This window comes from Apium graveolens, chromosome 5 (genome assembly GCF_009905375.1).
Source record: "Apium graveolens cultivar Ventura chromosome 5, ASM990537v1, whole genome shotgun sequence".
NCBI classification, from domain to species: Eukaryota; Viridiplantae; Streptophyta; class Magnoliopsida; order Apiales; family Apiaceae; genus Apium; species Apium graveolens.
The window spans coordinates 232,176,927-232,321,105 of NC_133651.1; the positions used below are offsets into that span (position 1 = coordinate 232,176,927).

Here is a 144,179-nt window from a genome sequence, read left to right on the forward strand (position 1 = left end):
GTCAATTGAGATCTCGAAAGCATAAAGATGGGTTATGTCGAGATGTACGGGTATTTATAGTATAGAGATATGACTTACCGATAAGATAATGATGAACGGTTGAAAAGTTAGGTAGACAAGTCATATGACTTATAGAGAACTCATATCGAGGTGTCATTTTCTTGACTCTTACTGAGAACTAGATAGTGACATATCGATATGTTGTACAAATACTCAGTTTGTCCTTTTGGACTAATTTGTTCTAATTTATATTGAAAATACAACATGAAATTAGAATGCATTTTATATTAAAAGTATTTTACTGAAATAGTTTATTAAATTAAATTATTTCAGTTCTAAGTTATCGAGAAGTCTAAGATTGACGTGTAGAGAAATCCACATAGATAAGTATATCGAGATCTTTACATAGCTTATTGAGAAGTCATGAAAAAGACTTATCAAGAACTCTATCGAGAAGTCATTAAAGACTTATCAAGAACTCTATCGAGAAGTCATGAAAAAGACTTATCGAGAAGTCATTTAGACTTATCGAGAAATCAGTTCTCTACATACTTTTGTTTCAAATTGATTATGTCTTATATCAGTGTCATATATCAACAATGTGAATTAATATTGGGATAGTTTTTCTTAGAATTAGAAAAAATCCAAGTTAAAATTATTTTTGAGAAACAAATATACAGAGAATTATGAAATATTTATAAATCATATTATAGTAAATTTCTAACTAAATCAAATTAATTTTGATTCTTTAAGAATTAATATGCCAACATGTTAGCTGAGTTCTTTCCTTAGAATGAAGAATCTAACGTACCAACTTCACTTACAAGCCTTGTGAAAGTTGTTTCATCCAAAGGTTTAATGAAAATATCAGTTAACGATTTTTTTTGTTGGAACAAAACAAGCTCAATGGTACCATTTTCAACATGTTCTCTAATAAAATGGTACCTTAAATCAATGTGCTTAGTTCTAGAATGGTTAGCAGGATTAGCAGCAATGGATATTGCACTAGTATTGTCACACATGATAGGAATCTTTTGTAACACTAGACCATAATCCATTTGTTGATTTCTAATCCAAAGCACTTAAGCACGCAACTTCCAACAACTATGTATTCAGGCTCAGTTGTGAAAGTTGACACTGATTGTTATTTCTTACCGTACCATGAAAGAAGTCTTTAACCAAGGAACTGACAGCTTTCACTAGTACTCATTATTTCTATCCTGCATCCGGCAAGATCTGCATCTGTGTATCCAACAACTTCAAAACTTATTCCCTTAGGATACCACAACAATAAGTTTGGTGTTCCCTTCAAATATCTGAAAATCCACTTGACAACCATTAGATGTGATTCTTTAGGATTTTCCTAAAATATTGCACACAAACATGTAGAAAATATGATGTCTAGTCTACTTACAGTCAAATAAAGTAAAGATCCAATCATTCCCTATAGCTTGAAATATCTACACTCTTTCCTTTCTTATCTTCATCCAATTTGGTAGCTGTAGACATAAGAGTAGATGCAGGTGAACAATCCACCATTCCAAATTTCTTCAGAAGATCTTTGACATACTTAGTTTGACTGATGAAACTTTCATCCTTCTTTAACTGACTTGAAGGCCAATAAAGTAACTTAATTCTTCCATCATGTTCATCTCATATTCACTTTGCATGACTTTTGAGAATCTTTGACATAGCCTCTCATTAGTAGATCCAAAGATGATATCATCTACATAGATTTGAACTAGGATAATGTCATCACCATGTTGCTTGTAGAATAGAGTTTTCTCAATTGTGCCTCTAGTGAATCCATTCTTGATTAAAAATTCTGACAAGTTATTATACTATGCTTTTGGTGCTTGATTCAAACTATAGAGAGCCTTCAATAGTCTGTAAACAAAATCTGGAAATTCTGGATCTTCAAAGTCAGGAGGCTCTTGCACATAGACTTCTTCCTCCAGTTCGCCATTGAGGAATGTACATTTCACATTCATTCAATACACTTTGAAATTTAAGTGTACAGCAAATGCAAGGAAAATTCTTATTGCTTCAAGTCTTGCAACTAGAGCAAAAGTTTCATCATAGTCAATTCCTTCTTCTTGTGAGTAACATTGGTAACCATTCTTGCTTTGTTTTTAGTAACAACACCATTTTCATCCATTTTGTTCCTGTACACCCACTTTGTTCCAATGATGCTTCTGTTTTTTTGTGCAGGAACCAATTCTCTATCTTTGTTTATTTCAAATTGATTCAGCTTTTCTTGCATATTAGTTGTTAGTCAGGATCAAGTAGAGCTTCCTCAGTTTTTAGGCTTAATTTGAGGCAAGAAACATGCATGTAGGCATTCATTTATAGTGGCACTTCTAGTCCTCACACCAGCATTAGGATCACCAATAATTGTGTCTCTTGTGTGACTTCTGTCCTATTTTCTGCTATGATGATTTTGATGACTGGAGGTATCGTCATTTTCTTCATTGTTGGCATGAATTGCAGAACCATCATCTCTTTCTTCCCTTGAGTTTGTGTTATCAAATTCAGGTGAGTTTCTGTCTTGAGATGAATTCTTATTTGCAGAATTCACTGGTTCACTAGCTTCTTCTTGTTCTCTATTTCCTGCATTCTTTTCATCTTCATCTTCAGAATCACTATCAAGGCTGGGATTTTCAAATTTCAAAGCTTCAGTTTCTTTGTCATCAAGGCATTTTAATCCAGGATACTTTTTATCATCAAATGTCACATTTAATCTCCTATTATCTTCTTTTGCTCTAGCACATTGACTCTGTAAGCATTCCTTTCTAATGAATAGCCAGGAAAGATAGCTTCAAATACTTTGGAGTTAAATTTGCCAACATATTCAGAGTTATCTTTTAACACAAAACACTTGCTTCCAAATATATGAACTAAATATAGGACTCTTCTTAGACATGATTGAGTAGGGTGACTTGCCAATGCTTTTTTTCACCATGTATCTATTCTGAGTATAACATGTTATACTAACAGCTTCTTCCCAAAAACTGATTGGCAATTGGCATCCTGCAACATTGTCTTTGCAGTTTCAACTAGAGTTCTATTCTTTCTTTCAAACCACGCCATTTTGTTGAGGTGTTCTAGAAATAGAGAACTCTTGAGTGATGCCTTTATCTTTATAGAATTCATTTAATATGGAATTTTTGAATTCAATATCATTGTCATTCCTCAGTCTTTTCACATAATTTTGATCTTCATCCTGTTTCTCAATCTTTTTTATGTGTCCAATGATAATGCATGGATTTTCATCTTTTGAATGCATAAATTTCACCCAAGTGTATCTTGAGTAGTCATCTACCATTACCAGTGTATATCTCTTCTTAGAAATGGACATGACATTTACTGGACAAAACAAATCCATATGGATAAGTTATATTGGAGCATTGATGAAATTCACAGCTTTGCTTTTGTGACTTGATCTATTCATTTTGCCTTTATGAAAAGCTTCATAAACTTCATTTTGAACAAACTCCAAGGTTGGCATGTCTCTTACCAATTCTCTTTTAACAAGAGTATTGATTGCTGTGTAGTTTAAGTGAGAGAGCTTCTTGTGTCAGAGTCTGCTTTATTCACTTGATGCCTTAGAGTAAAAGCAATATACTTTGTCCTTGTTTGCTTTGTTTATATCTGTAACAAACATGCTTCCTTTTTTTACTCCTTTTAGAGCAATTTCTATAGTCTACTTGCTTGTGATTCAGCAATCTTCTTTGTCACAAATAACCTTGAAACCCTTGTATGTAAATTGACTGACACTTAGAAGATTAACTTCAAGACCTCTAACCAGTGCTACATCTTGAATGGCAATATTTTCACAAATCAAACTGCCATACTCATGTTAGAATTAAAAGAAAATAGTTATTATGCAGACAAGTTTCAGCAAGTAGTTCAAAAGAATGAATACGAAAGAATGACCCACAATACAGAGAAAAACATCTCTGATATATTACTGATAATAAATCAAATTCAATCCAAAAACAAGTCTACAAGCCAGACTTTTATAGCTAAAATTTGCATATGAGAATATTTTCTAAAAATAATAAATCCAACGTATTATGTAGAATCCCACTTATTATGCTTAATTGATCTCATAATATTATAATTATTCTTTATGAAATCTGGTCCCAATCAGGTAAGAAATTATGCTTAATTGATCTCATAATATTATAATGTACAAATATCCCGTCTCCCGAGAATACGGGTTTTAATGATCTACCGAAATGATTATCGTATCGAAAATTTTATGCCGGGACACGCACGGGTCAAACCGTAATCCGGATCAAAAAAGTCAAAACACGGAAAATGTCCGGAATTATCAAATTAGGTTAGGAAAAAGTTTTCCGAAGAGTTTCGGGTTGTAAAAACGCAAAAATGGTTGAAGTTGGATGATTCTCGGCTTTATAAAATAGTTTTATAATTACTCAGAAAATAATTATTAAATGTATAAATTGGTATAAAATCATATAACAATCCAAAAGTTTCCAGAAAAATACCATAATTATCCATACTTTATTCTGGACATATTAAAAATTAAAATACTTACACTTTATCACATATAAACACCCAAATATAAATATCAATCATCAGATAATTCACCAAAATTCCCATAATAATCACATAATAATTATTTATTGATAAAATAATTGCACAATATTTCCCGGATATTTCAAAACAATTTCAATTTACCTATATCAATAAGATCGACTTTCAAATAACTTTTGAAAGTAATACATTTAAGTAAATATTTTCAGAAATTAACAAGAATCGATATAACACTTAACAATTAGCACATTACCATTTAATAACACCAATCGTCAAACAGAAATAAAATATCCACCATTTTATTCCTTCTAAATCGGAAAATCGCATAAGTATATTCAAATATTAATAATAATAATCTTGAACATATGGGAAATCACAATCTACCCCCTTATAAGGATTTCGTCCTCAAAATCAGCAGAAGAGAGCACTAGGGATCTTCTGGCCAACTTTCCAATCTTGCATACGTAACTTTTCTCAACATTTCCAATAACACTGCAATTCAGTATACCAGATAGTTATCACGTGAGCTTCACTCCGCACTATTGTTCCTTCCACATACTGTTTGACCAATTCCTCAATAGAATCACTTTTACGGATCGAGGGAAAGAAGAATAGAGAGAAAGAAAAAGAAAAAGAAAGAGAGATAGGGATAAAGAGAGAAATAAAGAAACAGGCTGACTTCATTATACGCCACTGATATTTTAATCACACTACAATCCACTGTTGCTCTTGGTAATCCCATCATATAGCCTTACTTTAACTCGACCATGATAACTTAACCCAACTTGATTGGCATACCTTCGAATATTTTAGATAATAAAATCATGGAATTCCAAAAAGAAATGAATCCCATATCATAACAGGACCAAAATCTGAATTTGTGAAAAAGTATTATTGAATTAAAAGAATAACTGAGAGATCAATATGATCAAATGAACTTAGTGTTGCGTGCCCAAATTAAGACACTACTAAAGGTTGTTAACCTTCTTGTAGTCACAACAAATACAAGTGATGGCGTCCCATCCAACACCTATCACACAGACATGCATACCTTGTGTCCCCTATAGTTTGGGTTGTTCATCTCAGTCAGCATAAACGAATATCAAAGGAATTCAAAATCAAATGAATAAAACTGAAAAGATTTCAAAGCTGATATTTATGGAGGAAATGAAATCCAGAAAACAAGATTCTGGCATAAAATGAGCAAGTGGTGTAATAACCCCAATTTTTGGAAAATTTTGAAACCCTTATGAATAGTGATTTTGCAGATTATGCTGAATGAGAAAACTTTTCATTCCACACTATGTAGGGGTTCTGTTATTGATCTTCTGGGATATTATTAGTACTCTATGTGGTATATAAGTGTATGTAAAGATCGTCAGAATCCAATTCCGAACACTTTGATTTTTCCGGAAATCCACTAGATACGGAAAGAATTGAGTATAAGGTAACAGGATAAAAAGGATTTAAATTAAAGGATTATAAGAGAGGATCAAAAAAGGAATATAATGTATTGAGAAAGGTTAAGGAAACCCAAGTAATAAGATCCCGAGTATGATCCCTCAAACGAGAAACGAGAACGAAAGTTAAGCGAACCGTATAACAGATCAGCGGTCATTAGGCAAACAATTAGAAGCTAATCAAAGGGATTAGTGGGGATGATGTCATCAAACCAATAGGAAGAGGACAAAGGAGGGAGGGTGACATCACTTGATGATGTAAGCATGACATGGGGGGAGGAAGTGTAGTTGAATGATAACCACACAAAGTCAAGGTTAATTAGGTAATTAACCTAAAACAAATCAAAATTCAACCAACCAAGCCAAACATTTCATTTTTCACCAAACAAATCACAAAACACTTCTTTTCTTCATCTTGCTCTCGGCCCCTTTTCTTAAAAAATGAAGATCCAAGCTCCACCACTTACTATTTAGCAAGGTATTTATCTAAGCTTCCCCATGGATAGTTACATACTTCCTATAAGTTTAAGCTTCTAATTCCAAGCCAATCTTTTTCTATAAATCATGGAAGAAGATGGTGAATAGTGTTTTTCAAGAACTAAAATTTGTGTTCTTGAAGTTTTGTTTAGATTAAGCTTGGATAAGGACTTTAAGGGTGATTCCAAGCCATTCTCTTGATTCTCCACTCTCCAAGGAAGGTATAAACTCCAAACCCTAGCTTTAGTTTTGAGTAATTAGGAATGAATATGTTTGATATAGTATATGTGAAGCATGATGCTTGTTTGTTTAAAGTTTGGTTGAGTTTGTAGAGATTAGTTGGTTTGGTGGTATTTTTGGAGTTGTAAATCTTGATAATTAGTTAAAGAACCTAAGTAAAGCTTTTAGTTCATGTGGGGAATAAGTATAAATTGTTAATGTTGAGTGTTGGGGCTATTATGATGTAGTTTGGATGGAGTTTTGATTGGGTTGTGAATTGGGGTTGAATTGTGGTGGATTTGGAATGGTATAAATTTGGGAAATCGCGTAAACATAGCCGTCATAATGTCCGATTTACTTTAGACTGCTTTTGTTCATAACATTAGGACCGGAGAACTCCCTGCTAGGTTTTGACCATTGCCATTATTAGATAGTTCATGTTACGAGCTTCGTTTTGATATGTGGTTCGTTTGATTCCGATGAACAGTTTAGGAGAAACGGCCGTTTTAAGTAACGACGTTTCGCGAACGAACCCTTACCCCTCGCCTTACTTTGAAACATAGGTTAAAGACCTTAAGACCTTAAAGGACTAATTGAAGTATGAAACATTTATGTAAGGTGTAATAGGCAGTTGGTAAGACACTCGCGAAGGAATCGCCTTAAAACTCGTAATGGTTAAATTATTAAAAATGGTGGAGCCGAGGGTACTCGAGTGACTTAAGAGAATCAGTAAGCGCAAAACGAGCGTTAGAGTCTGAGTTGGTTAGAGTATAGATTTACAAGTGACTTTGGTTTAATTCCAACTTACTTGTTGCTTATAGGTTACCATACTCGTCCCGAGCCATTCGTAACCCCCAGTCGCTCAGGCAAGTTTTCTACCCGTTATACTGTTGTTGTGATGTATACACTTGTATATGCATTATCTTGTAATAGATGCATGATGATTATATTAGAAAATTCTTGCGATATATTGTAGCATGTGATATGGTACATATGCATGCCTGTTTCGTATTCTTGCCATATATCTGTTGGTTTAGTTGATTATACCTATGCTAGAGAATAGCGGTAATTTGCATATACCCTTAGTATAGGGACCCAAAGGTGAAAACATTTTCTAAAACCAGGAGTCGAGGATCCCGAGTAGATTTTATATATATATATATATTTATATATATATATGGTTATAGTTTTTAAAACTATTAATCGAATAAGGTTTATTCGATAACTTTATATTATTTAATGAATATTATCTTGAATATCCATTCGAGGACTTATGACTTCTTTATATTATTTATTGAATATTACTTGGATATTCATTGGAGGATGTATAACTCCTTTATTTTATTTAAAGAATATTATTTATAATATTCATTCGAGGTATTATGACTCCGCTTATTATTTATTAATATTCTTTATTTTATTAAAGAATAATGTTCGATAATCAAACTTACGTTTGATATTCAAATAAAGATATTACTTTTGTATAAGTATATCTTTGATTATTTATTATTCATTTCAAGTATAAGTTTTAAAACTTCTACTTCAATTATTTTTATAAAGATTATTCTTTATGGGAATATTATTTAAATAATAATATTCAGATATTTTCTAATATATTGAGACTGATTTATTTTACTAAATCAGCATCACTCCGAACATTCTTAAAAATGTTTCGCGAGCCTTCAAAATGATTTTTAAAAGTTAGAGCGGATCCCAAAACTCATTTTTTTTATATTTAAGATCCTCCTTTCGAAGGGGATTTAAATACTCGCTCAAAACCTGAGGGATCCGGCTCTGTGGTGTGTTTTATATTCGCAACAAGGTTGCTGTCTTGATAAAAGAGTTTTTGATTACTTACCCAATACTCGGGAAGTAAAATTCTTGGAACAAGTTAATCCATTAACAGACATCGCCTGGGAAATATCGGTGAGTTTTTCCTTTCCAACTAGATACGACTTTTTAGTGGAGCCGTATCAACAAGTTTCTACTTGGGGAAAGTGGGGACGAGCTTTACGTTTCAGAGTCATGTATTTCATCTTAACTAGGAGTGGCGTAAGTGGTCGAGTAGCGCCGGCCCAGCCTTATTATATTGGCCCAAATGGCCTGGAAGTTCCGCTAAGGCGGTCCATTCCTTAGGAGTTCAGTGTTCGGTTGACAAGTAAATCCGACAGGTTCTCCTCTACATGTAGAAAATGGTGGGGTTGCACTACTACGACTGATCATCGTAAGTGGTCTTCCTGGCGCGGCAAACTCCCGTAATGAGTTCATCATCCAATTGGATATTTCTGCAACACTACCCAGCGCACTTCGATAGAAAGGCTATGGTTGGGCGATTGTTGAGTGTTGGCAGGGTCAAGTTTTCAAAATGATGTTTGCATCAAATGAAGTATCTCATAACTTCATTTTATTTTGATGATATTTTAAAGGTTGAATCTATTCAAGTATTATCTTGTAGTCTCATCTATGTGATGAACTTTTGAACTAATTATAACTTGAACGGTGGTAGTTCAAGTAGTATTTGGAAAAGATATAAGTATATTGGAGTATCTTATAACTTCATCTTTTAAACTTATATCTAGTAAATGATTATCTTATGCATGACAAAGATTTTCAGAAAAATGTTGAGACAAGGTTAGATATATGAGATCACCTTGCAACGATATTTTTATATAGTTATACACTGGAACTCTGTGTGTATTATGCATGGAAGAGGACTTCCAATATTTTGAAAAGTATATATGTATATATATATACTGAATATTTTGCGACTTCATCGCATTAAAATATCAACTTGGTTCATTTCTTTTGACCAAGACTTTCATGAGTACTATGAGAAGGCTCATATATTGTTAATCATTATACATATTATTTTGGTGGGCTTGCTGCTCACCCTTGCTTTCTTCTTTCATCACAAAACAACAGATAGAAAAGATGAACAGGACCAAGCTCCCGATTCGCGAGCGGATAGGAAACGTTCCGCAGTTTCCTATAGGCGTTGATGTCGTTGTAGCTGAGGTAGGAACTACCAATAGGCTAGGCTTTCAACTTTCGATGTACCAGATTTATGTATATTTATGAATTGTAATAATGGCAAAGAAAATGTAAATTTATTCAGAAAACCTTTTAAGGTGTATTGGCAGATAATTGTGGAATAAAATGACTTGTGATTATTTTTGGATATTTATCTCTAAGACTATAACTTGTGGTGTGTGTGTTTATTGTGGGGTCACAGTACAGAGTAGTTGATTATTTATTAAGATTGGGTGTTATTAAGGGAAATGAAACTCGTGACAACCCGGATCCCCGACCCCGGATTTGGGGGTGTTACAAGTGGTGTCACATCACCAAGAAACTATCCACCATATAAGAAAAGTGGAAGTTAAATTATCATAATTTGGCAGAGCTATCAAAACCTGAAAATAGGTTTCATGACAACCTCTGGCACATTACGTGATTGAAAACGGGTGTTATGGACTATGTCATTTAACAGATACCTCTTTTTGAGAGATGACAAAAGAATTTGTAGAAAGAGAAGGTATTGCCAAGGCCTTAATACTTATCTTCTTTTTGAACTCTTCTGTTGACTCATCATCCGATTCTAGATACTTCTTGACGTTTCAAGGATATCGGTAATCTCCATCGTCGTCGAATCGTAGTCTCGGAAGATTTTACGATAGAAGTGTACAGCTTCCCGGAGTTTCATCCAGCTAAACACAACCATCTCGAACGAATGCGCCTATCTTAATTTACTTGTTGGTACTATATCCAATAGTCCAACAAGAACTCGATATGAGCTCAAGCTTCCTCACATAGCTATACACACTCCTACATACTCTCGATTCTAGTTTACTATAACCTCAGCTCTGATACCAACCTGTAACGCCCCAAAATCCGAGGTCAGAGGATTTGGTCGTCACTATGAAACCTCAATCCAAGATAACCTGTTAAATCAATAAATAAATGACAGCGGAAGATATTTATCATCTATGACCCCAATTAATCCAAGATCTTTTAAGGTTATAGTTCTAGAAATAAGATATCCAAATTCCACAAATAAATTTTTCACTTTCTTTTAAAACTCTTTTCAACAATTTTTCAATCTCAAAACTTAACCCGCTAGTATAACTTCGAAAAGAAGTATACTAGGCCCAACTATAAAATACACAACTATAATATAATATAATATAAATAACTTTATACAATAAAACTTACACTAGTCCCAAAACCCTGGACCAACCACCTTTCAAAAGCTTCTTCTTTGCTTCCTCGAATTACGCGGCTAAACAATGCAAGTTAATCCTCACTAGAGGTTAAATTTGAAAACAGGCAAGTATGAGCGAAATAAATGCTCAGCAAGTTCATTATAATATATATATGGTCGTTTTGATATTAATGGAAATCTGCAATAGCGCAGAACATTTTAAAATCATAATTATTGAAACAGAAATTTATTAAAGAATTGGATAATTATTTCTCACTGTACTCAAAACTGTTTTTGATATTTTCGAGCAAAATGCTTCAGCAATACTTTGAATCTTGACGAGAACAAAGCTAGTAAATAGTGTTTACAGAAATATCGTAAGCAACATTAACATGAATCAATGATTATGGAGTGAATCGTAAACTTTATTCAAAACCGAACTCTTGATATTAATACTCATTTTGTTGTCATATCAAATTGGATATCAATATGAACTTTGATGCTCACAACATCCCATACTAAAGTCAACATCAATCATCTATACTAATACCACCTTTAATATTTAACAACAAAGTAAGTATCAGCACAAATCAGAAACTGAATCAAAACTGCATTTCACCATTAATCCAAAACAGAAACAGTTGATAAATCATTTATTCTATGATTATCAAAAACAATATGATGATTTAGATTGGAATCCTCGAACGACGGTGTGTTGCCGCCGGTAATCAGCCGCGGAGCAACACCGGTATGTCGAAGTATATCCAACTAAACAAAGGGGTACCCAAGGCACATATCGGCCTAGCAAGGTGTTATATCCTGTATAACACATAGCTCACACTGGACCGTCGCTACGGCCTCTTACGCAACCATCCAATCTTAAAAACATTTTTTTGAAAGGGGTCATAATACTCAACACCCTTATAAACTTTTATTCCCCTATTTACCTGGGCAAGAATACTCGCAAAACCAACTCATTTTTCTCAAAACCCAAAAAAATTATAAATCCATTCATTTGATAAGTAAAATCACTTAGCTATTCTGAACATAGAATAGAAAAATAGTACTTGCATAAACAGATCATTTAATTCAGCGATATGTAAAATATTTATCTATTTCGAATTGAGAATAGGGAAAGCAATACTTGCATAAAAAGATTTAAAATAAATATGACTTGAACAATAATTAATGATAGGGATACTTTCCTTTGAGATTTAGTAGTTAGTCACACTAGCAATGACGCATCTATTCTGACATTCTATCTCAAAACATCACCGTCCTTCTTTTCAACACTTTACTGATATGCTGCTCCGGCGATTGCTAGAAGCCAGATATCCAATACCATTCCATCTCATTCTTTATCCAACATCTTGTCATGATCAACTCCAATGATCTGCATATATAATTCAAAGATATAACTTTAATAGTCTAAACGATAATTACTCGACGAACTGCACGTCAAAACCCTATCGTATACCCATACGATACCCCACAAATAAAGGAAATAGTCAAACACAAGACTCTTGACCCACGTACGCATGTAATTCGCATAGTATGTACACACATAACTCACGTATCATATAATTCATATAACACATGACTTGGTTTGTCAAAAGGTTCGACTCGGTACGTTTAAAACTGAAATCGGGTAAAAATACGTCTTTTTGGGTAAATACGCAAGTCAGAATTAACTAGCAGAACAAGCGACCTTTCGAAACAAAAGGATTTGGGTCTCGAAAGTATTTTTAATGAAAGCAAAATATTTTTCTGAGTCTATACGCGTTCATTTCGTATTAAACGGACGAATGGTCTAATTATTACGAATAAAATAAGAATAAATCAAAATAGATCATAAATAATTGAATTAAATTATGATTTTCGAGAATAATAAAAGATAATAATTTGAAATTGAAATAAATATTTTAGAAAAACTTTCGAAATAACGTCTTTGTAAAACGGACTTTTCCCGGGGTCATACCCCTCAAAATCAACCCCAAACAACACAATCCAACTATACTCTAATAAAATCAATAAATTTAAAACACACAATAATTTATATTTGCACGTATAAATACGCCAGAAACGAAAAACATGGCCAAAAATGACTTCTACAACAACATTTGAAATTTATGAAATAAATATATAAACACTAACATGTTATAATATACGCAAGTACGAAGGCGGAATTTCGGAATCGTTACCCAAAATAAATTCTGATCACCCAAAAGAGAATATCTGATGTCCGGAAAATATCTCCAGAAAAATCTAAAATTAATAGCAATAGATATATACACGCTGAGATGCCATGTGGAGTAATCAACACCGTCAAACTCCTTTTCTATGCCCCGAAAATAAATTAAAACGGAAAATATGCTCCGCAAATTTTCTTCTCAAAACCTTGCAATATATATACCTATGCGTAGGTATCGAAGCGCTGATCGTTTATATATATAACAATTGAAATTTGGATGAACAGTTTGTAAAATATAAATTTTTGAAGATTTAAAGGTAAATAAATATACGGAGAGGAGAGGAAATAGCAGAGAGATGAGGGAACAGGAGGGGGGCGCTGCGCGGAAAGAAAGAAAAAAAATGACAAGGGGAAGGGGGGCAACCTCCAGGTGGATAAGGGGGTGCGGGGTTTTTATGTTTTTTTTTAATATTAAAATCAATATAACATTACCAAAATTAGCCCGAAATTAATAAATAGAGGGAATAATATTTAATCAAATAAATATAAAATTTGTACCAAAATTTCCAAAAATTACGAATTTTCCAAAATATGAAAATATAATATATTTGAAAGTGTCACTATTTTATAAAAATAAAAATATAATTTTTTGTGCGGTTTGACGTCCCGTCCGGTCCGATAATTTTTATAAAACCAAAATATTTTTTAAAATTCTCGGAATATTTAAGAACTAATAAAATAATATTTTCATAATTTTTAAAACATTTATGAATTGTACATCTGACCCGCATTTTACGATTTCACGAACAAACGTGCGGGTAAATATAATCAAAACAATTTCCGAAATAATTTTTAAAATTCTCGAAATATTCAAATACTAATAAAATATAAGTTTCATAATTTTTGAAATATTTTGGAATTTAATACTGAATTTACACTTATATATCGGCTCCAAAAATAGATTACTTAGCCGCTAAGTAACTATAAAAACGATACAATTTAATACCAGATTTGGGTAATTATCAAAACTGAACTTCTTATAAAACACCCTATGAGAAAATAATGGGCAAATATCCTATCTCCCGAGAATATGGGTTTTAATGATCTTCCGAAATGATTATCGTATCGAAAATTTTACGCCGGGACACGCACGGGTCAAACCGTAATCCGGATCGAAAAAGTCAAAACACGGTCAATGTCCAGAATTATCAGATTAGGTTAGGATAGAGTTTTTCAAAGAGTTTCGGGTTGTAAAAACGCAAAAACGGTTGAAGTTGGACGATTCCCTGTTTTAAAAAATAGTTTTATAATTACTAAGAAAATAATTATTAAATCTATAAATCCTTATAAAATCATATAACAATCCAAAAATTACCAGAAAAATACCATAATTATCCATACTTTATTCTGGACATATTAAAAATTAAAATACTTACACTTTATCACATATAAACACCCAAATATAAATATCAATCATCAGATAATTCACCAAAATTCCCATAATAATCACATAATAATTATTTATTGATAAAATAATTGCACAATATTTCCCGGATATTTCAAAACAATTTCAATTTACCGATATCAATAAGATCGACTTTCAAATAATTTTGGAAAGTAATACATTTAAGTTAATATTTTCAGAAATTAACAAGAATCGATATAACACTTAACAATTAGCACATTACCATTTAATAACACCAATCGTTAAACATAAATAAAATATCCACCATTTTACTCCTTCTAAATCAGAAAATCGCATAAATATATTCAAATAATAATAATAATAATTTTGAAAATACCGGATATCACAAACCTTGTCTCAGGGTCCAGTTTACCAAATCGGCCAGCATATCACCTCAGTCCCAAAGAGAATGAGAGTTACAATGACAAATACTAGTTGTTAAAGCACCTTAGATAACAGGAATATTAAGCTTTCCATCCTCTTTTGCACCAGTTCGCCAATTCATGATAAGTCAGCGCTATTAAAGTACAACCTGACAGATCATCATCATCATTTGATGCTCTTGTATCAGTCACCCCAGGTTGAAAAGAACTCGTCTTCGAGTTCAAAGTAATGTCATTTGAATTAAAAAGTAACGATTTAGGCATCGTTTATATAGGCATCATTTTTAAAAAGATATTAGGCATCGTTTATATACCATTACCTCACTACCTTTCATCAACAATGATAGCTTGTATGGCCTTGGATGTTGTTCTGTCTTCAGTTGCAACTTCTTGACAGCTTCCTTGAATACTACATTCTTGTAACTTCCGCTATCAATTATCATTTTATAGACCTTATCTGTAATTGTACAAGTTGTGTAGAAGATACTTTTTCTCTGCCAATCATCTTCTGCTTCCCCTTTTGGAGTCAACAAGCTCTTCCGGACGACTAGAGTCTCATGACCATTTCCATATAACACATCGTTATCATCTTCATTGTCATCATACACAGGCTCGTGATGCTCTTCATCTATGTCCATCATATCTTCCTCAACCAACATTTTTTTTCCTTTTTGACTAGAAGGCTTCCTACAATCAGTTGCTTTATGTCCATGCTCTCCATAACGGAAACATTTAATGCTGGAATTGGCACCAGCATGTTGTGACGGATGCGAAGGACAAACTGGTCGACTATTGTGCTCATTCTGAATCAATGGCTTCTTACTCTATTATTTTTCAACAAGAAGTGCTCGTTGGTATGCCTATGAAACCGTCCATAAAGAGTGAAGGCTAAGAACATCTTACAGGTACTGACGTAATCCTCCTAAATATTTGGCTACCATTTGCTCCTCCGACTCCGATAGGTCATTCTGAGAAACTAGCTGGTAAAAATCTTATGTATAGTCGTCAAATGATCTTGCACCTTGTCTTAATACATGTAATCGCTGAAACAAATTTTGGGTATACCCGAAGGGTAGAAAGTGACCCTTCATATTATTCTTCATCTTTTCCCAATCCATGATTTTTTCCTTACCTTGCTTTCCTCGAGAGCATCGCAGCTGTTCCCATCATGCAAATGCACGACCTTTGAGTGTGATGGGGACCTACTTTACTTTCACATGATTAGGGACTTCTTTGTAGTAAAAAATACGTTCCACTTTGTTTAACCAATCAATGAATCCCTCCGCTTGCCAGGTAACTGAAAATTCTGGTAAATCAATTCAAAACCCAAAGTGTTTATGATAGTCCCCTCTATACATAATCTGATTATGATATGGATTTTCAAACGTAGATCCTAAATCGTGGTCAGAGAAATCTTCGTCTTCCAAATCACGTGCCGCTAGATGTTGGGTTAAATCTTCGACTTGCCTCTGCAAATCCTCAATCACTGTCACCCGGATGTTTTGACAATGGTGTTGAACTTCCTTGGTCAGAATCTCTCCACGATGACCACAGGTATCACGACCACGATTTGTAATATTAATGTTAAATATCACAGTATCAACTAATGATATATATAGACACAAATAAACAGGACTAGTTTTGACACACCTATACATGTTGTGGTTATTATATATAACTTTGGATATAATCAAATATGCATTATATATATTATTGTATCCGTTTGAATTTAGAATCACTTGTAATAATCCTAAAGACGCGTTGGTTGAGATAGATATTAATTCATTGAGACTCCATTTATCCTTTTGTGTGTTATAGAGGCTTTTCAAGTGGAGAAAGAATTTAGGAGAATGTGAACTAGAAACGGTTTTTCAACATTTATCTTAAGACCCTTCAATTTTTCTGCAATTTCAATTTCTTTCATAATGTACTCTCTGATGCTTCCTTGGCCATTAGATTTCATCTTTGTAAGTGCATTCATGAGATTGCTCACTTCTGCTTTGTCCGAAACTTTGTACTTTTCAGCAATAGAATTAAAGTAGTCCCTTGCATATATAGTTTCCGGAATGCCTCCTTTTACAGCATCTATCATACTTCTTTTCATGCATATTAATACCATCTTATTATGCTTATGCCACTTCTCATATTTATTTTTGTCATCTCTCGTTACATTTGCATTTAACTCTGGAGGCATATCTTCTTTTAAAACATGATCGAAGTCCAAAATTCCAAGGTTCAATTCAATATCTTGTTTCCACTTCTTGAAATTCAATCCATTGAGCAGTTCCATTTGATTAGTACTCATGGGAAAACTCATGGTTGCAAAAAGTCTCATTCTTGGGTTAGTCATCACTGAAACTCTACTTTATGGTACATGTTTATGTATGAGATTTATCTAGTTTCACTTAATACTAGAATATATCATACATTAGCATATTCATTTATATTTAAATAAATCTGTATATGTGTCCCAAAATAAGTTATACAAAATCTATTGTATTCATGTATGGATTACACACAACATTTTTAAGAGGTGGTATCATTTGTGATACACTCTTCTTTTAATAACATGACTAGTTTTGACACACCTATACATGTTGTGGTTATTATATATAACTTTGGATATAATCAAATATGCATTATAAATATAATTGTATCCGTTTGAATTTAGATTCACTTGTAATAATCCTGAAGACGCGTTGGTAGAATGTTGTGCAAGACATGCCTGTATCATAACAAGACTAAGTCATATTGACAACCCTAAGATTAGTTGTATTGTAACCTTATCTGTAATTTATATTTGTAACACTTAATGTCTGTAAAATGTAAATGGAGCAGACTGGAGCATTTTTTCCTAAACAGTGTCAAGTCTAAAAATTCTATCTGGAAGAAGATCAAGAAGGTCATGCCTTAGAAGAATTATGAAGAAGCTTGGAGTTGAATAATTCTGTTTGGTGAAAAATATTCTAAGTCAAGATCTCTACAAGTCACAAAACTGTGTTATAGAGAAGTCATTCGAGAACTCAGAAAGACCTATCGAGAACTCAGGAATTGTCTATCGAGAACTCAGGAAATGCTATTGGAGATATCGATAAGTCAGATACTCATTCGAGAACTCAGATATATCAACAAGTATACATTCATTAGAGAACTCTGAGTTATCGATAAGCCAAAGTCCATTAGAGAACTCTGAGTTATCGATAATCCAAAATTCATTAGAGAACTTAGAGTTGTCGATAAGTCAAGTCAACAATGAAGTTTCAGAGATATCGATAAGCCAACATGCCTATCGAGATGTCGAGTTCTCTACAGCTTATTTGGAGATCTCGAAGTGAAGAAATTTCTCTAAGTACAGAATTGCAGAAAAGTTTAATATCCAAGGTTACAAATCAAAAAACAATTGACACAGCTGGATTGACAAGTCTACAAAAAGTGGCTTGAGAGATGTGCAAGATTAATGATGAAAATTAACTGAAAAAGGAGGATCAACCAATACACAGTAGATGAAGATATGTTAATCTAGATATGGAAATCTCACTTTTCCTTTAAATAGAAGTGATTAGTGACAGGTTAGAAAAGTGATTAGCACTTCTTATTGTTCACTGTGTAAACCAAAGTTAACTATCATATAAAGTTAACTGAGGTCCTTTGTTTAAGATGGGACTGAATAGATTAGAAATTATATTCTCTCTCAAGAAAGAAGCTAAGTTCTAAACCAAGAACTTAGAGATTTTGTAGCAAAACAGTGCTTGATTTTTAATATAAAATTAAGTGAGTTTTGAAAATCTTTCTTTTACATATTTGCATTGTTATTTATGTTTAACATCTATTCTACAAAATCATTAATAACAACCAACTGCTAAACCCAAAGTCGATCAAAAAATAAACATTTAAGCCAAAACACGTTCACCCCCCCCCCCCCCCGTGTTATATTCATATCTAACAAGTGGTATCAGAGCAAAATCTGAAAGTAAATAGATTAGATCTTGGAAAAATGAATACACAGGAAATCAGTAATAACAACCAATTGCTAAACCCAAAGTCGATCAAAAAGTAAACATTTAAGCCAAAACACATTCACCCCCCTATGTTGTATTTATATCTAACAAGTGGTATCAGAGAAAAATCTGAAAGTAAATAGATTAGATCTTGGAAAAATGAATACAAGGAAAGTCAGTAGTATCAAGATTCCTCCCTTTGATAAGGCCAACTACACTTTATGGAAAAAGAAAATGTTGTTATTTATAAGAATGGCCAATCACCTTTACATTCAGATCCTCAAGAATGGGCCCTTCACTCCTATGGTTAGGGTTGAGAAAACCATAGACGGAGACATGGTTATTCCAGCTCATTATGCTCCAAAGGATGCCTCTGAGTATACTGAAACTGAAATATAAAGTTTCCCTAGACAGTGTTTTGCAACTGATACTAATTGAGTCACTTGACAATGTAATGTATAATAACATTGTCAACTGTGACACTGCTAAAATAGATCTGGGAAAAGATTGAGATACTCTGTGAAGGAACTGATGAGGTTAGATCAAATCAAAGAAGGATATTGATTTCTCAGTATGAGGGTTTTATGGCTAAACCAAAGGAAGGTATTACTGATGTGTTTGAAAGGTTTAATAAGCTGATAAATGACTTGCAGCTTCATGATAAATTTTATGATGTTGAAGAAGTGAATTTGAAGTTCTTGCTTACTCTCCCTGATCATTTGGAACAAAAGATCTCTGCAATCAGAGAAGGAAGGGATTTGAGTAGAATCACACTGGAAGTGCTCTATGGGGTTCTGAAAACTTATGAACTTGAAATGATTCAAAAGAAATCATTAAGGGCTAGTCAAGGATATGTAATGGATGGCTCAAGTGCACTAATTGTGAATGATGGCCAGACCTCTAATGATGAGCAAAGATCCCAAACTCCAGTAATTTCTATAAGTGAGAAAAGAGTCAATGACACTAAAGAGCAAGTCATACTGGAATTGGATGAAGAAGATGAGTTCTTGAGTTGGAAGCAAAGTATGATGCTCTTCTAAAGAAGCAACAAGGAAAAGCTTATATTGTTGAGGGCAAAAGCTGTGATGATTCAGATAACGATGAAGATGAAGAAGTTGGAAACTATGCACATATGGCCTTGGAGCAAGGAGATTCTTCATCATCTAAATCACAGGTACCAACTCTTACCATAATTGATTTAAATGTGAGTCAATATAAGGAAAATATTGAAAAGATGAGCACAGAAGTGTTCCACATTCATACAAGCATGGTTGCTGCAAATGAGGAAGTTAGCAGATTGAAAAAGATCAATGAAAAACTTGAGAGTGAAAAACAAGAGACTGAATTGTTGCTGGTTGAGCTTGATGCTGCTAAGCAAGAAAATGCATACTTAAAGAACAAATTAAAGTGTGCAAGTGAAATTGAAGCAGTATTGAGAGAAAGGCTGGAGAAGAATGAAGTGAAGCTGAAATCCTTCAAAGATGCTTCTGAGTTGATTGGCCAATATCATGAAAAGAACAAGCCATGTGCAAACATTGCCATTGGTCTTGATTATGAGGGTTTGAACAACAAAAAGAAGTCTGTCAGTGACAAAGGAAAATCAACTGAAACTAAGAATGTTCCAATTATTTTGAAGAAAGTTGAATCACCTTTGTTCAAGGCATGTGAGGTGAACTTCAGTGAAGAAGAGTTGATCATCAAACAGGAGATAGCTGATGAGGACAAGGAAAAGAAAAATGATGAGACAACTCAGTCTTCCATCTCTGTTGAAACACTAAAAGCCAATCAAGAAACTAAGGAGCCTGTGAAGGAGATTAAAGCTGAAGAGGTCAAAAAGAAGAAGAAGAATAGAAATGGAAAGATTGGGATAAAGAAAAACAATAATTTTGCTTATGTTGCAGATGCTCCTAGAAAGAGGTGTGAGAATTGTGGATCAATGAATCACCTAACTCACCTTTGTAAAAAGATTGTTAGCAATCCACCTGAAGGAGTCTGCAAGTACAATGAAGCTAAGGCTAATGATCCTTATTCATTCTGTGACAAGTTTGACTGCATTCCCTGTAACATGAAAGTGATGAAGAGTTACCACAAATTGAGAATTGATCTCATAGAATCAAAAGTTGGTTCTATATCTAAAAGGGAAAATGCTCAATAGTCTATGAATTCCATTTTATCTGAAATTTCTCATTCTACTTCTGCAAAATCAGTTAACAAGAAGAAAGTGCCCAACACAACTTGGGTAGCTAAACACACTTAATCCTAATTGTGTGCAGGGCAAAGGAAAGAAGGTCATATGGATCATTGATAGTGGATGTTCCAGGCATATGACACGTGATAAGGCACTGCTATCACAATTTAAGGAGATGGCTGGCCCTTTGGTGACCTTTGGAGAGAATAACAAATGATTCACAATGGGATATGGCAAGATTCTTTCTGGAAATGTTGTCATTGAAGATGTAGCACTAGTTGCTGGATTAGAAGTAAATCTTCTAAGTGTTAGTCAATTTGCAGACAGAGGTTTTCAAGTTGTTTTCAACAAAGAAGATTGTGTTTTTATTAGCAAAAAGACTGGTGAAATTGCTCTTAAAGGAGTAAGAAAGGGAAGCTTGTTTGTTGCAGACTTAGACTCAACAAATAAGGATGGAGTGTGTTGTTTCTACACCAAGGCATCAGAAGAGAAAAGCAAATTATGGCATAAGAAGCTATCTCACTTGAATTTCAAAGAAATCAACACCTTAGTCAAGAAGGAGCTTGTGAGAGACATGCCCAGTCTGGAATTTGCTCAACTGGAAGTTTGTGAAGCTTGTCAGAAAGGAAAAATGAAAAGATCAAGTCACAAGTCAAAAACTGTGAATTCTATAAGTGCACCTCTGCAACTTATTCAAATGGACTTGTTTGGGCCAGTAAATGTCTTGTCCATTTCAAGGAACAAATATGCCCTTGTCATGGTTGATGATTTTTCAAGATACACTTGGGTTGAGTTCATGTACTCTAAAGATGAAACTCCAAACATTAAAATTGAGCACATCAAGAAAATTGAGAAGCAAGCTGAAGGAAAAGTTAGTGTGAAAAGATTGAGGAGTGATAATGGAGCAGAATTCAGAAACTCAACATTAAGTGAATTCTGCAAAAGCAAAAGCATTATTCAAGAATTTTCAGCAGCTAGAACACCTCAACAGAATGGAGTAGTTGAGAGGAAAAATAGAACATTGGTTGAAGTTGCTAGAACCTTGCTACAAGATGCTCAGTTGCCAACTAGTTTTTAGGAAGAGGCTGTTAATACTTTATGCTACACTCAAAATAGATATTTCATCAACAAAGCTCATGACAAATCACCTTACTCAATCATGTCTAACAGGAAGCCTACAGTGAAGTATCTACATGTGTTTGGAAGCAAGTGTTATATTCTAAAAGATAAATCTGAATATGTGGGAAAATTTGACTCTAAAGTTTTTGAAGCAATTTTTCTGGATATTCATTGGAAAGAACAACCTACAAAGTTTATGTGATTGATCAAAAGAAAATTATGGAAAGCACATATGTGACTTTTGATGATGACAAGTGTCCAGGCTTGGAATGCCTTGATGTAAATGATGCTGAAGCCCTTGCATTTGAGAATCTAACCATTGATAGTGATTCTAATGAGGAAGATGAAGTTGTGGCACAACAAATGACAAATGAAGAGACCTCTGAACCAAATCATGGGAATTAAAGCTCTATTCAGACACCTGAATTTGATGGCACAAACTCAGGGGGAGAAGGAGAGTATGGAAATGACAGTCATGGTAATACTGAAGAAAATGATGAAGGCATTAGTCAACAGACACACATTAAAAAGTGGGATAGGAGTCATACAGTAGAAGCTATTATTGGTGATCCCTCAGCTGGTGTGAGAACTAGAAGTACAACTGCTAATGAATGCCTACATGCATGTTTTCTATCTCAAGTAGAGCCCAAGAAAACTGAAGAAGCCCTATTGGATCCTGATTGGATATGTGCTATGCAGGAGGAGCTGAATCAGTTTGAGAGAAACAAAGTTTGGAAATTAGTCCCTGCACCAAAGAACAGAAGCATAATTGGAACTAAGTGGGTGTACAGGAACAAAATGGTTGAAAATGGAATTGTTACTAGAAACAAAGCAAGGCTAGTTGCTAAAGGCTACTCACAAGAAGAGGGAATTGACTATGATGAGACTTGTGCTCCTGTTGCAAGACTAGAAGCAATAAGAATTTTTCTGGCATTTGTTGCACACTCAAATTTCAAGGCGTATCAAATGGATGTCAAGAGTGCTTTTCTTAATGGTGAACTAGAAGAAGAAGTTTATTTGCAACAGCCATCTAGCTTTGAAGATCCAGAATTTCTTAACTTTGTTTACAAATTACTCAAGGCTCTATATGGATTGAAACAGGTACCTAGAGCCTAGTATGACACACTATCTGAATTTCTACTCAAATATGGTTTTACCAGAGGTACTATAGATAAGACTCTCTTCTACAAGAAGCATGGTAAAGATATGATCCTAGTTCAAATATATGTGGATGATATCATCTTTGGATCTACAAATGAGAAGCTTTATGAAAGATTTTCTAGGCTAATGCAGAGTGAGTATGAAATGAACATGATGGGAAAATTGAGTTACTTCCTTGGCCTTCAAGTTAGTCAAAGAAGTGATGGTATTTTCATCAGCCAAACCAAATGTGAATGACTTATTGAAGAAATTTGGTATGGTGGATAGCTCACCTGCATCTACACCAATGTCTACTGCAACCAAGTTGGATGAAGACAAGAAAGGCAAGAGAGTGGATATTTCAAGCTACAGATGGATGATTGGATCATTGCTTTATTTGACTGCTAGTAGACCAGACATCATGTTTGTTACTTGTCTATGTGCTAGATTTCAAGCCAATCCAAAGGAATCACATTTGATGGCTGTGAAAAGGATTTTCAGATACTTAAAGGGAACTCCAAACATGGGATTATGGTATCCTAAGGGAACTGGTTTTGAAGCTATTGGATACACAGATACAGATTTTTCTAGATGCAGGGTTGATAGGATAAGTACTAGTGGAAGCTGTCAATTTCTTGGTCAAAGGCTTGTATCCTGGTACAGTAAGAAACAACAATCTGTGTCAACTTCCACAACTGAGGCTGAATATATAGCTGCTGGAAGTTGTTGTGCTCAGGTGCTTTGGATTAGAAATTAGCTAATGGACTATGGTCTAGTGTTATACAAAATTCCTATTATGTGTGACAATACTAGTGCCATATCTATAGTAGCTAATCCAGTTAATCATTCTAGAACAAAGCACATTGATGTTAGGTACCATTTTATCAGGGAACATACTGCAAATGGTACCATTGAGCTCATTTTTGTTCCAACAGAGAAATAATTAGCTGACATTTTTACTAAACCTTTGGATGAAGCAACCTTCACTAGACTTGTGAGTGAAATTGGAATGCTCAATTCTTCATCCTAAGGCAAGAACTCAGCTAATGTGTTGCAGCAGATTAATTTCTAATAAATCAACCTAGTTTGATTTAATTGGAAATTAACTGAAATATGAATTATAAATATTTCAGAATCTCTGTATTTTTATTTTTTTTAAAACTCAAAAATTAACTTAGAATATTTCAAATTATAAGTAAACTGCTTAGTTGTTAATTTACATCTTAAATGTGTAAAATTAACACAAGGCAGAATAACAGTACTCAAAGGTATAGAGAACCGAGTTCACGATAAGTCAAAATGACTTATCGACAAGTCATTCTAGAGTTCTCGAGTGAGTCCTCGATAAGTCTATTTACAGACTTCTCGAATGACTTCTCGATAAGCTCTATTAAGATTTATCGATAAGACCATGTAGAGTTCTCTAATAGTGTTAATTCATAGAGTTCTCGACAAGGATATTTTGAAACTTATCAATAACTCAGAACTAAAATAATTTAATTCAATGAATTATTTTAGACAAATACTTTTGAAAAATTTATTCTGATTTCAATTTGATTCAATTCAAATAAATTAGAATCTTTTTTAGTCCATTTTCGGACAAACTGGGCATTTATCAGAGTTCTCGATAAATCATTTCTTAGTTCTCGAAAAGATTTAATAAAATGACTTATCGAATGTACCTTTTTCAAATTCAAAATTACTTCTCGATAAGTTTAATATCAAACGTTTATTTGACTTCTCGATAAGTATTTTACTTTTTCTATAAATACCCAGACTTCTCGATGCATACACTGTACTTACACTTTTTCGAGATCTCAAGTGACCTAGCTTTCAGACAAAAGGTGATTTTTCTCTCGTTTTTGCTCCTTTCTCAAAACTTTTTCTTACCCACTACTTCTAAACACTAAAATGGCACAAAACATTGTTAGAGCTATCATTCCAGAGAAGGGAACCAACTTTATTGCTTTTCTTGATGCTAACCAAGCCCCTGATAGTTTCAAGGGGTTTGTGAAGTTTCTTTCTGAATCCTATATTGCAGGTGCTTTAACTGCAAGTCTTTTGCTGTATTTGGACGTTCTTCATGAATTTTGGACATCAGCTATAACTAGGACAGTTGTTCTAGAGAATGTCACTTCTATGGTGGTCACCTGCACAATTGGAGGCCAAGAAATTGAGTTTTCAGCTGCTGATGTGAATACAGCCCTGGGATTACCAACTGAGTACTATGGAGAGATTCCAACTGCAGATGAGCTAAGTGAATTCATGGATTCATCAACTATAGTGGCTCAATCAACTTGGCAAGCCTGAACATGACAAACCTTAGGAAGGAATGGTCATTTGTGTTTGATTATGTAGTGAGGACTTTTACCTGCAGAAAAATTGGCTTTGACAACATCTCAAGTATGGTGCATAAGCTGGTGTTCTCAATAGCTCACAACAGGCATCTGATTGTTGGGGCTCTAATTCTGGAGGAGCTGGCTACCAAGCTTACTATGCCTTTGAAGAATAGAGGTAAAGAAATCTTTTTGCCAAGGTTTATTATGTCTACTTTAGCTCATAAAGTAAATGACATACATTTGTTAGCTGGTATTGATAGTAGTAGAATTGGCAATTGTAAGGAAGTGTCCAAAATAATATTTGGCTCACTTACTACAAAGAATAAGGTGAGTGTAAGTCTTAGAATCACTCCATTTATGTTGGAGAGATTCAGGACTTATCATTACCCTATGCCAGACATGAGGGCTCCTCAATTTGCTAGTTCAGTTATGGTTCCTGAGCCTGTGGAAGTACAAACACAAGCACACCAACAGGGACCTTCCAAAGCTGCAGACCCTTCTTCTAAACCACTAGATGTTAGGAAACCAACCACTTTAGTCTCTCAAAAGACTGAAGTGAGTAAAAAGAAGAGAAAGAAACCAACCCTTGCTGTTGTAAATGAGAGTGAAACAGTTCAAACTGAACCAGAGTCACCCTTGGTCAAGAGACCAAAGAAGAGTAAGATACCTGAGTTGACCACTCAAAACACCTCTGTGTCCTCCCAAAAGGGCACAGTTGAAAAAATGGGGAGTAAACAGTTACTAGATGCATCCTCTCAACAGGGTGTATCTCTTGAAAAGAGCATTCACCCCAATGCATCCTGTACTGAGTCAGCACAACCTGCACCTAGAGTGTATGGTAGAATATATAAGGATGGCACACACATTGAGGGCACATTATTTGAAGCTCTCTCATCCATTCAGGGGGAGCTGCCAACACTCACAACTGAGCAAACTTCTCTAATCTCTCAAATTTCTTCATCATATAGAGCACTTGAATCTGATTCTCAAGTGCACCAACAATCAAGTGACATGGTTCATGAAACTGTGATCACCACCCAAAACCAACATCTATAAGGTGAGAGGCTACTAGCTGGGGTAGACCTTGATGACACCATAAAAAACATGGGGGTTTCATCAGTTTTTACTGAAGACCCCATGATCACTCTTGCACCTTCATGTGCACAATCATCTTCACAAATGAATAGGTTTGAGGGTAGTACTCTTGAGGGAGAGCTATTTAAATCCTCTCCAAATCAATTGGAGGTTCCTCTAGAAGGAATAACTCCCTTAAAAAACCTAGTTGAAATTGCCTTGGCAGTTGAAGCTAGGAGTACAATTTCCAATGACCCTGTTATGGGAGAGGCAAGTTCATCACATTTATGTGACAGTGCTCTGCAAGGTGCACAAAGGTTTGAGGCTGGTGTACATGACAGTAACCCAGTCAAATCCTCTTCAATTCCAATGGAGGTTCTCACTACATGTGGTGAACAACAAACTGTCAAAACCACAGATTTATCTGTGAGTCAAACTGTGACTTAAGTCACAGGTGGTAATCTGGACATTTCTCAATAGCCATCCACATCTTAATCCAGCCAACCACATGTCATGGCTCAATGGCTACAAGATATAGAAGCTTAGCCTTCTACAGTTGATGACATATTGGTAGATCAAATCTCAGGCTTGGCCAATCTCTCTCAGCAATTGCTCACTTCAGACATGGGGAACCAGGACTATCAAGCTATACTGCTATGCTTCAATGAAGAGGTTGAACAACAGAAGGAGAAGATAGTAGATGAGGCTGAAGAGGATGGCAATGTAGATGCCTGGTTGTCTGATGACCATGTGGCAGAAATGGATAAAGTTTTGGCTATATTCAGGAGGGAGTACATAACTATCATGGGAAGCAATGCTAAATCTCTCACTCCTCCTGAAGTCTATGATGCCATCATGGATGTGCACAAAGCTCAACTCAAGGCTTTCCATCTCTTTGGAAAGGCCCTTGAAGTAAAATTGACTGGACATGAAGATAAAATAAGGAGGCTGATCAAGGAAAAGATGGATGACATTGTGCCTTCTCAAAAGGACATCAAGAATAAATTCCAGTCTTTCACTGAGCAAATGTCAAGGATGAATCTGGCCTCCATGGAGAAGGAAGTGTCAAATATGAAGAGTTCTTTCAAGGCCCTGTGTGAACAAGTTCAAGCTCATATCATATATTCAAATGATACCAGGGTCAAGCTAAATCAAATGCATACTACTAGGTATGAGCCTTCATTTCTTCTCATGGAGGGTGTCAGAAAAGCTGTTGATGAACACTTTGGGTCCTTCTCAGCTACAACAGTCTCCACTACCTCTACTCCTCAAATAAAAGAACTTCAAGATCAAATTTCTTCACTTCAAGCTTCCAACTAAGATTTATCTTCACAAGTCAGAGCTCTAACCACATTGGTTGAGAGTCAACAGCATGATATTCAGGCCCTAGTGGAGTCCCATAAGCATTTACAAATGTAGAATACAGTTGCTTTGGGAGCCATTATGGGAAAACTCAACATACCACTGCCAGCATTGCCGGAAGCTGTAAGACCTGAGATTCCTACTCCCCTACTCATGCCTGTCACCAAGACTAAGGGGGAGATAGATGCAAGGCTAGCACAATCAAAACTCAAAAGTCAAGTACAAGGTCTAGAACAAGAGAGGCTCCTTATAGCTGCCCAAGGTCCAGGAATGACACAAGAGTTTGACAATTTGCTCACTGGACTAATGAACTCTCTCAACAATAACTTATTCATTTACAAAAAGACCTTGGAAAAGACTATCAATTACATCAGGGTGCTGCAGATCCCAGTCAAGGACCAGTTTTTGGAGAAAAGGATAGTGATCAATCTTAATGATTCTGGTGTAGACAGATGTATGCAAGTCAATATCAATTATCTAATTTCTAGAAGAGCATCTGAGGTGGATATTTTGATTAACAATGTTACGACCGGCATTTTATGTAATATTATTTGTGAATAATATTAAGTTAAATAAAAATATATTCAATGCTTGTACGTTTGTGTGAGTGAAAATTTCTGCATTATAAATTTGCTTTGGGTAGTATATGATTTTTCAAAGCAAGAATTTATTTAATTTCTTTATTTTTGATTTATAAGGAATATTCTAAGCTTTGGAAAAATTTTCTTTTAAAAGACATTTTGTACACAAATTGTGAAAATGATTTTATAAAGTCTCTAAAAAATACAAGTTAATTTATGGTAGAAATTTTATAATTTTTGAACTTGTATTTTATTTTATAAAAATAAATCATTATAAATTTTAGTTGTCATAATTATTAAATTACATGAATAACCTTGCATGCAAACTCTCTTCTATTTAACCAAAGGGCAAAGAAGACATTCTCCACCCCACTAACTCACATTTTGCTAGCCAAATTACCTCCTTGACCTTGCATGCAAATTTGCCTAACTTTAGCTAGAGGGTTACTCTTGTCATTTCCTAAATCCACTCACATTTAGCCTAGTCAAAGACATAAAAACAAAACTAAAGTGATGATCACTCCATTTTCACTCCACCCTCCCCTTTTCTCCTCCCTCCCTCTCGGCTCAACCCTCCCTCTCGGCCATCCCATAGCCGAGGCCCTCCATCCCCTTCATTTCTTCATTCTTTCACCCAAACAATCATCTTATATTCAAGTAATTTTACTCCCTATATGTTATTCTTATATATTTCAAAAGTTTAGAGTGAAAAACCTATGTTTTGACCTTGCATGGTGATGTTTTGGTTAAACTCAAAGTGAACCTCCTTGATTCTTGTGAATCTAAGGCTTTCACCATGAGTTATAGTATCATAGGGTCAAGAATGGCTAGACATAAGAGTGTTACACTTATGCGAATGCTGTTTTTACCCTAATCCATTCGGCCATGACTTGATAGGAGCCGAATGGATGGTGTTTTGTTGCCTTGTTAACATTTTTGTGTATTTTGTGATGATAACATGAATTTTGTAGTAAAATCTTGATAAAATCCTTTTGCATGCTAGTTGATCATTTAGTTGTAATCCATGTTAGGCTTGCATGTTGAATTATGATAAAAATTTATTTGGAAATCATGTTGATTTGGCTTGAAAGATCCGAAAGCATGCATGCATGCAAATCACTTTTGATATTTTTGGAAGTTTTGATCATTTAGATTCATGGTTGTTAGTGAGCCTTAATTTCAGTAGGAATAATGTATTAATATTGATTTATACTTCTTATTGCATGGTAATAATTCGTGGTTATCTTTTATAAAAAGAAAAAAATAAATATATATATATCTTGTTGCTTCAAGAGCATAAAGGTTTGTGATTTGTAAAGAGTAGTCTCTTTTATTTTGCCATAGTTGCACCATAGGTAAGGATGATCTCACCAAGGGTATTTTGAGAAAAAGGGAGTTAGTTCAGTAGAATACCAAGTATAAGTCTTGGTTTAAGTATTTAGTTGTTGATAATTGGGTTTGTCAAGTCAAAACCTTGGAAAATGAGAGTTATAGTTTCTGCAGAAAAATCAGTTTAGTACCCTGAGGTTTAGAGTGAGTTTTGACCATGTCATTGATGTGCACTTTGAGGCCCAAGCCACCCGAAGTTAGTATGGGAAGTATATAATAGGTTTTAGGAGTTGGTTGGAGGTTTGCATGTCATTTGGTTAGGTGCACAAGTAGAATAACAAAATCTGTCCAGCAGGGGACAGTTTTGTTGCAACTTAGAAATAGGGAAATTTGGCCATGTCATGGGTAGGCCCTCATTAGGCCCAATTGGGCCTTAGTTAGAGGGTATGTCAGAGAAGTTTTTCCAACCATAGTTCATAGGATATGAGCTAGAACCATGTGTCACAAGTTAATTCAAGTCAGGGCATTTTCTGCCCAGAAAAACAGGGGTACCTTGGACTTTTAGCTTAGGCCCAAGAAGGCCCAAGCCAGGCCTTTGAGCCACATCAAGCTTGTGAGATGCCCTTAGGTCAGGAGAGTCTTGTGTAAAAATTTTGAAGAAAAACTTGTAGTTTAAGAGTGTCTAATGCACTCAAGAAACCTTAGTTACCATTCTGAAATTTGCACCAGTGAGCACTTTCACTTATCACATAGTTTTAGGACACTTAGAAGTGAGTATTAGGTCGACCACCATAGTTGTAAGATAGTATAAGGTCAGTAGAGCAAAAGGCACAAGTGAGGGTCAATAGGTTTTGGATAATTTAGGAAAGGCACATTGAGTTAGGAAGCCCAAATTTGAAGACTTTGTTTAGTTAGCGACCAAGTAACTTAAGTGGTGAGTCGAGATCATCCAAGCCTAGTGTGGCATTATGGTGTATATGATGTTATTTGGTATTAATATACGATATGTGATTATGTGGCTACGTGTGTACATTTGAAAATATAAATGGTGGATATGAATTAAGTGCGTATAGGCCTAAGTGCCATCCATGTTTAATTTCGGGTTATAAATAGGTTAAGATGGTAAGAATATATTATAATGAGGATTATTATTATTTATGTAGGATCTCGAGACGAGGGAAAACTTGCCATAAAAGTCGAGTGAAGCTCCAGTTGTTGCTCCTACCAGTCAGACCAGACCAGTCTATCTCAAGGCAAGTGATTCAACTTGACCTTCGCATTTACTGTAAACAGTTCATATATATATCGATGCAATTATCCTGAGTCATTTTGATATATTTAAATCAAGAGTATCTTTTGTTTATCTTTGAATTACATAGAGATGCCATGAACCCTCGAGTACGTATTGCAAGTAGTTCAAAAGTCTTTCATGATAGTTTAATGCCATGATAAAATAGAGATTTGTTATAATACCTTATTGATCCTTTTGATTATCATGCTATTGATCCCTGAGAAATCTTGATATTGCACCCTGATGCTTTGATTCAACTCTTGAAATAACCTCGATAGAAACTTTATCTTGATACCTAAAAGCCAATCATTTCTTAAATTCATTCATGATTGTTTGATAACCCTATCCTTACCCTAAAAGCTTGATACCCTATTATATCTTGAGCTGATGATCACTTTCTTTATATTTTAACACCTCTATCCTATTGGAACCAGTGATGCTTATCTTCTTGATGTTCTAATACCTATACCTTGTCTACAACCATTGCTTTAAGCCCAGTTTGACATTACTCTTTCATATTATCCAATAGCCTTGCTCAATTTCCTTGTCAAAGTTCTTGTTTATGGAAACCTCTCAATTACCCTAATATAGTAAAGTGGATCATGGCCCTGAGATTTAGTGTCATATTTCCAGTGTTTCAAGTTGATCTATAATCCCTTGATAAAAATGATTACAGTCGAAAGAGATTTTGTCATAAATCGGCATCAGTTTTTAAAATGATTAAAATGTGGATTTTTCAGTCCCAAAGGGGGATAAATGTTTTTTTTGAATGGTGGATCTGGACTGAGACGCGAGTCATTTCCACACTTATATTAGGCTTAAAAGTTGCCTAGGGATTTCCAATAATGTTTTAGAACCCAGCGAGGTTCGGGATTACTTCGCGGCTGATCACCGGCTGTAATCCGTAGCGTCATAAAATGATTTTGATTAAGAATGGTTTTAAAATTTGTTTTGATGCAAGCAAAATGATGCCAACTCACATAAGTTTTATCTCTCGATTATCATTGATTATGTCATTCCATTGTCATTTCTAAAGGTATTTCTCGATTTATGCTTTGCGTTGTATTGTTAGCACTTGTTGAGCTTTTGGCTCACTTCTTGCTTTACCCTTATATTACAGCTAGCAGCTATGGTTAGATTCAAGCAGACTGCCCGTAAGACCTGTGATGCTGATGCTTATGTTCGAGCTCAGGTAGAATAAGTAATAATAGTTGTGTGAGGACTCGGTATTTGTAATCAGATGTAATAGTTGGTAGTGTTGGGCTGTTCCAAACCCTAAACTGTAAGATCTTGGATTTTGGTTGTGTAATACTCATTAAAATGATGTAATAGCTATAATTATTTCGCTATTTAAGTTGGGGGTGTGACAGGTTTTGGTATCAGAGCTACGGTTTAGAGTCCCTGGACAGCCCAAATAGGTTATAGGATTTGTGTGTAGGTTATAGATATTACGCGAGAGAGAAGGTAAAGTAAATTATTATTAATACTCCTCTTATTGGTTGTCAGCAAAGGGCGCATTCCTCGTCATCCTCTGGGTCGGACGACACTATTGCTTTCTCCGTGTATGCTGAGTTGAGGCGCGAGTTCGACATGCTTCAGGGCAAGTACGACCGACTGATAGACCGACTGAAGAACGTGTATCCGGACAGCCGAAACTACGAAGGGAAGCCCAAGGAGCAGATGATTGCGAGACTTGAGACCTTGGTTCGGTATGTCAACACTAAGCTTGAGGAGATGCCAGCACACCGGGACCGTACCAGCCAGTATGTCATTCAGATGGTGGCGGATGAGCTCCAGAGCATTGTGAAGACGCTTCGAGAGGAAAAGACTACCAAGCCCCGTTCAGATGGAGTGGAGCCTTAGTTCTTTCCATTTACCTTTCATGTTGTTGTACTATCAGACTCTATGGAATCCCCAGTTGTTTCCGTCTTTCCTTTAAATAAGCCTGTTATTTCTAGAATCAGACTATGTCCCAATCCTATGTACTGTGACCTTTAAAATTTCAATAATTATGTGCTATTGTTCCATCTGCTCTCAACTGTTATTTTATGTTTTGTCATCATATCTGGAAACTTGACCCCATATGTAAACAAGAATACCATGCGATACCCTCGAATCATTTTATCATTCATATTTGTTATAACACAACTCTTATCTCAAGGATCATGCCTCCCAAAAAGAAGAACCCAACAACCACCTTCACCACAGACCCAAATATTCTTCGACTACTGGAAACCTTGCAACAGCAAACCAATGCTATAGCTCAACAACAACTAACCCTTCAACAACGAATTGAAAACCAAGATAACCGTGAGCCACACCAACCACCTGAACCACCAGTACCACCTAGACAAATTGTCACTTTCAAAGCTTTTCAGAATGTGAATCCACCTGTATTTCATGATACCACTGATCCAGTGATAGCAAACACCTGGATCAAGGAGATGGAAAGGGCTTTTGAGTTGGTACAGTTAGGAGACGATCAGAAGACGCCGTATGCCACTTACTTCTTGAAGGGAGAAGTCATTTATTGGTGGGAATCAGTAAAAGCTATGGAAGTCACTCAGCAGATTTCTTGGGAGAGATTTAAGAAGTTATTTCTGGACAAGTATTACCCTAAGTACATGCAGAATCAGATGGAGCTAAAATTTCTTGAGTTAAAGCAAGGGAACATGACTGTACTGGAATATGAGAAGAAGTTCACTGAGTTGTCAAGGTTTGTGACAAAGTATACTAGCACTGAGGAAGAAAAAGCAAAGAAATTTCAGCAAGGATTGGAGCCTTGGATCAGAGATAGGGTGGCTATGTTTGAGCTTGAAACTTATGCGGGAGTAGTACAGAAAGCTGCTCTGATTGAGAATAATGGGATGCAGTCAAGGAAAGAGAGGGATAACAAGAAGAGGAAGGTTCCATTTTATGGAGAAAAGTCTGAAGCTGGAAGTTCGCAAGATCGGAATGTAAAGAGGATTGGTTTCCAGAAGGGCGGAAATTTTCAAAGGAAAGGAAATTTGGGCAAAAGGCAAGAATCAAAAGGGAACAATCAGGCAGGCCAAGGGCAAGTTGGAGAAAACAGGTTCCAGAGGCCAGAATGCAAGCACTGTGGAAGAAGGCACCCCGGAGTATGCAATAAGCTGAGTATGACCTGTTATAGGTGCAATCAGAAGGGACATTTGGCAAACGAGTGCAAGATGCCGAAGCCAGGAGTTACGTGCTACAAATGTGGGAAGACTGGACACATGGCTAGGGAGTGTAAGGCAACAGGACCAGTCAGAGCTCTGATGAACGTGGCAAGTACCAGTGCAAGCGTGCCAGCTGAGGTATTGGCATTACCTCCACCACCCGCACCAACCCCGCAAGCAACAGCAAGGACATTTGATCTAAAGATGAAAGATGCTGTTCAGAATTCTGAGGTGATAGCAGGTACACTTTTACTCAATAATGTCAAAGCCAAAGTATTGATTGATTCGGGAGCCACAAGATCTTCCATATCAGAATCTTTTGTTGATAAGATCCAATGTGATAAAACGGTTATGAGTGAGGTAGTAAATGTGGTAATTGCGAACCAAGAGAAGATTCCTGTGAATCAATTTTGTCCAAAATGTGAGATTGATATTTCGGGATATAAGTTCTCGGCCGACTTGATACTCTTCAAGCTGGGAGAGTTTGATATAATTTTAGGAATGGATTGGTTAGGAGAGAATAGCGCTCAGATAAATTGTAAGACCAAGAGAGTGTATTTAAAGACGAAGAGTGGAGAGAAGGTAGTATTTAAGGGACAGAGGCAAGAGCGACTATTTCTTACAATTATTCAGGCTAAGAAGTTACTTAGAAAAGGTTGTGAGTCGTTCCTAGCATATGTAGTGGATTCAGAGAGAGGCAGCCCCAGCATGGAAGATATTCCTGTAGTTAATGAGTTCCCCGATGTGTTTCCCGACGAACTACCAGGCTTACCACCAGATCGACAAATTGAGTTCGAGATCAACCTTGCTCCAGGCACGGAACCAGTTTCAAAGGCTCCGTATAGGATGGCACCAGCAGAAATGAAAGAGTTGGCGAGCCAGCTACAAGAATTATTGGATAAGGGAGTGATACGACCAAGTACGTCGCCATGGGGAGCACCTGTTCTCTTTGTGAAGAAGAAAGATGGGAGTATGCGTCTATGCATAGATTACCGGGAGTTGAATAAAGTAACAATCAAGAACCGCTACCCGCTACCAAGGATAGATGACCTTTTTGATCAGTTAAAGGGAGCAAAATGTTTTTCGAAGATTGACTTGAGATCGGGATACCATCAATTAAAGATCAAGGAAGAAGATATTCCCAAGACCGCATTTAGGACCAGATATGGGCATTATGAATTCCTAGTAATGCCGTTTGGATTGACCAACGCTCCGGCCGCATTTATGGATCTGATGAATCGAGTATTTAAGAAGTATTTGGATAAATTTGTCGTGGTATTTATTGATGACATCCTTATTTATTCTAAATCGGAAGAAGAACATATGCAGCACCTCTGGATAGCATTGGAGATACTCCGACAAGAGAAGTTGTATGCCAAGTTTACCAAATGTGAGTTTTGGTTAAAGGAAGTTCAATTTTTGGGGCATGTTATTGGAAATGATGGAATTAAAGTGGATCCGGCAAAGATTGAGGTAGTTATGAGTTGGGAGAGGCCAAGGACTCCTACGGAAGTGCGAAGTTTTCTAGGATTGGCCGGATACTATAGAAGATTCGTCAAGGATTTCTCGAAGATCGCCACACCATTGACCAAGTTAACCAGAAAGAATCAAAAGTTTGAATGGGGTGCAGAATGTGAAAATAGCTTTCAAGAGTTAAAACAGAAGTTGGTAACAGCTCCGGTGTTGGTACTTCCCGATGATCAAGGGAATTTTGTAATATTCAGCGACGCTTCACATAAGGGTTTGGGTTGTGTGTTGATGCAACACAGTAAGGTAATAGCATATGCGTCAAGACAGTTGAAGCCGCATGAGTTAAAGTATCCGACGCATGACTTGGAACTAGCCGCCATAGTGTTCGCACTCAAGATTTGGAGACACTATCTCTATGGAGAAAAGTGTGAAATCTACACGGATCACAAGAGTTTAAAGTACATTTTTACTCAGAAAGAGCTCAATATGAGGCAGAGGAGATGGCTGGAATTGATTAAGGACTATGACTGTTCGATAAATTACCATTCTGGAAAGGCGAACGTAGTGGCCGATGCGCTGAGTCGGAAGGAAAGATTGAATATAATGATAACATCAAAAGAGTTATCCGAAGAAATCGGAAAATTTGAATTGGAACTTTGTGCTTATGGGAAAGTCAAAGAAGTTTGTCATGCAATGACCTTTCAGCCAACACTACTGGAAAAGATAAAGAAGTATCAAGAGGAAGTAATGGAAAAAGAGAAAAATCAGTTATCTGGAGAAGAGATTAATACTAAAAGGGATGAGCAAGGAATACTAAGGTTTTCATCCAGAATATGGATTCCCCATGTATCTGAATTAAAGAATGAGATCCTCCATGAAGCCCACCATTCGAAATTTTCAATCCACCCGGGAAGCACCAAGATGTATCAAGACTTAAAGAAGAACTTTTGGTGGCCAAATATGAAGCGAGACGTGGCAGAATGGGTTGCGAAGTGTTATACTTGTCAGAAAGTAAAGGCAGAACATCAACGACCAAGCGGATTAATTCAGCCCCTGAAGATTCCAGAATGGAAATGGGAAAATATCGCTATGGACTTTATAGTAGGACTACCGCGAACAAAATCCGGACATGACGCAATATGGGTTATAATTGATCGTCTTACGAAGTCGGCGCATTTCCTTCCAATAAATGAGAAGTCGTCACTGGACAAGTTGGTTCATCTGTATGTGCACGAAATCGTATTAAGGCATGGAGTACCTGTATCAATAGTTTCAGACAGAGATCCCCGATTTAACTCAAGATTCTGGAAGCAATTCCAGGAATGTCTTGGCACGAAGTTGAATATGAGCACGGCGTATCACCCGCAGACTGATGGCCAGAGTGAAAGAACAATTCAAATAATTGAAGACATGTTGCGCAGTTGTGCAATCGATTTTGCTGGAAGTTGGGACGACCACCTGCCATTAATTGAATTTTCATATAACAACAGCTATCATTCCAGTATCGGCATGCCACCATATGAAGCTTTGTACGGGCGAAAATGTAGATCACCAACAAGTTGGGATGAAGTAGGAGAAGGAAGAATTCTCGGCTCAGAATTGGTACAACAGTTGCATGACTCAGTCAAGTTAATTCAGAAAAGGTTGCTTGCTGCTCAAGATAGACAGAGGAAGTATGCGGATCCAGCGCGTAAGGATGTTCAATTCCAAATTGGCGAAGCTGTGTTGCTAAAAGTGTCACCTAGGAAAGGGTTGATAAGATTTGGCAAGAAAGGAAAGTTAGCACCTAGATACGTAGGTCCTTTTGAGATTTTGAGTCAAGTAGGAAAGGTGGCCTACGAGTTGGCCTTACCACCTCAGTATCAGCATGTGCATAATGTGTTCCATGTGTCGTTGCTTAAGAAGTACAATCCTGACGCTAGCCATGTGATAGAATATGAACCTGTAGAAATTCAGGCAGACCTGTCATTTGTGGAGCAACCGGTTAAAGTACTCGACTGGCAAGTAAAGAGTCTTAGAAATAAATCAGTAAAGTTAGTGAAAGTACTTTGGAGGAACCCTAAGGTCGAAGAGTCGACTTGGGAGTTAGAGTCTGATATGCGTTCCCGGTATCCTCATCTGTTCTCTTAGATTCTGGGGACAGAATCCCTTAAGGGGGAGAGGATGTTATGACCGGCATTTTATGTAATATTATTTGTGAATAATATTAAGTTAAATAAAAATATATTCAATGCTTGTACGTTTGTGTGAGTGAAAATTTCTGCATTATAAATTTGCTTTGGGTAGTATATGATTTTTCAAAGCAAGAATTTATTTAATTTCTTTATTTTTGATTTATAAGGAATATTCTAAGCTTTGGAAAAATTTTCTTTTAAAAGACATTTTGTACACAAATTGTGAAAATGATTTTATAAAGTCTCTAAAAAATACAAGTTAATTTATGGTAGAAATTTTATAATTTTTGAACTTGTATTTTATTTTATAAAAATAAATCATTATAAATTTTAGTTGTCATAATTATTAAATTACATGAATAACCTTGCATGCAAACTCTCTTCTATTTAACCAAAGGGCAAAGAAGACATTCTCCACCCCACTAACTCACATTTTGCTAGCCAAATTACCTCCTTGACCTTGCATGCAAATTTGCCTAACTTTAGCTAGAGGGTTACTCTTGTCATTTCCTAAATCCACTCACATTTAGCCTAGTCAAAGACATAAAAACAAAACTAAAGTGATGATCACTCCATTTTCACTCCACCCTCCCCTTTTCTCCTCCCTCCCTCTCGGCTCAACCCTCCCTCTCGGCCATCCCATAGCCGAGGCCCTCCATCCCCTTCATTTCTTCATTCTTTCACCCAAACAATCATCTTATATTCAAGTAATTTTACTCCCTATATGTTATTCTTATATATTTCAAAAGTTTAGAGTGAAAAACCTATGTTTTGACCTTGCATGGTGATGTTTTGGTTAAACTCAAAGTGAACCTCCTTGATTCTTGTGAATCTAAGGCTTTCACCATGAGTTATAGTATCATAGGGTCAAGAATGGCTAGACATAAGAGTGTTACACTTATGCGAATGCTGTTTTTACCCTAATCCATTCGGCCATGACTTGATAGGAGCCGAATGGATGGTGTTTTGTTGCCTTGTTAACATTTTTGTGTATTTTGTGATGATAACATGAATTTTGTAGTAAAATCTTGATAAAATCCTTTTGCATGCTAGTTGATCATTTAGTTGTAATCCATGTTAGGCTTGCATGTTGAATTATGATAAAAATTTATTTGGAAATCATGTTGATTTGGCTTGAAAGATCCGAAAGCATGCATGCATGCAAATCACTTTTGATATTTTTGGAAGTTTTGATCATTTAGATTCATGGTTGTTAGTGAGCCTTAATTTCAGTAGGAATAATGTATTAATATTGATTTATACTTCTTATTGCATGGTAATAATTCGTGGTTATCTTTTATAAAAAGAAAAAAATAAATATATATATATCTTGTTGCTTCAAGAGCATAAAGGTTTGTGATTTGTAAAGAGTAGTCTCTTTTATTTTGCCATAGTTGCACCATAGGTAAGGATGATCTCACCAAGGGTATTTTGAGAAAAAGGGAGTTAGTTCAGTAGAATACCAAGTATAAGTCTTGGTTTAAGTATTTAGTTGTTGATAATTGGGTTTGTCAAGTCAAAACCTTGGAAAATGAGAGTTATAGTTTCTGGAGAAAAATCAGTTTAGTACCCTGAGGTTTAGAGTGAGTTTTGACCATGTCATTGATGTGCACTTTGAGGCCCAAGCCACCCGAAGTTAGTATGGGAAGTATATAATAGGTTTTAGGAGTTGGTTGGAGGTTTGCATGTCATTTGGTTAGGTGCACAAGTAGAATAACAAAATCTGTCCAGCAGGGGACAGTTTTGTTGCAACTTAGAAATAGGGAGATTTGGCCATGTCATGGGTAGGCCCTCATTAGGCCCAATTGGGCCTTAGTTAGAGGGTATGTCAGAGAAGTTTTTCCAACCATAGTTCATAGGATATGAGCTAGAACCATGTGTCACAAGTTAATTCAAGTCAGGGCATTTTCTGCCCAGAAAAACAGGGGTACCTTGGACTTTTAGCTTAGGCCCAAGAAGGCCCAAGCCAGGCCTTTGAGCCACATCAAGCTTGTGAGATGCCCTTAGGTCAGGAGAGTCTTGTGTAAAAATTTTGAAGAAAAACTTGTAGTTTAAGAGTGTCTAATGCACTCAAGAAACCTTAGTTACCATTCTGAAATTTGCACCAGTGAGCACTTTCACTTATCACATAGTTTTAGGACACTTAGAAGTGAGTATTAGGTCGACCACCATAGTTGTAAGATAGTATAAGGTCAGTAGAGCAAAAGGCACAAGTGAGGGTCAATAGGTTTTGGATAATTTAGGAAAGGCACATTGAGTTAGGAAGCCCAAATTTGAAGACTTCGTTTAGTTAGCGACCAAGTAACTTAAGTGGTGAGTCGAGATCATCCAAGCCTAGTGTGGCATTATGGTGTATATGATGTTATTTGGTATTAATATACGATATGTGATTATGTGGCTACGTGTGTACATTTGAAAATATAAATGGTGGATATGAATTAAGTGCGTATAGGCCTAAGTGCCATCCATGTTTAATTTCGGGTTATAAATAGGTTAAGATGGTAAGAATATATTATAATGAGGATTATTATTATTTATGTAGGATCTCGAGACGAGGGAAAACTTGCCATAAAAGTCGAGTGAAGCTCCAGTTGTTGCTCCTACCAGTCAGACCAGACCAGTCTATCTCAAGGCAAGTGATTCAACTTGACCTTCGCATTTACTGTAAACAGTTCATATATATATCGATGCAATTATCCTGAGTCATTTTGATATATTTAAATCAAGAGTATCTTTTGTTTATCTTTGAATTACATAGAGATGCCATGAACCCTCGAGTACGTATTGCAAGTAGTTCAAAAGTCTTTCATGATAGTTTAATGCCATGATAAAATAGAGATTTGTTATAATACCTTATTGATCCTTTTGATTATCATGCTATTGATCCCTGAGAAATCTTGATATTGCACCCTGATGCTTTGATTCAACTCTTGAAATAACCTCGATAGAAACTTTATCTTGATACCTAAAAGCCAATCATTTCTTAAATTCATTCATGATTGTTTGATAACCCTATCCTTACCCTAAAAGCTTGATACCCTGTTATATCTTGAGCTGATGATCACTTTCTTTATATTTTAACACCTCTATCCTATTGGAACCAGTGATGCTTATCTTCTTGATGTTCTAATACCTATACCTTGTCTACAACCATTGCTTTAAGCCCAGTTTGACATTACTCTTTCATATTATCCAATAGCCTTGCTCAATTTCCTTGTCAAAGTTCTTGTTTATGGAAACCTCTCAATTACCCTAATATAGTAAAGTGGATCATGGCCCTGAGATTTAGTGTCATATTTCCAGTGTTTCAAGTTGATCTATAATCCCTTGATAAAAATGATTACAGTCGAAAGAGATTTTGTCATAAATCGGCATCAGTTTTTAAAATGATTAAAATGTGGATTTTTCAGTCCCAAAGGGGGATAAATGTTTTCTTTGAATGGTGGATCTGGACTGAGACGCGAGTCATTTCCACACTTATATTAGGCTTAAAAGTTGCCTAGGGATTTCCAATAATGTTTTAGAACCCAGCGAGGTTCGGGATTACTTCGCGGCTGATCACCGGCTGTAATCCGTAGCGTCATAAAATGATTTTGATTAAGAATGGTTTTAAAATTTGTTTTGATGCAAGCAAAATGATGCCAACTCACATAAGTTTTATCTCTCGATTATCATTGATTATGTCATTCCATTGTCATTTCTAAAGGTATTTCTCGATTTATGCTTTGCGTTGTATTGTTAGCACTTGTTGAGCTTTTGGCTCACTTCTTGCTTTACCCTTATATTACAGCTAGCAGCTATGGTTAGATTCAAGCAGACTGCCCGTAAGACCTGTGATGCTGATGCTTATGTTCGAGCTCAGGTAGAATAAGTAATAATAGTTGTGTGAGGACTCGGTATTTGTAATCAGATGTAATAGTTGGTAGTGTTGGGCTGTTCCAAACCCTAAACTGTAAGATCTTGGATTTTGGTTGTGTAATACTCATTAAAATGATGTAATAGCTATAATTATTTCGCTATTTAAGTTGGGGGTGTGACAAACAAGGTCAGGATAATCACCAATGAAGAGAAAATGCTACTAGTAGAGTTGAAGAAGGCTCATGAAGCTGCATTCCCAGAAGCCTAGGTAGAGGAATGGTCAACTTATCAGGCTCATCCGATGAATGAAATAAATAACTGATGTCAAATCTACATCCAAGCAAATGGGTGCACTATATCTGCTCTACAACCAAGCAACTGAAATATTTCCAAGTACCTAAAAATTGTGTCATGGCCAACAGAAGACTGATAATGGTGCTTGAGTCTGGGCTGAAAAGTAAGAAATTGAAGACTAGTGAAGATGAAGCTATGATCAAGATTCTGAGGAGCTACATTGATAACCCTGAAGCCAATTTGCCTAAACCTCAAATCAACAAAGATGACTTGGGTGATGATGAGCAGAAGAAAGATGGTCAAAACCCTTCTGGCTCAAACTCAAGTCAATCTAGCAAGGCAATTGGTGGAAAAAGTGATAGCGAGAAAGAGAAGGAGAAGAAAAGTGGATTTGAGACTCAAATGAGGGGTGGAAGGAGACAAAGACAAAAGAATGATACCTCACAACCCCTGCAAACCCTAAATATCCAAATACCAATTGCTAAACCTTCACATTCAACCTCATCAAAAACTGATCAACCTCAAACCTCTAAGTTTAAATATTTCTACAAGCTCACTGCAAACTCTCTCATCAAAACTCAAATCAGTCACAGCCATACTTCTCTGAAAAGACTCAAAACTGTACTTTCATTCAAGCCACCCCATAAAACACACTTCAAAACAGTTGGAATAGGTCCAAAAGAAGCCAAGGTCAAGAGAAGATTCAGAAGACAAAGAAGACAAAGAAGAAGACAACTGATAGCTGAATTTCTCAATGAACATGGATTTGGTGAAAATGCCATCTGGAACAGATATGATCAAGACGATTTCCAACCTCTAAATGTTGTTGATTCAGATGAAGACTACTTCCAACAGCTAGCTAAAAGAATGGTCAGAGTTTGGGTTGTTAACATCAAAGAAGTTAGAATCTACTACAGTGATGGGTGCTTTGAACAGCTTGTAAATAGACTAATGGATTCTATCTCAATTGTTGAACTGAAAAGGGTGCTAAGCTTGATATATGGTAAAGATTCAGCCACTAAGGCATGGAGAACAGTATTGGCAGTGTTTGTGGTTAACAGAGAGGAGATGAGAGATGAGCATAGAGCTTTGCTAGCTGAAAAGAGGAGAAAGTATGAGCATGACATTGATGAGTATATTAGAAGATCAAAAGAGTTGAAGGCAGCAGGCAAGAGCAGAATATCAAAGGATGGAAGATTTCTGAATGTAAAAGCTGGCTCTTTGTCAAGATACAGGATATGCATGTTAGCTAGTTATCCTAAGCCAGATTTGCTGAAACTAATGGAGGCTCTAACTGACACCCCCTTCCTAGAAGAATTAGAAATACTTGTACATATTAAGAACATAATTGAGAAAAGATCAGAAAGCTCAGTCTTTACTTAATTATTGTAAACTATCAAATGTTCAATGTACAAGTGTTGTATCAGCTTTTGTATTATTTTATTTTCATTCTTAAACTTGGGGTTAGTCTTGTTAACAGGCATGAATTTGTGATAAGAAATCTTCTCACAAATTGGGGGAGATTGTTGTGCAGGACATGCCTGTATCATAACAAGACTAAGTCATATTGACAACCCTAAGATTAGTTGTATTGTAACCTTAATCTGTAATTTATACTTGTAACACTTAATGTCTGTAAAATGTAAATGGAGCAGACTGGAGCATTTTTCCCTAAACAGTGTCAAGCCTAAGAATTCTATCTGGAAGAAGATCAAGAAGGTCATGCCTCAGAAGAATTATGAAGAAGCTTGGAGTTGAATAATTATGTTTGGTGAAAAACATTCTAAGTCAAGATCTCTACAAGTCACAGAATTAGTGTTATAGAGAAGTCATTCAAGAACTCAGAAAGAGCTATCGAGAACTCAGGAAATGCTATTGGAGATATCGATAAGTCAAATACACATTCGAGAACTCAGAGATATCGACAAGTATACATTCATTAGAGAACTCTGAGTTATCGATAAGCCAAAGTCCATTAGAGAACTCTGAGTTATCGATAATCCAAAATTCACTAGAGAACTCAGAGTTGTCGATAAGTCAAGTCAACAATGAAGTTTCAGAGATATCGACAAGCCAACATGCCTATCGAGATGTCGAGTTCTCTACAACTTAATTGGAGATCTCGAAGTGAAGAAATTTCTCCAAGTACAGAATTGCAGAACAGTTCAATATCTAAGGTTGCAAATCAACAAACAATTCACACAGCTGGATTGACAAGTCTACAAAAAGCAGCTTCAGAGATGTGCAAGATTAATGGCGAAGATTAACTGACAAGGGAGGATCAACCAATACACAGTGGATGAAAATATGCTAATCTAGATATGGAAATCTCACTTTTCCTTTAAATAGAAGTGATTAGTGACAGGTTAGAAAAGTGATTAGCACTTCTTATTGTTCACTGTGTAAACTAAAGTTAACTATCATATAAAGTTAACTGAGGTCCTTTGTTTAAGATGGGACTGAATAGATTAGAAATTGTATTCTCTCTCAAGAAAGAAGCTAAGTTCTAAACCAAGAACTTAGAGATTTTGTAGCAAAACACTGCTTGATTTTTAATATAAAATTAAGTTAGTTTTGAAGATCTTTATTTTACATATTTGCATTGTTATTTATGTTTAACATCTATTCTACAAAATCATTGATAATAACCAACTGCTAAACCTAAAGTCGATCAAAAAGTAAAAATTTAAGCCAAAACACATTAACCCCCCCCTGTGTTGTATTCATATCTAACATAGAGATATATAGTTATTGACAGTTTTCTGATGGAGAGAACAAACATAATTGTTCAAATATTGAACTTATATATAAACCAATTTTGATCCCTGCTTGAACACATTATCTTCTTATAAGTTATTTGTCCCATCATAATACAAATAAAGGAGAAACTAAATGGTGGATCTAGGAGAAGATGCAAAATGGATTCAAGTATTACTAAGACAGGTATATTTTTTACCAGATTAATCTATAATCTTATTTTTAATCTAACACGATTACCAACCATAAGAAACAAGTGAATTGTCAATCCAGTAAGGTGTTGAGCTCTGATACCAACTGATGCCAAAAATAGAAAATAATAGTTAATCTGCAAGCAAGTTTTAGCAAGTAGTTCAAAAGGCTGAACACGAAAGAATGACCCACAATATAGAGAAAAATATTTATAATGTATTACTGATAGTAAATCCAATTCAATCCCAAAACAAGTCTACAAGCCAGACTTTTATAACTAAAATTTTCATTACATAATATTTGCTAAAAATAATATACCCACTTATTATGTAGAATCCCACTTATTATGCTTAATTGATCTCATAATATTATAATTATTCCTCTTGAAATCTGGTCCCAATCAGGTTAAAAATTATGATATCTATAAAACCACTTTAGATAACATGAACATTAAGCTTTCCATCTTCTTTTGCGTCGGTCCACCAACTCATGATAAGTCAGCACTGTTAAAGTATAATTTGACAGATCAACATCATCTTCTAATGCTCCTGCATCACATACCCCATTGTGAATCCCTTGTTGTTCTCTCCAAAGGCCACCAAAGGGCCAGCCATCTCCTCAAACTGTCATAGCATGGATTTATCACATGTCATGTGCCCAGAGCATCCATTGTTAATAATCCACAAGACTTTATTCTTCTTGCCCTGTACACAATGAGGATTAAGTATTTTTAGCTACCCAAATAGTGTTGGGCACATTCTTCTCCTTGGTAGAGTTAACATGAGAAGAATTTGAACAATCAGAAGAGAGAGCTTTCTTAGTTTAATTAAGATTCTCATTTTTTATCATAGATCATAAATTAACTTCTTTTAGATTATTTTTTAACTTATGACAGCTAGTCATAACTTTTTTGTTGCATGGAATGTAATCAAACTTATCACAGAAAGAGAGGGTTCATCTGCTTGAGCTTCATTATACTTGCATGCCCCATAATTTGGCTCACTAACAGTCTTTTTACAAAGATAAGACAGGTGATTTGTTAGGCCATATCTTTGACACTACTTTCTAGGGGCATCTATAAAATGGGCATAGTTGTTGCTTTTGTTGACTCATATCTTTCCATTTCTATTCTTCTTTTTCTTTACTGTGATTTCATTTTTGGCTTCAATTACTGGTATCTTAAGGACTGGACTGGACTGGTCTCAGGTTTTTTCTCATTTTCAGTGTTGACAGTTGATTTGACATTTTTCTTTTCTTCATCTTCATCTGCAATTTCTTGCTTGATGATAAGCCCCTCTTCACTGAAATTTACCTCAACGACTTTTAATAAGGGTGCATTCACCTTTTAAATCACAATAAGAACTTTCTTGTTCACACTTTCCTTGCCTTTGTCAGTTTGACTTTTCTTTTGAGATGAACCAGCCTCATAGTCCAGTCCAATTATTATGTTAGCATATGACTTGTTCTTTACATGATATTGACCAACCAATTGCGAGGTATTTTAAAATGACTTAAGTTGAAGTTCATTTTTCCCAATTTTATCTCTCAATACAACTTCCACTTCCTCTGCACATTTCAGCTTGTTTTTAAGAAATTCATTTTCTTGCCTGACTAAATATGGGCTTACAAGTTGCAGTTCTAGTTCTCGTTTCTCATTTTTAAGTTTCCCATTCATTTTTGATAGTCTACTCATCTCTTCGGTAGCAGTCACCATGCTTGTTGTTAAGTGGCATTTATATCCACTTAGAACGCTTTGTAAAGGATTGAATTGGTGTTTTGTAATGAAGTTGTTTGTGTATTTGATGTGTTTTTGTAGTTTTGGCATTTCAGGGCATAAGTAGGAAGAAAGGCTGAAAATTGCATGATATATGCTTGAAAGAGTGTGAGGATGAAGCCTTGGTCAAGTGCACGAAGAAACTAGCAGTTGAAGACAAGAAATAAAGGATAAATAATTTTTTCCAGAAGCTCAGCGCGGCCGCACTACACTTGGGAGCGGCCGCGCCATACTCATAGCGGTCGCGCCGGATCCCTGGGCGGCCGTACCAGATTGAATTCTGAGAATCCTGATTCTATTCTGAGACTGATTTTCTGGACTTCTATTCAAGTTGGGATCCTATATAAAGACCTTTTAAAGATGTTTTTCATAACGGAGACAAATGAGAAGGCAAGAAGAACACCTAGGAGCACAAATACAACGAAGGAGAAGAAAAGCTTGGTTTTACTTGTGATTCTTTGCTTAAGTTGTAATCTTGGATGCTAATTTTCTTTATTGTTGAAGCTATTACTCTTGTTAACGTACTTTAATATATTTATTCAGTTTATAAAAACTTAGTTTATTATACTATGCTTTCATCGGAACCCACAGTGATGATGAGTTCGGTTATTAACTAATCGTGTTTTTGGGGTTCTAGCGGATCTACTTATGGATTTTAATAGTTAATTTATTTCGATATCTTAGTATATGGTGATTGTATGATACCTTAGTATTGGTTGTGCCTATTCATCTTATGAGCGTCGCGAACTTATAAGATAGCGTGTTAATCTCTATTGAAGCAACAGTGAAGTTAGAGGTTTAGAACTTGCCATGCTAGCATAGGTTCATGTATTTATTATGCATGATTCATAGGTAATTTTAACCATCTTACTTTCCCTATATAATCACGATACATAACTTACGCATTAAACCTTTATGTTGTCAAATTCTATAGACATATAGGGTCTCAACATATTTGGTGTCTATTCAGCTTATATCTCTTTTGTGGATGTCTGGTAGTAGGCTATTCGTACAGTGAAAGTTGGCATTTACTAGTTTTGTGTTGTCTGATTAGTTATCATCACCATTGCATGCTAATGTTAAGAACAATGACTTTGAATGAAGTAGTAATGAAGTTAGAATCCCATGTTTATCTCATATAAGTAATTTAACCTCGATTCTCTTAGTTAATGTTATTTAGTATAATCTCTTAGTTTAATCAAAACCAAATTTGTTATTTTTCTTAGCATTGAACGATAGCCATACCATTGTTGCATAAGTGCATAAATTGAACTTAACCTAAAACAGTCTCTGTGGGAACGAACTAGAAAGAATTCTATATTACTTGTGAACTTATGTTCTTGACATCAGTGGTCGTTAAAGTTCACTGACTCATATATTTTACTTACTTGTTTGCTTGTTGCTTTTTCAGGTACTCTCGAGAGCGTTTATGCTAACACTTTCTCGGTCTCATAAGAGAACACTGGATAAATGGATGAAGAAGTTGTAGAAGTAGTAGAAGAAGTTATTGTTGAGGAGAAAGTAGAAGAAAAATTTTTAGTTGAGAAAGTTGAAGAAGAAGTGATCGTTGCAATGGGAGAACCAGTAGCAAATCCAAAAGCTTTGATGGATTATTCTCAACCAAATATCAATGATATTCAGTCTAGCATTGTCAGACCATCCATCACGGCTAATACATTTGAAATCAAGGCTAGCACGATTCAGATGGTGCAGAACTCAGTCCAGTTTAGGGGTTCTCCAACGGAAGATCCTAACTTGCATATTAGAGATTTCATCGAGATCTGTGATACTTTCAAATTCAACAATGTTTCTGAAGATGCTGTTAAGCTGAGGCTTTTCCCATTCTCTCTGAGAGATAAATCTAAGTGTTGGATGCATTCTCTATCACCAGGCTCTATCACTACTTAGGAAGATCTTACTCACAAGTTTCTTACTAAATTCTTCCCTATGGCAAAGACAGTTGTAATTAGAAACACTATTACTCAATTTGCACAGCAATCGGGAGCGTCTTTATGTGAAGCTTGGGATCATTATAAGGAGATGCTTAGAAAGTATCCTCATCATGGGATGCCTGACTGGATGATTATCAACTGCTTTTATAATGGCTTGGGAGCACAGTTTAGACCCATGCTTGATGCAGCATCAGGTGGAGCCTTATGGGCTAAGAGCTACGATGAAGCTTATGAGTTGATTGAACTGATGGCTGCTAACGAATACCAGAACCCTTCACAGCGACTACCTCAAGGCAATGTAGCAGAAATTCTGGAGGTAGATGCAGCTACTGCTATAGCTGCTCAGCTTAAGGTTTTAACGATGAAGGTAGATTCTTTGGCTAATTATGGGGTTAATCAGATCACTAGTGTTTGTGAGCTTTTTCCTGGTGCGCATGAGACGGAGCAGTGTGCTATTTCTAGTGAATCAGCTCAGTTCGTGAGCAACTTTCAAAGGTTGCAGCAACCTGTTCCAACCACTTATCATCCAAACAACCGCAATCATCCTAACTTCAGCTAGAGCAACAATCAGAATGCGGTGCAACAGCCTTATCAGCAGTATGCAACAAAGCAATTCAACCCTCCTGGTTTTCAACAACCACAATATGCACCAAGATAATAACTCCAACTGCAACAATCTAATGAAAAATCTGAATTGGAGGAGTTGAGGCTCATGTGCAAGAGCCAAGCGGTTTATATTAAGACCTTAGAGAATCAAATTGGGCAGATTTCCAATGCCTTATTAAATCGACAACCTGGAACACTCCCTAGTGATCCAAAAGTTCCAGGAAAGAAGGAAGCAAAAGAACAGGTAAAGGCAATTACATTGAGGTCTGGGAAGGTTGCGAACCCTGAAAAATCTCAAGTTTCAGAAGATGAAGTTGTGGCTGAAGAAGATGTGCGGAAGGAAACAAAAGTGGAACCACGGGAGAAAACTGTGAAATACACTCCTCCTAAGTGTAATACTGGGGAGAAACAGATCTATCCTCCACCTCCTTTTCCTAAGAGGCTGCAGAAGTAAAAGTTAGATAAATAGTTTGCTAAGTTTCTGGAGGTGTTCAAGAAACTTCATATCAACATACCTTTCGCTGAAGCTCTTGAACAAATGCCTAGCTATGCGAAGTTTATAAAAGGTATTCTCTCAAGGAAAGTGAAGCTCGATGACTTAGAGACCGTTGCTCTTACGAAGGAATGCAGTACTGTACTGCAACAGAAGTTTCCTCCAAAGCTTAAAGATTCTGGAAGCTTCACTATTCCTTGCACCATCGACAAGTTTTTATGTGATTTGGGAGCTAGCATCAATCTGATGCCTTTTTATTTTCTTCAAAAAGTTGGATTTACCTGATCCAAAGCCTACATATATGTTCTTGCAGTTGGCTGATCATTCTATTACATATCCATGAGATATTATGGAGGATTTCTTGGTCAAGGTGGACAAACTCATTTTTCCTGCTAACTTTGTAATTCTTGATTTCGAGGAGGATAAAAAGATTCCCATAATCTTGGGAAGACCATTTTTGGCTACTGGTCGAACCTTGATTGATGTGTAGAAGGGTGAGCTCATTATGCGAGTACTGGATCAGGATGTGACTTTTGATATTTTCAATACCATAAAATTCCCTATGAATAATGAGGAGTGCTTAAAAGAGGAATTGGTCGATTATGTGGTTACTTCAGAACTTGATCAAATGCTATGGTCTGATGCCTTAGAGAAACCCTTGATGGGGAATTCAGATAGTGCAGATGATGAAGGTGATTAGCAGTTGTAGTATTTGAATGCTTCTCCTTGGAAATGGAGGTTGGATATGCCTTTTAAATCTCTTAGAATGTCAGAACTCAAAATGCTGAGGGGCGTCTCAAGCCATCTATTGAGGAAGCTCCCACACCCGAGCTTAAACTTTTGCCTGAACACTTAAGGCATGCGTTTTTAGGTGATGCATCTACTTTTCCTATTATTATTGCATCTGACCTTTCAGGTAGTGATGAGGAAAAGCTTTTGAGAATTCTGAGAGAGTTCAAATCGACAATTGGATGGACTATAGCAGATATCAAGGGAATCAGCTATTCTTATTGCATGCATAAAATTCTGCAAGAGGAAGGAAGTAAGCTGGCTGTTGAGCAATAGAGAAGGCTAAATCCGATCATGAAGGAGTTCGTGAAGAAGGAAATTCTCAACTGGCTAGATACAGGGATTATCTATCATATTTCTGATAGTTCTTGGGTGAGCCATGTTCAGTGTGTGCCAAAGAAAGGAGGTATCACCGTGGTTGCTAATAAAAAAATGAGCTCATTCCTACTCGAACAGTCACGGGGTGGAGAGTTTACATGGATTATAGGAAGCTGAACAAGGACACGAGGAAAGATCACTTCCCTCTTCCTTTTATTGATCAGATGCTTGACAGGTTGGCTGGGCATGTATATTACTGTCTTCTGGATGGCTATTCGGGTTATAATCAGATTTGTATTGCTCCAGAAGATCAGGAAAAGACTACCTTCACTTGTCTGTTCGGTACTTTTTACTTCAGAAGAGTGTCTTTTGGGTTATGTGGGGCACCTGCTACATTTTATAGATGCGTAATGCCTATCTTCTCTGGCATTATTGGTCAGAATGTGGAGGTGTTCATGGATGATTTTTATGTGTTCGGGGATTCTTTCGATGCGTGCTTACAAAATCTTGGCATAGTTCTTAAAAGGTGTGTTGAGACCAATCTGGTTCTCAACTGGGAGAAATGTCACTTTATGATGCAACATGGCATCATTCTTGAGCACAAGGTCTCTAGTAAAGGTTTTGAGGTGGACAAAGCCATGGTGGGAGTCATTGAAAACCTTCCTCCACCAATTTCTATTAAGGGGATTTACAGTTTTCTTGGTCATGCGGGTTTGTATCGGAGGTTCATCAAGGAATTCTCTAAAATCTCTAAACCACTGTGCAATTTATTGGAGAAAGATGTCCCTTTCAAGTTTGATGATGAGCGTCGAGCTGCTTTTGAGAGCTTAAAGAAGAGTTTGATCACGACACCTGTCATAACTGCACCTGATTGAAATGAGCCTTTTGAAATGATGAGCGATGCAAATGACTATGCAGTTGGAGCAGTTCTTGAGCAAAGGAAGAACAATATATTTCATGTGGTCTAATATACTAGTAAGACCCTCAATGGTGCTCAACTGAACTATACTACTACCGAGAAGGAGCTATTGGCTATTGTCTATGGTTTTTAGAAGTTTCATTCTTATTTGCTTGGGACGAAGGTGACAGTTTTTACTGATCACACTGTTATTCGTTATCTCATCTCAAAGAAGGACTCGAAGCCTAGATTGATTTGATGGGTTCTTTTACTTCAGGAGTTTGAGTTGGAGATCAAGGATAGGAAAGGTACTGAGAATGAAGTTGCTGATCATCTCTCTCGTCTAGAAGATCCAAGTACAGCTTCACATGACAAGACCTTGATAAATGAGTCTTTTCCCGATGAGCAATTGTTTGGGGTGCAAGAAGAAGAACTGTGGTTCGCAGACATTGTGAACTACCTTGTGAGCAACATTATGCTCTCGGACTTATCTTCTAGTCAAAGGAAGAAGTTTCTTCACGAGGTGAAGTGGTACATGTGGGATGAGCCATTTTTGTTTCGTCAAGGAGCTGACCAAATCATCAGGAGATGTATTCCGTATAGCGAAACGGAGGGTATCTTGCGAGACTGTCATTCGACTGTTTATGGAGGCCACTATGGTGGAGAAAAGACAGCAGCTCGTATCCTTTAAGAAGGATTCTTCTGCCTACATTATTTAAGGATGCGCATCAGTTCCTTTTGAAGTGTGATCGATGCCAGCGTGTTGGTAATATGTCTAAGAGGGATGAGATACATCTTAATGTGCTACTCGAGGTTGAGGTCTTCGATGTTTAAGGAATAGACTTCATGGGGCCATTTATCTCATCTTGCAATAATCAGTATATCTTGTTGGCGGTTGATAATGTCTCGAAATGGGTGAAAGTTAAAACATTGCCGGCGAATGATGCAAAGGTAGTGCTAAATTTTCTTCACAAAAAGATATTCACAAGATTTGGAACTCCAAGATTCATAATCAGTGACAAGGGATCACATTTCTACAATCACAAGTTCACTGCTATGATGCAGAGATATAATGTGAATCAGCGCATTGCTACAGCCTACCATCCTCAGACTAATTGTTAAGCTGAGGTGTCTAACAAAGAGATCAAGCGAATTCTGGAGAAAGTTGTATGTCCATCAAGGAAGGATTGGACTTTGAAGATGGATGAAGCTGTTTGGGCATATCGAACAGCATTCAAGACTCCGCTAGGCATGTCTCTATTTCAATTGGTTTATGATAAGGGATGTCATTTGCCTGTGGAGCTAGAGCATAAGGTATATTGGGCTTTGAATAAATTGAACCTTGATATGGATGTAGCTGGTAAGAAGATGATGCTTCAATTGAATGAACTCGATGAGTTTCGACTTCAAGCGTATGAGAACAACAAAATGTATATGGAGAACGTCAAGAGGTGGCACGATAGGGGTTTAGTTCTCAAATCATTTGTGTTGGAGCAAGAAGCTCTTTTGTTCAACTCTCGTCTTCGTCTTTTTCCTGGAAAGTTGAAGTCGAGATGGTCAGGGCCGTTTGTTATCAAAACTGTGTTTCCACATGGAGCGGTGGAAATTTTTGAGAATGATCCAGGCCAAGCATTCAAGGTAAATGGACAGTGTCTGAAGCACTACTATGGGAATACAGCAAACCGTGAGGTGGTTAGTGCCATTTTATTGTCCTCTTGCTCTCGAGATTCTACATCAAGCTAGCGACATAAACCAAGCACTTCTTAGGAGGTAACCCAAGCTTGTTGTAAATTAGTTGAAGATAGAAGGAAGAAAAAGCAGAAGAAAAGATGAAAAAAAATCAGAAAAACAGAAAAATGGTGTTATTTTCCAGAAGCATGGCGCGCCGCCGCTGCCTGGAGGGGCGGCCGCACTGAAAGTACAGAAGCCCGACGCGCCCGCGCTGGGAAGCGGGGCGGCCGCGCTGGAACTCTAGAGACACGGCGCGGTCGCGCCGCCTGGCAGGGCGGCCGCGCTGACCCCCTGTAGAAGAAAAAAAATCATAAAAAAAGAAAATTCCAAACAAAAACAAACACATCAGCCGAATTTCCCTCCTCCACTTCCCTTAATTCCTTCTCCAATTCAATTCTTACATCCCATTACCCCCACTAATTTCATAATCTTATCCCACTTCTATTCTAAACCTAATTCTAATCTCTATATATACATACACTTATACACAATCATCTTCATGGTACTTTTACTCTCAACTCTAAATCTCTCTTACACACATCTCTTTTCTCAATTCATCAAATCTAATGGCACCCAAGAGAGTAAGAACTCAAGTTAGCAGCAACACTAACCCTGCCAATGCTGATTCTTCGAGTGTTGGTGCTATAAGGCCTTGATTTGCTACTCATGAGGCTGAAGCGGAGTATACAAGGCCGTTAACAAAGACGATAGAGAAGGAGAGGAGTTTTCTGCCATCGGGGAAGGATGGTAAGTTGCTTGAGATGATTTTGGAGATGGGTTGGGTTGCTTTTGTGAGGCACTTGTTGCTGTGCCTATGAGTGTAGTTCGTGAGTTTTATGCGAATGCGAAGATGGATAAGAACGGGTACTCGGTGGTGTGGGGGTTGACGGTGGATTATAAGCCGGAGGCTATTCGAAGGGTGATCAACCAATCCGAGAGACAAAAGACTCAGAAGGATTGGGTGACTAAGACCGGGGAGGATTTTAACTTGGACTTGATTGTTGCTACGTTATGTCTCCCAAACACTCACTGGAAGTTCAAGAGGGGTTCGAACGAGTATGCCACTTTTTCTGCCTCATGCATGAACAGGTTTGCTCGTGCTTAAAACTCTTTTATCTGTGCGAACATCATGCCTTCTTCTTATGTGCATGATGTTATTGTGGATCGGGCAAAGTTGTTGTGGGGGATATTGCAGGGCGATTATGTGGATCTTGGCTCCATTATTTATCAGGGTATTCTGAGGTTTCTGCGTGGGAGCACTACGGGTTATATCCCTTATGCTTCGATTGTGACTAAGCTCTATGTGGCGGTTGGAGTTTATTGGCCTGCTCAAGAGCAGCTTCAGTTACCGAATGCCCCTATTGACATTTCAACAATCGTAGTGATGCAGGATTGGTACGGTGGGAAGGCAGATGAGAAGGGACTAGGTTACATCTATGATCATTTGTCGGGTGGCCAGCCAGCTGTTCAGACATATGCTGGTAGTTCTTCTCAGGCACGCAGAGCGGCTTGGGGACATCAGATGGATGAGGCCGATTATTCGCAGCAGCAGCAGATAGAAGACAGTGCTGGTTTGGGTCCAGTGTAGTATAGGCGCTTGGAGAGGCGGATGGATGTGATGTATGACATCTATAACAGGTTTGTACAGGATCTTACCTAGGCGTTAGGTACAGCTTTTAGAGCCACATGGGTAGACATTAAGTGGCCAGTTTTTGGTGAGGATTCTGTGTACCCGCCTCTTGACACTCCACCCGCGGAGGGTGATGACTATCCTGAATACGAGTATGTATGCCTTTATTCCTTACTATTACCTTCACTGAGAATAGTGAAAATTTTATGTTTAGGGGTGGTAGTTAAGGAATATTTTTGTGTGAGTCCATATAGATGCATATTCATGATTGTTTAGTTCATAAAGTTTCATATTTGTCATGTAGTTTTTTTTAATTTTTTTTATTTTAGTATGTTGCATATAGTTGCATGTGCATTTTATCATGATCCTTGAGGTTACTGTTCTGATTGATTTGTGATATTGATTCGAGTGTAGTGATGTCGTATAGAGGAATGTTAAGTTTTAACGAATTGATTTGCATTCTAGAAATGAGAAATCTATCACTAAGTCTTATAGGTTGCTTGCGTGCTAGATCATGATCATGTCTTGTTGTTTGTTGAGGTTTAAACACTTGTTTATGTCTAAAATTTAGGATATTCTCTTAGTGATGAAGTAACATGGATTTTTTAAAATTGGAGGAAAAAAATATTGGATTTCATTGCTAGTTGTGGTTAGGTGTCAAATGGCTAGTAGCCGGCTCATATTTATATGAGTAGTCTAAGGTTGAGCGAGATGGAGCGAAATGCACTCGTTCATAAATTGTTGAAAAAGAAAAGAAAAAAGAAAAGAGAAAAAAAAAGAAAAAAGAAAAAAATATGTTTTATGCATAATTGATCACGAGTGAGCTCTTTAATACTCGAGTTATTAAGTTCTAGGGGACTTTGTGGCTAGTGACCTAAGGCTTTTATAGTCTGGGATCCACTAACCTAACGCTCACTACATGGGTATTATTGCATAAGTCTTTTGTGGACCTCACTCATTGCTTGACCAAATAAGCATATTTGTGTTTGTTATGTGTTATAAATAAAAGCATGAATCCTTGTATAACTCCGATTAAATTTAAGTGTTGTCAGTCATTTTGAGTTTATCGTTTATTCTGTTTATAACCTTGTGATTTCCTTGATGAGTGGTGATTTATGATTATTGATTTAGTGTTGAGGGTATATCTGTTAAGCAATTGCACATACGCACATTTCTAGTTTATGAGTTGATTTGTGGGATTTGATTGAAATTTGTGTGAATAATTGCATTTGTTGAGATGTTGCTCATTGGTCGGTTTAGTTATTCTGAGGGGATCGTTGCATTCATGCATTTTTATTTCTTGTTTTTGAGTTTGTTATGCTTAAGGACAAACATAGATTTAAGTTTTGAGATGTGTTAAGTGGCATTTATATCCATTTAGAACGCTTGGTAAAGGCTCGAATTGGTGTTTTGTACCCAAGTTGTTTGTGTATTTGATGTGTTTTTGTAGTGTTTTGCATTTTAGGGCATAAGTAGGAAGAAGCGCTGGAAATTGCATGATATATGCTTGGAAGAGTGTGAGGATGAAGCCTTGGTAAAGTGCACAAAGAAACCAGCAGTTGAAGACAACAAATAAAGGAGAAATAATTTTTTCCAGATGCTCAGCACGACCGCGCTACATTTGAGAGCGGCATCACCATACTCAGAGCGGCCACGCCGGATCCCAGGGGCGGCCGCACCAGGTCGAATTCTGAGAATCCTGATTCTATTCTGAGACTGATTTTCTGGACTTTTATTCGAGTTGGGCTGCTATATAAAAACATTTTAAAGAAATTTTTCATAACAGAGACAAGGAAGAAGGCAAGAAGAAGACCTAGGAGCACAAATACAATGAAGGAGAAGAAAAGCTTGTTTTTACTTGTGATTCTTTGCTTAAGTTATTATCTTGGATGCTCGTTTACTTTATTGTTGAACCTATTACTCTTGTTAACATACTTTGATATATTTATTCAGTTTATAAAGTTTTAGTTTATTATACTATGCTTTCATCGGAACACACGGTGATGATAAGATCGGTTATTAATTAATCAAGTTTGTGGGGTTCTAATGGATCTACTTATGGATTTCAATAGTTAATTTATTTCGATATCTTAGTATGTAGTGATTGTATGATATCCTAGTATTGGTTGTGCTTATTTGTCTTATGAGCGTCCCGAACTTATAAGATAGCATATTAATATCTATTGAAGCGACAGTGAATTTAGAGGTTTAGAACTTGCCATACTAGCATAGGTTCATGTATTTATTATGCATGATTCATAGGTAATTTTAACTATCTTACTTGCCCTATGTAATCACGATAGATAACTTGCGCATTAAAACTTTATGTTGTCAAATTCTATAGACATATAGGGTCTTAACATATTTGGTGTCTATTCAGCTTCTATCTCTTTCGTGGATGTCTGGTAGTAGGGTATTCGTACAATAAAAGTTGGCATTTACTAGTTTCGTGTTGTCTGATTAGTTGTCATCACCATTGCATGCTAAGGTTAAGAACAATGACTTCGAATGAACTAGTAATGAAGTTAGAATCCCATGTTTGTCTCATATAAGTAATTCAACCTCAATTCTCTTAGTTAATGTTATTTATTATAATTTCTTAGTTTAATCAAAACCCAATTTGTTATTTGTCTTAGCATTGAACAATAGCCATACCATTGTTGCATAAGTGCATAAATTGAACTTAACCTAAACCAGTCTCTGTGGGAATGAACTAGAAAGAATTCTATATTACTTGCGAACGCGTATACTTCCGTGTAAATTTAGCGAGTGTTTTCGTATTAACACTTGTGTGAATGTAAAACATTTTTACACTCATTTTTTCAATAATATCCTTACATTGTGAAACATTCAAATCAATGGTGGTTAGGATAGGTACCTCAGATTTTGATGTGTTCTCCTTCCTCCAAGGTCAAGAGAGCATAGTTTCCATATTCTTCACTATCATCTTCATCATCTATGTCATCCCAACTTTTTCCCTTATCAATATAAGCTTTTCCTTGTTGCCTCTTCAGATTTGCTTCATACTTATCCTCAAGCTCCAAGTATTCCTTATCTTTCTTCACCTTCTTTTGCTTTCTTCCTTCAATGGCAAAGTGACCAAACTTATCATAATTATAGCATCTAATCATAGATCTGTCCATATATTGCGATTTATAACCACCTTTGCTAGTTATATTTGTCAGAGTTTTTCCCTTCCACTTATTGTTGTAGGATGTTTGACCTTTACCCTTGAAGTACCTGGGCTTTTTGACTCTTATATTTGAAAAGTTCCTTGCCATTTAGGCCATAGACTGGTCCATTTCATCCAACACATTAAGAGTATAATACTCATCCTCTTCCAACTCCAAAATGACTTGCTTTTGAGGTTCATTGTTCTTCTGCTCAACAGGTTGTATAACTTGAGTCTGAGATCCAGTTTCATCTTCAGTTATTTTCTGATCATTAGCTATCAAGGCACTTGACACATCCATAACATGTTCTTGACTCAACTTTAATGATTTTCTATGCATTATCTCCATCTGATAGGTTTTAAGGATACCATATAAAACCTCCAAAGTTATTCTTCCTAGATCTCTCCCTTCTCTTGTTGCAGAGATCTTTTGTTCTAAATAGTCAAGAAGAGTGATCAAGAGTTTTAGGTTGACCTCCTAATCTTTATAGAACTAGTCATGCAGCTGCAAATCATTTATCAATTTGTCCAACCTTTCAAAAACCTCAATAATGCCTTCTTTAGGTTTAGCCATGAAATCCTCATATTATGATATAAGAATCCTTCTTTGGTTTGACTTTACTTCATTAGTACCTTCACAAAGAATCTCTATCTTCTCCCATATCTACGTGGCTGACTCAAAGTTGATAATGTTGTTGTACATGACATTATCAAGAGATTCAATCTAAATGAGTTGCAAGCTATTGTCGAGTAAAACTTTTTACTTTTCTAGCTCAGTGTATGTAGATGGATTCTTAGGAGAAAACTGACTAGGAATGACCATATCACCTTCAGTTGCTTCAGGTACCCTCACCATAGGAATGAAGGGTCCATGCTTGAGAATTTCACGATATAGTGGATGAGCCATCCTGATTAACAACATCATTTTCTTCTTCCTTAAAATGTAGTTCACTTTATTAAAAACAAGAATCTTGATACTGCTAAGTTTCTGTGCACCCATACTTCTAAGATCTAATCTATTTACTTTCAGATTTTGCTCTGATACTACTTGTTAGGTATGAAGTGCTACACAGAGAGGGGTGAATATGTTTTCTTGATTTTCTTGATTTTAACTATCTTGGAAATCAAGTTGTGTTTAGGCTTTAGAACTTAAACATCTAAATATGAATTTGTAGTGATAAATAACTCAATATAAAAGATACAATCAATTATTAAAACTCACTTGATTTATATTAAATCAAATTAGTTGTGCTACAAATATGTGTTTTTGAATAATAAGAACTCGACTACTTCTCTTGAGAGAATACAAGATTTCTAGATATGTTTTTATTTTATCTAAACAAAGGACTCGTGACAGGTTTTATAGGTCAACATGCACAGTTTACAGGATTTACATTAAAATAGACTAACTCACTTTCTAAAGCTAATTTGTCTATTTCTATTTGAAGTGCAGCAAATATGCTTTTAATCTTCTAGGTCTGCGACCCTCGTTTGTCCAGTTCATCTTGGCCCTTGATCTTGCACTCCTCAAGCTGCATTTGCAGACTTTTCAGTTCAGTGATAAAACCGTTTGTTGACTGATAATCTTGAATCTTCAAGTTGGTTGTATTCTATAAATTAAGTTGCTATCGAGATCTGCATTTCAGTATGGAGATATCTCATATCGATATGTAGAATGACTTATCGATATCTCCAGTCCTCTATATACAATTTGGCTTGTCTACATCTCCACTTCTTTATATGCAGTTTTGACTTGTTGACATCTCCACTTCTCTACGTGCAGTGTTGACTTGTCGACATCTCCACTTCTCTACTTGCAGTTTTGACTTGTCGGCATCTCTACATGACTTGGACTTCTCTATAAGTTGAATGACATCTGTACAAGTGGAATGACTTCTCTACAAGTATAATGACATCTCTACAAATAAAGTGACTTCTCTACAAGTTATTCTGACTTCTCGATAGACATCTCTGCACTTCTTGATCTGTGACTTGTCGATATGTGACTTGTAACATTTTTTCAAAAATAACTTTATTCAATCCCAAACTCTTACACTTCTCTCTCAGGCATGATCAGGCTTGATCTTCTTCCAGAGCTTATTCCTTAGCTTGATGGTTGTCATAGAAAAATCTCCCCGTCTATTCTTCTTAACATTTTTACAGACTCAAGAAATACAATTAAAAAATATAAAATAATTATCATACAACTAAATTTTAGGGTTGTCAAAGTAAGTTAATATTGTTATGTAGAGACATTTCTTGGACAACATCAACTAACCATCTTGATATTCTCCTAAATATATTTTTATTAACGTTTCTCCTTTTTTCTCCTAAAATTAACTTTCTATATTATATTTCCCTAAAAAAATTCTTTTAAATTTTAGTCTATAAAATATTACAATTTACAAAGACAAGTATCCATTAATTTATCATCATTCCTAATGTTAATCTTAAGTTTCTACAACTCTTTTAGTTTTTAGCCTATGACATATAACAATTTACAAAGACAAGTATGTATATATTAATAATCATTCGTAATAATTTTCTAAATTTATAACATCTTCTATTAAAATTTTTGAAATCAACTTAGCATAATAATATACTCATAAAACTTCTCCTTTATTTTTAAATCAATGTATCATCTTGATATTCTCCTAAATTTGTTTTAAATACCATTTTTTCTCTTTCTCCTAAAAATCAACTTACTATATTATATTTTCCAAAAAAATTCTTTTAAATTTTAACCTGTGAAATATTACAAAGAAAAGTACAGTATTCATGAATATATTTTCTCAGTATTTTTTTAAAATCATTATATCATTATTTTATATTATACTTATTTAAATGAGAAGACGAGGGAGGTTAGATAGCATCTCTCATATTGTTTCAATCTATTTTTGTAATTTTCTCAAATTTTTATATTACTAAATAGAAAACATATTACATTGATTATTAACTAATAAATAATTAGATTTGTGAATAATGAGAGAATGAATGCATTAGTTAATATTAAATTTAAACAACTTCAAAACAATTAACCAAATACCTATTTAATATAATAAAAACAAACTTCAAGTACCATGCAAATAACAAAAACAAAATAACTGTTTAAAACAGTAAACATGCGTACTAATTCGGATAAGTTTATTAACTTAAATTAACAAAACAGGACCTTAGTTAACTTAATTACTAATATCTATAAATCTAAACCTAAGAAATAAAATTTGGTAGAATACTCACATATGCAAATAGGAACACTAATATCATATAATCAGGATATTCTCACACAAAAATAAAAACATAAAGTTGCAATACATATTTGATCAAGACATATGTAACAAAATTATGGCAGATTATATATGTAAAAAAATTAGATTGGCAGGAAGATAATTTTCACCAAATAATTGATGCACGCATATACCGATACAAATATTATTCACATCACATTCTGGCACATACATAACAATTCATATAAAAATGAATTCTCACAAGAAAGCATGCGTACAGAATCGAATACATAAATATCAAAGTAGTGGAATAAAACATACCTCTGAGCGAAGCGAGTAACCATATATGACTTTTTATTACTCACAAAAGGGTCTTTAACCCTAATTCTAACTAGGAAATAATAAAAGTTCCTCCTAATAATTTAAAACCTCTCCAAGTAAATTCCAAAAATAAAATATTTGATACACACAAATACCTAAATTAAAAATATTTCAATTTTCTAATTAATTCTTACACTTCTTTCCACAATTAACAAATTTTATCTTAAATCAAATAACTTGCATAAAAAGTTTTCGGAATATTCTAAATAAAATCTAATTATCTAATTAAGTTGAAAACTAATATCTAATTAATAAATTAAGAAAAATTTACAAATTTTACATTTATTATCCGACTTGCTAGAATATTTTTGTTAAATTTTCTGAAATTTATATTTGATTTTGATTCCGCTCTTTTTTGTAAAATAAATTTGGTCAAAATATTAATATTTGAGATTTATTGGTTTCGATTTTAGTAAGAAAATATGAACTTTGGAACCCCAGTTTAGTTTACGATCTGAACCTGTTAGTATCTGCGCTTAGTTCTAGAACTAGAATATGATACCTTCCTAGGGGCACTATTGTGCAACTTCGACACCTTAGAGAGAGACGTAATATAAACTTCTGGACCGCATCACCAGTTTATAGTGGCTTCTGATCATCTGGACAGTGGCACCAGATTGTAGTGACCTTAGATTAAACAGTGGGTTATAAAGTTGCTTTCATTGGATTTATTGTCTCATTTACGATTTACTGTGTGACACTTTCTAAAATTATCCTTATAAATGATGTGCTTCATATTGTAAGATAAATATATTTGACCGTCTAGTTTTAAGGATAGTATCTTGCTGAGCTTTTGTAGCTCATTATTTTAAATAAAACTTTCCAAAAATTCAAGTTCATCCAAGCTGTTGGAGTTGATAGTCGGTTCATGAGGAATTTTATGTTACGATTGTATTTAAATAAACAGTTGGGATTTGCCCCTCTTTTAATTTGAACCTTATTTTTACTTATGATTCCGACTTTTGTTTGAGATATTTGTTTAGATGTTGGGTTTGAGGCTTGAAAATTAGTAGTGTTTATCGATTTTTATTTGTCTTATAAGTCCGAAATCTTAGGATGTTAATTTGGATTTTGAAAAATGTTATTAGCTCTATAAAAATTATGAATTACTTGACCTAATAGTGTCAAATTATTTTCTTGTTAGACTTTTTGACTTATTACTTAATAATTTTCTAGTGCTTAGTTTTTGGACGGACATGAGTAACAAATTTGGTTTAAATTTATTTGGAATATTTTTTTAATGATAGTGTTTGATTTTGTGTGTGGTTTTAAGATACTAATAAATTTACTGTCTTAGAATTTTGTAGAAGTTAGAAAAATATGTTGAGGTTGAAATGCCTGACATTGAGGATCATGTTGATAGTTGTTAGATATATTTGTGATGTCATGTCTAATCTGTTGTGTTTAGTTTTAGAACTTAATATCAGGACTTATCAGGACTTACTGAAGTCAGAACTTATATCAGAACTTAAGGCCGTCAGGATTTATATTAGGACTTTAGTGCGAGTACTTCAGATAAGGAATGCGGCTGATTTACAGGAGAGGATCTGGATTAAAATAAAAGAAGATATGCATGAAGAGTTGGACAGCTAGAAGACTTGTAGAAGATAATATCTGATTGATATATTTTAGGAGACAGAATTATATTCCATATCAATTAGAAGATATCTTGTAATTGTGTACTATATAAACACAGCTTAGGATTTACACTACATGTGTTATCATTCATGAGAACATTATTCATTGTAACCTAGCAGCTCTTAGTGATATTGTTCATCACTGAGAGAGTAGTTTAACCTACTTTGTAACAGAGCTTATTATATTGAATAAACTTGATTACTGTTACATACTTGTGTTCTAAATCGATTTGATTGTATAAACACTATATTCAACCCCCTTCTATAGTGTTGTGTGACCTAACAAGTGGTATCAGAGGCTCTCTGTTGATATAAAAATAGTAAAATTCAGTTTACAATCATGTCTGACGAAACACAAACTCCAACTAAGCCCACCAAAACTCAAGATACTCAAAATAATCAAACAGACAGTCGATATGAGAGTACTAGGGTTCCCATATTGAGAGCATCTGAGTATCCTATATGGAAGGTAAAAATGGCTATATTTCTGGAAGCCACAGATCCAGAATAACTTGATAGAATTAATGATGGACCATATAAGCCTACCAAGCTCTCTGTTGCAGTTGTTGATCAACCAGCAAAGATGATACCAAAGGAGAAAGGTGATTACACACCTGAAGACATCTCATCTTTTGCCAAGGATGCAAGGGTAAGACATCTGTTGCATAGTGTAATTGACAATGTCATGTCAAGCAGGGTTATTGGATACAAGACTACAAAGGAAATATGGGATGCTTTGGAGACAAGATGCCAGGGAACTGAAGCCATCAAAAAGAACAGGAAGACTATATCACACAAGAGTATGAGCACTTTGATTCAAAAGCTGATGAATCATTAACTGATTTATATGAAAGGTTTACCAAACTCTTGAATGATCTGTCACTGGTGGACAAGGAATATGATCTTGAAGATTCAAATCTAAAATTCCTTTTAGCTCTTCCTGAAAATTGGGATTTGAAGTCTACTACCATAAGAGACAACTATGACCTTGCTAAAACTACTCTTGATGAAATTTATGGTATGCTCAAGACTCATGAACTTGAGATGGATCAAAGGAGCAAAAGGCATGGAAGAAAGTCAAAGACAGTTGCACTTAAAGCTGAGGAGGAATCTCCTAAAGTGGTTATCTCAAAAAGGGGCAAATGAAAGGATCTCATCATACAGTCTGATTTAGAGTCATCATATTCTGATGATGATGATTCAGAATCTGAAAATTTATCTGAAGTGGATGTTGATGCAGAGATAATGCAACTGTGTGCTCTTATGGTGAAGGGTTTCACAAAGATAGCCTACAAGAAATTCATAAAGGGCAAGAAGTTTTCAAGGAAAGGTGGAAGTTCTGAAAAGAAAGAGTTCAGAAAGTCTGAAGGCAAAGGAGGAGAGTCTAATAGAGGAGATAACTCAAATGTCAAATGCTAAAATTGTGGTGAAAGAGGCCACATCTCTCCTGACTGCAAGAAAGGAAAAAGTGATAAAGGTCAGGCACTTATCACAAAGAAGAAAAACTGGGGAGACACTTCAGATTCTGAAGAAGAGGTGAACTATACTTTGATGGCAAATGCTGATAGTAGTTCTGAAACTGCTGAATTGAAGGTACCTCATTCAACTATTGCTTTTCATACTGATGATATTTCTGAGCTAAGATTATATCTTAAAACCATGTTCATTAGTTTTAGAGATCAGACTTTAGAAAATGAGAGATTAAAATCTGAAGGTATTGCTCTTAGAAACAGAAATGACTACTTAGAAAAGGAGTTAGTAATATTCCATCAAACTCAGAAAGAAAGAGATGATGCTTTGTATGTTAGAGATGAACTGCTAAAATTGAATAAATCTCTTAAATCTGAACTGGAAAAGGAAAAGGAGATAATCAAAACTTGGACTAACTCTGGAAGAACGACTCAGAAAATCTTAGAAAATGGAAATTGGAAAGAAGGACTAGGTTACCTAGATGATAAAGAAGAAAAGAAAACTGCGTCATCTAAACCAAACTTTACCAAGAAATCTGAAAAGCCTAAAGTTAATCCTGTCAAGTTTGTGTCAAATTCTGACAAGTTAAAACCTGAAAAGGAAGTTAAGGACAAATTAACTTCCGACAAATTAAAACAGGATAAATCAGCTGAAGTAAACATAGGTTTAATGACTAAGAAGCAGCTTAAGTATAAGCTGAAAGAGATTAAAAATGTGAACACGGTCAAGGAAGCTAGGAAAAATAGGAATGGAAAGGAAGGTGTCAATAAAAGCAATAATTATATGCCTGTTCCTAATGCTCTTAGAAAGAAATGCTATAATTGTGGAAACTCTAACCATCTTGCTCCTTTTTGCAGGAAAAATAAAGATATAAACTCTTTACCTCCTAGATCAGGAGTTAAGAGTCAGTCTATTAGGTTTAAACCACAAAATCCTTGTCTTCATTGTGCTATTTTATGGCATTCTATTTATACTTGTAAGGAATATCATAGTTTGTACTGTGATTATTATCAAATAAAACCTTCTTTAAAGAAAGTTATTGCAATTCCTTCTAGTGTAAATTCTAATGCAAAGTCTGATAAAAAGCATGTTAGCATAAACTGTGAAACTAAATCCGCTGCAAATGCTAACAAACTTAAAAAGGCCAAAGGATCCAAGCAAGTCTGGGTCCTTAAAGCTAACCAATAGTGGTCTTTGTGATTGCAAGGCAATAGGAAAAACATCCTAGTTCTGGACAGTGGATGTTCAAGACATATGACTGAAAATAAAGCCCTGCTATCAGAATTTGTGGAGAAAGCTGGCCCAGGAGTTTCTTATGGAGATGAAAACATGGGAAAGACTCTGGGATATGACAATATCAATCTTGGGAATGTCATAATTGAAACAGTTGCTCTTGTCTCAGGACTTAAACACAATCTGCTAAGTGTGAGTCAAATATGTGATAGAGGTTATCAAGTGGGTTTCTTTAAAGAACACTGTGAAGTTGTAAGTAATTCTACAGGCAAAGTGGTTCTTAAAGGTTACAGACATGGTAACATATATGAAGCCATACTTTTAACAAATTATGATGGTTCTGCAATCTGTCTGTTAAGCAGAGCATCAATTGAAGAAAGTTGGAATTGGTACAAGAGACTCTCTCATTTAAATTTCAACAACATAAATGAGCTAGTAAAGAAAGATCTTGTGAGAGGACTGCCAAAATCAATATTTGCTCCTGATGGCCTTTGTGACTCATGTCAAAAGGCAAAACAAATAAAATCTTCATTCAAGAGCAAAACTGAATCCTCAATTCTTGAGCCTTATCACTTACCGCATATTAATCTATTTGGTCCAGTCAATGTCATGTCCATTGTAAAGAAGAAATATGCTATGGTAATAGTGGATGAGTTCACAAGATACACTTGGGTGTATTTCTTGCACAAGAAGAATGAAACTGCATCTACTCTAACTGATCATGTCAGACAGCTGGATAAGTTAGTCAAAAATTCTGTTAAATAATAAGAAGTGATAATGGCACTGGGTTCAAGAATTCAATCATGGAAGAGTTCTGTAAAGAGCATGGAATAAAGCAGGAATTTTCTGCACCTGAAACTCCACAGCAGAATGGAGTTGTAGAAAGAAAGAACATGACTATTATTGAAGCTGCACGAACTATGCTTGATGAAGCAAAGTTACCAACCTATTTTTGGGCTGAAGCTGTGCAGACTGCTTGTTTTACATAGAATGTTACACTCATAACCAAGCATGGAAAAACACCATATGAGATGGTGAAGAAGAAGCCAAATCTGAAATACTTTCATGTATTTGGATGCAAGTGTTTTGTTCTTAAGACTCATCCTGAACAGCTGTCAAAACTTGATCTAAAAGCTTATGAAGGAATTTGTGTTGGATATCCACTTTCCACAAAAGCCTTCAGAGTCTACAATTTAAGAACAAGGGTTATCATGGAATCTATCAATGTATCTTTTGATGATAAAAAGATTAGTGGACTTGAAGATTTCAATGATCATGATCAGCTGCGATTTGAAAATGAAGATGTAAATTCTGATTCTGTAAATTCTGCTGACCTAAGTCCTGATCCTGTAAGTTCTGACGGGTTAAATTTTGATATCATTGAAACTGTGGTAACTGCTCCAAAGGAAAATGCACCTGTTCAGGGGGGCAAGTTGATGATCATACCACATCTCAAAACTCTCAAGAAGCATCATAACATGTCACTGGCTTCAAGTTCTAATTCATCAAGTGCTGATGAGCCAAATTCTGATAATTCTGGAAACTCTGATTCTTCAATACTTGAAGGATCCAACTCAAATTCTGAAATTTTAGAGAGCATAACTTCAGGGGGAGCATCAGAAAATATTGATGGAGATAACATGGATCATGGGGAGGATCCAGTTCTAGAGATCAGCTTCCATCTGCAAGGAAGTGGACTAAATCACATACACCTGACTTAATAATTGGAGATCCTGAAGCAGGTATCAGAACTAGAACAACAACAATAAATGAATGTCTCTATCATTCCTTTCTATCTCAGACTGAACCAAAGAAAGTGGAAGAAGCTCTTCAAGATGCTGATTGGTTGCAAGCAATGCAGGAAGAGTTAAATGAATTAGAAAGAAATAAAGTCTGGACCCTAGTGCCAAGACCAAAGAATAGATCAATTGTTGGCACAAAATGGGTGTTCAGAAACAAAACTGACAGTGATGGCATAATTATAAGAAACAAAGCAAGGCTGGTTGCTAAAGGTTACTCTCAACAGGAGGGTATTGACTATGATGAAACATTTGCTCCAGTTGCTAGATTGGAAGCCATAAGGATCTTTTTGGCTTATGTTGCTCACAAGAAGTTTAAAGTCTTTCAAATGGATATGAAAAGTGCTTTTCTCAATGGAGAATTAGAAGAAGAGGTATATGTTGAACAACCTCTAGGATTTGTAGATCCAAAACTTCCTAATCATGTCTACAGACTTGATAAAGCACTCTATGGCCTTAAGCAAGCTCCAAGAGCATGGTATGAGACTTTTGCTCAATTTCTTCTGGAAAGTGGATTTACCAGAGGCACAATTGATAAAACTCTGTTCTACCTCAATCATGGAAAGGACTTATTTTTGGTACAGATATATGTTGATGATATCATCTTTGGCTCTACAATTACAAAACTTTGTGAAATATTTTCCAAGTTAATGCAGTCAAGATATCAACTGAGTATGATGGGAGAACTTAGCTATTTTTCGGACTTCAAGTCAAGCAAACTGAAGAAGGTACTTTCATAAATCAATCCAAGTACACCAGAAATCTACTCAAGAAATTTGGAATTCAAGACAGTTCAACTGCATCCACTCCCATGGCCACTACAACCAAGTTAGATAAAGATACGGGAGCATCAGTAGATATTACTAACTACAGAGGTATGATTGGCTCTTTACTCTATTTAACTGCAAGTAGACCTGATATCATGTATGCTACCTGTCTTTGTGTAAGATTTCAGGCTGATCCAAGAGAACCTCATCTAATAGCTGTGAAAAGAATTTTCAAGTACCTCAAGGGTACAGCTGATCTAGGATTGTGGTATCCTAGGGAATCAGATTTTAAGCTAATAGGTTACTCAAATGCAGATTTGCAGGATGCAAAATAGACAGGAAAAGCACTAGTGGAAGCTGCCAATTTCTTGGAGGCGGATTGGTTTCTCGGTTTAGCAAGAAACATAAATTAATTTCCACATCAACTGTAAAAGCAGAATATATTGCTGTAGGAAGCTGTTGTGCACAGATTCTTTGGATGAAGAATCAGCTACTGGACTATGGGTTAAAATTTTCTAAAATACCCATTTACTGTGATAATCAAAGTTTTATTGCTATGACAGGTAATCCAGTTCAACACTCAATGACAAAGCACATCAGCATTAGGTACCATTTCATAAGGGAACATGTGATGGAAGGTACAGTGGAATTGCATTTTTTCCCAACAAATCAACAACTAGCAGATATCTTCACAAAACCACTATGTGAAGCTACTTTTACAAGACTGGTAAATGAACTTGGAATGGTTTCAGGTTCTTTCTCAAAATTTGTTTAGTTTTTGTTCTCATGTATCAGACTTATGATCAGTGTTTACAGATTTTCTTATCTCCGTGTAATCTGTGTTTAAATTGTAATATATTAAATACTTGTAAGGCATATGTCATAGCCTATTTGTATATTCGAGGATTTAACTCAACTCAAATAAGAATGTAATAAGTAAATAGTGGATCTACCGTCAATGAGATCTCGCAAAGTAATATCTGTCAAAGGATTCAGAAACAAGGTTCATCTACAGACTTGAGGAATTAATTCACTGGAAGAAGTTCAAGAAATTGATCATGCCTCAGTGATATAAATCAAGATTGTGGATTTAATCAAGTGACAGAGATCTCGTCAGGGTATCAGATAATTACAAGGATTTAATCTGAAGAAAATCAAGTATCAAAGTTAAGACATGAAGAAACGTCACGGAAGTTAGTCACTCATGAACCAGACAGTACATCGAGTGTCAACGTTGAAGTGGTGGAATTGATTCATAATTTTCAGTGATTTTCAGAAGATTTTCAGAAGAATGGTTGCTGCTCAGGATTAGTATTAATTCTCTATTAATTAATTAAGTCATATAATTTAATTAAGAAAATAAATTATATCTGCAAAGATTAATTTATTTATTAATTGAATTAATTGATTAATTAATTCAGAATTAATATTAAGAATTTTCAGAAGTTTTATTGGATTAAAAACAGTCTTAAATCAGCAAGACAATTGAAAATGAACTAGCATGACAATCAGGATTCTCATACCGATTGTCATGCCAAGTCATTTCAATTGTCCTACCGAAAGTTCTACTGGGAAGGAGATAGTCTTGCTAGTTCAACTGATTGTAATACCGAAAGTCATTGTAGTTCAATCAGATTGTCTTGCTAGTTCAATCCATTATCCTACCGAAAGTCTTGCCAGCTATGGGATTGTCATTCCAGTTCATTCCATTCTGTTGATTGATTAAAAAGACAGAAGCAGCCATTCAAAAAATTATCCAACACAACAGAACCCGAGAACAAAAGAAAAAGAAGCAGAACAAATATTTCATCTTCACTGCTAATTTCAAGATCAAATTTCTAGTTTGTAAAGTTAAATCCAAACCACTAGAAATCTTTATCTTGTTCTTGTGTAACAATCTAGCGGATCAAAATCCCTAGAACTTAATCTCAAATTGTGTTTAGCATTTGAATCTTTTTATTACAAAAATAGAAAAAGTTCATGTCGAATTTATTCTAGATTTGTGATAATTAATTTGAGATTAATTCCTTGTAATCGATATCGTTGTTGTAACACCTTTCAAGTTTAATAATATTCTTATTTAACTTGAATTTTGTTTCAATTTTTATTCCGCATTGTATTCGATTATTTGGTACTGTTTGTATTCAACCCCCCCTTCTACAAACACATTGGGACCTAACAATTGGTATCAGAGCCTTCTATTAACGAACAAATCAAGATCCTAGACTTTTTTGATTTATCAACTCCTTGAATTTTTATTTATTCAAAAATTCGTAATGACTTCACAAAAAGTTGGAACTGTTAAAATTCCACTATTTGATAAAGAAAATTATATCATGTGGAAGAAGAAGATGCTCTTGTTTTTACAAGTTGCAAATCCCAAATATCTGAACTTGTTAAAGAAGGATCCAATAACTCCAATGGTTATTGAACCAGAGGTGATAGTAGATGATGTTGTGATTACCAAAGCTAGAACCTATCCAAAAGAGCCTGAGGATTTTTCTCCTGCTGAAAAAGAAGAAGCCTCCTTGGATGCCAGCCTTCAGTTAATTTTAGTTGATTCCCTCGATCCCTTAATGAACAGACATGTGATGAACTGTAAAAATTCCAAACACATCTGGGAAACTATTGAGGTGATTAATGAAGGTACAGAGGAAGTTAGGGAGAACAAGTTGGAGATCCTAACCTCTGAGTATGAATATTTTAAATCAAATCCAGGAGAAGGAATTACTGAAGTGTTTGAGAGGTACAATGCGTTGATCAACAACCTGAACATAAATGGGAAATATTATTCAATCAGGGAGGTCAACAAAAAGTTCCTTTTAACACTGCCAACTCATCTTGAACATAGAATCACTGCCATTAGAGAAGCTAGAGATCTGAGTGAGATTTCTTTGGATAGACTCTATGGTGTGTTAAAAACCTATGAGTTGGAGCAGATTCAGCAGAAGGAAGTCTACGGGAAAGATAGAATGGTCAGCACATCTATTACTCTTGTAGCTGAAGGTCAACAACAACAACAATCTCAATAGTCGGAGAGAATGGTACAGTTTTCCAAGGCTGAGGAAAATGTGATAGTAGCAGAATATGATCCTCCTACTACAAATCAATCCAGTGATGATTTTTATTCCTTGGAAGAGCTGGAGCAATTGGAAGATGAGTCAATGGCCCAAATTGTCAAGAGATTCTCCAATGTCAGATTCAAGAGAAATCCCAAGTTCAAGTACAAGTCCAACTACAACAAATTCCAAAAAGGTGGATCTTCATCCTCTAACACCAGCAGTGGTGGATACAAAATAGGGATGGTTGATCGGAGCACCATTAGATGCTATAACTGCAATGAGTTGGGACACTTTGCCACAGAATGCAGGAAGCCAAAGCAAGTAAGGAAGAACTCTTATGATTCAAATCAGAAGAGTAACTCTGAAAGGGCTTATCTGGCAAAGGGAAGAAGCTGGGATGATACTGATAGTGAAGATGAAGAAGAAGGGAATTTTGCTCTTATGGCTATTGATGGAAAAGCTTCATCATTAAGAAAAGAGGTAAAATATACTGATGCTGAATTAGTTTATCATCTAGGAGGTAACTTAGATTGTGCTCGTCATGATAATGAACTGTTAAGTTTACAGATCAAAGACCTTGAGAAAGAGGTCAATGAATTAAGACTTGTGCACATTAATCAAGACAAGTTAAAAGAACAAGTATCTTTTCTAGAGAATAGAGTTGACTGTTATAAAAAACTCGAAACTATTCTCAAAGACAAGATCACCGGTCTTGAGACTAAGGTTAGAGCCTACTTCAATTCTTGTTCGAAGGCTAAAGAGTTCTACAGTAAGCAAGCTGTTAATCAAACATCTGTAATAGGTTATGATTACAATGTTGCTATTGGAGAATTAGGCATAAACTCCCCTCCTCATGTCTGTGCTAAAGGGAGGGAAGTACCACATGTGCTTAAGGGTGTTGATGAACCCCTCTATAAAGCATCAATTGCTGAACCATTTGATGCGACCTCTTTTGTTATTCGGGAAGAAATATGTGCTGAAGATCATGCTAATGAGAAGGTTGTTTCCAAGTCAAGTGTGTCGAAAGTTCCAGTCAAAGTTGTGAAAGCAACTGAGACTAACTCAGACACACATGAGTTGGATAACAAAAATGACATGTCTACCATGCATAAATTGCCTGATGTTAATCACTCTCATAAAGCATGTGATGTTGCTAATTGTATGTCTTGTGCTTTTAATTTGATGTATGCTTATTTTAATGGTAAGCATGTTTCTAATGATAAGACTACTCCTCGTCAGCATGTGAATAACAAGAAGCATGATAGGTCTAAGACTGCTAGTCCTTCTAAGGCTAGAAAGGAGACATTTGTGCCTAAGCCTAAACAAAAATTTGTTAAGGCTGTTTACAAGGTCAAATGTTCAGTCATTGAGTATGTTGAGACCATTAAAATTAAAAATGTTGTTTTACCTGACAAAGGGCAATTCTACAAGTATGTCGGGCCCAACCAAGTTTGGGTTCCGAGGAAGGTCTAATCCATTTGAAGTGCAGGGCAGTATACAGGTGTAACCGGTAGTGTGGATTCTTGACAAGTGGATCATCAAGACATATAACCGGAGATAGAGCCCTGCTATCAAATGTGGATTGAGAAAGCTGGCCCACTGGTTACCTTTGGAGATAACAGCAAAGGTTTATCTGAGGGATATGGCTGTTTGCAAGCTGGATATGTTATCAGTGAAATTTTGTATAGTGTGCTAGGTTATTATCAGGAAGCAGTATCTAACATATAGCACCAGTGACGAGACTTGAGAATATTACGACATATCAGGCACCTGATGCACATTACACTTGGAATTGGACTATATTAAGATGTGTACAAGTGTACTCCTGGTTGGTGAGTCAAAAGAGGAAGTCAATGCACCTCAGTTCATGGACTTTGCAGTTGCAGATCTATTAGACTATGCAATCTCTTCTTCACAATCTCACTTCAGGTTGGTATGAACTAGTGTACTGCTCAAGTAATCGTCATATTTATAACTCTCTAATCATTAGGCACAATCATATTGTTTTATATGTGCAGTGAGTTTTAGGAGTAAATCAAACTTCTTTCTACATTAGTGATTTCTTATTTCATGTAAAATCTTTTGAAATCACTATTGTACATCATTACTCTCAAAAGATTAAATGTATAATTTTCATTCATTATAGATCTTAAGTACATTTTATCTCTCTATATTGCCCTATGTTCTGTGATACAGGTTCAGTCTCCAGTGGCTTTCTTTCATTGACAGTCATGAGGTTCAAAACCCACAACGTCTATCCCAGAATGTAAAGACAAACACAGAAATAGAACCAACCAACACTCTCTTACCACTAAATGTAGTATGAATGAGCGTAAGGGAGATAGTGCCTTAGTGCACCACATGAGGAAGGTTCTGTAGTCAACCCAGTAGCTCTGTCTCCTACATAGATGAGTAGTATTTAAACCGAGACAACTGCTAGCCCCCATACATCTTCTCAAAAAGATGTAATGGATGAAAAGGCACAAAAACAGTTACTAGATTCATTCTCTCAACAGGGTGCGTCTATTGAAATTTGCCTGTCAGCCAAGGCATCCGATGTAGTGTCACCACTTCAAATATAAACAATTCTTGATGCACAAGGAAAGGTTACACACACAAAGGATGAGTTGACGGAAATAAGAGTTTCGACCATTTTAAGGTCAGATTCGATTGTTCAAGGTTCGTTAATGGACCAATTACCTTTACAGGTGTTAGGAGAGGATACTGATCCAAAAGCCATATGTCAGTGGTCAGTGTCTACCTCCCCAGGCTTAAATCCCCTGGATGCATCTGTGGATAGTGGATCTGACATAGGCGCAGATCGGCAACTTGTTGACAATGATTCAGATATTACCTGATGAGTCACAAGGAAATGTCTTCACAGACATTAGAAGGAAACTTTGATCTTTATGCTAAATTCGTTGGATCGTTGTTTACCTTCCCAGAATTCAAATCTGGAACCCTAAAAGGGAAACTAGAAACTTGTAGATTATGACTCAGATTTATCTGACGAATTTAACAAGGATGGGGATTTGCGAACTCCCATTGCACCACCTGTGACCTCCTTAAGGATGGCTAAGGTGATTTTCCTTGCAGGTACAGCTGGATTATGGAGCTATGAGAGAAGAGTGATACACTTATGAGAATAAGTGTAAACACGAGTGGAGAGAAGAGTGAAACACATGTGAGGTACACTAAACAGAATCACACACTCACAGTGAGGAAGAAAGAGAAACTACTTGTTATTTCTTTTCCAACCAAGTGGAATATGAGAATTCCTTCAGACGACGGCATACATTCTTTCTTTAAGGGGGAGATAAAAGCTTAAGAAATAGTTTGGAGGATTCCTCAACTAAGGGGGAGAAATAGCAGGGAGGAAGAAAAAGATCCTACATATGTACACTACACCACACCATTGTTGTTTGTAACTACGGATCCTATTGTATGGGAGAGGTGGTAAACGCAAGGTGATTTTCTAGTAAGGGAAGAAGCTGTGAGGGGAGTACCATTGGTTTTTATCTGTGGATCCTATTGTATGGGAGAGGTGGTAAACGAAGGTGATCTTCTTTAATCAGTTGATTCTCATAGGGGGGAAGTAAGAGAGATATGGGCTTCTCAACAGGAAATATGGTTGTACAAATGAAGATGAAACTACTTGAAGATATGTTCAGTCTAGAGGAACATCTATTTGGAATCTGGAAAAGGTTAAATGTTATCCAGAACTTTTCTGCTATTTACTTTGCATTTCTGTTTATATCTTTTTCTTATTTGTTAGTTGAGTTATCCTCTAGGTATTTGTGTGTTATTTTCTAACAAACAAATAGGGGGAGATTGTAAGGCATATGTCATAGCCTATTTGTATATTCGAGGATTTAACTCAACTCAAATTAGAACGTAATAAGTAAATAGTGGATCTATCGTCAAAGAGATCTCGCAAAGTAATATCTGTCAAAGGATTCAGAAACAAGGTTCATCTACAGACTTGAGGAATTAATTCACTGGAAGAAGTTCAAGAAATTGATCATGCCTCAGTGATATAAATCAAGATTGTGGATTTAATCAAGTGACAGAGATCTCGTCAGGGTATCAGATAATTACAAGGATTTAATCTGAAGAAAATCAAGTATCAAAGTCAAGACATGAAGAAACGTCACGGAAGTTAGTCACTTATGAACCAGACAGTACATCGAGTGTCAACGTTGAAGTGGTGGAATTGATTCATAATTTTCAGTGATTTTCAGAAGATTTTCAGAAGAATGGTTGCTGCTCAGGATTAGTATTAATTCTCTATTAATTAATTAAGTCATATAATTTAATTAAGAAAATAAATTATATCTGCAAAGATTAATTTATTTATTAATTGAATTAATTGATTAATTAATTCAGAATTAATATTAAGAATTTTCAGAAGTTTTATTGGATTAAAAACAGTCTTAAATCAGCAAGACAATTGAAAATGAACTAGCATGACAATCAGGATTGTCATACCGATTGTCATGCCAAGTCATTTCAATTGTCCTACCGAAAGTTCTACTGGGAAGGAGATAGTCTTGCTAGTTCAACTGATTGTCATACCGAAAGTCATTGTAGTTCAATCAGATTGTCTTGCTAGTTCAATCCATTGTCCTATCGAAAGTCTTGCCAGCTATGGGATTGTCATTCCAGTTCATTCCATTCTGTTGATTGATTAAAAAGACAGAAGCAGCCATTCCATTTGAATCTTTTTATTACAAAAATAGAAAAAGTTCATGTCGAATTTATTCTAGATATGTGATAATTAATTTGAGATTAATTCCTTGTAATCGATATCGTTGTTGTAACACCTTTCAAGTTTAATAATATTCTTATTTAACTTGAATTTTGTTTCAATTTTTATTCCGCATTTTATTCGATTATTTGGTACTGTTTGTATTCAACCCCCCTTCTACAAACACATTGGGACCTAACAATACTGATTATTATCTGATGTGTTTCTATATGCTCTGATAGTGTTTTGAATGTTCTGTGACTATTCAATCCAATGAGGATTACTTTGCTAGATGTTGACTTAGTAGTCTTTAACAAACTATGTATCCCATTTTTGAATTAGTTGTTTATGTGGAAATCCATAACACAAGCAAACTCTGATTTTGATCTTAGTCAAATTCACTTCTTGTATCTTATTACTAAGTCATAAACTAGATTATTGTTTCTTATCTGTCAAATTCTGATGTAAGTAAATCTTAAGGATGAGCTACACGCTTGATAAGCCTCACTTATCTAAAGAAAATAAAAGAAAAGAAAAATTGAAATCAGGTATTCCTTTGAGATCTAGAGTAAATATGTGAAAGGGAAGAACCAAGTGCATTGCTGGTATTTAGTTATATGGATTAGAAAAGCAAATAAATTTTTCTTGATGACTTTACACATTTTCTGATTAGTGGAGAAATATTCTGATAATGGCATAAATTCTGATAGCAGTTGTGACTCATTTACACTGAGAAGCCACTGTAAAAACAATGTCAAAAGATGCATAAAATGAGCACAAATAGTTGAGGTGGACTCTTGCATAAATTTATTCTATAGTAGACTTCAAAATTGAAGACAGATTTTAAGCATTTTTCTTAGTTATGCCTTATTTCTAAGATATAATGAAGTTTATCAGACTTTAATCTTTATCTGATCATTTGCACATACACACACTCTCACTCCATATGAATGACGAAAATTACTGTGGCGATTAAGTTGTTTCAGATAAACAGTTAAACATAAATTCTGAGGACAAGTTCTGATGTATGTTCTGATGATTAAACTCTGAAGAAAGCAGTCAGTATTTGTGTGAAGAAACACAGAAATAGACATTCACTTTTTGAGTACAGAAGCCATTTTCTGATGACCGTTAAATTCTGATAATAGTCAAGTTCTGATGCAAATCTTGACGGAAACTCTGATGCTTACGTGGCAGTATTTAATTACTTGACTTAGTTTTATTATTTACTGTAACGGTTATATTTTGTCAGAAAATAATTAAGTGAGATAAAAACAGTGATAATCATTTGGTTAATGGGTTGCGTGTTTATTTTGGTAACAGCATGTGACCAATAATTACTGCACGTTTAATGTGCCCAATCATTACTGTTTTGACTGTTTCCATGCTGCCAGGTGTAAAAAGTCTGTTCTGCTTTACAAAAATAGTCGTTATCACGTGGAGTATATAAATAAGAGAGTTAAAAGATTTTACAATCTTTTACCTACTATTCTTATTTTCTAATCTATCTTATTCTCTCTCACTCTCTAATATTCTCTGAAGCTATTTCTTACAGGCATTTTATCAAACACCTTGCAAACACACAATTTTTTCACTTAATTTCTTACAGATATGGCACCTAAGGATGTTATCCTTAATGGAGACAAGTTCGTCCCCAACAATTATATGGCTATTCTCAGCAAGAACGAAGCTCCATCAGATCTTCACTTCATCCAAGACTTTCTTGCTCGCAGTGAGATTGGGTATGCTTTGACCTAACCACAAATCACTCTCAGAAACACAAATATTGGAGTTTTGGAGGACTGCAGTTTATGATGACGGTGGTGAAGCTGGATCCCCAAGTATTATTTTCACAACACGGGAAGATGAGCATCTAGTTACTTTGTCTACTGTTCGACAAGCTCTACATCTTCCAGAAAATTGCAATTTCAATGCTCAGATTGAGGAGCCACTTCTACAAAGTATGATGGCCAATCTTGTTTCTGAGAAAGATTTGTCCAAGCTGGGATGACTGAAGAGGCCATACATTAGAAGGGAGTGGAGTTTTTTCTTTGACTGCATCACCAGAGCTTTTTCCAACAAATGCTCCAACTTTGATACCATTCCCATTCTGAGTCAGCAAATAGGGTATGCACTTCTAAATCAAACTCACTTTGATTATGCTACTGCTATTTTGGGTTTTATTGGGGATAGGTTGAATGAGGACCTAAATATTGTTTACTTTGCTATATTTTGTCAACTCATTTATAGTTTTTGTTGTCCTGATAAGCCCCAAAACTTTAGTGAGTCAATTCAACCTTTTAAACTTGCTAAAAGGGCCTTCACAGACTTGTTATCTACTGATAATAAGAAAGAGATACTAAGACCCCTTCAAATTCCTGATTCTGTAAAACAGTTCTTAGTAAACTCTGACCCCAACACATACACACCCACATTTCCTGAAGTTGCACCCTCTCAACCTCCACCTACACAACCTACCAATACTCAACCAGCTCAATTCTCTCAACCACAACCATCACATCCTACTATCAGAACCTACTATCAACCAACCTCTGGTACTTCCCAAAAGGTTCCAGTTGTAAAATCTGCTACAACATCTAGACCTAAACCTTCAAGAGCAAAATATGTTCCTCAATCTCCACCAAGGAGAAAGAGAAGGTTGATTTTGAGAGATGAATCAGATGAAGATGAGCAGGCACAAGTTCCCACATCAAAACCTGTAGAAATAGAAGCTGAGGGATCTGGAATTCTGAAAAGGAAAAGACCTTCAAGTTCTGATACAGATAAAGTCACTCCTCCATCTAGAAGATCAAGGAAGATGAGAGCAGGTAGGCATATGGCACAATCTCAATATGAGGATGCTGATGAAGCTGAGGAAGGGGGTCAGGAATCTCTGATCTCACAAGAACCTACAGTAATTGAAGCCCTTCCAGCACCTGGAGAAATTCTTATTCAGGAATCTGAAATTCCTGAAGTTCACAGATCAAACCTGTGATTTCTCCACCTCACTCTCCAATCCAAGCTACAGTTGAAGATTCAGGATTAAGTCCTGAAATTGACATTCATAGGCTGAACATTCCATCTGTCTTTTTTCTGGAAGCATCACAAGGACAAGTGACAACTCCACCTGTTTCTCCATTAAATGCTGAAATACCAACTACTCCAATTCTGGATGTGGAACCAGATGAAGTTGTACCAGAATCTCTTACAACCACTTGTGTTGTCAGAAGATAATGAGCTTCTAGCAAGTTATGGAGAGTCAGCTCCAGTAAACACTCCAGCTCCAATTCTTGGAAAGGAGGAACTATTGAAATATGTTGAAGAAGAAGCTCCTGTTCCTTGGGAGGAAACTCACAGAGGAGTTGAGTGGACCAAGAAGTGGAATGAGCCTGACTTCATTCCAAGCTCAAAAGTTCTGACAGATCATATTGCAAAAGCTGATGAGTTGTTGACAAATTCTGACTTCAAAGCTCAACTTAAAGTCATAGCTCTCAATACTAAAAATCTTTAGGGTCAGCACTCCATTACTCATGAAAAGGTTGATAAACTTCTGGAAAAAGATGATAAGCTGGATATGGAGATCAAGCTAGACAAGAAGAGGTTTATCAGACCTATTCAAGAGAAAGTTGAAGCTATTGAGAAAGTTCAAGAAGGGCAGCAGGCCCAACTGGCTGAGGTCCTACAAAATCAAGCTGTTCAACAGATTCAATTGAATGAGATCCAATCTTCAGTGGAACTTCTTCTCTCTCTACTCCTATCAGATGATGCCAAAAAGGGGGAGAAGGTAGTTAAGTCCAAATGCTCAACTATTCAAGTACTGAAGAAGAAGGATGATAAAGGAGATGACCAGGGAAACCCTAGCAAGGGAAAAGGTCAAGGTCAAGGGCAAAGCAGTGAAGTTTCTTCACAAAAACTAATTTCTGATTCTAGTAAATCTTCTACACAGAAGAATTCAAGTTCTGAAGCTGTAAATGCTCAAACTCTGATAGCAAGTTCTGATAATCAAAATATGATATCAAGTTCTGATGTTCTCATTCAGTCTGGAAGTCAAGACTCTCAGAAGTTTTTACAAACTCTGAAACTTAAGGGAAGGGAGACTACTGTCTAGTATAAAGATCCCAAGATTCAGATACTTGATGAAGAAATTTCTAGAAGATTGTTTCTCAAGGATAATCCTGGAATAGATTTAGAGACTCTAAAGGAGAAAGAAGCTAGATTTACAGCTGAGAAGACAAATCTTAAATCTAAAGCTTCTAATGCAAAGAAACCTCCAAGGCCTAAGGCAAAAGGCATTATGATCAAGGAAAGGTCAACTTCTGAGGTTTCAAAGCCCAAGACAAGATCACAAGTTGAAATTGATCCCAAAGCAAAAGGGAAAGGAAAGATTGATGAACCAACAAAGAAGCAGGAGATGAAGATTCCTCAAATCCTGATAAAACCTGTGGGCAAAATGGTTCAGGTTTTTAATGATACATCTGCAGAAGATGAAACTATTGAAACTCTGAAAAGAAAGAAGATAACAGAAAAAACTAAGACAACCTCTGACATAGCTCAAGTTGTTCAGAGTGAAGAACAACAAGCTACAGAAGAATTTGTAAATCTGAACAAGTCATCAAGACATCAACCTATGACAGAGCTCAAGTTGATTTGGGCAAGATGACAGTTACTGATAAGAAGAAAATCGTATGGAAAAATGTTAAACCATAAGATCCTAAGAAAAGTCAACTGCTATCTGATTTCATGACTATTGGATTGAAAGCCAGAGAAGCAAGAGACAGAGCTGGATTAGGTTCTGAAGAAGCCAAGATCAAAATAGGAGTTGAAGTAATTACCAGAGATCCATTCTTATTAACTGATAAACCTCTTGAGGAAGTTACACAGAAACACCTTGACAAGTTAAATCTGTTCAAGTGGTGCTGGATGCTCATGATAAGAGTAATGTCAAAGAAAAGCTGATTCTATTTCTTGAAGATGGTAGAACATAAATAATGTCAGAATCAGATGTGCTGAACAAATCTCTTAAACAACTTCAATTCTTTCATTATCTTTTGGAGATAAAGTATGAGATTACCAGAAGATGGTCAAATTTCATCATGAAGACTATAAGGGATAAACCCAGAATCTCTGGATCAAGGGTTGCAGAATTTGTTCCAAATATAGTTGAAGATGATGGAAGTGAAATTCCAATGAAGAAGAATTCTGCTAAACTTGAAGTTATTCTAAAAGAGAAATGTATGTGCTATAATGAAGAATCATCTCATCCAAGGGTAATCAGACTTGGTGATGGACTAGAAAGAAATCACATCTCAGCACTTAGGATTGCAATCTACCATATTGGAAGTCAAGATGAAGAAATGAAGCAAGTCAAGACTACATTAGCTCAAGTCCTAAGAAGTGCAGAAGAGAAGCTGATATCAAACTTTGTCAAGAATCACTTTGGATTCATATTGACTCAATAAAATTGGTAAAAGCTACAAGGACTGTAAGTTGTAGTTAGTTATCTAATAAACTCTCATTGCATTTGTACTTAAATGTTTTTGACATCATCAAATCTATTAACTTGTATATTTTTCATAATTTACAAGTTGGGGGAGATTATTAGATATATTTGTGATGTCATGTCTAATATGTTATGTTTAGTTTCAGAACTTAATATTGGGACTTATCAGGACTTACTGGAAATCAGGACTTACTGAAGTCAGAAATTATATCAGAACTTAAGGCCGTCAGGATTTATATCAGGACTTAAGTGCGGGTACTTCAGATAAGGAATGCAGTTGATTTATAGGAGAAGATCTGGACTAAAACAAAAGAAGATGTGCATGAAGAGTTGGAAATCTAGAAGACTTGTAGAAGATAATATCTGATTGATATATTTTAGGAGATAGAATTATATTTTATATCAATTAGAAGATATCTTGTAAATGTGTACTATATAACACAACTTAGGATTTACACTACATGTTTTATCATTCACGAGAACATTATTCATTGTTACCTAGCAGCTCTTAGTGATATTGTTCATCACTGAGAGAGTAGTTTAACCTACTTTGTAACAGAGCTTATTATATTGAATAAACTTGGTTACTGTTACATACTTGTGTTCTAAATCGATTTTATTGTATAAACACTATATTCAACCCTCTTCTATAGTGTTGTGTGACCTAACAATAGTTCACCACCATATTTCTTAAACTATGCGCCAAGCTTAGATAGTGATGATTCAGTCAACAACTTTTACCATACTTCTGACAGTGAAGAATAAATTCATAAAAAAATTATAAGCATACTAAAAAGTATGACCTCGAAATTGAAATAAAAAGTCTTCAAGCTGATTTAGAGGAGGCAAACTTGAAAGTAGACAGACTCGAACAACGACTATCTTTACTATGAAGGAATTTGGTATTTGGATGTAAAAGGCTACACAATTTTTCATGGAGGGGGGATGATTTTAATTAGAGGGATAAGAAGTACATAAAGAGTTTCTCCAAGAAGATGTAGGTAGAAGTGCGACGAAATATTGCATCGATAGAAAATATTTTCTGAAAGACATATTATTACGAGTACCTATCATTAGCAGGTTCCTCCCCTTCAGGTAACTACTCATCGGATTAGATTTTTTTGTTAGTGAAACTCAAGCCATGTATAGTGGAAATTATCTATAATAAAGATTATAGACTGTAATGCATCTCATTATGTTTAGTATACTTGTTTGTTAAGTATGTGTTGTGCAAGACATGCCTATACATAATAAGACTAAGTCACCTTGACAACCCTAAGAATAAGTTGTATGGTAGTTTCATTATATTTTGTATTGTATTTCTTGAGTCTGTAAAAATACCAAGTAGATTAGACTAGAGGATTTTTCTATGAACAACGATCAAGCTAAGGAATAAATTCTGGAAGAAGATCAATCCTGATCATGCCTCATAGATAATTGTAAAAGCTCGGATTTGAATAATGTTGTTCCAGGAAAAATGTTCTAAGTTAGATATCAAGTCACAGATCAAGGAATATATAGATGTATATTGATAAGTCAAAAATGGCTTGTAGAGAAGTCCCAAGAGATATCAACAAGTCAATCTACATGTAGAGAACTAGAGATATTGATAAGTTAAAGTCTACTTATAGAGAACTGGAGATATCGATAAGTCAAAGTCTACATGTAGAGAACTAGATATATCGATAAGTCAAAAGCATATGTAGAGAACTAGAGATATCGTCATGTCATTCTAGTTTTAGAGAACTGGAGATATCGACAAGTCAAAAGCTTATGTAGAGAACTAGAGATTTCAAAAAGTCATTCAACTTGTAGAAAAATGGAGTCCTTGAAAAGTTATAACACTTATCGAGATGGAGAGGTATCGATAAGTTATTCTACTTATATATATGTAACATCTCTACACAATAAAAGAGATCTCGGAAAACAAATTCAAAATTTAGAATACAGGCAACTTAAAGATCCAAGATTATCATTCAATAATAATTCTATCACTAAATTGGAAAGCCTACAAATGCAGCTTGAAGAATGCAAGATCAAGGGCCAATATCAACTGGAAAAAGAAGGATCACAAACATAGTAGATTCTACACATATATGCTACCTAGAAATAGAAATAGACAAATGAGCTTTAGAAAATGTGTTAGTGAATTTTAGTTCAAGTTCTGTAAACTGTGCATGTTGATCTATAAAACATGTCACGTGTCCTTAGTTTAGAAGGAACATAAACAGATCTAGAAAATATTGTATTCTCTCAAGAGAAGTAGATGAGTTCTTATTTTCAAGAACACAGATTTGTAAACTATGCATGTTGATCTATAAAACATGTCACGTGTCCATAGTTTAGAAGGAACATAAACATATCTAAAATATATTGTATTCTCTCAAGAGAAGTAGCCGAGTTCTTATTTTCAAAAACATAAATTTGTAGCACAAACAAATTTGTTTTAATACAAATCAAGTGAGATTTTATAAATTACTCATGTCTTTATATTTAGTCTTTTATCACTGCAAATTCATCTAGCTTTTAAGTTCCAAGAGCTACAGCCATTCACAATTAACCAAAGAAAAATAAGAAAACATATTCACCCCCCTCTGTGTTTCACTTCATACCTAACAAGTGGTATCAGAGCAAAATCTGAAGTAAACATATTAGATCTTGGAAGTATGAGTGCACCGAAACTTAGCAGTATCAAGATACCTATCATTGACAAAGTGAACTACATCTTATGGAAGAAGAAGATGATGTTGTTCAGCAGGATGGCCAATCTACTATATATTGAAATTCTCAAGCATGGACCCTTTATTCCTATGGTGAGGGTACCTGAAGCAACATATGGTGATATGGTCATTCCTGGTCACTTTGCTCCTAAAGATCCATCTACATATACTGAACCAGAAAAGGAGAAAGTTTCACTTGACAATAGCTTGCAACTCATTCTTATTGAATCTCTTGATAATGTCATGTATAACAACATTTTCAGTCAACCAAGCAGATCTGGGAAGAAATAGAGATTATGTGTGAAGGTACTGAAGAAGTGAGGTCAAACCAAAGAAGGATTCTAGTCTTACAATATGAGGGTTTCATGGCTAAACCAAAGGGAGGCATTACCAAGGTCTTTGAAAGATTTAACAAGTTGATAAATGACTTGCAGCTTCATGATAAATTCTACGAAGCTGAGGAAGTTAACCTAAAATTCCTGCTCACTCTCCCTGACCATTTAGAACAAAAGATCTTTACAATAGGAGAAGGGAGAGATCTAGGGAGAATAACTTTGAAGGTTTTGTATGGCATTCTCAAAACCTATGAGCTGGAAATGATTCAGAGAAAGTCATTAAAAGTGAGTCAAGGGTATGTTGTAGATGTGTCAACTGCCTTGATAGCAAATGACAAGAAAATAATTGAAGATGACATTGAATCTCAGACTAAAGTAATTCAATTTGTTGAGCAGAAGAACAAGAAACCTCAAAAATTAGTTATTCTAGAGTTGGAAGAGAATGGGTAGTATACTCTTGATGAGTTGGATGAAATGGATGAGTCTATGGCTTATCTAACAAGAAAATTCTGAAATATAAGAGTTAGGAAGCCTAAGTATTTCAAGGGTAAAGGTCAAACATCCTAAAAACAACTGGAAAGGAAAGACTCGGAAAATATAACTGGAAAAGGTGGTTATAAGTCAGGATCTATGGACAGATCAAAGATTAGATGCTATAACTGTGATGAACTTGGTCACCTTACCACATAGTGCAGGAAGCCAAAGAAGGTGAAGAAGGATAAGGCTTATTTGGAGCTTAAAGCTAAGCATGAAACACTTCTGAAGAAACAACAAGGAAACGCTTATATTGCTGAAGGTAAAAGTTGGGATAACACAGATGTTGAGGATGATGTTGAAGGGTAATGCCCTCCAAATCCGGGGTCTAGATTTGGGGGTTGCTTGCTAATCACCAAAGTAATACAAACCTGTATAATAATAATATAAACATATATCTAACCCCTTCTATTCTATCCAGGATCTTTTCAGGTTGAGGTATGAAAACAAGAACAACACACTATCTTTATTACAAACCAAATTTAAAATCTCATAGAACTCTTTTTATTACCAACTATTATTTAAACAAGTTTTAAACTACATTCATTTTTATTCAAACTCACACCACATCTATCTACACTTCACCTGCTCAGGTAACTCAAAGCTCTTTTCCCGCTGCTTGACACGTTTTTTTACCACGCGAGTCCGGATAGGTTTCATCATGTTTCTTAACTGAAAATAAATAAGGTGAATAACAACATAGGGGGTGAGCCATAAATTGCTCAACAAGTCTACAATATATAACAGTCTTATAATAAAGCTAAATGAACTGGTAATTTGGTTACATCTGCAAAGATATAACCTCGCAAGAAAAGAACAAAGGCCATTATTGGCGAGTATCAATAAACTAAAATGGACACAATTTTGCACCTATATCCAGCTGATCAGCCAGGATATAGTGCAGATCCATACCTTAATGTATAGATCCATTCGGGTACCCAGGCTCTACGGCCCAGCACAAGGATCCGGTTAATTCCCTGTCCTTAGGATCAAGTGTATACCTGATCCTAATCGTCCCCATCCAGTCCACAGATGAGCAACCGAAATAATCGGTATGCTTTGATGTATCCCAATATCGGAATATATCAGGATATATATATATAATATTGGAATATAAATAGAGAATTCAATAAATTAGGAGAAATCAGGAATCAAAATTAAATATGAACAAAGGAATAATATATGTGTATCAGTGTATGTGAACATGAATTATCAGTGTTTAATAGCGATGGAAATCTGAATAAGAGAAAGTAATTCACTATTCTGAAGTTATAATAGGGGAAAAACTTGCCTGTTAAACGATCTACCACAATTGTATCACCATCCTCTATCACTGGCTCGGTCCGCCTTGTTGGTTTTGTCTTTGTCAAATAAAGATGCTTATTTAGTCAACTCGTATCTCAATCGCGTCTCAAACGGACTTCACGTAGCCCTTATCGTCTCCCCATACGCTTATAATTGACTCGTATAATAGTTACTAACAATTAGGACTCGATTAACCATATAATTCACATAGCACATAAGTCACATATTCATTCTAGGCTTGAATATAATTTTTAGAATTGAAATCGACTCGCTATTCGCATTACAGAACAATATCTGACTCGGTTCCTAATTTTCAGAATTTATTGGACTCGTCTCTATAGGTAATAGGGCATATAAGTACATAAATATCAAAAGTCGACTCATTTTTAAAAGAAATTAGGATTTAAAACTATTTTTAATGAAAACATATCATTTTTCGAGTCGAATGGGCTTTCGTTTTGTTTAAATTGGACAAATGGTTCAATTATTGTTCAATAACTAAGAATAAATTAATTTATTATTCAATATAATTAATTATGCAAAATAATTGAACCTCAAAAATATTTTTAAATAATTATTTAGGAAAAATCAGAACTAAAAATGAATTTTCCATAATTTTTGGAATTAAAATGAATTTATTATGAATTGTTGAAAATAATTTGATTAATTATCAAAATAATTAATCATTTTTAAATAATTAATAAATAATAAATAAATAGTTAAATAGTTAAATAAATAATTAATCTCGAATTTTAGAAAATATTTCAAAATTATTTATAAAATACATCAATTAATTAAATAATTAATTAATCAATTTAAAAAAATAAATAAAACTGATTTTATAATTTATAAAAATAAAAATAAAATAAAAATTCCAGAAACAATTGTTAGAAATGGGACTTCTGACAAAACATATCAAACCCGGGTCAATTAACGTGTCAAGCGGGTCAAAATCCGGGTCATGAAGAATATGGCCGGAGTTTGCCCAGAATTCAGCGCTGGAACAGATTCCGGCCAGCCAATTTCAGGCCAAAAACGTAAAAGTTTGGTTCGTTTTTTAGATGGAATCCATTCCAAATCACTCCCTCTTTCTGATTCAGGCCACAACTAGCCGTGTCGTCTTCTCCGGTCAAACCGACTTAAACTCCGACCAAGCATCGATTTCCTTCGTTTGTACATGAAACTTCGATTTTAATATCTCAAATCAAAGCTTAAACATTGTATAATCAAAGCCCTAACATCTAGGTGTTATGGATAAAAACTTAAGATATATTAATTGATGTATTTTATACTAAGGTTCGGGAGTTCAAGGCCTTTAATGGCTGCTCTCGTGTTTCGTAGCTTAACTCTGCCCTTACGAGATGCCTTCGTATCTCTGTGAATTAGAGAATCAAGCCAAAAAATGTAGTTCTGATTGGTGGGGTGAGATCCCTTATATAGATGTTGGGAGTCCTTCAATTGGACTTGGGTTAGGAGACTTGGTGGGCAAGTCTCTGAATTAAAATGGACTTTGGAGTCCTAGGAAGTACGAAGCTGATTCCTTATCCCATGAGGTTCCTTGGAGGCCAATCTACAAGGATTTATATCGCCACTAGGACTCACCTTAATAGCTATTTTTCTCCTTTATTAATTAATTACAAAATTAATTAATATTCAGGGTTTTGGGCCTTGTTAACTGGGCTTCGTTTCTGGACCATACAGGCCAAATTTATTTGACATTAATTATTTATCTAGGCTATATTTAGGCACATATCATTTGCCCCCAACTTCTGGGAAACCGAAAAAGATTTCGCAGAAGTTAAGTTCATTCATTCCCTTCCAGGGTATTATTTTTGCGTAAAGTGTGGAGCGACCTACATATTTTACAACGATTTACTTTAACTCCCATATTTTAGGAATTACCTTAATTTTCAGGAATTTTTCCCTTAATTCTGGGATTTTTCCTTAATTTCCAGGAATTTTCCCTTAATTTTGGGATTTTTCCTTAATTTTCAGAATTTATCCTTTTTCTGGATTTATTTTCAATTTTTAGAATATATACTTTTTTCTAGATTTATTCTCAATTTTTGGCTCTAAATCGATCAGGAGTCGTGTCTAATCGATCAGGAAATGTTTCAAATCGATCAGGATTCCTGATCAAGATCAATCAGGATCCTGATCGAATTAACTGCCATTCTGCTTCTCTGGTCGATGGAATTTTGACCAGGATTTGTGCCAAAATCAGCCAGGATTCCTGATCAAAATCGATCAGGATCCTGATCGAACTAGCTTAAGATTTTCCGCTCTAGTCGGTCATGTTTCAACCAGGATTCATGATCGAAATCGATCAGGATCCTGATCGAACTAAGTTTATTTTTGACAGTGAGGTCTGAGGTGAGGTAGGCCCAGAATCCTGATCGAAATCGATCAAGATTCTAATTAAACTAGCTTATTCCTTTTTTTCGAATGAAAATTCGATCAGGATCTTATTCTTTGCCGATCAGGACTCTAATCGAACTAAGTAGCTTTTTACCCTTATAATCGAATGAAATATCGATCAAGATTCTTCCCTTTGTCGATCAGGATTCTAATCAAACTAAGTGGCTTTTTACCCTTTTAATCGAATAAAATATCGATCAAGATTCTTCCTTTTGTCGATCAGGACTCTGATCGAACTAAGTGGATTTTTACCCTCATAATCGAATGAAAATTCGATCAGGATTCCTACCTTTTATCGACCAGGACTCTGATCGAACCATTTCTTCAAAATTATGGTCGATTTTTGACCCTTCAGTTTCCATTCCTGCTTCTAGAATATCCTTGAAACTTCCCCATGGTGGGCTTTCCTCAAGTTGGGCCTTGCTTTATGGGCCTTAAATGCCTCGTATTCCGAGCGTTTTGCCTATAAAAGGGAAGTGAGAAGTGAGAATCCTCACTTCACTTCTCATTTCTCAAATTTTCTCTTAAAAACTCTCTCAAATTTCTCTCAAGTTTCCTCTCTTAGGAAGGCGATTTCCGGCGACCTCAGCCACCGCAGTTCCACCACCTTCAAGCTTTTTCTGGGTTTCAAGCCTTCATTCGAAGAATATCAATGGCGGATCGTGATCTAGCTCATTTGGGGAAGATGAACACTTCCAAGAGAGGTACTGCCATTCAAATCCATTCTTCGTACACTTCTTTAATTGATATGATAAACTCTAGAGGCGATGAATATCCCTCTTTATCTGAATTAGATTCATACAACCACAGTAACACTTTCCACGAGTTTGAGGGTAGAATTGAGTCCATGAACACCACGTATAAACTTCCACCCCACCTGAGGATTACCCCAGCCGCCCCTGGGGATAGGACATGTAACTGGGAGGGCGACACTCTGTTTATTTATCGAGGAGCCCTGATTGCGGGTCTTAGGTTCCCATTTCACGAATTTATTCCTCGTTTACTTGCAGACGTAAAAATCAACCCATGTCAACTCCCTCCTAATGCATGGAGGAATATTATTTGTTTTATGGTTATGTGTCTTAGAAATAAATTTCCTCTTTCCGTAGCTGTCTTTAGGAAAGTTTTCCAATTTTATAACAGTTCCTTGGGTCAACCGAGTTGGGTTTTAATTCGTCAACGGCCCAAAATTCCCCATATTTTTTATAGCAACTCCATAGTTGAGAATAACCCTAAGTGGAGGGACGAGTTTGTTAGGCTAACCTGAGTTGGAGGTGATTGGGCCATACTCTTCAGTAGGCCCTTTTGCAAAGTGTCAGATGGTAGTCCTGGTAGCATCAGGTTAACTGATGAGGAGGAGGTGGCCTATCAAGCCCTCATTTCAGATGATGGAAAAACAGATACTTGGACCCTTTTAGAGGAGTTCTCGTTGAAGAAAGTTGGTCTCTCTCAGGCCAGTGATAACGGTAAATTTATCTGTGCAACTATTTATTTCCTCCTTTTTATTACAACTTTATTATCTCCAGAATTTTAATACTTTTGTTCTTTTTCTTTCAGCTTGCGAGGCCATCAACAACATCAACAGGCCTAAGGAGGGGGAATCTGGCCGCCAGAAAAGGGCCAAGCTGAATAAAGAGCCCCGGAGCAAAGCTGATGCTCTTTTCTTCCTTAGGCCCCATGTCCCGGTGGTCGAGCTAGGGGACGATGTGGATCCTCCACTCAAGGCGCACTCCTTTAGGCCTAACGGGGCTTCAGAAGGAGCGATACGGTGGTTGGATCCACCAAACATGCCAAGGATTGGTCGTACCATTCCATCACTCCCCACGACTTTCCTGACATTGTCATGGGGAGTGACATTGAGTCTATTGAGCTTCTGGGTTCTCAAGCCCAAGCTGCGGTAACATACCACTCCTTTCTTTTTAAATTTCAACTTTCCTATTTTTATAAACTTGTATTAATTCATGTTTCTTTGTGCAGATCAACACCTACTTCCAGGCGGCCCTTCATCAGGCTAGGTCCTGGAAGGGGAATTCTGCTGAGTTCGAAAGGGAGATGAAGAAATGGAAGTAGAGGGCCGAGGTCCTGCAGAAGAAGTTAGAGACGAAGGGGGAGGAGATGTCTAAGGCTCATTCCGAGCTGGTTAAGCTTAGGAGTGATAAGGAAAAACTCATTGATGATTACATGGATTCTGATAAATTCAAGAATCTTATGGAAATCCACGATGAGGGTCTTTATTCTCTGCAATTTACCCAGGGATGGGATGCAGCTGTGAAGGCTATCTCGGAGAAGCATCCTGGCTTAGTTGATCCCAAGGACTTTATAAGTCCTGAGCAGCCAGAGATAGAGGATAGATTGGATGCTCTCTTCAACTCTCCTCAGCCTGATGATCGTATTCTGGATCCCAGCACTGCCTCTCCTCCTGCTTCTCCCATGAAGGATGCTGAGAAGGAAGGTGCCAAGAAGGAACAGGGGAAGGAGGGCTCTCAAATGGAGGAATAGTGTTTCTAGTTTGTTATTTTTATTCATAACTTACTGTTTGAACTTATTTGTATCCGAAACTTATTACCCTTCGGGGTTTATTTATGCTGCTTTCTTCTTCATACCCTTCTCCTTTAATTTTTCAGCACTTATTATGCTTTTTAAAGAGAATGTTCAATGACTTGAACAACTTGGTCCTTTGAGTTGTGCAACAAGCATTCCATATAATAGAAGAATTCTTGAAGTCTTCTTCTTTTAACGATCAAAGCATGATTTTTGTTAAAATCACACAAAGTATTATTACAACTTAAATATCCAAAGGTTGAAATAATTTCAAACTCATTAATATAAAGTCTGGTTTTCCAAAACCTTACATGGTATGGGTTCGACCCTTAACAATAATGAATCAACAATGTAAATCCTAATGGAATTAGAATATAGAATCCTACGTAAGCAAATCTTCAAGGTGCTTTTCATCCTACTTGTCATTTTGACAAGTGAGAATCGTGTTCAACTGATTTACACATAGTAAACCTTCAGGTTTTGTGCATGCCAAGTTCTCGGGACTTCAAAACCATCCATAGTCTCTAACTTGTAGGTTCCCCTTCCTTGAACACTTTTAACCTTATAGGGCCCTTCCCAGTTTGGGGCAAGCTTTCCGTTCTGCCCTACTCCAGAGGCTTCCACTTTCCTAAGGACTAAATCTCCTTGCTTGAAGAACCTTTCCTTAACCCTTAGGTTGTAATAGAACAAAGCTTTCTTCTGATAGTTCACTATCTTCGCATGTGCTTCATCTCGTACTTCATCGATTAAGTCCAAGGCTAATCTTTGCCCCTCCTCATTTTCCTCAACATTAAAAGCCTGGATTCGGGGAGAGGAGTGTGATATTTCTATAGGGACAACTGCTTCTGCCCCATACGCCAACATAAAGGGAGTGGCTCTGGTAGTGACTCTACAAGTAGTTCTGTAAGCCCAATGTATTGGGAGTATTTCATCCACCCAATTATTCCTGGATTTCTCAATCCTCTTCTTTAGTCCATCCATGATTATTCGATTTGCCACTTCCGCTTGCCCATTGGCTTGCGGGTGAGCTACGGAGGTAAATCGTAACTCAATCTTATTCTCATCGCAAAACTTCTTGAATTCCTCATTGTTGAATTGTGTTCCATTATCGGTAACTAGGATACGAGGAATTCCATAACGGCACATGATGTTTTCCCACAGGAATTGTGCAACCTGCTTAATTATGATTTTGGCCAATGGTTTGGCTTCAATCCACTTAGTAAAATAATCAATGGCTATAATAAAGAACTTCCTTTGTGCCGAGGCCATAGGGAAATGTCCAAGTATATCCATTCCCCACATAGCAAAGGGGATGGGAGAATTGATGGAGGTCAGCATCTCGGGGGGTTGTCTAACGACAGGTGCATGCTTCTGACAGCGATCACACTTCTTCATATACTCTTTGGCATCGGCCATCATTTTTGGCCAATAGAATCCCAAACGGGTTATCTTATGAGCTAGTGCTCTGCCCCCCAAGTGTTGCCCACAGATACCTTCATGCACTTCTTTAGAGCCAAGCGGGCCTCATCGGGCCTGAGACATCTTAAGTAAGGAACTATATAAGATCTTTTGTACAAAATCCCATCTATCAAGGAGTACCTTAGTGCATGAATAGCCAACTTCCGTGCTTCAGTTGCATCTCTTGGCAACCAACCGGTTTGAATATGGGTCTTAATGGGATCTATCCATGACGCCCCTAGTCCTATAGGAGCTACAAGCTTAACATCAATGCTCTGTGTCCTCAGAACGCGGAAGTATACACTTCCTGAACTTTTCTCTATCTCAGATAAAGCAAACTTTGATAATGCATCTGCCTTAGCATTTTCCTCCTTTGGGATATGCTCAACATGGCACTCATCGAATTGGGTCATCACTGCCCTTACTAGGCGAACATACTTAGCCATAGTATCATCCCTTACTTCAAACTCTCCTTTGACCTGGGATATTACCAGCTTTGAGTCTCCACAGACTTTTAAGTTCTTGACCCTTAGTTTGCCTGCTAGGCCGAGGCCAGCTATCAAAGCTTCATATTCTGCTTCGTTGTTCGTAGTTGGGAAGTCTAACTTCATAGCATATTCAATTAAGAACCTAGCGAGGCTTTGTAAAACCAAACATGTGCCAGAGGACCCAATATTCCTTCTCCTTAACTTCCTTCCCTTTATCACCTTCTGTGTTCGGAGGTACAGTATCTTCCTACCCCCCGACTTCTTGGTTGGGCATGGTACATTCCACCATGAAGTCAGCCAATGCATGGGCTTTTATTGTCGTTCGTGGCTTATACTTGATGTCGAATTCTCCTAGCTCTATTGCCCACTTGATCAACCTCCCACTAGACTTGGGACTATGAATGATATTTCGCAGGGGCTGATTTGTTAGCACCTCAATTTGATGAGCCTGAAAGTAAGGACATAACTTTCTTGAAGCCATTACCAAGGCTAAAGCAAACTTCTCAATAGTTGAATAACTCAACTCAGCTCCATGCAGAATTTTGCTAACATAGTACACGGGTTTCTGGAATTTAAGTTCGTCCTTAACCAATATAGCGCTCAAGGCATTCTCTGAAACAGCCAAGTGCAAGTATAAAACTTCGTTCAGAGCTGGCTTGGCCAACAACGGGGCCTGGGCCATATACCTCTTTAACTCCTCGAATGCCTTCTGGTTTTCCTCACTCAATACAAAATCCTTTACCTTTTTTAAGGATTTGAAGAACGATAAGCACTTGTCCCCAGACTTGGAGATGAATCACCCCAACGCTGCAACCCTTCCAGTGAGTTTTTGAACATCTTTCATAGTTTTTGGTGGTTCCATGTCTAGGATTGCCTTTATTTTGTCGGGATTGGCCTCAATTCCTCTCTTGGAGACCATCAATCCCAAAAATTTTCCAGATCCTACTCCGAAAGCACACTTTGTAGGATTCAACATCATCTTGTGGTACCTCAGGACCTCGAAGGCTTCCCTCAAATGGGTTATATGGTCAGTCTTCACTAGACTCTTGACTAATATGTCATCAATATAAACTTCCATGGTTTTACCAATAAGATCCTTGAAAATTTTATTTACCAACCTTTGATAGGAGGCTCCTGCATTCTTGAGACCAAATGTCATAACAAGATAACAATTAACACCAAAAGTCAGTGATGAATGATACCTTTGGGATATCGTCCTTATGTATCTTGATCCGATTGTATCCACTAAATCCATCCATGAAGCTTAGCATCTCATGTCCAGCAGTGGCATCTATCAATGTATCTATCATTGGCAATGGAAAACAATCTTTTGGCCATGCATCATTTAGGTCAGTGAAGTCCACGCACATTCTCCACTTTCCATTTGCCTTTTTTACCATTACAGGATTTGCTAACCATTCCGAAAATTGAATCTCTTCAATGAAACCAGCCTCTAAGAGCTTTTCTACTTCTTGTTTAATAGCTTCTTGCCTCTCCGGAGCGAAGCTTCTTTTCTTTTGCTTCACTGTCTCCGACTTGGATCCACATTCAGCTGGTGAGTGATCAGTTCCGGGTCTATACCTGGCATATCAGCCGCTGACCATGCAAACACATCACTATTTTCTTCCAAAAATTTCATCAACTTCCCTCTAAGGGGCTCCTCTAGTGTGGCTCCAATGAAAGTCACCTTCTCAGGATCCTCGGGGGCTAAAGGAATCGAAACCAAGTCTTCTGCTGGCTTCCCTCTTTTCTCATCATTCTCTCGGATATCCAGATCTTCAATAGGTAGAACCTGCCCCCCAACTCCATCTACCCTCAATAAGGCCACATAACAACTTCTAGCCATTTTTTGATCTCCTCTTTCTTCTCCAATCCCATTCCTGGTGGGAAACTTTATAACTGAATGGTAGGAAGAAGGTACTGCCTTAAAGGCATGTATCCCTGTTCTTCCCATAATCGCGTTGTAAGTTGAACTAGCCTTCACCACCACGAAGTCCAACATCTATGTTGCTTGCCTTGGCTCTTGTCCTATGGTCATTGGCAACTTAATTATCCCTTCCACGGGGCATTCTACTCCTGTAAATCCATATATCGGCATGTCAGTCGGGGTCAATTGCGAATCATTGTAACCCATCCTCACGAAAGTATCATGAAGCAAGTTATCCACCGAGGCTTCATTATCTACAAGGACCCTCTTCACTGGGTTGTTCTCTATTATCGGTGTTATGACCAGCGGGTCGTCATAAGGAAATTTCATACCTTCCAAGTCAGAATAATCAAATGCCATTATCACCTCTGTCCTAGCCCTCTTCGGGGCTTCCCCGATAATGTGCATGACTTCTCTAACATATGCTTTACTTGAATTCTTGGATAAACCAGCAGCAGTTGGGCCCCCAAAGATTGTATTTATCATAGGTCCTTGGGATCACGGTCCTCCAAAGATCACATTTATCACCGGTCCCCTAGGTTGGGGATTTCTCCCTTGATCATTTTGATCTCTCCTACGATCATCAAAGTTCTTTCTCACGTTGTTGTTCCTATATCCTCCATCTCCAGTGTACTTGTTCAACCTTCCTTTTAGAATGAGAAATTCAATTTCATCTTTCAGTTGTCTACACTCATCGGTGTCATGACCAACATCTTTGTGAAATTTGCAATACTTTCCCTTGTCGAGTTTGGCAGGATCAACCTTCAGGGCTTTAGGCCAACGAATATCTCGATCTTTCTCGATTTCCATCAAAATCTGGCTTCTAGGAGCATTCAACTTAGCATACTCAGTGAACTTTTTTCCAGGTCCTCCCTTCTTCGGGGTTGAGTCATTGTTTTGCTCAGTTCTAGGATACTTGTCCTTTGCAATATATTCCAGATCGGTTTTCTGTTTCTTACCTCAATCGGGCTCGTTACTTACTACGGTCTTCCTCATGCCCTCTTCCACCTTGATGTACTTCCCGGCTCTATCTTGGAGCTGCAACATGCTTTCAGTGGGGCACTTTGCCAAGGACATCTTGAAGAACTCATCCCTAGTTCCTTGTTGCAGTGCTATCATGGCCACCTTGTCATCAAGGTCCGGGACTTTTAAAGCTTCCATTGTAAAATGATTCAGGTAATCTCTCAAAGATTCCTTCGCTCCCTGCACAATGCTCATGAGGGATGATGAACTTTTCTCATGCACTCTCCCGCTGATGAACTGCTTAATAAAAGCCTGACTTAATTCTCTGAAGGACCCAATAGAGTTCGGGGGCAAACGACTATACCATCTTTGAGCCATACCCGACAGGGTTTGAGGAAAGGCCTGACACTTAATAATGTCATTCATGGGCTGCAACAACAGTGCATTGGAGAAGGTCCTGATATAATTAGCAGGATCTCCCGCTCCATCATAAGCTTGGATAGTGGTCATCTTAAACGTCCTTGAGATATGGGTGAAAGAGATGTGTCCTAAGTTCAAACATGTATGAGGATTTAGGAATAACTTTTAAGTAATCTGTTTTGATTTCATTGATATTAATAAAAGACTTGTTTTGTTTTTATTGCGGGCTTTATCTATTTTAAGTGTTTAAATAAGATATACCACAGTTTAGAGTAAAGCTTTTTATGGATTGTGATGAGATCATAATAATGAGACATAAAAGATGATAACTCTAAACTTAAATAGTTCCTGGTCGTAGGATTACTAACTGGTAATTAATAATCTGCAAAGATTGGTACATACTATGCTTGCTTCATTATGAAGGCTGTCTGTTCTCATAGACATTTGTGTGGTGACACTATAGCTAGTATGTAGGTGCTTATTATAGAATAAGTTCACTGAACATGACTCACACAGCTGAACAACTGATGGGGTTCACTCACGTGTCAGCAGTTGTTAACATAGTGATAGTTGTACAAGTATCCTTGGACTTGTGGTCATCATAGTCATCTTGTGTACACTGAACTATGCTTTGGTTTAGTTCTTAGTCTCCAGGGACAATTATAAGGGCTCTACTGGGTATAGGAATTTGTACACGAAGATAGTGTATGATCAATAAAGGATCTACCCCTTCCAGTGAAGGAAGAGAATGTTCAATGCTGATCCACTTATGCTAGTTCAGGAATCTCTGGCCAGAGTGAATGAAATTAAAAAGGAGTTTCTAATTCACATTAATTAGAACTAAGCATAGTAAATGGGAAAGTATATGATTAAATAAGATAGGCTTGACACGAGTTCCATGCCTTATATTTCATCATGACATTTCAGGGTAGAAGGAATTAATTGTACGGTAACTATTCACTTAATAGGTTCTTGGTATTCTAAGTAGTGAATTCGTATTATCCGGATAGTCGCGATATGCTGAAAAGTATCCCTCACGATGTAGAATAAACATGATTAATTTATTAATTAATCATATTTAATAAATTAGAGAATTTATATAAATAATGATAAAATAGTTTTATTATTATTTATTTCTACTACCGGCTTAATATTGAACCTACAGGGTCACACCATAAAAGAGAATGATTAAAAGGTGTTTTAATTATTAGTTAATTGGTTAATAAGAATAATCAATTAAAGGGTTAATAATAATAATATTTTATGAGAAAATTTTCAGCTGAAAATTTTGCCTATAAATATACTATTATAAACCCTATTTGCCTCAACCCAAAAATAATAAAAACCTTAATTCTCTAAACCTCTTCCTCCCTCCATTATTCTGATCTCTTGGTGGATACCGGTGGAGTCCTTCACACTTGAGGAGCAGCTGCTAGGGATCTCCGTTCATCGTTCTTGGATCGCTGTTAAAGGTTAGTAATCGATCCCTCGATTTATTCACGATTTATATGCGATTATATGGATTTTATATCAAGAAAAATGTTTTACCATGCTTCTGTGATGTATAAAATCCTACAATCGTATCAGAGCGTAGGTTGTATGCATATAGATCTGTGATAAAAATTTCAGAATTTTATGATCTTGTATGAATTTATTATGATTTTTGTAAGTTATAGCATGGATTAATTATGATTGATTAGAAATCGTTTCTCATGATTGTTTTGACTGTAGATCTGGGTTCTACAAGTATTGTAGATCGTCTGGGTATTTTTTTCATTATTTTCTGATGTGTGGATTAATTATTATGATTTTTTAAGTTATTTTAATTAAAATTCGTAATTAAATATGTATATATATAATATGTTGTATATATATATATATTATGTATCCTGCTCGAAATCAGAAAAGGTGTACTGAAGCTGACAGGTACGGCGTTCTGTATAGTGGCGGCGGCGGCTGTTGTTTAATAATAAAAAAAAGGGAGTCGGCTGCTGTAGGACGCGGGGAAACAGGGTGTCGTGCATTCCGGGAATGCGTTACACCCTGTGGCGCATTCACGGAATGCGTTACACCTTTTAATGACTTAAAAGGATTGTAACGCATTATCGGAATGCGTTACAGGGCTTGTAACGCATTCCTGTAATGCGTTACAGCCCATCTGTTTTATTTTAATTTGATTTCTGAGAGTTTGTAACTCCGTTTTGGGCGTGCAATATATCATTGGATTCGTTTTTCCGAGACGGATCTAATGGAGTGGTCAAATTTTAATTTATATAAAAGTTTTGAACTTTTTATCTTCCCAAAAGTGTTTTAAAGCATGTTTTAATTGCTTTTAAATGCTATAATAAATTCATACATCATTTTATCAATGTGTGACATGACATTGCTTGCATGCTTACTTGTTTATTTATTTTTATATATGAGATATATGCCTATGTTTACCATGCGATGATAGATTTAGGTGAACTTAAATCAATATAAGGCGTGCTCTAGAAAATCTAGAATATAAATCATTTCTTGCCTTAACAATAATATTATGAATACAATCGTGAGATTCTTGTGTTTATGAAACACGTAATTAAATATGAATTTCCAATATTAAGAGAAAGGATGATTATGTCAAAAGCAGATTTTTATATGTAAGAAAGGGGTATTAAGTGACGCCTCTTGACAATGCTCCCCCCGATCTGGGAATCATCTGATTATCAATTATTGATTTGCAATATTTAATTTAAAAGGAAGAATCTCTTTATAATATGATTATGATTGTAACATAATATAATCCCTCTAAAATTAAATAATATCAAGTAGTAATTGGCCAATGACACAACGGGCTTGTGTCGGTCAAAGCCTTCCAACATGGTAGAAAGTGGTTCTTATTTTTAAATCATTGTCGTTTCGTGCTACAGCCGAGGGCTTTGATTTTGAAATAAGAAATACTTGTCTATTACATAGAGATGTGTACGTTGAATTAGAATCTAAAGGTCGCTACGTGCTGCAGCCGTGGGTCGTTGGAGACTGATTCAATTGTACGAAATGTTGGGTTAGACTTGACTTAGAATATTGAGTCTGTCGTGCTACAGCCGTGACTCAATTATTCAAGAGGCTAAAGTTTTATTAGGGAATAACATAAGATGTAATTGACAAGATTTGTCTGCCTATTGAACATCACATGACGTTCCGTGCTACAGCCGAGGTTGTGTGATGGAATGTAGGATCCCTATTCCCACTAGCATTATGAATGCTTAATTTTTCACTTAAGGGGGTTATATAATTTAGATAAACTAGTGGGAGCCACTTATAAATAAAGACCAGATTCATATAGTGTTTTGAAATGAAATTGAATATTTGCTAAGTGTTGTTATGTGTTCATCATTTACAGATTTACTATATACGTTATGTCTTCTGCACTATCACTCCGGAGTATACTAGATGCTCACAAGTTGACTGGTCCTAATTTTGCTGACTGGCTTCGAAACTTGAGAATTGTTCTCAGGGTTGAGAAGCTGGAATATGTGCTTGACTCACCTAAGCCTACTGAACCTGCTAGCGATGCACATAATGATGAACATGTTGTGTATCGTAAGTGGATAGATGATGCAAATATTGCTCAATGCATCATGCTAGCTTCCATGAACATTGAGCTACAGAAGCAGCATGAGCATATGGATGCTCACACTATCCTTATGCATCTACAAGAGTTGTATGATGTGGCAGGGAGGATAGCTTGATATGAGATATCGAAGGAGCTGTTCGGTTGTAGGATGTCTGAGGGATCATCTGTGAATGACCATGTACTTAAGATGATCAATTTGATTGAACGTCTTGGACAACTTGGTTTTGCCATGGATGGGGAGCTGAGCCAAGACTTGGTCTTGTAATCACTTCCGAGTTCGTTCTCGCAGTTTGTTGTGAACTCTCACATGAATAAGCTGGATGTCAGCCTGCTTGAACTCCACAACATGTTGAAGACTGCGGAATCGAATTTTCCCCCTAAGAAGAGTTCTGTTCTTCTAATTGGTGAATGTTCCAATCCTAAGAAAAGGAAGAAGAACCCTTCCAAGAAGAAGAAAGTAGGTGAGAAAAATCTGGTTCCACCAAAAGCTGAAGATGCCAAGAGCAAAGCTATTTGCTTTCACTGTAACAAGGTGGGGCACTGGAAGAGGAACTGCTAGGTTTACCTTGCAGAATTGAAGAAGAAGAAGGGTAGTGAGACTACCGCTTCTGATTCAGGTATGTTCATGATCAAAGTTAATATGTCACTAAGTCAAATTTCTACTTGGGTATTAGATACCGCCTGTGGTTCTCATATTTTCAATTCGTTGCAGGGACTAAAGGGAAGTAGGACTCTTGAAGAAGATGAGGTGATTCTACATATAGGCAATGGAGCAATGGTTGCCGCCATATCTGTATGATCATTTAGTTTACATATGCCTACGGGCAAGACTATTATTTTGAATAATTGTTATTACGTTCCCTCTATTGTGAGGAATATTGTTTCTATTCCTATGTTGGATTTGGATGGTTTTTCATTTATTATTAAGAATAATGAATGTTCAATTCTTAGAGATAATGTTCTTTCTGGACGTGGTACTTTAAATAATGGTCTGTATATATGTGACGCAGAGCATAATTTACTTTAGATTGAACAAACTAATAAAAGAAAAAGGGATGATGAAAATCTCACTTTCTTGTGGCACTGCAGACTTGGTCATATTAGTGAAAATAGACTGCGGACATTGCATAAAGAAGGGTTACTTGACCCCTTTGATTTTGAATCATATCCTACATGCGAGTCTTGTCTATTGGGTAAAATGACCAAATCTCCATTTAGTGGACATGGAGAGAGGGCTGCAGATTTGCTAGGATTGGTACACACAGATGTATGTGGACCAATGTCTACGCAAGCCATGGGTGGATTTTCATACTTCATTACTTTCATAGATGATCGATCTAGATTCGGATATGTGTATTTGATGAAACACAAGTCTGAAGCCTTTGAAAAGTTTAAAGAATATAAGTATGAAGTGGAGAAACAAACCAAACATAGTATTATAACTCTTCGATCAGATCGAGGTTGTGAATACTTGAATGGAGAGTTTCTAGATTATCTCAAAGAAAATGGTATAGTCTCCCAGTGGACTCCTCCATATAATCCATAGTTGAATGGGGTATCTGAAAGGAGAAATCGAACTTTGTTAGACATGGTTTGGTCCATGATGAGCTATGCGAATCTTCCAGTATTCCTATGGGGTTATGCATTGGAAACCTCAGCATATTTACTAAATAAGGTGCCTTCCAAATCTGTTCCTCAAACTCCATATGAGATATGGAAAGAAAGGAAACCGAGTCTTAAACACGTTAAGATTTGGGGATATCCATCTTATGTCAAGAAAGTTGACCCAGATAAGCTGGAATCTTGATCCGTAAAATGTAATTTTGTGGGATATCCTAAAGAGACTTTAGGGTATTACTTTTACACCGATCATCGGGTGTTTGTCTCCAGACATGCTACCTTCTTGGAAAAGCAGTTTATCCTTGAAGGAAATAGTGGGAGCAAAATTGAACTTGATGAAGTTCAAGAAGCACAAACTACTACGGATCAAGTGGAAATACCTGTTCAGACTGAACGACCTTCTTTGGAACAACCCATTCGTAGGACAGGGAGAGTGTCTCGCCAACTTGAGAGGTATTATGGCCTTATCATTGAGAATGACAATGAGTTGTCAATCATTGATGATGACGACCCTGTGACCTATAATGAGGTTATGAGTAGTGTTGACTCAGAGAAATGGCATAGTGCCATGAAATCCGAAATGGAATCTATGTATACCAACCAAGTATGGACTCTGGTTGAGGCGCCTGAAGTTGTTAAGCCTATTGGGTGCAAGTGGGTATACAAAAGAAAGATTGGAGCAGATGGCCAGGTGGAGACCTATAAGGCTAGGCTCGTGGAAAAAGGATTCAAACAAAGGCAAGGGATTGACTTTGATGAAACTTTTTCCCCTGTAGCCCTGTTAAAATCAATTCGGATTTTGCTTGCGATTGCTGCTTACTACGACTATGAGATCTGGAAAATGGACGTGAAAACGGCCTTCCTCAATGGGGAACTTGAAGAGGAAGTGTATATGACACAGCCAGAGGGTTTTCTTTCCAAGGGAAATGAACACCTAGTGTGTAAGCTGCTGCGAACCATATATGGTTTAAGGCAAGCTTCTCATAGATGAAACATCCATTTTGATGAGACAATCAAAGAGTTTGGTTTTATCAAAAACATAGATGAACCATGTGTCTACAAGAAGGTTAGTGGGAGCGCGGTAACATTTCTTGTATTATATGTGGATGACATGCTTCTTATAGGAAATGATATACCGATGCTGCAATCAGTCAAAGTATGGCTATCGAAAAACTTCACCATGAAGGACTTGGGAGAAGCATCCTACATTCTCGGTATGAAGATCTATAGAGATAGATCTAGAAGAATGATAGGTCTTACCCAGGGTACATACATCCAGAAAGTGCTTAAAAGGTTTAGCATGGAAAACTCCAAAAGAGGTCTCATACCGATGAGCCATGGAGTGTCCCTTTCCGAAAAGATGTCTCCTAAGACACCTGAGGAAAGAGAGCGTATGAGTAAGATTCCTTATGCTTCAGCAATAGGATCTATCATGTACACGATGTTGTGTACCAGGCCTGATGTTGCTTATTCAATTAGTGTGACGAGCAGATATCAGTCCAATCGAGGTGAAGACCACTGGAAAGCAGTGAAGAACATCCTTAAGTACTTGCGAAGGACTAAGGACATTTTTCTTGTTTTTGGTGGTGAATCTGAGTTAAAAATAGAGGGTTATACTGACTCTAGTTTTCAATCAGAAAGTGATGATAGTAAATCCATGTCAGGGTACGTGTTTACTCTGAATGGTGGTGCGATTAGTTGGAAGAGTTCCAAACAGTCTACAATGGCTGACTCCTCAGCGGAAGCAGAATATATAGCTGCAAGTGAGGCTGCAAAAGAAGCCGTTTGGATGAGGAAATTTGTTTTTGAGTTGGGAGTTATTCCTACGTTGAAGAGCCTATTGTGTTGTATTGTGATAACAATGCAGCAATAGCACAAGCCAAGGAACCTAGGTCTCATAAAAATTCCAAACATGTCATGCGGCGCTTTCATCTTATTAGGGAGATTGTTGAAAGAGGAGATGTCAACGTCGAGAGAGTTGACACACATAACAACATAGAAGACCCTTTAACAAAGCCATTTTCGTCATAAAGACAAGATGGGTATTAGATAACAGAGTGATTGGCTTTAGTACAAGTGGGAGATTGAAAGAGATGTGTCATAAGTCCAATCATGTATGAGTATTTAGGAATAACTTTTATGTAATCTGTTTTGATTTCATTGATATTAATAAAAGACTTATTTTGTTTTAATTGCGGGCTTTATCTATTTTAAGTGCTTAAATAAGATATACCACAATTTAGAGTAAAGCTTTTTATGGATTGTGATGAGATCATAATAATGAGATATAAAAGATGATAACTCTAAACTTAAATAGTTCCTGGTCGTAGGATTACTAACTGGTAATTAATAATCCGCAAAGATCGGTACATACTATGCTTGCTTCATTATGAAGGCTGTCTGTTCACATAGACATTTGTGTGGTGACACTATATCTAGTATGTAGGTGCTTATTATAGAATAAGTTCACTGAACATTACTCACACAGCTGAACAACTGATGGAGTTCACTCACGTGTCAGCAGTTGTTCACATAGTGATAGTTGTACAAGTATCCTTGGACTTGAGGTCATCATAGTCATCTTGTGTACATTGAACTATGTTTTAGTTTAATTCTTAGTCTCCAGGGACAATTATAAGGGCTCTACTGGGTATAGGAATTTGTACACGAAGATAGTGTATGATCAATAAAGGATCTACCCCTTCCAGTGAAAGAAGAGAATGTTCAATGCTGATCCACTTATGCTAGTTCAGGAATCTCTGGCCAGAGTGAATGAAATTAGAAAGGAGTTTCTAATTCACATTACTTAGAACTAAGCATAGTAAATGGGAAAGCATATGATTAAATAAGATAGGCTTGACATGAGTTCAATGCCTTGTATTTAATCATGTTATTGCAGGGTAGAAGGAATTAATTGTACGGTAACTATTCACTGAATAGGTTCTTGGTATTCTAAGCAGTGAATTCGTATTATCCGGATAGTCGCGATATGCTGAGAAGTATCCCTCACGATGTAGAATAAATATGATTAATTTATTAATTAATCATATTTAATAAATTAGAGAATTTATATAAATAATGATAAAATAGTTTTATTATTATTTATTTCTACTACCGGCTTAATATTGAACCTATAGGGTCACACCATAAAAGAGAATCATTTAATGGTGGAGGAATTAATTAATAATGGCTGGTAATTATTTATTTGTGAAATAAATAATTAATTAGCAAATTTAATAATTGATTAAATGAGATTTAATTAATTATAAATTAATTAAGAAAAGTTCTTAATATTATTAATTAAGAATTTAATTTTGGAAATTAAATGAAGTGAGAGAATTATTTTTCTAAAGTGTTTAGAAAAGGGGTTAATGATTAAAAGGTGTTTTAATTATTAGTTAATTGGTTAATAAGAATAATCAATTAAAGGGTTAATAATAATATTTTATGGGAAAATTTTCAGCTGAAAATTTTGCCTATAAATATACTATTATAAACCCTATTTGCCTCAACCCAAAAATAATAAAAACCCTATTTCTCTCAACCTCTTCCTCCCTCCATTATTCTGATCTCTTGGTGGATACCGGTGGAGTCCTTCACACTTGAGGAGCAGCTGCTAGGGATCTTCGTTCATCGTTCTTGGATCGCTGTTAAAGGTTAGTAATCGATCCCTCGATTTATTCACAATTTATATGCGATTATATGGATTTTATATCAAGAAAAATGTTTTACCATGCTTCTGTGATGTATAAAATCCTACAAAGGGCATTCATTATCTCTTCAGCGAATGGTGGAGTAGGATCATCAGGATCTCCAAGGGGAAGAAGATTGCTTGGATTATCTCTCGGGACTATAGCCCTTCTTTGTGACGGACCATCCAGGTCTATGATTGGAGAAGGATTTCTCCCCCTAGGTGGTAATGGGGGTCTGGGAGCCTGGTGCGCCTCCAAGTAGTGCTTCAGCCTTTGAATCTCAGCCTCGTGGGCCTTGATTCTCTCATGCACCTCTTGGGGATTCACCCATCGGGTACTCCTAGGATGTTGGTTTCCATCAGCCATCGGTTCTTTGCCAGCACGTCTCCTTCTTGGGGCCACTTCATCGTCCAAAGATTCGGAATCTCTCTCAGTATAAGGACCTGGAAATTCCTGATTCTCCGGGATAGGAGCCAAACCTTGAATGTAGGGGGTGTTTGCCTCCGTGCTTCACTCCGTCCAGCATGCCCACTTCCCCCAACCTCGGGGTAAAGGGGCATCCCATAAGGGGGGTTAGTAGTCACAATAGTTGAATACTCATATCCAATGGGTTGAGAATTCATAGGTGTGTATAGTTGCTGAAGTTGGGGATTCGTCCCTTGAGTAGCCGAGGGAATCGTCTCTTGTGGCTGAGGTCCAGTTGCCCCTATCTGGGCTTCTCCTTGGGTGACGACATAGGTTGAATGCGGAGGTACCTCCACGGTTGACGAAACCATTTGGGTTGTCCCCGCGGTTGTTCCTCCTTCAAGGGCGCTGCTTGTTCTCCGTGTTCTCACCATGGTTGTTGTTGTGATTCCCACGGACGGCGCCAAATGTTATGGATAAAAACTTAAGATATATTAATTGTTGTATTTTATACTAGGGTTCGGGAGCTCAAGGCCTTCAATGGCTGCTCTCGTGTTTCATAGCTTAACTCTGCCTTTACGAGATGCCTACATATCTCTGTGAATTAGAGAATCAAGCCAAAAAATGTAGTTCAGATTGGTGGGGGTGAGACCCCTTATATAGATGTTGGGAGTCCTTGAATTGGACTTGGATTAGGAGACTTGGTGGGCAAGTCTCTGAATTAGAATGGACTTTGGAGTCCTAGGAAGTAGGAAGTTGATTCCTTATCCCATGAGGTTCCTTGGAGGCCAATCTACAAGGATTTATATCCCCACTAAGACTCACCTTAATAGCTATTTTTCTCCCTTATTAATTAATTACAAAATTAATTAATATTCAGGGTTTTGGGCCTTGATAACTGGGCTTCATTGTTGGACCATATCAGGCCAAACTTATTTGACATTAATTATTTATCTAGGCTATATTTAGGCTCATATCACTAGGGAACCTCAGATCATTCAAAGTTTAAACCAATAAATCAAAAATTCATATAAACCCTAATAATCGAATTTCACTATTGAGGAATCATTTGTTCAATTAACTATCATAAATCGACTGCAAATCATCATAAGAATCTATTCCAATCATCAAATCAATCTAATAACCCTGGAATAAAAAAATCCTAATTCGAACATAAACCCTAGAAATCAAAATTGAAAAATAACGAATTAAAACATGAAATTGATATCAGAAACAGAAAGAACATATCAAAAACTTTGATTTGAGTACTTGAATGACTTGATCTGGTGCAGAAAATCGATCAAAATCGCCGGTTAATTCTTCGACCCGATTTTGGAAAACCCGACCCGATTTTAGAGAATTTTGTATTTTTCAGTATTTTTGATAATTAATTATAAATAATTAAATAAAAATTAGGCTATTTATAGTAGTAAAATTAATACTCCTAATTAAAATTAAGGCCCTAATTATACATTTAATAAAATTAATTGGCCTCAAATTTTATAATTTTTAAGTATTAATTTTTAATTTTTAAATATTTAATATATACAATATATATGCCAAAAATTCCCAAAAATTGTGAATAATTCAAAAATGCAACGAAATGGAATATTTAAAAGTTCTATAATTTAATAAAAATGAAAATGTGATTTTTGTGGGGGTTTTGACACCCGAAGAGGCCCGAAAAATCATTTTTCATGAAATGAGAAAATATATTAAATATCTAGATGTTCATAATAACGTGATGGTACAAGCCATTCTAGGAAAAATAAGGCCAAATATTTTATTTAAAATATCAGTTATTAAAACGAAGTTCAGGTCATATAAATTTTGAAAAGAAAGCTTTTAACACGAAATAAAATACCCGATAAATACCCGAAAAATATCCTGATGATACGGAACACATGTAACACATAGCAGTTAGGGTTTTATGACTAATTACACATAAATGACATAATAAAACATATCTTTTATCTTTATTGTGATACAATACAAGCATAATTTCCCAGTCGTTACATGAAGAATATGTAAACTATGTTCTCATGGCTTTGGAGGAAGGAGAGTCAATCTGCATCAAAATCTGAGGTACCGTTCCTAACCACCATTGATTTGAATATTTTATAATATAATGAAACTGTTGAAAAGATGAGGGTTGAAATGTTTCACATTCTTATATAAAGAAGATTGTGAAGCAGGATGAATATTAAAATTATGTCAAAAGTTTGAGAAGTGACAATGGTACAGAATTCATAAATACAATATTAAGTAAATTCTGTAAAAACAAAGACATTACTCAAGAGTTTTCTGCTCCAAGAACACCTCAACAAAATTGTGTGGTTGAAAGGAAGAACATAACTCTAGTTAAAGTTGTAAGGACAATGTTGCAGGATGCCAAGTTTCCAGCCAGTTTTTGAAAAGAAACTGTGAGCACAACATGTTACACTCAGAACAGATATTTGGTGAACAAGAACCTTGGAAAGTCACCTTACTCAATCAAATATAAAAGGAAGCCTATTGTTAAGCATCTTCATGTGTTTGGAAGCAAGTGCTTTGTGTTGAAAGACAACTCAGAGTATGTTGGAAAATTTGACTCCAAAGTATTTGAAGCTATCTTTCTTGGATAATTATTGGAAAGGAATGTTTATAGAGTTTATGTACTAGATCAAAGAAAGATAATGGAGAGCACAAATGTGACATTTGATGATGACAAATATCCGGTCTTGGAGTACCTTGATGAAAATAAAGCTCAAGCATTGAAATTTGATAATCTTAACCTTGACAGTGATTTTGAAGAAGAAGTTGAAAATAATACAACAATAGAGTGGAAGAAGAAACAAGTGAACCAGTGAATCTTGATAATGAGAATTCATCTCAAGAAAGAAGCTCACCTAAATTTGATGTCACATACTCAGAGGGAACATATGATAGTTCTGCAAGTCATGTTAATAATGAGGAAAATAAGGACAATTCTAGTCATCAAAATCATCACGAGAAAATGGGATAGAAGTCACACAAGAGACACTATAATTGGTGATCCTAATGTTGGAGTGAGGACTAGAATTGCCATGTAAATGAATATTTGCATGCATGTTTTCTGTCTCAAATTGAGCCTAAAAAACTGAAGAAGCTCTACTTGTTTCTGATTGGATAACTTCTATGCAAGAAAATCTAAAACAATTTGAAAGAAATAAAGTTTGGGAATTGGGTGTTGCACCAAGAAATAGAAGCATCATTGGAACAAAATGGGTGTACATGAACAAAATGGATGAAAATGGTGCTGTAACAAAAAATAATGCAAGACTTGTTGCCAAAGGTTACTCACAAGAAAAAGGAATTGATTATGATGAAACTTTTGATCCAACTGCAAGACTTACAGCAATAAAATAGTTCCTTGCATTTGTTGCACATTCCAATTTCAAGTTGTATCTGTGGCGCCCTCCAAACCCAAGTCAGAAGTTTGGGTTCCACAACACACACACACACCATATATAAACCTGTTTATGAAGATAATATACCATAACCACGGATCATAATAGTTTAAAGTATGCCCACAAGCTACGACCTTATTTATATTACAAACGTACCAAATCTCAATTTATTAATTTTACAACTGAAGTAAAACTTTATTACAAACTTTCAACTTAAACTAAAAAAAAACATCTTCTACTAGCTTATTCCATTTCAACCTGAAAACCTAGCTCACACATTTGCCTAGGGATCCTCGCAACCACTAATCTCCTTTTTAACTGGAAAAGAACATAAACAGATTTGCAAGAGTGAGCTAAACAACTCAGCAAGTCATTATGACAACCCTGAGATTAAAAATGATCAATTAAAAATGATCAATTAAAATGATAGAGGACATCAAATTCCTTAATAAGCAATGATTAGAATTGGATATTCACTTTTATTTTAAAAACCAAGGTTAGGCTGCTGATCAGTCACACACTAACCCCGAGCAAGGCACACAGCTCTGCTCTCTATACTGGATCCAAGGCACACGTTGGCCTATCATGATCACGAATCTGGTCCATATTTAAAAACAATCCAATTCTATAATAATAATTTGATAAAAAATGTAAATCAATAATTGAATCATAAAAAACATGTATCTCGAAGTATAGGGTGATTCTTAATACCATGAAAGTATAACAAGGTAAATATAAAGATTGGCTTCCAGCCTAGGAAAGAATCAGAAAGTATAAGACCAAAGGTTTAGTGGTTACAAGGATTGGTCTTCTGTTATACAAGGTATGAAGGTTCGTATATTAAGTAATTCCATATCAAGGATCATTATGTGGTATATATGTATTGGTGGAGTAGTATCATATATGTGTGGTTCGTATCTGAGAATTCAAGAATCAATGGTTTACAAAGAATAAGGCTTACGGCTCAAGATCATTGACAATAATCAGATTTAGGGTTAAGTACTTCAAAGGACTTGCAATATATAACAAGAACTATTTCGAATACTTGAAACATAACAACGAAGAACAGAAACACTTACAATTATACTACAGGAAAGTTCAGGTTTACTTCCCTTATCTCAATCCGCTTTTACTTCACTTGCACTCGTCTATTGGTCCATACTCAATGACCACTTGCTTTCCCTTGCTATGCCTCACTTCCTATGTTATACAATATATGTATCTATCAATACACATTATCATCTCATTCTATTCATTACAAGCTTCTATCTACCCTTCGTTTCACCCAAATCTAATTTACGGATTGAAAGTTACGAATAAAAACGTCAAACAATGCACATACAGGCATATTATAAATCAATCTGATCACATATAACATATAGTACATAAGATATTCGATCAAAATAATTTTTTTAGGAAGATTCGAGGTTAAAATGATTTTTCGGGTATTTAATACGAATTTTTGAATATTTTTCGGAATTAAAACGGGTCAATGAATCATTTTATATTTAAATAACCAGGTTCGAACACCCGAATTTGACTTTAAAATCATTTAATAATAATTATCAAGCCTTAAAAATAATTTAAAATAATATTTTAAAGCTCGAAACTATTTTTCGGAATTATTAAATCAAAAGAAATAATTAAATCTATTTTAAATAATCAATTAAAATTAATTAATAACTAATTAAATCAATTAATCAATTGATACTTAAATTAATTGAATAATTAAATAATTAATTATAAATTAAAATTAATTAATTAAATAATTTAGATTTATTTTCGAATTAAAAATAATTTTCAGAATAATAAATAATGAATTTTGGAAATTTTAAAATGAATTTTAAATAATTTAAGAAAAAGAAAATCTGATAACAGATTTTTAGAATTGATTTTAGGGTAAAACATATCAAAATCGGGTCAAATGGGTCAATCAAACGGGTCATGAAGAACCCGTTCAACCCGCTGCCAAACCCAGAATCCGGCGAACGGAAAAATTTCCGGCGAGCCAAATTTGTGACAAAACACGAATCGTTTGTTTTGATTCTTTAATTCAACAAACTCCTGATCATGTCAGCAACTCAGAACTGTGCTTTATTTTTGTTCATAACCCCGGGGTTGCGTTTTCCGCGAGACTCGCCATTAACGTCGGCGAAGAGCTCAAAATCCGGTAACTCGACACAGACCTCCATCATAATAGTTAAACACATGAATCGATTTATTTTTGGATGATCTACAAGCTGGTACCATTCAATCAATCCCAGATCAACAAATCAAAAGTTCCTAAATTTAATTAAGAACATTCCAAGTTCTAAAAACCCTAATTTAATTAATTAAAGAATCAAACCTCATTTTTTATATGTTATTGAACTCCAAATTTAACATATAATATACCAAAATGATCGGGACAAAATTATCGACAAGATACAATCATACAAACAACATCAAAATCAAAATGTTATATATTAATCAAAAATTAATTCAAATTAAAATAATTAAATGAAAAAGACCCTTGATTTATGCACTGAAATTGATGGTGGATTCTGAAAGTACTTTTCAAGAGCTTCGATTCAGTTATTCGCACGCTTGATTTCCATTTCGGTAACGCCTTCATTTTTAGGTTTGATTCTGAAGAACGCGACGAATATTCAAAGTTTTCTCTGTAAATTATATCTTTGGGGATATAATAAGGTTTGGGGTAACGCCTTCATTTTTATGATTATCCGAAAAAAATAAAATAAGAAAAAGGATATTTATAATTATGGAATATTAATACCCGTTGGATCATATCAGATCCGAAAATAGAATACTTAGCCTCTAAGTAACTATAAAAATGATCCAATTTGATACCAGTTTTGGATAATTATCAAAACCAACTTCTTATAAAACATTCTACGAGAAGATAATGTAAAAATATCCCGCCTCTCGAGAATTTGGGTCTTATTAATCTATTAAAATGACTATCATTTCAAGAATAATCAGATTAGGTTAGGAAGGAGTTTTCCGAAGAGTGTCGGGTTGTAAAAACGTAAAAACGGTTGAAGTTGGACGATTCTCGGTTTTATAAAATAGTTTTATAATTACTCAGAAAATAATTAATAACTCTATAAATTCTTTATAAAATCATATAGCAATCCAAAAATTATCAGAAATATTCCAAATTATCTATTCTTTATTTTGGATATATTAAAATTAAAATACTCACATTTTATCACATATAAACATCTAAATTTTAATACCAACCATCAAAAAATTCGCCGGAAATCACAGAATAATCATATAATAATTATTTATTGATAAAATAATTACACGATATTTCCCGGATATTACATCCTTCCCCCTAGTCAATCCTTTCTTTCCAAAACTAGTCAATCCTTTCCACAGTGACACTTTCAACAATACTAAATCTCCTTCTTCAAATTCCATGTCCTTTCTGGATCGATCTGCATATTTCCTTTGACGATCATGTGTTGCGATTAACCTATTCTGAATAACTTCAATAACTTCTTTTATCTGTTGCACCAATTCTTGTCCAAGTATCTTACATTCTCCGACTTCATCCCAATATACTGGTGATCGACATTTGCGTCCATAAAGAGCTTCATAGGGAGGCATTCCGATACTGGCATTATACTGTTATTGTAAGAAAATTCCACTAAGGGAAAATACTCGTCCCAGCTTCTTTTGAAATCAATGGCACAAACATGTAACATATCTTCAATTTTCTGGATCGTTCTTTCACTCTGACCGTCTGTCTGTGGATGATAAGTTGTACTCATATTTAACTTAGTTCCCAAACATTCTTGAAAACTTTTCCAAAATCTTGAATTGAATCGCGGATCTCGGTCAGATAGAATAGATACAAGGACTCCATGACGAACTACTATTTCTTTCAAATACATGTGAACTAACTTGTCAAGTGAAAATCTTTCGTTAATAGGAAAGAAATAAGCTGATTTGGTTAGTATGTCCACTATAACCCAAATAGCATCGTCGTTCGCTTTCTTCCTTAGTAAGCCGACTATAAAGTCCATAGTAATGTGCTCCCACTTCCACTCTGGAATCTCTAATGGTTATAATAATCCACTTAGTCTCTGGTGTTCCGCCTTGACTCTTTGACACGTATAACATTTTCTAACCCATTCAGTAATTTGTCTTTTCATGTATGATCACTAATAATTCACTTTTAAATCTCTGTACATCTTGGTACTTCCTGGATGGATGGAATACTTTGAATTGTGAGCTTCCTGTATAATTTCATTCTTTAACTCTGCCACTGGTGGAATCCAAATTCTGGAAGAAAATCTGAGAATACCTTTGTAATAACCCCAATTTTTGGAAATTTTTGAAACCCTTATTAATAGTGCTTTTGCAGATTATGCTGAATGAGAAAACTTTTTATGCCACACTATGTAGGGGTTCTGTTATGGATATTCTGAGATTTTATTAGTACTCTATATGGTATATAAGTGTATGTAAAGATCGTCAGAATCCAATTCCGAACACTTTGATTTTTCCCGGAAATCCACTAGATACGGAAAGAATTGAGTATAAGGTAACAGGATAAAAAGGATTTAAATTAAAATATTATAAGAGAGGATCATAAAAGGAATATAATGTATTGAGAAAGGTTAAGGAAACCCAAGTAATAAGATCCCGGGTATGATCCCTCAAACGAGAAACGAGAACGAAAGTTAAGCGAACCGTATAACAGATCAGCGGTCATTAGGCAAACAATTAGAAGCTAATAAAAGGGATTAGTGGGGATGATGTCATCAAACCAATAGGAATAGGACAAAGGAGGGAGGGTGACATCACTTGATGATGTAAGCATGACATGGGGGGGGAGGAAGTGTGGTTGAATGATAACCACACAAAATCAAGGTTAATTAGGTAATTAACCTAAAACAAATCAAAATTCAACCAACCAAGCCAAACATTTCATTTTCACCAAACAAAACACAAAACATTTCATTTCTTCCAAGCTTGCTCTCGGCTTCTTGCTTTTCCAAAGGAAGAAAAAAATCAAAATCAAGTTCCAAGCATTGTTAAATCACAAGGTAATTACCTAAGGTTCCTTGTACATAGATATGGATATCCTATAAGTTTAAGCTTCTAATTCCTTCACAATCTCTTCCAATAAATCATGGAAGAAGATGGTGAATAGTGTTTTTCAAGAACTAAAATTTTTGTTCTTGAAGTTTTGTTTAGTTTAAGCTTGGATAAGGACTTTAAGGGTGATTCCAAGCCATTCTCTTGATTTTCCACTCTCCAAGGAAGGTATAAACTCCAAACCCTAGCTTTAGTTTTGAGTAATTAGGAATGAATATGATTGATATAGTATATGTGAAGCATGATGCTTGTTTGTTTAAAGTTTGGTTGAGTTTGTAGAGATTAGTTGGTTTTGTGGTGTTTTTGGAGTTGTAAATCTTGATAATTAGTTAAAGAACTTAAGTAAAGCTTTTAGTTCATGTGGGGAATAAGTATAAATTGTTAATGTTGAGTTGTTGGGGCTGTTATGATGTAGTATGGATGGAGTTTTGATTTGGTTGTGATTGTGGATTGATTGGTGGTTGAATTGGAATGGTATAAAATTGGGAAATCGCGTAAACATAGCCGTCGTAATGCCCGATTTACCGTAGACTGTTTTTGTTCTTAACATCAGAACCCTTGAACTCACTGTTAGATTTTTACCATTGCCATATTTAGATAGTTCCTATTACGAGCTTTGTTTTGATATGTAGTTCGTTTGATTCCGGTTTAGGAGAAACGGCCGTTTTAAGTAACGACGTTTCGCGAACGAACCATTACCCCTCGCCTTACTTTGAAACCTTGGTAAAGGACCTTAAATGACTAATTGGGGTAAGAAACATTTATGTAAGGTGTAATAGGCAGTTGGTAAGACATTTGCGAAAGAATCGCCTTAAAACTCGTAATGGTAAATTTATTAAAAACGGTGGAGCCACGTGTACTCGAGTGACTTAAGTGAATCGTTAAGCGCGAAAGCGAACATTAGGACTCTAAATGGTTAAAGTCTAGTTTCTTAAGCGACCGGGGTCTAATTCCGACTTATGTTGTTATTCATAGGTTATCGGACCCACTCTAAGCTTAAGTCTATCCGGGAGCACTCAGGCAAGTTTTCTATCCGTTATACTGTTGTTGTGATGTATACACTTGTATATGCATTATCTTGTGATAAATGCATAATGGTTATTTAGCAAATTCTTGCGATATATTGTAGTATGTAATATGGTACATATGCATGCCTGTTTCGTATTCTTGCCATATATATCTGTTGGTTCAGTTGATAATACCTATGCTAGAGAATAGCGGTAATTTGCATATACCCGTAGTATAGGGACCCAAAGGTGAAAACATTTTCTAAAACCGGGAGTCGAGGATCCCGAGTAGATTTTATATATATATATTTATTTATATATATATGGTTATAGTTTTCAAAACTATTAATCGATTAAGGTTTATTCGATAACTTTATATTATTTAATGAATATTATTTCGAATATTCATTCGAGGGCTTATGACTCAGCTTATTTATTTATTGAATATTATTTCGAATATTCATTCGAGGGCTTATGACTCAGCTTATTTTATTTATTGAATATTATTTGAATATTCATTTGAGGATCTATGACTCCGATTATTTGCTGAGATATATTCTTTATTTTATTAAAGAATAAGGTGTCGATAATCAAACTCACTTTTGATTATTCAAATAAAGATAGTACCTTCGTATAAGTATATCTTTGGTTATTTAATATTCATTTCAAGTATAAGTTTTAAAACTTCTACTTCAATTATTTTTATAAAGATTATTCTTTATGGGAATATTATTTAAATAATAATATTCAGATATTTTCTAATAAATTGGGACTGATTTATTTTGTTAAATCAGCATCACTCCGAATATTCTAAAAAATGTTTTGCGAGTCTTCAAAATGATTTTTAAAAGTTAGAGTGGATCCCAAAACTCATTTTTATATTTAAGATCCTCCTTTCGAAGGGGATTTAAATACTCGCACAAAACCTGAGGGATCCGGCTCTGTGGTGTGTTTTATATTCGCAACAAGGTTGTTGTCTTGATAAAAGAATTTTGATTACTTACCCAACACTCGGGAAGTAAAATTCTTGGAACAAATTAATCCATTAACAGGCATCGCCTGGGAAATATCGGTGAGTTTTCCTTTCCAACTAGATACGACTTCTTGGTGGAGCCGTATCAACAAGTTTCTACTTGGGGAAGGGGGGATGAGCTTTACGTTTCAGAGTCATGGATTTTATCTGAACTAGGAGTGGCGTAAGTGGTCGAGTGGCGCCGGCCCAGCCTTATTATATTGGCCCATAATGGCCTGGAAGTTCCGCTAAGACGGTCCATTCCTTAGGAGTCCAGTGTTCGGTTGACAAGTAAATCTGACAGGTTCTCCTCTACATGTAGAAAATGGTGGGGTTGTACTACTACGACTGATCATCGTAAGTGGTCTTCCTGGCGCGGCAAACTCCCGTAATGAGTTCATCTTCCAATTGGATATTTCTGCAACACTACCCAGAGCACTTCGATATAAAGGCTACGGTTGGGCGATTGTTGAGTGTTGGCAGGGTCAAGTTTTCAAAATGATGTGTGCATCAAATGAAGTATCTCATAACTTCATTTTATTTTGATGATATTTTAAAGATTGATTCTATACAAGTTTTGTCTTATAGCTTAATCTATGGGATGAACTATTTATACATTGAACGGTGGTAGTTCAAGTAGTATTCGAAAAAGATATAAGTATATTGGAGTATCTTGTAACTTCATCTTTTAAACTTATATCTAGTAAATGATTATCTTGTGCATGTCAAAGATTTTCAGAAAAACGTTGAGACAATGTTAGATATATGAGATCACCTTGCAACGATATTTTTATACAGTTATAAACTGGAACTCTATGTATATTATACATGGCAGAGGATTTCAAAGATTTTGAAAAGTATATAAGTATATATACTGAATATTTTGCGACTTCGTCACATTAAGAGGTCAGACTTGGTTCATTTCTTTTGACCAAGACTTTCATGAGTACTATGAGAAGGCTCATATATTGTTAATCATTATACATATTATTTTGGTGGGCTTGCTGCTCACCCTTGCTTTCTTCTTTCATCACATAACAACAGATAGAAAAGATGAACAGGACCAAGCTCCCGATTCGCAAGCGATTAGGAAACGTTCCGCAGTTTCCTATAGGCGTTGATGTCGCTGTAGCTGAGGTAGGAACTACCAATAGGCTAGGCTTTCAACTTTTGATGTACCAGACTTATGTATCTTTATCAATTGTAATAATGGCAAAGAAATGTAAATTTATTCAGAAACCCGTTTAAGGTGTACTGGCATATAATTGTGGAATAAAACGACTTGTGATTATTTTTGGATATTCATCTCTGAGATTATAACTTGTGGTGTGTGTGTTTATTGCGGGGTCACAGTACAGAGTAGTTGATTATTTATTAAGATTGGGTGTTATTAAGGGAAATGGAACTCGTGATAACCCGGATCCCCGACCCCAGATTTGGGGGTGTTACAGAAGTGGTATCAGAGCCAAGCGTTATAAACCTCAGAGATGATGTGACGTAAAGATAATAAGTTCACTAAGATAATAAGAACTATTGCCAAGTTCATAGTCGGGCTACCTAACGTAGTACTGACAGTTAAAACCCTTATGGGAACCCTTATAAATATCTTGATAGTAACATAGTTCATTCTCGTATAGGGCAGCGGGGCACCGAACCCTGAGGTTCAGGAGCATCAGCATGAGGATGTTTTATTACAAGTTGGAGATCAAATTGTGAATCTGATGGAGTACCCTAATGAGGGACCGGATGAGATTCATATTGAGAATGTTGCGGTTGAGGATGTTATTCCGGAAAGGATTGTGGCTGAGGAGGATCTCATGGAGGATCCTGATGAGAATGAAGAGAGGACCGCTTAGGAATTGATGACCGTAGTCAGGGCGACTACCAGAGCAAGAATGGCCGCGAGGGTGGCACTAGAGGATGAAGAGTTACCAAGGGCACAAAGGTTAATGAGGGCAGAAGGAGTGGGGCCTTCCATGACCCCAATTATACCAGTATCAGACCCTCTTCCAGAGGTTCCTGTAGACCTCCATGAGGTTCCACCAATTCCTATTCCCTCCCCTGTACAGAGCCCATCACCTACTGAGGAAATGCCACCTTTATCTCCTGCACCATTGTCACCTGATACCGTGCTTGGTTATCCGTTTGGATCTCCTGGGTCTGCACCACCTGCACCCCATGGACTGCTAGATGCTACCACTCAGGCTTCTCTTATCGCCAATTATCACATGACTTTGGGTGGCCTGTCCGAGGCCCGTAATGTTAGGAGTGATCTGTTGGATCGACTTACTGCACCAAGGATTGAGGGCGGGGTATTTCCGGCAGGATTAGCTCATAGCATGGAAAGGATTGAGGCTACCACCCGTGTTACGGCTAGAGGCCATCTTGAGGGTCAGATTGATCCAGCTCTACTTGCAACTATCTTAGACCTCATCACCTCTGTGATGGAGCAGATTAGGGATGTCGTGCGTGCCCGCATTTCTTGATCCATGGTAGTGTGCAGAGCCAGAGCAATCAGACAAGGGTTTCATGTAGCACCGCTTTTGGAGGATTAGCCTAAGTTACGAATGATTAGTTTTAATGACTAGATGATTATCTATGGTAGTACTTTTGGGATAGAAGCAATCAGATCACATGATGTAATTCTCTTTAATGTGTTCAGTTATTGTACCCTCGAACAAATGGTTATGTATATATTCGTTAATTTCAATTCAGATCAGTTTGTTTGTGATAAGATCACATTGTTAATTGCTCTATTAACACTTAAGAGAGTGTCATGAAGTTTATTAAACTTGAGAATTCATAATTTGCAATCGTGCAAGGACTGAACGAGGGAAAGACTTAAGCAAAGTAAGTAAGACAAATATCCAGAGATTCTCAAAAAAAAAAATTCCAAGTAATATGCCCCCACAAGGAATAAGATTAAGGGCAAACCTTGAATGTGATAATCAGAGAGGTCACAATTAAGATATAAGGAACCCATAATATAATAAAGTGGAAAATGAGGATTTTAAATTTAAAGATGACCCCGATTATGGGGAGTAGGAAGAAATATTTAGACTGAGAAAACAGAAGTCGAGCGAGATAGGGAGACCCGAGACGGTACTCCTATACGGAAATTCATGGACCTGTCTAAACAGAACTTATACTTTATTCCCAACCACCACCTTGAGGGAATCAATGTAGTGGGAAATTTTTTCAGGACCTTTAAGTCGCTAAGCTCTCAGAGTTCCAAGGAACGAGCTGACCCAGCCGAGGCAAGAGCCTGGCTAAAGGAAATAGAGGAATCATTTGAGATTCTGAATGATTGACGAATCACAAAAGACTATTTTTGTCACTACAATCCTAAGAGAGAGACCATCCACTGGTGAAAGACCAAGAAAGGCGGAGCAAGAGGTTATGATAAACTGATTAAAGTTCAGTCAAAATTTTTCGAGAAAGTACTTCCCAAGGTTATGGAGATAGTGTAAAAGCTTTAGAGCCAGAACAATGGCGGACGAGTATGATGAATTATGAATCTAAGTTGTAAAAGTTGTCAAGATTCGTTCTGAGGACACGAATCCAGAATGACGGGATATTTGAAATCAATGCTTATGTTGTGTTGGTTCATGAAATAATGATAAGAAAAAGGAAAATAAAAAGAAACTGAAGTGAAAAGGAATATAAAGGCAATAGAGTTTGAGAAATGATAAGGGAGTTGGGTATGAGGAAACCCTAAAGACTCGTAGAAATAGAAATAGAAATGTATGTACTCGTCAGGATGAGGGTGATTCACCATTAGTTAAAGTTGATGATTGAAGGAATAAGAGATACATATATTTTATCCCCTGTAAGTTGGGAGGATTCGAGGAAACCTTGAGATAGTTCGAAGGATAAATAATGAGACGAGGATAGACTGAGGAGACAAGAAAGTAAGAAATTAGGAAAAATTGGATGAAGGAAGTGACCTTCAAGAATGTGAAGTGTAAGACCGGTGACTTGATACCCAGAAAGGGAGACGCCATGTATGAAAGATATCCCAACATTGAGGTGACTGTTGAGATAAATAACAAAAGTAAATAATGAATTATTAAGAAGAGGTTTAAGTTGAACACGACCAATACCTTCCAGAACATCCTTGTTATCATTACCAAATTAGGCAAGAAAAGCGGATAACCCTTGTTATCTTTTGGAGGCCATATCGATTGACCTCATTTTGAATACAGATGTTATTGTGAAAATTAGGCATATACTATCGAGGTGGGAATGATTGAATACGACACCCTTATCAGGGATATATGACTTGATTTATCCATGGAAGGATGCATGTACCTTTTTAAAGGTGGAATTAAGGATAGAACATCGGTAACTTAAAACAAATCCTAGGGGAATGCCTAAAGGTTGGCATTTCACCCTTAATAGGGATAGTATGAGTTTTGACAGTATGAATTGGAAAGGATTAAGGTAATAACAACCTTTAAGAATCAGTGGAGAAATTTTTTTTAGAAGTATATAGACAATGATTCTGGTATTAATAAATGGTATCTTGATATGCCCTGTATCTAGGGAATACAGGAGGAACGATTCAAGGATAACCTTAGAGGTTTTACAAGGAGAAAGGTGATATTCAAAATTCTCAAGAATAGAAATGTTGATAAAGGAAATATGACGTAATTATAATGTTGCCAAGTGGGGCACGTGTTAAACCACGAGAAAGTATGGATCGAACCAGTAATGGTCGAAATTGTTCAGGGCAATTAGGACTTAAGATAAAAGATGTTCTAAGTATGATTGAGAGTCAGTCGTGACAGTGATTAACCTCTAAAGACTGAGGCAATAACTTATGGAAAAATGGTGATATCTTTTTTTATTTACTCATCAGATTTTAAGGAAAACATCTTCACATATGCTGTGATTAAAATGAGGTAGAAAATTTATTTGGAGGTGGTTAAAATGACATTGACTGTAAGGAAATTTTACTATCAGGAAAGGCCAAAGAGGTGGCCGACACTTTAAAGGTAAGAGGATAATTATAGGCGCCTGTGCCAAAGGAATACAGTGATGATGGTTAAAGCTATGAAGGTTGTATTAGGGTTTGGAAGATTGACATTCCTTCTGATGACTGTGCAATACCCAACCGTAATGGTAGTTGGTAAAGGTTTAATTCGTGTAATCGCCATGAGCGGGCTATCTATCTTAGAAGATACTATCTTGAGATAAGTCAGGACCGTGTTTCAAAAAGGACTAAACGAACCTTGAGTTAAGTCTTCTATTTAAGGCATACGATTAAGAATGGTATTCACCTACTATCGTTGCTTTGACTGAAACTCTTCTGCAATTTTATCTGCTTCATATCATGTATGTATATCAGGATCTAGAGTGTTCTTCATGAATCATGAATGGAAATTATGTTACCTCCTTAGGAGAATTCTATACGACATGTATGGACTCCGTATGGTTAGATATTAAGATTTCATGGAAAGTGAATGACGACAGTAGGTCAGTGGTGGACCATAGTAATGCAACAATGATTCTGCGAGTAATGAGCAGATTACAACTGTGAGAGTTGTATTTTAATGGATGTTGAGATTGAGTACCACTAATCGGGTTGTATTGACGTATAAGTTATCTTTGATAGAAAAAAAACTAGGTCGATTATCTACCTATTGAATACTTATTCCTTCTTATCAATAGAGAGTCGTATTACTATACGAGGAAGGTTGCGGTGCAAGCATAGAATTCTATTAACGATGATGTATAAAATGAGATTCCAGATTCGATTTTCGATGTCGAGGGAGTTTCAAAGGTGATTGTGTTTAAGCTCGAGCAAGAGCATGGGTCCATAGAATGATGGACGAAATAGTAAATATTCAGCATGCGAAATGCGATGCGATAATACTTGATGTTGATATATAAACACATATGTTTTGTTCTCCTATATCAAACCTCTATAGTTCAGAGGTAGGTTCCAAGCCAGATATTTTGTGGCAGTATATTTTTTTTCACATATATAATTCTCTTCAGTTCGTTCTTTTCTCTCCTTTTTATTTCATATAAGCTGAGAAGAACAACCCTTCCAGAAGGGGAGGTATTGCCGAATGACTATCTATCTGTGTGATAGAAGCCTGGTAGGATACCATCTATTGTTTAATTGCTTGTCAAGTACTAAAGGCTGGCCACCTTCTGTACTAACTATGCGATATAACAAGTGTTCATGATCATAGTAATCTCTCAATAAATTCTTTTACTTCTATATGAAGGACTAAGCTTTCGAAGATAGAAGCAGCTGAAAAAGGAGTAGTAAAGTTGTGGTGGTATTCGGAATGGAAACACATTCGTGATACTAAGGTTGACGCAATTATTAAAATATTATAGAATGCTAACGAGCAAAAGTGTAACCAGTATAGTATTATATTCGGAACATAGTAAGGACTACGAACTACAAAAGAATGGGTATTGAGAAGCAAAAGCTATAATTCTAGAAGCTATGATGAGAGTCTGTGCAATAGACTTGAGAGAAACTGGAATGATCACTTAACACGGATTGAGTTTTCTTACGATAATCGATCGTATGTCAGTATCGAGGTATCACCTTATGAGATCCTTGAGGGAAGACAATGTCGATCTCCCTTATGTTAGGATGAAGTTGTAGAGCGCAAGATGCTCGAACCCGCAGTAGTCCAAAGGACCAGGGATATAATAGATCTAATCAGAGGACGGCTGGTAGTAACCCAAGATGGACATAAGAGGTATGTTGATTTGACTCAAAAGGACAAAGAGTATGAAATAGGGGACCTATTTATGTTATAGGTATCCCTTGGAAAGGATTGATGAGGTTCGGAAAGAAAGGAAAGCTAAGTCTACAATTTGTTGGGCCCTTGGATATATTAAGACGTTTTGGGAAGTTAGCATATGAGCTAGCCCTACCCCCGAACATGTAGCAAGTCATAGCGTGTTCCACGTATCAATGTTAAGGAAGTATAATTCGGATGCCAGATAAATAGGGGCATATGAGCACATAGACACGCAACCCGACGTAACCTATATGGAGCAACCAGGAAGGGTTATAGAGTGAAAAGGAACAAGTGCTTAGGAGAAAGGTTATCAAACTAGGCAGAGTTTGGTGGTAGGACCACAATGTGGGAAAATTTACTCGAGAGTTAGAAAGTGCAATGCTAAGAGAGTATCCCTATTCATTTTCTATCTGATTCCTGGACGGAATCCTTTTAAGGAGGGGAGACTGTAATAACCCCAATTTTTGGAAATTTTTGAAACCCTTATGAATAGTGCTTTTGCAGATTATGTTGAATGAGAAAACTTTTTATGCCACACTATGTAGGGGTTCTGTTATGGATATTCTGAGATTTTATTAGTACTCTATATGGTATATAAGTGTATGTAAAAATCGTCAGAATCCAATTCCGAACACTTTGATTTTTCCCGAAAATCCACTAGATACGGAAAGAATTGAGAATAAGGTAACAGGATAAAAAGGATTTAAATTAAAAGATTATAAGAGAGGATCATAAAAGGAATATAATGTATTGAGAAAGGTTAAGGAAACCCAAGTAATAAGATCCCGGGTATGATCCCTCAAACGAGAAACGAGAACGAAAGTTAAGCGAACCGTATAACAGATCAGCGGTCATTAGGCAAACAATTAGCACTCAGGCAAGTTTTCTATCCGTTATACTGTTGTTGTGATGTATACACTTGTATATGCATTATCTTGTGATAAATGCATAATGGTTATTCAGCAAATTCTTGCGATATATTGTAGTATGTAATATGGTACATATGCATGCCTGTTTCGTATTCTTGCCATATATATCTGTTGGTTCAGTTGATAATACCTATGATAGAGAATAGCGGTAATTTGCATATACCCTTAGTATAGGGACCCAAAGGTGAAAACATTTTCTAAAACCGGGAGTCGAGGATCCCGAGTAGATTATATATATATATATATATATATATATATATATATATATATATATATATATATATATATATTTATATATATATGGTTATAGTTTTCAAAACTATTAATCGAATAAGGTTTATTCGATAACTTTATATTATTTAATGAATATTATTTCGAATATTCATTCGAGGGCTTATGACTCAGCTTATTTATTTAATGAATATTATTTCGAATATTCATTCGAGGGCTTATGACTCAGCTTATTTTATTTATTGAATATTATTTGAATATTCATTTGAGGATCTATGACTCCGATTATTTGCTGAGATATATTCTTTATTTTTTTAAAGAATAAGGTGTCGATAATCAAAGTCACTTTTGATTATTCAAATAAAGATAGTACCTTCGTATAAGTATATCTTTGGTTATTTAATATTCATTTCAAGTATAAGTTTTAAAACTTCAACTTCAATTATTTTTATAAAGATTATTCTTTATGGGAATATTATTTAAATAATAATATTCAGATATTTTCTAATATATTGGGACTGATTTATTTTGTTAAATCAGCATCACTCCGAACATTCTCAAAAATGTTTTGCGAGTCTTCAAAATGATTTTTAAAAGTTAGAGCGGATCCCAAAACTCATTTTTATATTTAAAATCCTCCTTTCGAAGGGGATTTAAATACTCGCTCAAAACCTGAGGGATCCAGCTCTGTGGTGTGTTTTATATTCGCAACAAGGTTGATGTCTTGATAAAAGAATTTTGATTACTTACCCAACACTCGGGAAGTAAAATTCTTGGAACAAGTTAATCCATTAACAGGCATCGCCTGGGAAATATCGGTGAGTTTTCCTTTCCAACTAGATACGACTTCTTGGTGGAGCCGTATCAACAAGTTTCTACTTGGGGAAAGGGGGGACGAGCTTTACGTTTCAGAGTCATGGATTTCATCTGAACTAGGAGTGGCGTAAGTGGTCGAGTGGCGCCGGCCCATCCTTATTATATTGGCCCATAATGGCCTGGAAGTTCCGCTAAGACGGTCCATTCCTTAGGAGTCCAGTGTTCGGTTGACAAGTAAATCCGACAGGTTCTCCTCTACATGTAGAAAATGGTGGGGTTGTACTACTACGACTGATCATCGTAAGTGGTTTTCCTGGCGCGGCAAACTCCCGTAATGAGTTCATCTTCCAATTGGATATTTCTGCAACACTACCCAGAGCACTTCGATAGAAAGGCTACGGTTGGGCGATTGTTGAGTGTTGGCAGGGTCAAGTTTTCAAAATGATGTGTGCATCAAATGAAGTATCTCATAACTTCATTTTATTTTGATGATATTTTAAAGATTGATTCTATACAAGTTTTGTCTTATAGCTTAATCTATGGGATGAACTATTTATACATTGAACGGTGGTAGTTCAAGTAGTATTCGGAAAAGATATAAGTATATTGGAGTATCTTGTAACTTCATCTTTTAAACTTATATCTAGTAAATGATTATCTTGTGCATGTCAAAGATTTTCATAAAAACGTTGAGACAAGGTTAGATATATGAGATCACCTTGCAACGATATTTTTATACAGTTATAAACTGGAACTCTATGTATATTATACATGGCAGAGGATTTCAAAGATTTTGAAAAGTATAACTTGTGGTGTGTGTGTTTATTGCGGGGTCACAGTACAGAGTAGTTGATTATTTATTAAGATTGGGTGTTATTAAGGGAAATGAAACTCGTGAGAACCCGGATCCCCGACCCCGGATTTGGGGGTGTTACAACCTTGATCATCCTTTTGAGTGCATAACTCTTCTCCTACCAATTGGTTGACGTCCTGATCCATTACTTCCTCTTGGCACTTCTTTATTTTCTCTAATAATTATGGCTGAAAAGTCATACTATACATCCTTGCTTCATTAGACTTACAAATTCTGACTTCCAATTCCAACTTCTCAAATTCTTTGTACAATTATTCTGGTACAGTTAACACATTCAATCTCTCCTTTCTACTTAATGCGTCTGCCACTACATATGCTTTTCCTGGGTAATAGTTAATCGTGCAATCATATTCCTTGATCAACTCCAACCATCTTTGTTGTCTCATATTAAGTTCCTTTTGTGTGAATATGTACTTTGAACTCTTATGATCCGTATAAATCTCGCATCTTTCTCCATATAGATAATGTCTCGAAATCTTCAAGACGAATATTATTGCTCATGAGGTTTCAGTTGTCTAGATGCATATGCAATAACTTTATCATGTTGCATCAAAACACAACCTAATCCCCTATGAGAAGCATCACTATAGATTACAAAATTTCCTTGATCGTCTGGAAGTGACAAAACAGGTGCCGTGATCAATCTCTTCTTTAATTCTTGAAAACTTTCTTCACACTTCTCGTTTCATATAAACTTCTCATTCTTCCTGGTAAGCTTCGTCAAAGGTGTCGCAATCTTCTAGAAATCTTGAACACATCTTCGATAATATCCTACTAATCCTAAGAAACTTCTTACTTATGTTGGTGTTTTTGGCCTTTCCCAATTCATAATAGCTTCAATCTTTGTGGGGTCCACTTTGATCCCTTCATTACTGACTATGTGTCCTAAGAACTGAACTTCCTGTAGCCAAAATTCACACTTTGAAAACTTGGCATACAATTTCTCCTTTCCCAAAATTTCTAAAGATATCCTTAGATGTTCGGTATGGTCTTCCGTTGACTTTGAGTAGATCAAAATATCATCTATAAACACAATGACAAACTTGTCAAGATATTCCTTGAAAATTCTGTTCATCAAGTCCATAAATGCAGCTGGAGCATTGGTCAATCCAAAAGACATCACTAAGAATTCATAATGGTCGTACCTTGTTTTAAAAGTTGTCTTTGGTATAACTTCAGGTTTAATCTTCAATTGGTGATATCCGGATCTCAAATCAATCTTAGAGAAAGACTTGATTCCTTTCAGTTGATAAAACAAATCATCAATTCGAGGTAATGGGTACTTATTCTTGATAGTAAGCTTATTGAGTTCTCGATAGTCAATACATAATCTCATGCTTCCATCCTTCTTCTTAATAAATAGTATTGGTGCACCCTATGAGGATACACGTCTGGAAATTTATTTACCACTGGAATGTTTTCCTGTTTTGATGGTTCCTGATTTTTATCTATCGCGTAAGCAATGAAATGCTCACATCCTTTTCATAGTAACTTCTTAGCTTGGATCATCGTTAAAAACTTCTTTGATTGCCTCTGACCTCTAAACATCACCACTTTCTCATCCGGCGTCTTCAGGATTACCTTCTTATTACAACAGTCTATCTGAGCATCATGCTTAGATAGCCAGTCCATTCCTAAAGTAACATCAAACTCTCCTAGCTTAATTGGTATTAAGTTAGCACCAAACTTATTGCCAGAAATCTCACTCTCACAGTCCTTACACACTTGATTAGCCAATACACGCTCTTGATTTCCTAATTCCATGGTCATAATCTCATTTAGCAATTCAATTGGAAAATTCAACTTATCAATAAAATCTTGAGAAATAAATAATCGAGTTGCTCCCGAATCTATTAGCACTTTAGCACATAAAGAATTCACAGTAAGCGTACCTGCCACAACATCAGTGTCCAGAATAGCATCCTTCACAGACATGTCATAAACTCTAGCTCTGGGAGGTTCATTCACTATTGGAGTAGCTCTCATGATTCTCAGCGCATTATTGACTGGAACTAGTGTCTTACAATCCCTTGCTATGTGTCATAGTTTTCCTTACTTGAAACATGTAAACCCAATTGCTGGAACTTTTCCTGCCTGATTCTGGATAGGTTGATCCTTATTTGCTAGCTCTCTGGCTGGTTGATTACGGCACTCCCTTGAATAGTGCCCCCTCTGGTTGCATCTATATCAAACCATATTAAGCTTATTGTAAACTCCTCCATGTTTCTTTTCGCATACCTGGCAGCCTGGTAGAGCTGGCCTCTGCTGGGTTAGCTGGTTCCCAGTGGCTGGACGATTGCCTTATCCTCCGTCGCCTGCATTCCGTCTTCTGAAATTAAGATTCCTTCCGGTCTGGAACTTGTTTTTCCTCTGATTAATATTTGAAATTTCCCTGCTTGGAACTGTCCTTCATTTCCCTCGAACTTCCTCTTCTTACTGTCCTTCTCCTTCTTTGACATTTCGCTCTTTATTTCTGTGATCATAGCCTTCTGCACAACTCCCGTATACGTATCCAATTCAAATATGGCCACCTTCCCTCGGATCCATGGCTTAAGACCTTGCTGAAACCTCTTAGCTTTCTTCCTATCAGTGTCCACGTATGATGGTATAAACCTGGACAATTTCTCAAACTTACTTTCATAATCTTCCACTGACATATTTCCCTGCTTTAACTCCAGAAATTTTCATTCTATTTGATGCTAAACAAACTGAATAAAATACTTCCCTAAAAATAACTCCTTGAATCTATCCCACGCAACATCATCTGTACCTTCCAATGTCTTAACAGTTTCCCACCAGTAGGTGGCTTCATTCTTCAGGTAGTAGCTCAGAAACTTAGTTTTATGTTCCTCTCTCACGTTACCAAGGCAAATGCCTTCTCAATTTCCTTCAACCAGACTCTTGCCTCAATAGGATCTACAAAACCTTTAAATTACGGTGGATTCACCTCCTGAAAAGTCTTAAAGGTTACCTGAGGATTAGTCTACCTCTGTTGTTGTTGAGTCAGGTGGACTGTTTGTTGGGCCAAGATCTAAAGAATCTGGGCTACCATTGGGTCTATGGGACCTAGATTTGTATACTGGTTATTGTTGTCTTGGTTGTTGTTGTTGGTTTCTTCATTCTGGTTGGTAGAATGGGTATTCTTCTGGGAGACATTTTCTGTAAAGAATCAAACAGCTTATTTAGCCTTTAAATCAAATCCCTTTTTGTGAAAAGTTTTTGTAAAATAGAAATATCTCTTTTTGAAAACATTTTCAATAGTTAAATTAAGTAAATTGCATGCTTCTCTACGGAATGTAAACAATTAGGTGATAGAGTGCATGTTATCATAAGAGTTTATAACTGGTGCAGTAAGTAAAATAAAACAGGTACAGTAATAACAATCCTGGAAAAGGAAAGGTACTGATATATACTTATCAAAGTTTGGTAGTACAAGCATGAAGACATTTCGGCAAAAACAAAGGTACAACAGGCCTATCCATTATTTAGTAAGTCTAGTTTATTTATATACCCACCGAAAATCTGATGATACACATTACACATTATTATACATATAACAACTGTCACATCATTTCTATCGTCTAGCTTCAGGAAAACTCTGGTCCACCAAGCCTCACAAGATCCTCTAACGCTTCTCTTGCCCACCCCATAAGAGCATCTGGGGCCGCATACTCACAAGTCACAAGTAGCTCCATGAAGTCTAGCCTCAAGTATTCTCTGGGTCACCTGAATCTCATTCCGAAGCTCCCTCATATTCTTGTCAACATCTATAGTCCTTATAATATGTTGTAGCCCCTGAATCTGAGCCAACAGGGACTTTCGCTCCAAAAGAAGAGCCTCATACTTATGGTATGGAATAGTGTATGGAGTAAACTGAAAAGATGTACCCGCCACCGAATGTCTGGTAGAGTCAGAATCGGCAGGTGGGGGTCCTCAAATAGGTGGTCTCACACCAGGAGGTGGAATAACTTGCAGTGGTGCGACCATCACAACTGGTATTATAGCTGACATCGATGGAAGAGCAGGGCATGGATCAGATGACGGTCCTCGAACTAAAGGATCTGAATGATCATATAATACCGGGATAAAAGAATCTGCCATCGCTGCTATCTAAAAATTATGCTGCTAGATAAGAATCTCGAATCGCAACACGAATCATACCAAAACCTACTATACAGTCACACTCAACCTCTCAACATCCTGTTTCTCTATTTCTTAATCATAATCTTAACCCTCTACCCATTCTCGACAATCTAGGCTTGTGGCAGTAACTTTTAAACTGTAGCTCCGATACCAAACCTGTAGCGCCCTCCAAACCTAGGTCAGAATTTTGGGGTCCACAATACACACACACCATATAGAAACATGTTTATGGAGATAATATATGTAGTGACCCTACTTACCATAACCACGGATCGTAACAGTTTAAATTATGCCCACAAGTCACGACCTTATTTATATTACAAACGTACCAAATCCCAATTTATTTATCTTACAACTGAAGTAAAACTTTATTACAAACTTTCAACTAAAACTAAAACAAACATCTTCTGCTAGCTTATTCCATTTTAACCAGGAAACCTAGCTCGTACACTTGCCTGAGGATCCTCGCTACCCCCAATTTCCTTTTTAACTGGAAAAGAACATAAACAAATTTGCAAGAGTGAGCAAATAGCTCAGCAAGTCATAATGACAACCTCGAGATTATACAATGATCAATTGAAATGATATAGGACATCACATTCCTTGATAAGCAATGACTAGAATTGGATATTCACTTTTATTATAAAAATCACGGTTAGGCTGCTGATTAGTCACACACTAACCCCGAGCAAGGCACACAACTTAGCTCTTTATACTGGATCCAAGGCACACATTGGCCTATCATGACCACGAATATGGTCCACATTTAAAAATAATCCATATCTATAATAAGAATATGATAAACAATGTAAATCAATAAGTTGAACCATAAACAACATTTATGTCGAAGTATAGGGTGATTCTTAATACCACGAAAGTATAACAAGGTAAATATAAAAATTGGCTTCCAGCCAAGGAAAGAATCAGAAAGTAGAAGACCAAAGGCTTAGTGGTTACAAGGATCGGTCTTCTGTTATACAAGGTATGAAGGTTCGTATGTTAAGAAATTCCATATCAAGGATCAGTATGTGGTATATACATGTATTGGTGGAGTAGTATCATATATGTGTGGTTCGTATCTGAGAATTCAATAATCAATGGTTTATAAAGAATAAGGCTTACGGCTCAAGATCAATGACAAGAATCAGAGTTTAGGCTTAAGTACTTCAAAGGACTTGTAATATATAACAAGAACTATTTGGAATACTTGCAACATAACAAGGAAGAACTGAAATACTTGTAATTATACTACAGGAAAGTTCAGGTCTACTTGCCTTATCTCAATCCGCTTTTACTTCACTTGCACTCGTCTAATGGTCCGTACTCACTGACCACCTGTTTTCCTTTCCTACGACTCGCTTCCTCTGTTAGACATCATATGTATTTTTCAATACTCATTCTCATCTCGTTATATTCATTACAAGCTTCTATCTACCCTTCATTTCACTTAAATCCGACTTACGAATTTAAAGTTACGAATAAAACCATCAAATAATGCACATACATGCATATTATACATAAATCTGATCACATAAAGCACATAGCACGTAAGATATTCGATCAAAATAATTTTTAATAGAAGATTCGGGGTTAAAATAATTTTCCGGGTATTTAATACAAATTTTTGAACATTTTTCGGAATTAAAATGGGTCAATGAATCATTTTATAAATAAATAACCAGGTTTGAACACATGAATCTAACTTTAAAATCATTTGATAATAATTATTGAGCCTTAAAAATAATTTAAAATAATAATTTAAAGCTCGAAACTATTTTTTGAAATTTTTAAATCAAAAGAAATAATTAAATCTAATTAAATAATCAATTAAAATTAATTAATAACTAATTAAATCAATTAATATTTAAATTAATTGACTCATTAAATAATCAATTATCAACTAAAACTAATTAATTATATAATTTAGATTTATTTTTGAATTAAAAATAATTTTTAAAATAATAAATAATGAATTTTGGAATATTTAAAATGAATTTTAAATAATTTAAGAAAAAGAAAATCTGATAACAGATTTTTAAAATTGATTTCATGTTAAAACAGATTGAAACCAGGTCAAACAGGTCTATCAATCGGGTCACGAAGAACCCGTTCAACCCGCCGCCCAAACCCAGAATCCGGCGAATAGAAAAATTTCCGGTGAGCCAAATTCATGGCAAAACATGAATCGTTTGTTTTGATTCTTTACATCAACAAAATACTGATCATGTCAGCAACTCAGAACTGTGCTTTGTTTTCTTTCATAACCTCGGGGTTGCGTTTTCCGGCGAGACTCGCCATTAACGCCGACGAGGAGCTCAAAATCCGGCCACTCGACACAGACCTCCATCATAATAGTTAACCACATTAATCAATTATTTTTTTGGACAATCTACATGCTGGTACCATTCAATCAAGCCCAGAATCAACAAATTAAAAGTTCCTAAATTTAATTAAGAACATTTCAAGTTCTAAAAACCCTAGTTTAATTAATTCGAGAATCAAACCTCATTTTTTATATGTTATTGAACTCCAAATTTAACATATAATATACCAAAATGATCAGGACAAAATTATCTACAAGGTACAATCATCAAATCATACAAATAACATCAAAATCAAAATTTCATATATTAATCATAAATTAATTCAAATTAAAATAATTAAATAGGAAAATACCCTTGATTTCTACAGTGAAATTGATGGTGGATTCTAAAAGTACTTTTCAAGAGCTTCGATTCGGTTATTCGCACGCTTGATTTCTATTCCGGTAACGCCTTCGTTTTTAGGTTTGATTCTGAAGAACGCGACGAATATTCATGTTTTACTCTGTAAATTATATGTTTTAACTGTTTGTTTATGATTATCTGAATAAAATAAAATAAGAAAAAGGCTATTTATACATATGGAATATTAATACCCGTAGGATCATATCGGATCCGAAAATAGATTACTTACCGTAAGTAAAAATAGCCTTTATCGTATTTTATTTTATTCAGATAATCATTAACAAACAGTTAAATTATATAATTTAAAGAGAAAAACCCTAATATTCGTCGCGCCCTTCAAAATCAAACCTAAAAACGAAGGCGTTATTGATATCGAAATCAAGCATTGAGTAACCGAATCGAAGCTTGAGAAAAGTACTTTCAGATCCTACAATCTATTTCACTGCAGAAATCAAAAGTATTTTCCTATATATTTATTTAAATTCGAATTAAATTATGATCAAAATATGAATTTTTGATTTTGATGTTGTTTGTATGATTTGATGATTGTATCTTGTAGATAATTTTATTCTAATAATTTTGGTATATTATATGTTGAATTTGGAGTTCAATAACATATATAAAATGATATTTAATTTTTGAATTTCATAAATTAGTTTTTGAATATGATATGAATGTTCTTAATCGAATTTAGGAACTTTTGATTCAGTTACCTTGGGCTTGATTGAATGATACCATCATGTAGATCGTTTAAAAATGAATTGATTCATGTATATATTTGTTACGTTGGATTTCTGGAGTGAGTTGACGGAAAAGCTTGAAGTTCGGCCGGAATTAATGGCGTTTTCGTCGTAATCAGAGTTATGGGGGTTGGGTGAGGTTGTTATTGCTATAACCCAGTTCCTGAACCAAAGACGAATTGATTGGTTCCAAGAAATTGATCAAACCGTGTCATTTTTGTTAAAATCGGAGCTAGCCGAAAAATATTTCGGTCACCGGAATTTGGAAAAGTCCGGCTTGTTCTTGGTGTTCTTCATCTTATCCGGTTGATCCGGATTTTCGACCCACCAAGAACCCGACCTTTATCCTCTTTTCCCAAAATTCAAATCCGAAAATTTGTTTCTGGGATTTTTATTTAAAAATAATTCAAAAATTCTATTTTTTAATTTCTAAAATTCATTTTAATTCCAAAAATTATTATTTTTAATTCTGAAAATTATTTTTAATTTAAAAATAAATCTGAATTATTTAATTAATCAATGTTAGTTAATAGTTAATTATTTAATTGGTCAACTAATTTAAATATTAATTGATTAATTAATTTAATTAGTTATTAATTAATTTTAATTGATTATTTAATTAGAATTAATTATTTCTTTTGATATAAAAATTCTGAAAAATAGTTTTGATCTTTAAAATATTATTCTAAATTATTTTCAAGCCTCAATAATTATTATTAAATAATTTTAAAGTCAGATTCGTGTATTCGAACCCTATTAATTATTTATAAAATGATTCGTTGACCCGTTTTAATTTCGAAAAATATTCAAAAATTCATATTAAATACCCAAAAAATTATTGTAACCCCAAATCTTCTTTGAAAAATTATGTGATCTGATTGATGTGTGATCAGCTTATGTGTATATTATTTGACGGTTTTTTGTCGTAACTTTCAATCCGTACGTCGGATTTTGGTGAAAAGAAGGGTAGATTGAAGCTTGTAACGAATAGAATGAGATGGGAATAAGTATTGATAAATACTTGTAATGTCTAAAAGAGGAAGCGAGGCGTAGAAAGGGAAAGCAAGTGATCAGTGTGTACGGATCAATAGACGAGTGCAAGTGAAGTAAAAGCGGATTAAGTTAAGGCAAGTAATTCTCGAACCTTCTTGATATATATTTAAAATATTTTTGTCTTATATTGAAAGTGCTTTGAAGTACTTAACCCTAAACCCTGATTCTTCTTATTGATCTTTGAGCCGTAAGCCTTATTCTTTGTAACCCATTGATTGTTGAATTCCCAGTTACGAACCATATATATACAATACTACTCCACAAATACATATATACCATACACAGATCACTTAAATGGAATTGCTTAACATACAAACCTTCAAATCTTGTACATCAGAAGACTAATCCTTGTAACCATTAAACCTTTGTTCTTCTTCTATCTGATTCTTTTCCAGGCTTGAAGCCAATCCTGATACACATCTTGATATACCTTCATGGTATTATGAATCACCCTTTGTCTCGAGATGAATGTTGTTCATGATTCAGCTTATTGATTTACAATGTTTATCATGTTTTTATTATAGAATTGGATTGTTTTTAAATGTGGGCCAGATTTGTGGTCAGACCATATTCGTGGTCATATTAGGCCAATGTGTGACTTGGATCCAGTATATAGAGCAGAGTTGTGTGCCTTACTCAGGGTTAGTGCGTGACTGATCAGCAGCATAACCTTGGTTTTTAAAATAAAAGTGAATATCTAATTCTAACCATTGCTTATCAAGAAATTTAATTCCTTATATCATTTCAATTGATCATTGTTTAATCTCAGTATTGTCATTTTGACTTGCTGAGCTAGTTAGCTCACTCTTGCAAATCTGTTTATGTTCTTTTCCAGTTAAAAAGGAAATTGTTGGTAGCAAGGATCCCCAGACAAGTGTGTGAGCTAGGTTTCCAGATTGAAAGGGAATAAGCTAGCAGAAGAATATTGTTTTAATTTTGGTTTGAAAGTTGTAAGAATATTTTAATTCCAGGCATAAGTTAAACTAGTTGGGATTTGGTATGTTTGTAAAATAAATAAGGTTGTGGCTTGCGTGCATACTTAACCTGTTGCGATCCATGGTTATGGAAAGTAGGGTCATTGCATATATTATTTTCATAAAAAAGATTATATATGGTGTGTGTGTGTGTGTGTTGTGAACCCCAAACTTTTGACCCGGGTTTGGAGGGCGTCACATCATTGCTAATTCATATCTATCAGGAGCCCGAACCACCAACCCATTAGTTTACTTGGATGTTCTCAATGATTTCTGGAACACTGTAGTCATTAACACCAACATCCATAACAATCAAACAGTTTCCATGGTGGTTAACTGCACAATAAGGAGTGTGGTTGTTAAGTTCAATGCAAATGATATCAATAAAGCTTTGGAAATCTCTACTGACAATCTGGTTGAAGCTCCTACAACTCAAGAATTGGCTGAATTCATGGACTTCATCAATTATAGTGAGAAGATAGACCTGGTTAGGCTCAACAAGAAGAACCTAAGAAGGGACTGGTCATTTTTTTTTGACTCCATTGTAAGGGCATTCATATGCAGGAATACTGGTTGTGACAATATCTCCAGTGTGGTCCAAAATCTTGTGTATTCCATGGCCTACAACAAACACCTGGATGTTGGAAGCTTGACCCTTGGTAAGTAGAGGTAAGGAAATTTTCTTCCCAAGGTTTATTATGTCTACTTTAAATCATAAAGTAAATGACATACATTTGCTAGAAGGTATATATAGAAATCAAATAGGCACTTGCAAACAAATGTCCAAAATTCTATTTGGCTCACTAAATGCAAAGAATCAGGTAAAGGTAAGTCTAAATATCATTGACTTCATGATAGAGATATTTAGAAATTACCCTTACCCAATGCCTGACATGAGAAGCAGTGCAATAGTTATGGCCTCTAGTCCTCTAGAAGAAGCTAAATTGGGTAACCCACAGGGGCCTAACACAGCTGAAAACCCTTTTTCAAAACCTTTAGAGACTAGGAAACAAACTTTTTCATCCTCTTAAAAGAATGGAGTTATTAAAAAGAAGATGAAATAAACTAACCTACTGGTATTTAGTGAAACTGGCGAAGAACCAAGTGAGACAGTCTCACCTTTGGCCAAAAAGTTAAAGAAGCAAAAAAATAGAGTTGAACACTCATATGACCACTTCTGCATCTTCTCAAAAAGATGCAGTTGTAAACATGGGAAGTAAATAGACTCTAGTGACATCTTCTCAACTAGATATCACTATTAAATCAAGCAGCATACCAAGTGCAATTTCTATAGAGTCTGCACTCCCTCTTGAGCACTCTCAAGAGGGTCAAAGAAGTAACTCAAGAGGGTCAAAGAAGTAATTTGGTTGGCACACACATGAGTGAGAGTACATCACTTGAAACTCCTTCTTCTGCTCAAGGGGAGTTTCCAACACTCAACATTAATCTTAAAAATCTTATTTCTCAAATTTCTCCTTCATACAAAGAAGAGCTTAAATCCATTTTGCAAGCTCTTCCAAAATCAGGTGTTACAGTTCTTGAAGTTGTGATCACCACTAAGAACCAAACTTTAGATGGTGAGAGGATACATATTGAGGTAGATCATAATAACACCATCACAAACACAGGGGTCTCATCAATATTTACTGAAGACCATATGGCTCAAGTTTCCAATGCACCTTCATAGTCTTCACAGACTACAAGGTTTGAGTGTAGTACTCTTGAGGGGGAGCTACTCAAATCCTCTCCTATTCAATTAGAGGTTTCTTATGCAGAAATAACTCCCCTCAAAACCCTATCTGAAATTGCATTAAAAATTGAAGCTAGAAGTCCAATTTCCAATTATCCATTTATTGGGGAGGCAAGAATAACAACACATTCAAGTGCCAGTTTTTTGCAAGAAGAACATGAGTTTGAGGCCATGGTACATGAAAGTATACTGGACAACTCCCCTCCAATTCTAATAGAGGTTCACTTATCAAGTGAACCACACACTGTCACAACCACAGTTTCAACAGTGAGTTCAACTGTGACTCCTGTCAAAGATACCATGCTTCAAACCATTACATCCACCTCATCCTTCACCCAAATAGACACAAACCAACCATCCACATTTGCACAACCCTCTCACCTTATCTCATAATGGATGTAGGATGCACAAGCTCAACCAATCACTATTAATGACCTTTTTGTAGACTAGCTTGCAGGCCTTTCCAACATTACTCAACAACTACTCACCACCAATATGTATAACCAAGACTATCAAGCAATTCTCTTATCTTTCAAAGAACATATTGAAAATCAACGGACAAAGATTATAGATGAAGCTGAACAAGATGGAAATGTGGATGCTTAGTTGTCCAAGGACTACATCATTGAAATGGATGAGGCTTTGGAAAGATTTAGGGAAGAATATGTCATAATTTTGAGTAGCAATGCCAAAGTTCTCAATCCACAAGAAGTGTATGATTCCATTACAGCGGTCTATAAAGCACAGTTAAAAGATATCCAAATTTTTTGGAAAAGCCCTTGAAAAGACTCTTGATGGTCATTACGAGAAAATCAAGAAGATGGTGGGTGACAGGATAAATGAATTGGTGTCATTTTAGATAGAAATCAAGAATAAATTCAACCAATTTGTTGAGAAGATGGCTACCTTCAATCTGACTGGTGTTGAAACAAGCATCAAAAAAACTCAAATGCTCATTTCTGGCCCTGCATGAAGTTTTCCAAAACCAAATCTCAAGAAACAATGACACAAAGGTCAAGATGAATCAACTACACAAGGCGAGATATGAACCCTCAACTTTAGTGATGGAGGAAATCAAAAGGGTGGTGCAGGACACATTATGTACACCTATCTCTATAATATCTACATCTATATATGCTTCTTCCAATAGTCCGTCTCTTCAAGTTCAAGCATTACAAGGCCAAATCAATGAACTACAGACATCTAATGCATCTCTCACATCTAAAGTCTCTCAGCTCACTACTCTAGTTTAAAGTCAACAATAAGACACTAAGTCCCTAATAGACTCCCGAAAATATGTTGCCCAGTAAAGATATAATTATTTAAGGGGGATTGGATACAATTGTATAAATGTTTCGAACAAGTAATAAAATATAACAGCTTTTTATATATCTGATAAAAACTTTTACAAAACTCTCTCAAGAAATACTGATGTTCTTGAGAGCTGCTAGGTCTAATGATACTCGAGATCGATACACTATGTGATGACCTAAACTGTGTTTATATACTACACAGCTACAACAAATCAATCTAAGATATGCATTATCAAAAGCTAACTGAAACTGATACATATCTTCAACTGAATAGATAAAGTCTTATAACTCAGACGTAAAAGATATCTACTCCACAATACAAGAAACATAACAAATCTTCTAAGCTGACTGTCTTCAAATACTGATGACATCCAAATGCTGATGATGTGTCAAATCCCGACGACACATCAAATATTGATGACACCAAACAGCCAGATCCTGAGCTCCTTCTGATCATTGAGAATTCAATATGTAACAATCTCCCCCAATTTATGCATAATATAATGAAGCACAAATTCCATTCTCAATGATGCCAAAACCAGTCTACAAAATGTACAAGGAGTAAAGCTTACTTCAGTATCTTCAGATAACTGACAGTTGTTTCCAAAAAGTTTTTTAATCTTTCTTCTTCCTTGTCTCGTAGGACTTTAACAAGCTTTTTCTTCAACTCTCTCTTCTCTTCAGTGTCTTCTCCAAGCTGATAGATAGTTGATCTGAACTTAGAAATTGAGCTTTTTCTTATCTCAAGATCACCAATCACCATGTAGCTTAAACTGACATCTTCATGATCAGGACCGAAGGATAACTGAGGACTGTTGAGAAAAACTTGTAGCACTGCAGCTCCCTTTTTCATCTTCATTTCTTGACCAGTATAAGTTTTGTACTCAGGAACATAATCACCATTGTATTTATCATCTTTTGTGATGACTCTTCTTCTGATGACTTCAAGTATCATGGAATACCAATTTTTGGTGACACTGTTCTCAACTCTAAGAAGATAGTGAATGTATTTCAATTCTGTCACAGTCTTCATTAAGAGTTATTGTAATGTAAAGCTCTTTACTTTACCATCCTTGAAAAAGTACAGAATCTCTTCTATGACATCATTATCATTTATCTTTCTATAGACAATCTTCACAGCTTCAACTTTCTGAAGATGTGAAGGAGAAACTCTTTCACCAAGATTCTCTGTCAGAATATTTGTATCCAACAGATCAGATCTTAGAATCTCCATATCAAAATGACCAATGCCTCCTCTGGTTCGAGATTTGACAAGTTTCAGTTTTTCATTGTATTCCACCCAAGAAGGTTTCTTGATGGACTTATCAACATCTTCATGGTTCTGGAATAGAATCTCTTAACCCTGCTGACACAAATTCAACATGCTTGAACCCTTTAGGATAATCGAATGTATAAATGTCTTTCCATCTTCTATCCTTCTTGTTGAGAGGAGCATAACTTGTAGACAGATAATGAATCTTCCCTTTTGCTTTATGCCATAGCTCCCTCTTTGATTTTAAAACAATTTGCAAATATTCTTTGCATGCTTGATCAGCTTTCCTTCTATCAACCTTTTCTTTTTCATCAACCTCTGAAATATGAGGAGTGACTACTGGAGTAAGGGTTGAATCATTTAATGCTTCGATCACTTTTTCATCAGAGTCAAAATCAGCTATCAGGTTCATAGCATCAGGTTCTGCTTTTACCTCAGGATTTGTGTCTGCATCAGGAGTTATATTCTGATTTTCTATATCATCTTGATCAATGTCAGTGGCTGATCTTTTCTTCCTTGGTATAATCAACTCTTCTGGCTTCTGAACTTCTTCATCTCCTTCATGTCCTTCATGTCCTTGTACAGGAACATAACCTTCTCTGGATAGAAAATTCATAAAAGTAGAGTTAAATGCAGTCACTTGACTTATTTTAGAAGTTATTCCTCCTCTTCCTCTTCCTCTAGCTCTTGTAGATCTTTCACCTCTTTTTCCTCTTCCTTTAGAAGTGTTAGCTTCAGCTTCAATTTGAGTCATTAACTCCTTTTGCTGCATACTTCTTCAAGTGTTAGATCAGGAAATTCTTCAGTTATATACCCAAAAGCACTCCTAGCATTCTTTTTCTCAAACCTCTTGTCTTTGTAGTACAAGACAATCTCTTCACCTATTTCCTTGTGCCTGTAAGGAAAGAATAACCCCTTAGAATCTGCAAAATTAGAGGTTGTAACATCGTCATCCTCAGGAGCACCAGCAGTAGTCTTGTGCTTGTCTTTGTCAGTACCATTAGACTTCCTTTGTCCTGAAAGATGAGTCTTCTTGAAATGTTGAGGTTGTTGAGTAGTAGAAGCAATTTGAACATCTGTAACTGGATTCTTATTCTTATCACCATCATCATCAATATCTTTATCCTTTTTATGAATAGAATCCGGTGTACATTTTGTAGCAACTATCTTCTCCCCCTTTTTGGCACTAGTATTTGAAAGAAGAGAAAACATATCATCCAGATTGTCACTTATAGAAGAAACCTTATCTTCTAAGGAGGAAATTCTAGAGGCCATGCTGTGTTGAGATTCAAAAACATCTATGATAGTATTTTTCACACTTTTGAATTCAGCTGAGTTAGGTATGTGACACAAAAATCCATCAATTTTCTCCTTGACAGCAGCATGAGACTTCTTCATTTCATCAAGGTCAGAGTGAATTCCTTTAATAGAAATAGTGGAGGCCTTAAGATGCAACTTCAGATCAGGAGTTTGAATTTCATTATAGGCACGATGAATATGTTGCAGGCCAACAGCAGATGAGATGGAAGTATTTGCAAGTTTCCATTTATAATCCCATTATGTCTGTCGAAAATGTTCAGCATCAGCATTGTAATAAGAAGGATTTTCATTGAATTGCGAAGAAGAACCAACATTGGACTTCTTAAATGCATCAATTACAGACTTAAGCTAAGCTATGTCAGAATTATCCTCATCACTATCATTATCAGAATCAGACAACCCACCAGAAGAATTTGCAGAATCAGGCAGAATTGCCTTGCCTTTATTCAAATTCTTTGCAAGAGATGCCTTTGGCTGATGAGATCCTAAAATAGAAACATGGTAAAACCTAAATCTCTTTGTTCTTTTCAAGTGATCTCATCACTTCTCACACAATATATTACTTTTAAGAGTAATATTATTCTCACAGAAGAAACTTTATAAGTAAAGAAAAACTTATAAGATTCTTGTTTCAAAGCTACCTCTCCTTTTTCCAGTACAGGAGACTGCCACTCAAAAAAAAATATATGATATTTTCACACAGTCTCACAGAAAGGCTCAATCACACATTTAGCAAAGAAATAAGAGATGGCTAAGAAGATTTGTATGCTTGTCATATAAATAGAGGTAATCTCAAAGAAGAGACTATTTATAATCATACAAACATGAGAATATATGAGGAAGTTAGCAATACCTGAAGGTGAGTCCTCAAGTGGAAGTGAGGATAGTGGAGGAACAAACATCATATCAGGATGCTTTTGCAAACTAGCAATCAGTAGGGGATCATCAATAGTAGTTAGTTCAGTTGAAGGATGAATCTGAGTAGGAGCTGTTATAACATCAGGATTTGATCTGTCAGTAGAAGGTGAGAGACCAGCATCAGCACTTTGAACTGATGGTTCTTGTGGAGTCTGCGCAATGTGAGCTGCTTCAGCAATGCTTGGTGAAGGTTCTTGTATGCTCTTCTCAAAAATAGGATCATTTATGATTGCATCCACCTTTGACAGTATTTCCTGATGATTTTGTTTTTCCTGTAGTAGTTGAACAGAGTCGGCAAGAAGATCACTCTGAGCAATATTAACAATGATTTGTGCAGCCTCAGTGTCTGCATCTTCCCTTTGAGAAGATGGTTTTTTTGTGACAAGATGTGTTGCAGTTGCTAAATCCCTTTGAAACTTAGGTTCTTGTGTACTGACATCCTTGGAAAGAGGCTGAGTTGTTTTCTTCTTTTTGATGTATCCAACTACTTCTTCACTTTTTCTTTTCAACTGGCTCTTTGCAGTTTTCTTGTGTTCAGCAGTTGCTTCAATTACTAGAAGCTTGTCGAGCAGGAGCACTAGCATCAGTAGTTGGCTCCTTGGTTCCAGTAGAGTCAATAGAGTAAGCAGGATGTTGATCAAAGGATTTCTTGATTTTAGACAAAGACCCTATTGGCATCTGATTATCTGAGTCAGAATCATCTTGTATGATAAGTCTTCTTTTTCTGACTGCAAAGCAGTCTTCTTTCTTCTTACTCTCACTCAGTGAGGCTTGTTTAGTTTTATGTCCAGATGTGACAGATTTCTTAAACAGCCTTTTCTTTGTTACAACTGATGTCTGTTGAGAGACAGCAGA

At 35.8% G+C, this 144,179-nt stretch overlaps 1 non-coding gene across 1 annotated transcript; it reads right to left on the minus strand.

Annotated features, from left to right (window-relative positions):
• Positions 1-49,040: 49,040 nt before the first annotated feature.
• Positions 49,041-49,147, minus strand: LOC141662442 (small nucleolar RNA R71). Its single transcript, XR_012550558.1, has one exon. It is a non-coding gene; the product is annotated as a small nucleolar RNA R71 (small nucleolar RNA).
• Between the last annotated feature and the right edge of the window lie 95,032 nt (positions 49,148-144,179).